Here is a 143,296-nt window from a genome sequence, read left to right as displayed (position 1 = left end):
GCTGCAATGCTAGCGTGCTGTAAATCAATGTTAGCTGCTGCAATGCTAGCGTGCTGTAAATCAATGTTAGCTGCTGCAATGCTAGCGTGCTGTAAATCAATGTTAGCTGCTGTAATGCTAGTGTGCTGTAAATCAATGTTAGCTGCTGTAATGCTAGTGTGCTGTAAATCAATGTTAGCTGCTGTAATGCTAGTGTGCTGTAAATCAATGTTAGCTGCTGCAATGCTAGCGTGCTGTAAATCAATGTTAGCTGCTGTAATGCTAGTGTGCTGTAAATCAATGTTAGCTGCTGCAATGCTAGCGTGCTGTAAATCAATGTTAGCTGCTGTAATGCTAGCAAAATGCATGTCACTAACATTAGTATGGTCAATGCACTCTCATCCCTATATCACGTCTCTGAACATGTCCATGGCATCTGCCAATAGCATCTGCATGTGAAGGACGTGTCGTATTAAATGAAGAATGAACTCAGCAGATCCATCACTCTCTCTATAGCTAAATGTGACAATGTGTTACTTAACCACAGAAAGAGAGATTCCTCAGGATGTGTCGTTTAAAACAGCAACAGTAGCCCCCTGTGTTTTAACAGAGCTCAGGAAGGTTTAGGGTACAGTTACACCCACTGGCTTCAAACAGCCCACTATAGAAACACTACAGGGTAGGAGGGTTCAGACGGGGTCCACAGACAGAGGACTATGGTTATCTCTGGGCCTGATGACATTCTGTGTGACTGGGTGTGGGGGAGTGATAGGGAGACACCGCTTTAGGGAGACAGCGTGACGGTAGAGACTAAAGTAACCTGTCTTAGGGTGCATCTGAATAGTCTAAAGTCACTTCCTCACCTAACGTCCCCAACCATATCTGACCTGATCTGAAAAGGCAGGATAAGTAAAATAAGTTTCCCCTGTTCTGAGATCAGTGTGAATCCAGGGAAAGAGACGAGGAAGCATCTTTAGACTACTGAGACGGACCCATAATCTCTGCCTTGCCCTGGGGTGCTAGAGGACAAGCGGGGGTTCTGGGGTCTGCAGACTTACTTCCAGCTCTCCTCTTCCTCCCCTCCCTCCCTCTTTCATTCTCCAAGTCCCTATTCCGACTCCGAGGGGGACTCTATTTAGTGCACAGACCAGAGCACCACTAGTAGACGGGTGTCAGACCAGAGCACCACTAGTAGCCGGGTGTCAGTACTGCATTTGCACCTGCTTTGGTAAGAATGTCACATGTAAGGAATCTGCATCACTACCCTTAACATGGTGTACCCACTTCACAGGAAATGTAATTAGTCAGAATGTGTGTGTGTGTTGCGGGGGAGGGGTGGGGGGTGATTGAAGTGCAGGGAGATGTTTGTTCATCTCTGTATGTCAGATTAAAGATTCAAGTCTGGGTTCATCATGTTACCACTGTTACAGACTGCAGTGCAAATATCAGGCTGAGGCAACATAAACAATAGGCTTCCTTTACAGCCAGAGCATCTTTTTCTGACGCAGACAGAAACACACAATACAGACAACAGATGCCCACTCACACACACATCAGTAAACTATGTGCGTTAGCGCTAACAAGGGTTGCCATGGTAGCAGTGGACCCCGCGTTTCGGGGACGTTACATCTGACCTGGATTTCACTGAGTAACAGTGGAACTACTCCATTCTAACCCAGTGTGTTCTTCATCAACAGAACACTTGTCAAACTAAATACAGTATATGTCTCTGGCTCTATGCGTACAGCCATTCAGTTATTTGATTAGGGCTGGGTGGTGATTAGGGAGCAGGCTGAGGAAGGCGTGTGAAGTGGGTACACCAGTGGGCATGGGCGATGCAGACACCTGTAGGGTAGTATGTTTGGGGTGGGGAGCAGGTAAGACAGTGGACGGTACCTTTTTAATCCAGGCCTGTGGTCCGCTGTTGGACAGCTCCTCTGAGCTGAGCACCGTTGCTCCAGTAGAACCTGTAAACAGACCAGGGATGGTGTTGGACTGGGCCCATGCATCCACCTAACAGAGAGGAAGGTTTTAGTGTGTGAGAAAGGAGGTGGAAAGAGTGTACATTATGCTTCACAGCGCCCTGTTATTTACCTGTTCCTGAGCACGGCTGAGCATGCAGATGGCACTGACGTCGTGTGGGTTCTCGGCCAGACGCTTCTGGGCCTTCATCCTCTCACCAACTGCCTGGGTGATGTCTACAGGCTAGAAGGGGAGACACAGGAGTCAGCGCCACACACACACACACACACACACACGTCATTCATGCAAAAACACAATACTACACACACACACACCCCAGTGAACAGCCAATAAAACGAATAAGGAAAATCCATTCACCATACAAGAAAGAAATCTAGACTTATTCCATGAGACCTAGATCAGTTGTTATATGAAACTACTTACATCTATGTAGTCATCAGTATTTATATATATTTTTTTTTTGAGTCATCAGTATTAGTACAGTTGTACACCCCCCCCCAAAAAATAAAACGCAACCTGTGGAATTTCAGCCAGCTTTGTTTAATAACAGTTGCATCAAATACAAAATAAGCACAAATTAACAGCAAGGTCACGGATGACGTCACCTGATTTCTCATTGGTCTGCCCATCTGACGATTGATGACTAATCGATAACTCAATTCTAAACCACTTGTCATCGCCTGGAAGTCAGATTATTAAATGGTATTGCTCTGAGATTTGAGAGGTCAAATAATGCCCTTGAGCGTACATTCAATTTGGAATTGGTGGGGAGGAGGGTCAGTGTTTACATGCCGCCCTCAGAAACAGCTATTCCAGCTAAACCCAGTCAATGCTGCTATAGGGTCAGATGAGGAGCACAGGTATGGCATTCTAACTAAACTCACCATACCATCTAAACCAGTGGTTCCCAAATATTTTTCATCCTGCTGGGCATGACAACCCACCTAAGGCTTTTGGACTTTTCTACTTTCAAATCAACCACATCAATGTTTCTAGCTACTTTGTGTAACAATAGAACCTGGTCTCAAACTACATCCCAATAGGAATCAGCAGTGACCTACCATTTCAGAAACCACTGATCCAAACCACTACATGTGGTAAAACACTGGGTTAAAACTAAAATCCCAAAATAAATCACATTTTTAACACGTATGATTTTGAAATGCATAATATCTCAACTCACTTTCTCTCCCTCCTACACGACAACTCTCCTAAAACCCCCTCATCTCTCTTAGTGTCACCTTACCCCCTCCTCCCCCTCCCCCTCCCCTCCGTATCCCACCTGTAGCGGCGGCTCCGGGAACACACTATCACTCTCCTTGACGACCGCCGGCTCCTCCGTTGCCACGGACACCGCAGACAAAGGCGCATCCACAGGCGAAGTTTCCTTGGCAGCCGTTGCCAATGCCTTGGTCGCCGCCACCTTGGCCTTTTCCACCTTCTTGTCGACGGTCACCCACTCTCCGTAAGCCCCTCCCCCGTCGCCCTCCTTCTTCCTGTGCTGGGAGCCCGACGACACGGGGAACTCCTTGGCGAACGCCGCCTCGCTCCGAACCACCAACGCCGGAGATGGACGCACAGATGCGTTCTGAGAGAGGAGGAGGGGCAGCACAGGAGTAGGAGGGGCGGGGGGAGGGGGGGATTACTGTTAAAAAAAATGGGAGGGAAAAAATATAAAAAGACAAAGGAGGTGTGTTTCAACAAGGGGAATGGTTGAAGAGGAATGGCTGGTTATCATAGCAGTTATTGGGCCCAGTCTCAATCAGGGAGATTTATCTCCAGTGCACTTCAACCAGCAAACTTCACTCACATGACTGAGGTCTCCTTGGGATGGAAGTTTGTGGGAAAGTGCAAAAGAGTATACATCTACCTGGTTTGGTTCTGGGCCCAAGGAGGCTTGCTGTCTGTTTTGCCCATTGCCTATGTTGGCTCAATAGGAAAAACAGTCTTATGTTGTAAAATGTTATGTGGCAGCAATAGAAACAGCTCTTAACATCAGCCCAGGGCAAAACAGACAGCATACTGCAGTTCACTTCAACCATTCACCCAGTTAGGCACATCTCTTCAGTCCCACATAGTATCTAAACAGTAACTAGTCTTTAACTATATTCAAACAGTAACTATGTTCTGAAAATTACATATAAGTTCAAACTGCCTCGATACATTGTTTATTAATAAGGAAATGTTTAAGCTCAAAATGTACTGTATATTAATGAGAGACATGATGCTGTGTGTGTGTGTTCCATGTTCTTACATTGAGGCTGAAGGAGATGCCCTTGACCTCCCTCAGGGCGGCTCGTCCAAACGGTTTGCCGTCGTCCTCGTCGTCAGATATACGGGGTTCAGCGAGGGCCAGCTCCCCTCCCTTCTCCACAATCTTCTTACACTTCTACAGAAACACACAGGACACAGCTAGAGGGTCAGTGTTTCCATTTCCACATACAATTGAATGTCTTGTGTTTTATTATGAAAAGGGTGCAGGACTACATTTTGCACCAGGACAAATGCTTAGTAAATCTTCTCCAAAGCATATTATTACTTGATTATCATCATCATGACATTGAAGAGCACTTACGTCAGTGAACTCCTTGATGCTGATGCTGTTTGCCTGCTTGGCCACCTTCCTCTTCACATCCTCGATGGTGGCCATGTTGGGCTGGGGGGGACCTGGCGGGGGCTTGTTGGTGATGCTGGGGAGCGGGGCCATCTGGTGCATGGAGGCCATAGATCCCATACTGGCCAGGGCAGCAGTCATTGTGGCAGCTGTCATGCTAGCCATAGCTGCATTCATGGTCATGCTCATAGGCATGTTCATAGACATGTTCATGGGCATGTTCATATTCATGGGCATGGAGAAGGACATGGGGTTGTTGGGGCTGGGTAAAGGCAGCTGGAGGACAGCTTTGGGTCGCAGGCTCTCTGGGATGGGTATCCCTGCCTTGGCACACATGGCGGCTGCATTAGCCTTAGCAATCTCCAGTAACTGGTCTTTATCTGTGAGGAGGGATGAGTAACACATCACAAACTTGCATTGAGACTTACTGTACACCGGTGTTTTTGTCAAGTTACCATTGGGGAAAATTAAGTTATTCAATTCAAATACATTGATCATTCAAAAGAATGTAATGACATGCTTACCCAGCTCTGTGAGTCGTGGCGGGCTTTTGCTGGTGTCGCGGTTGTTGCGTCCCGGAGACCTCTTCTTGCGGAGGATAAGGACTGGGGAGTGGCTTGGCTCACGCTTCCAACGGTCCCTCTGGCTCAGCTGGTGGCTGCCGAATGCACCCCTACCCCTCCGCCGCGAACCGGAGCGTGACCTTGACCTCTTTGACCTCCGAGCAGGAGACCGTGACTTGGATCGTTTCCTTTTCGGTGACCTAGACTTTGAGCGCTTGTTCCGCGTTCTGGACTTGGACCGTGATTTCTTCTTTCTCGTCCCGGACTTTGAGCGAGACTTCTTCCTCCGAGACGGCGTCCTGGACTTCCTCTTGCGGCTTGGCGACGAGGATCTTGATTTCCTTTTCCTCCCCGGAGACTTGGATCTGGACCTCCTCTTCTTGGAGGACTTTGCATCAGAGCGTTTCTTCTGACCAGGAGACTTTGACCTCGACTTTTTCCTCTTTGAAGGAGACCTGGACTTTGAAGATTCTCCTTCCTTCTCTGTCGTCTCTGCCTCTCCAGATGTTGGCTGTGGTTTAGGTTGAGGTGAGGCAGGCAGCTCTTCACCCTGAGGTGTCACCTTGTCTCCTTCACCAGCATCTGTTTTGGGGGGTAAGGAATCTACAGAGCCATCCAAGGTTTCTGAAGTAACAGGTCCATCCGATTCCCCTGGCTCACCAGTTGGCTGGCAGCTGTGGTTAGGATCAAAGGCTGACGTTGACTGGTGGTCAGTGGAGGCCTCATGCTGCTCACCTGAAGGCACCTCGGGAGGAATAGGGCACTTCTGTGGAGACGTCAGACATTCTGAGGGCTGGGAGGAAACGGCTGGCTCTCCCTTACTGCTGTCGCCTAAGAAGGGTATTGGCTTCCACCCTCCTCCAGAGGCGGCGGCCACATTGACAACACCCTCAATGCTGCTTCCGGAAGCTAGGGCTGGCGGATCGATAGGAACCATTACGTTTTCGTCTTTCACAGCGGACTCATCTTCAGCCAGGTCAGCAGAGGGATCCTTCTTGGCCGATTGGCTGTCTCTTGAGACAGACCTGGATTTGGATTTGTCGTTTCTGGAAGGAGAGGGAGATCCTGAACTCATCTCTCGGTGTCTCGACTGAGATCTCGTCTTAGATTTCGATCGCCTTCTGGATCTCGATCTAGACCGTCTGTCTTTCTTCAAGATCACGAGGGACCTTGACCGGGTTCTCCTGCCTCTCCTGGCAGACCCAGACCTTCTAGAATGTGACCCGGACCTCCGGTGCCGTGATCTGGAACGTGTGTGTCCGCCACGTCTTCTACCGGACCTCGATCTGGATCTCCCTCTCCTGTCCCTGGATCTGGACCTGCGCTTGCCTGAACGAGACCGTGAGCATCTGGAGGAGGACTTTTCCGGACACTTCTCCTCTAGTTTAGGGATGATATCAGGCAGATCCTGAGGTTTGCTCTCCTTGTTCCCAGGCTGAGGCTTCGACTCGGACTCCGACCCAGATGAGCTGTTGGACTTGTCACCATCTTTCTTCTGCTTTTTTTTCTTCTTCTTCCCAGAATGCCGTTTATGCCGCTTGGATCTCCCGTCATCCTCTTCCCCTGTGGAATTAATGACAATATTTTAGAAATGAATCATCATGACATTTGACTCAATGGTGCAATATGTAGAAATTGACATTACCTGGTTGCTAAAAATTGTTTGTGACAAAAAGCAACATTTTGTGTAGAGAATCACTGTACCATCTATCTAAACTGCTGTGAAATATATTTTCAATAACCAAAAACATTGTAAAATGACGTAAACAGATCTACCATCAAACTTGCGTTCAATGAGAATGACAGATCTAGAACTCACATTTCAATGTGAATTGCGTCGTGCACAAAGCTACATAATAGACCTTTAAGTAGTCTGCTGATTATTACCATCAAACTGAAAAGGTCCACCACTGCTGTTATGCATATGCTTAGTAGTATCTTGAGACTATTTACCAGTCTTTGCCTTGTCTCCATCAGAGTCTGCTGCTGATTCTGAGCCGCTCTCTTTCTCTTCCTTACGTTTCTTCTTTTTGCTTTTGTGTTTCTTGTGTTTCTTGTGCTTCTTGTGTTTCTTTTGTGGGACAGCACCCTCTTCCTTATTGGCTACACCATCTTTATCTGCATAAATAATACAGTACATTACAATTGAATTTGAAATAGATGCTTTCACCTGATCAAAACTGTAGTATCAGTGCAAAAAGGAAAGGAGAAGAGAGAATATCACTTTGGACTATTGAGATACAGCCCTTGTGTTACTGACCTTGTGTGTTGTTGATCCCATCTGCTCCTTCTGCAGTTTTACCATTGGGATGGCCTTCATCTGTCAGACTTAATAGAGGGAATGCAGGTATGAGATGGCACCTGTACTTGAACTTACAGTAGGTTCACTCAACTTTCTTATCAGCAAGGTTCTTGGTTTTTAACATGACACTGGACACAACGAATGGACAATATATATAAGTGTGTATGAGCTTGAATGCTTAACGTAGCCTACATAATAACTGACGGGGCTTGTAAGTAAACATTTCACTGAAAGGTCTACTACACCTGTTGTATTCGGCTCATGTGACTGACAAAAATAAAATGTGATTTGACATGCGAGGTAGGGGTGGGTATAATTTGTGGGACGTTCCAACAGGAATCTGTTCTAGAAACTTCGTAAATAACAAGGTTGCCAACAACAACGCATACAAAATTGTATAGCGGCAGAATCAGATACCGGGTAGGGAGTGGGCTATTTCACTAAATGTGTCACTCATCACGTTTATTCCGAAAAATGTCTGTCTTCACTCTGTTAGCCTATGGACAAACATTAAGAATAAGCTACGTGGTGGGTTGATGCCTATTTGGCAGCTAGTTAGCTAGGTGAATTGATCATTCTTTGTATGCGTTGTTTGTTGTCAACCTTGTACTTTACGACGTTTTTGGAACAGATTCCTGTTGCAACGTTCCACAAATTATACCCACCCTGCGAGGTGGCTACTGTTAGTGAAAACGCTGTTCATGTTTGGGTGCGTACTGTCTGTCTGTTATAAACTGTCGGTGTAGTGAGGTTGCCACTGTTAGTTATTTAGCGTTAACCTCAAATTAGAACGTGACTGTGTAACGTGAACTCAAAGACATAACTAAGTCCCCGGCATTGCTTTTGACATAAGTTAGTTAGCTACATTTAAAATCCAGGTAATCCAAAATGCGTGTGTGTAAATTATGTGTATTGCCTTTGCACACTGTGACTCTGTCAAACCAACGTTTTGGGGGAGTTCTAGCAAAGAGATCGCGTCCTGGTAAACTGCTAACGTTGGCTTGTTAGCAATCCACATTTAGCATGATTAGCTAGCTAGGAAGGTGCGTAGTGCTTACAAGCCCTGTACCTGGTGCCACGTTAGCTACCTGGTTTGCTTGAACCCAATAACCACTGTATAATCATCTTTGCAAGAACCAACCCAGGAGACTACCGTGTTATTAGTCAGGTAGTTAGCTAGCTAAATACGTTGTAGCCACAGCAACTGCATGCCTTGCACTTTGTACTGCCGGACACGCAAGCTAGCTAACCTTGTAGGCCAGCACAGAAAATTATACATTTCTCAAATTGCCCGAACAAACTATTCATGCCAGTAATGTAGTCTGTATAAAAACATATTTACATGATATCTTGACTCTCATCTTCAATTTCTTTTATCTTATTTACTACGAAATCGCGAAAAATTTGCTCGATGTTGGCCGCCATGTCTTTAGTAATCCCTCAATGTGTTTTCCGCGGCGCCCGTTCAGCGCATGTGCAGCAGCATAGACCAAAACCGGACGTTGGTTGCAACCCATCTCACATCGACAGACTGAAAACGCTGTTCATGTTTGGGTGCGTACTGTCTTTGCCTCTGTCTGTTATAAACTGTCGGTGTAGTGAAGCACTTCGTTTATCTATTGGTCTCACTTTTGTAGTTTTCCTCAAGATAATTGTTTTCTCGAAGTATTTTTGTTCATATAGACAGGCAGTAGATAGTAGTCTAGCCTATTGTAGAATTTATGACTACCTGCCATACAGGAGTGTCTCATTCATAAGCGTGGACAAAGATTATACGGTTTGGATCAGTTGGTTCCAGTTCATTTATTTTGGATTTCATTATACAGTATGTACTATTCAAACAGTATATTCAGAGAGTTGGAGTAGGGGAAGAGTTTGGACCTGTTGCGTCATTGAAACAGCTTCAGGCAGAACACATCTCCAGCTGTTTTCATTTCACAATGAACACAAGAGACACACCATGTAAAATGCTCCGTTTTTATTTTAAGAAGGGAGGACATACAACTTAATACAAACAGGATGCAGATGTTTTATGGTTCACAGGATTACTGCATGGAAACAGAATGTGTAGAATGGATATATATTTTTTAATCTATGTTTTTTAATGTCACTCAAGATGGTGACAGAATAGAACACTTCAATAGAACACTTCATGTGTTGACATCACTTGGTTACTGGTTACTGGTGAGACCTGATATCACTACCAATGGGGGGGGGGAATTACCCATAGATAAACGAAGTGCTTCACTACACCGACAGCTTATAACAGACAGAGGCAAAGACAGTACGCACCCAAACATGACCAGCGTTTTCTCTATTGTGTGGGACCTCCATCAGGTTCTGTTGCCTTCTATGTATGTTACAACTTTCCATTGAGTGACAAGTCCCTTTCATAGTGCATTGTAATGTCCATTCTACTTATTCTAATTCTACAGTTAGTGCATGCCTCTTATGCTGCCATGGGGAAGGAGCAGATGGAAGCTCTCTTCAGTTCACAGTCCACTGCTGTCCACCAGCTTTCATCTGGGAGAGGGAACAAATAACAATGTTGTTAAATGGACCACTCATATACCATATAATCAAATTTTAAGGATCTAACTTTGATTGTGTCTAATAGACCTTTTGATTAAAACAGTATCAGAATGTTATGGTCATGAAAGAACAAATCTTCTAATACAATATGCTCTCATAACCAAAACCAAGTTCATCTGGGTCCTTCCCAGACTTTTTATGATTTATAGCCTTATTTATCAACAGTCTCTAAGGTAGCATTTCACAATATAACCTGTTATTAATAGAAAATATTATGTTGTCAATATAGATATCAAATACTTTTTAAAGGTATGAGTCTCACCAATTCTGAACATCTCCAGACAAGCCTGCTTGTCTGTCTGTGTGTCTGGGTGACCGGGCATCCAATCACTGTAGCCCCAGGGGGACCCGTCGGTCCACTCTGACTGCTTATCCTGCAGGGGTCACAACACACACACACACATACACACCATTAAAACTCTTGGAAAATGGCTTGGTTACTATTAGACATTCTGATTGAACAAGAGTGAGGGGGTGATGGAATACTGACCTTCACGACTCCACCCAGCCAGGTGAGGACGGGACTCTTGGTGGCCCTGATCACCATGGAGACCAGGCGGGAGTGCAGGTCACCGTAGGTTACGGAGGCCAGGTGTCCGTGAGGGGAGAGAATGCTGCAGGAGGACTGGACGCACACACACACACAAATATTAGGAGAGCTGTTTGTTTAAGAGAAAAGTGAATATGACTGACTGGGTGTATATTTCACCTCTGCCTCACTGAAGGTCATTAGTGTGGGGTTGAACTGATAGCAGTGGCCATCGATGACCTCACCAACACACTCTTTCTCTGAGTGAGTCTCAGCCTTAGCACTCACCAGCCTGTCATCTACAGGGAGAAGGAGAGCAAGCATACTCCATCAGTACACAAACACACACATACTGTACACACAAACACTCTCACCCTGAGGTGTCAGTTTCATGCTTCTCTCCATCTCTCCAACAGGCCTGATGATGCGTCCGCTCCTGATGTCCATCAGAGTTTTCTGGGAGTTCTCGGTTCCCTGTTTGAACTCATCCACAGAGGAAGGAGTGTACACTGGAGAGAGAGAAAGAGAATATACACTGAGTGTACAAAACATTATGAACGACTTTCCATGACATAGACTGACCAGATGAATCCAGATGAAAGCTATGATCCCCTTCTGATGTCCTTTGTTAAATCCACTTCAATCAGCTTAGATGAAGAGGAGGAGACAGGTTAAAGACAGATTTTTAAGTCTTGAGACAATTAAGACATGGGTTGTGTATGTGTTCCATTCAGAGTGTGAATGGGCACGGCAAAATATTTAAGTGCCTTTAAACGGGGTATGGTAGTATGTGCCAGGCGCACCAGTTTGTGACATGAACTGCAATGCTGCTGGGTTTTTCACGCTCAACAGTTTCCTGTGTGTATCAACAATGGTCCACCACCCAAAGGAAATCCAGCCAACTTGACACAACTGTGGGAAGCATTGGAGTCAACATTGGCCAGGATCCCAGTGGGATGCTTTTCCTTATAGAGTCCATGTCCCAATGAATTGAGGCTGTTCTGAGGGCAAAAGGGGGGGTGCAACTCAATATTAGGAAGGTGTTCTTAATATTTTGTACACACAGTGTATATAACCCTAAATACACTGCTTAAAAAAAATAAGGGAACACTAAAATAAAACATCCTAGATCTGAATGAATGAAATAATCTTATTAAATACAAAATCACAAAAATTATCAATGGAAATCAAATTTATCAACCCATGGAGGTCTGGATTTGGAGTCACACTAAAAATTAAAGTGGAAAACCACACTACAGGCTGATCCAACTTTGATGTAATGTCCTTAAAACAAGTTAAAATGAGGCTCAGTAGTGTGTGTGGCCTCCACGTGTATGACCTCCCTACAACGCCTGGGCATGCTCCTGATGAGGTGGCAGATGGTCTCCTGAGGGATCTCCTCCCAGACCTGGACTAAAGTATCCGCCAACTCCTGGACAGTCTGTGGTGCGTTTACTCAAAGCTACTCATCATTGTGTTTACTTGATAGCTACCTACACAAATAGCTAGCTAGAACAGTGTTAATAAGATAAATTCATTAAAAAGATTAAAAGCAATACAAATAAAAGTTATCCAGTAGGCATCTACTGAGGGAGCTAAGAGCTGGATATGTACACCATGTGGCTAAACTACAAACCACTAGTTACCTAACTAAACACCTAGCTAGTAAGATAACTGGATGGAGCGAGACATGATGTCCCAGATGTGCTCAATTGGATTCAGGTCTGGGGAACGGGCAGGCCAGTCAATAGCATCAATGCCTTCCTCTTGCAGGAACTGCTGACACACTCCAGCCACATGAGGTCTAGCATTGTCTCGCATTAGGAGAAACCCAGGGCCAACCGCACCAGCATATGGTCTCACAAGGGGTCTGAGGATCTCATCTCGGTACCTAATGGCAGTAAGGCTACCTCTGGCGAGCACATGGAGGGCTGTGCGGCCCCCCAAAGAAATGTCACCCCACACCATGACTGACCCACCGCCAAACCGGTCATGCTGGAGGATGTTGCAGGCAGCAGAACGTTCTCCACGGCGTCTCCAGACTCTGTCACGTCTGTCACATGTGCTCAGTGTGAACCTGCTTTCATCTGTGAAGAGCACAGGGCGCCAGTGGCGAATTTGTCAATCTTGGTGTTCTCTGGCAAATGCCAAACGTCCTGCACGGTGTTGGGCTGTAAGCACAACCCCCACCTGTGGACGTCGGGCCCTCATACCACCCTCATGGAGTCTGTTTCTGACCGTTTGAGCAGACACATGCACATTTGTGGCCTGCTGGAGGTCATTTTGCAGGGCTCTGGCAGTGCTCCTCCTGCTCCTCCTTACACAAAGGCGGAGGTAGCGGTCCTGCTGCTGGGTTGTTGCCCTCCTACGGCCTCCTCCACGTCTCCTGATGTACTGGCCTGTCTCCTGGTAGCGCCTCCATGCTCTGGACACTATGCTGACAGACACAGCAAACCTTCTTGCCACAGATCGCATTGATGTGCCATCCTGGATGAGCTGCACTACCTGAGCCACTTATGTGGGTTGTAGACTCTGTCTCATGCTACCACTAGAGTGAAAGCACCGCCAGCATTCAAAAGTGACCAAAACATCTGCCAGGAAGCATAGGAACTCAGAAGTGGTCTGTGGTCACCACCTGCAGAACCACTCCTTTATTGGGGGTGTCTTGCTAATTGCCTATAATTTCCACCTGTTGTCTATTCCATTTGCACAACAGCATGTGAAATGTATTGTCAATCAGTGTTGCTTCCTAAGTGGACAGTTTGATTTCACAGAAGTGTGACTGACTTGGAGTTACATTGTGTTGTTTAAGTGTTCCCTTTATTTTTTTGAGCAGTGTACTTATTTCCTTTTTTAGAGATTACAATTTCAGAAAATGTAACATTTCAAAGCCCTGTACCTGGTGCCACTCTCCTGTCCATCTCACTGACGTGTTCCTTGACTAGGCCGGTGTTCAGGTTCATAATGAATCGTCTGGAGGGCTCTGTTCCCTGTCTACGTTCCTCTACTGGGATGCTCCGGACCTCAGCCTCGACCAGCCTCACATCTACAGGGAGAAGGAGAGGGCCGCTGAATAAGCAATTTAGATATGGATATATATATATATATTTAGTGTATATAAAAAAAAGACAAACTTCTGTTGTACTTTGGAATCTGTCTCTCTCATCCTGAAGTATCTGTTTCATGCTTCTCTCCATCTCTCCAACAGGCCTGATGATGCGTCCGCTCCTGATGTCCATCAGAGTTTTCTGGGAGTTCTCGGTTCCTTGTCTAAACTCATCCACAGAGGAAGGAGTGTACACTGGAGAGGAGAGGAGCAGGGGACAAAGACAATATATAAAACCCAAAATGAAAAAATAAATAACATTCCTGGATAATGTAACATTTCAAAGCCCTGTACCTGGTGCCACTCTCCTGTCCATCTCACTGACGTGTTCCTTGACGAGGCCGGTGTTCAGGTCCATGATGAAGCGTCTGGAGGGCTCTGTTCCCTGTCTGCGTTCCTCCACTGGGAGACTCCTGGGCAGAACATCAGCCTTCACCCATCCTCCCACTCTCCTCCGGACTGGGACCTCCATAGGCTCTGGATAGGAAATACATGGGTTAAGTGCTCAAGAAAGTTTTAGTATATTCCCTCTCTATTACAATTACAAATACACACATAAACACACACTCTCTCACCCTGAGGAGTCATTATCATGCTTCTCTCCATCTCTCCGACAGGTTTGATGATGCGTCCGCTCCTGATGTCCACCAGAGTCTTCTGGGAGTTCTCGGTTCCCTGTCTGAACTCATCCACAGAGGGAGGAACGTACACTGGAGAGAGAGAGAAATATACAGACACAATATCAGTTACACTGTTTTCATCCATATCAGTTACACTGTTTTCACCCATAATCAGTTACACTGTTTTCAGCCATATCAGTTACACTGTTTTCACCCATAATCAGTTACACTGTTTTCAGCCATATCTGTTACACTGTTTTCAGCAATATCTGTTACACCGTTTTCAGCCATATCAGTTACACTGTTTTCACCCATATCAGTTACACTGTTTTCACCCATATCAGTTACACTGTTTTCACCCATATCTTTTACACTGTTTTCAGCCATATCTTTTACACTGTTTTCAGCAATATCTGTTACACTGTTTTCAGCAAGCCTTATCTTCCAAAGCTAATGTCTGTAGGACTGCTAGAAAACCTGTGCTTTCTGTGTCCAGGGGAGAAAGACAATATATAAAACCCTAAATGTAAAAAATAAATACAATTTATGGATAATGTAACATTTCAAAGCCCTTTACCTAGTCCCACTCTCCTGTCCATCTCGTTGATATGTTCCTTGACGAGGCCGGTGTTCAGGTCCATGATGAAGCGTCTGGAGGGCTCTGTTCCCTGTCTGCGCTCCTCCACTGGGACGCTCCGGGGCAGAACCAGGACCTTGCGATCCTGAAGTCTACCTCTAGGGGATGACACAACATGATCCCTCACTGGGACGCTCCAGGGCAGAACCAGGAACTTGCGATCCTGAAGCCTACCTCTAGGGGGTGCCACTACATCATCCCTCAGTGGGGCAGCATGGAGACCTGGGGGGACACAACATACAATCAGTAAATATTATAATCTAGAGCAAAAGTGGGGGAGGCATGGTCAGATTCATACATACACACACTTGCAAAAATGAACATACTCATGCAGGCACACACATGCACACACGTGCATGCATGCCAGCCCACAAACACACTGCCCTTGAACTTTGACCTTGTTATACAAGGCATGCGCTTATTTTGATCAGACAAGAACATACATAGAGAAAGAACCGCTGCACTATTGGTACAATTATTAACTACTGTGCCAGAAAAATAATCTAAAACGATAAGAATTTATTGTAACAAAGTCCAAAAGAGCAAGGAATAAGTCCAACGTTACAGTACATTGATATAGTGAAATGTAGTCATTTTGCATAAGCAGTCTATAACTGTAATATTTCAGTTATTCTCAATTTGAGGAATCTCCGTCTGTCAAAAAAAAAAAAAAACATTAAAAACTTTCAGAATCTTACTTGACAAAGCCAGCAGCAACAACGTAAACGTCAACATCCTGTGAACAAGACAAGAAGCAAAGAAGAGAAAAAGTGGATGAGAGAGAATGGTGGTGTCTAAATGTACATAGTGTCTGAATGTATATACTGTATCTACCTAACTCAGACAGGTCATCTCACCTGATGGTTGTAGGGTGAACGCAGCTGTGCTAGTGCTCTGTGACTGTTCTCAATCTAAAAGTCTCACTGTCTCTCTTAGCTTTTAGTCCAAGTACCTCTGCTCAGTTCCTGTCCAGTTTACCAGTGCCTTAGCCTCTCCCTTCACTTAGATACTGTTTCGACCTTAGTGTCTATATAACATTGGGTTCTAAGTACGTGAGCAGCTAGCCTACATTGACTGTGTGTGTCTGTGTCAAATACGTTTTCCTTTTATAAATAATATATATACTGTCTATATACCATTTAGCCGACGCTCAGTCTGTGTATCTTTGTGTGTGTGTATTGAGTGTGCGTAGTTGTATTTCACTTACCTGTATGGTGAACAGGTGGAGGTCTGGAGACTCAGAAAGTGATTTGAGGAAAGAAAAGACTCACTGGTCAATAAGTATGCAGCTGCAGCAATAAAGATGATAAGGGGCGTATACTCTCTGATACTAACACAAACAGTTAAAATGAAATCCCAAGTTCAAGCACATTGGGAAACAGCAGCAATCCCATTTTTTAAAATGAAGATAATTCTCAATAAGACTTTACCTCGTTTCACCGTTTTATAAACATTTTGGATTCCCGCCATATCCCAATGTTTTTTAACTTGGGATTTCATTGGAAGTCATTGTCACATATGGCAAGGCATCCAGCTAATAAAGTGAGATAGCGCACCTGTTACCCACTCCACACTAGCACGAACAGTATTGAATGATTTTTTTTATTTAAAAAAAATACATCAGTGACATTTGATCAAATGACTTTATTCCATTAAAACGGCCCTGTGTAAGCCACTAAAAGTATAACACATATCTGGTATGCTACACCATATATAATCTTATGAATGAAGGGAAAAGGAGACTTGTGGTAGTTAATAATTCTTCCCATAATGAGTTTTGAGTAATAATTTCCCTTTCAGCTCATATTCGGATTTTGAGGATAAGAGTACTTTTCAAGACCACAGTAGACAATTTAAAACTAGTTTTCAAAATCATCATGCACCATGCGCTAACATTTGGTTACATTATGGAATACATGAAATAATACATTTGAATACATGAAAACTATTCACTGCCCCGAAAAAGACCCGAGACGTGAGAGTGCATGTCAGAATTTGTTCCAGGAAGTTATTTTGAGATCTTTAAATAAAAAAGTTAAACCTTGCGCTTTGCCTTTGAAATAGTCCAGAGGCTAAGCTTATTTCATTGAAACGAATTAGATATATTTCAGGTTTTATTTCCAAAGTGATCGTGTAGCAGTATGGCCTCCATATGGCAGTAGCTAAGATGTTATGCAATAAACGTGACACCGACCGAGCAGCGGTGTCTGCTGGTTACGCAAAGAGCTAGATATAGCCATTTTAGCTGAATTTAGCATGAAGTTAGCTTGTTTTGTCAGTACTGTATAGCGGTCTCATACAAGGCGAAATCGAACTCTCTTCCCCGCCGTTTAAGCTAGATTTTGAACGTCATCTCCAAGCAATGGCTCTGATGACATCGGCAAGAAGACTATTTCATGTTTCGTTCCGAGAAAATTCTCTACGACGAGCAGAAGCACTTATTTCAGCAACAAACACAACGTCGTGGAACTTATCATTGGCCGGTCAGAGAATGGCCTGTATTCGTGTAAGGGACTTTAGCACCAACACACAACCTCTTAGGTAAGGAATCGTGTCATCTATCATGTCCCCAAACGTACTTAACTTACTAGCTATAAAGGTATCCACGCTTAGTTAGGCTACTTGCTAGCTAGTCATATTGGCAAACTTAACTAGTTCATGTTAGGAAGAATGCTAACGTTAACACACTTGTTAGTATCGCATCAAATAAGCCAAGAATTGAAGGTCAACTTCAACAGAAAGGTAGGTACTACTGACTGATCATTCTGGCAGATAAGCGCCATCAAACCAGGGCTTTGTTCAGGATCTCTAAACAGTTGTTGGACTAGGACATTGCTGGATTGCTTGTAGGACTATTTACTCACTGTAGAGTATGGAACGACTGTAGAAATATTGTTCAACACATCCTGGTATAGATGTCAAAGCTAAAGCCATTGGATCTGTGTGCAGAAACCCGAAACCAATACACCTTCAAAAACAGCCTGTACATTCGCAACCGAAGTCCTGAGAGGGTGTTACCTAGTCTATGGGAGTTCCCCATTTACCACATACAATGCAAAGTCCTTGAGCATCTGTAAAGTGTTATGTTAATCCAATGTATTCCCAATCCCCAGCATGACCACAGCTACTGTCTGTTTCTGCACCCTTGTGTCTGTTCCTGTGCAGAGCTGACAATAAGGTGACTGTCCACTTCATCAATCGAGATGGAGAGAAGATCTCTGTCAAAGGCTCTCCTGGAGACTCTCTCCTAGATGTCATTATCGACCAGGACCTCGATTTTGATGGGTTCGGTGAGTTGGGTTACGTTAATGTGGTTAAGTGAATTAATACGGTTGTTTATTGTAGGTTTCGCCTGCTCTCTCACTCTATGGGATGTTTTGATCTCTCTGTCTATCTCTCTGTGTGTTTGTCTCGGTCTCTCAGGCGCATGTGAGGGGACACTGGCCTGTTCTACCTGTCACCTGATCTTTGAGGAAGACGTGTATAATAAGCTGGGCCCCATTACTGACGAGGAGATGGATATGCTGGACCTGGCCTACGGACTCACAGACACGTAAGACACACACACACACACACACACACACGAATTGGAGGCCCATTGATTGGACGCACAAGTGAAATGACACACACACACACACACACACACACACTGCCACCAGTGTAACCAGAGTGTTATGCTGTTCAGCGCTGCTTTATATTGAGATTAGGAGGTAATCATTGTGAGGAACAAGAACAGAGGGATAAACACACAGTGGCACACGCTTGCCTTGTACTGTTGCTAGCCTGCTTTCCAACCAATCGGAAGGGGATTTGAGTTCTGTGTTGCTGTTGCTGGTTTAGGCAGAGAAGGGTGACTGCCATGACCTCACTAATCATATTAGCTGAGTGTTGACTGAACCCCTTGTGACACTGGCCCACTTCACTTCTGTTGTCCCAAACGTTACCCCCTAAACACAGATCTTGAATAAGATTACCTCCTCACTCTCCAACTTCAATTATCCATTTTTTTCTAGTGGATAAATTTTGGTTAGGTCATAGCTTTATGACGTTTTTAAATATGTTTGTCATAATCTTCTTTTTATTTTTCCTCTCTCTCTCTGCCAGGTCCCGCCTGGGTTGCCAGATCTGCCTGACCAGGTCCCTGGAAGGCATGACAGCGAGGGTGCCTGAGAGTGTGGCAGACATCCGACAGAGTGGAGACGGGTCCTCATAATGGCAACCCCAGACCAGAGTAATAGATGTACTGAAATTTGCCCAAATCAATGCTTTATTTCAACACTAGCATGACCAAATAATGCCCAATTCTAAGTGGTATGCTGGTATAAATGTTGATATGGAAGACATTGTATTTATAGAGATTATGTGATATTAACATTTAAATGAGTCCCATCATCACAGTTTTACATTCACTTTATACAGGGAACAATGGGAAAGTTGGCAAATAATTCTGCAGGTTCTGGAGAATAGAAGAAAGTTTAGATGGAAGTCTCCAATCAGCTCCCCCCCCCAGTTCTTAACGGTTGTGAAGTAGTATATACTGAACAGAAATATTAATGAAACAATCTCAAAGATTTTACTGAGTTACAGTTAATGAGGAAATCTGTCAATTGAAATAAATTAGGCCCTAATCTATGGATTTCACATGACTGGGAATACAGATATGCCTCTGTTAGTTATATATATTTTAATAGAAATGGGCCTCGTGATCTCATCACGGTGTTTCTGTGCATTCAAATTGCCATCGATAAAATGCAATTGTTTTGGTTGTCTGTAGCGTATGCCTGCCCATACCATAACCCCACTGCCACCATGGGGCACTCTGTTCACAACATTGACATCAGCAAACTGCTCGACCACACGACGCCATACACATGGTCTGCGGTTGTGAGGCCGGTTGGACATTGCCAAATTCTCTAAAATAACGTTGGAGGCAGTTTATGTTAGAGAGATGAACATTCTGTTATCTGGCAACAGACCTTCCTCCAGTCAGCCTGCCAATTGCAAGCTCCTTCAAACTTGAGACATCTGTGACATTGTGTTGTGTGATGAAACTGCACATTGTAGAGTGACCTTTTATTGTCCCCCAGCACAAGGTGCACCTGTGTAATGATCATGCTGTTTAATCAGCTTCTTGATATGCCACACCTGTCAGGTGGATAGATTATCTAGGCAAAGGAGAAATGCTCACCCACACGGATGTAAACAAATGTGTTCATTTGAGAGAAATAAGCTTTTTGTGCATATGGAACATTTCTGGAATCTTTTCTTTCAGTTTATGAAACATGGGACCAATATTTTACATGTTGCATTTATATTTTTGTTCTGTATAGATGTTCTCCAGTGAATGTAAGGGGTTATGATCACTTTCATAGTCCACTACCTCCCTGGTGAGCACTTGGAAATAACACATTCAAATAGTTGTTTTTTGTGCTATTATCAATTACCAATACACGTTACCAATTGTATTGAATTCTTTAAAATAAGTACCAAGAAGTGCAGCTTGTCACCATGTAGTTTGAGTAAATACCAGCTGAAACAGGATTGTAAAGTCACCCATCCAGACTTCAGAATGACACCCATTAATCTGGCCAGAGGTGAGACTGGTTAGGATGCCTTATCTTGTTATTTCTATGGCCACCCTAGCCTTTGTTTTATCAAGTTGTGTACCCTTACTGTCTTTAGTGTTGTCCTACCACTCGTGTAATCAAATATTCATTTCATATTCCACGTGATTGTAAATAGCACTCATCTGTGTCTAGTCAGAAATGCTGTATTAAAATAGACTTTCTAATTAGTCTGTTTCTCTCTGTCTGTCCCATGTCCTGTTGTTGGCTCTGAAGAGAAACCACCCTCAAGGGAATATACCATTATACTAACATTATGTATTGCACAACCATAGAAAATGGATCCTCCAACATGTTCTTTAATGAGAAAATGACACACAGCAGGAAGGGGTATTACTTCAGTCCTTCATATGCTTCACTCCTCTTAAGGTATACTGAAAAAACATAAACGCAACATGTGACAATTTCAAATATGTTACTGAGTTACAGTTCGTATGAGGAAATCTGTCAATTTAAATAAATTAGGCCCTAATCTATGGATTTCACATGACTGGGAATACCGATATGCCTCTGTAGGTCACAGATACATTAAAATAAACGGGCCTCGGCATCTCATTATGGTATTTCTGTGCATTCAAATTGCTGTCGATTAAAATGCAATTGTGTTTGTCTGTAGCTTATGCCTGCCCATACCATAACCCCAATGCCACCATGGGGCACTCTGTTCACAACGTTGACATCAGCAAACCACTCGCCCACATGACGCCATACACATGGTCTACAGTTGTGAGGCCGGTTGGATGTTCTGCCAAATTCTCTAAAACGATGGAGGCAGCTTATGGTAGAGAAGTGAACATTCTATTCTCTTGCTACAGCTCTGGTGGACCTTCCTGCAGTCAGCATGCCAATTGCACGCTCCCTCAAACTTGAGACAAAACCACTTTTTAGAGTGGCCTTTTATTGTCCCCAACACAAGGTGCACCTGTGTAATGATCATACTGTTTAATCAGCTTATTGATATGCCACACCTGGTGGATGGATTATCTTGGCAAAGGTGAAATGCTCACTAACAGATGTAAACACATTTTTGAGAAATAATATTTTTGTACATATTTGAAAATGTCTGGGATCTTTTATTTCAGCTCATGAAACCTGGGACCAACACTTTCCATGTTGCATTTATATTTTTGTTCAGTATAGTTACTTTGGGAAGAGTCAGTTTTCAAACAATAGAACCAGAATCTGTTGATTTTGAATGCCTGCTAATCTCTTTCCAAACAGGAAACACATAATCTACATCCGGGTTGGGAAACTGGCAGCCTGTGGCCCCCCTTTTGTAGACAACAAATATATATTATTTCATTTTGGGTGGGGACTCAAGTCAGGGGCTCAATGTACTGTTGGGAGTTATAATAGTAGAATACACAAGGTGCAATTTAGAACTGTGGTTGTGCATCAGTAGTTTTCCTCTTGTTATGTCAGTCACTGACAGTCACCCTGATCTACATTTTGTAGATATTATTAGCTGGATCTATGTTGGAAGTTACTGCGCTAGGCTAATTGGTTGGCAACATGGCAGAATTAATTAGATAAGTTCTTACATCAGTCATTCAGAACAGCTTGGCATAAAACTGGCATTCTGGAGTCCCCAGGGTGCACCAGCCCTGCTGATTGAGGTGACAGTGGGTGATTGGCTGAACTTGAGTTCAGTGGGGTTTGGGTGTAATTGAGTTTAATACAAACTTCAAAAGACATTTTCCCAGGTGCTACTGGACTGAGAGAACATTTCAAAGAAAACGAAACAACGGCACCATTAGTCTTACTTGCCAAGGTGGTTTGTTTTATTTTATGATCTGATTATCTTATGCATTACACATCAAACGAGTGTAGTAGCCAGTTTAATAAAGCAGCGGCGGCATCTGCCAGCGTGTACAATCTCAATACAGCACAGCGTGTACAATCTCAATACAGCACAGCGTGTACAATCTCAATACAGCACAGCGTGTACAATCTCAATACAGCACAGCGTGTACACTTGAAACATTATAAAGCATCCTATGGGCACAAATACAAGGAGAACAACACACAATTTATGGTGTAGAAAGCTATGTGAAAATGCACATAACACAATTGGCAGCAATTAGTATGAAATGAATACCTTCAAATGTAGAAAATAAGCAAACAATCATACTGCATATGCTGTAAATTTACCTTACAGATTATATAATTAATGTATACTTCTCAGACACAAACACATCGATACAAACATAGGGCTCTATTCAATCCGCATCGTGGAAGTTCAACTTTACAGCGTGATGGAATTTAAAGGCAACGTTCCTGCTTTTGCGGAGACAGCATTCACGGTAAAACGCTGCATACTGTATGTCAGCTCAATCGGAAATTACCTTCACATTTCTATCGCAGACTCAGTAACGCTTCAGCGATACAGAGTGAATAGAGAACAACATCTGTCAGACACACAGACATCCTGCCACATCTACAGTACAGATTGAAATACAGAGTTTGAGAAATCTTTTGAGGAAACCCTACAGCTGTAAGCTTAAAGCACTTTGCTTTGTCATTATCAACATTGCTTCATTGGCAGTCAAGATCGTCTTTGTTATTTACAAAATACTGTCAATGCAAAATCACAGCCTCGCATACACTGTCTAAATATGACACGGTTTAGTAAGGAATTTTTGTTTACAAGTAAACGTTTTAGTAATCTTATACTGATCATAGGCAGTTCACTGCAAGGGTCCCTGTGAATAATCTCACATGTAATCCAACCAAATAGCCTGATCCCTAAAGTACATTTGTTCACTTCTGCGATCTAAAATGACACATTACATAATCTGAAACTACTCTTCCCTCCCTACTCCTAATACGGACATGATACATTCACTTCAGTGAGCTCTTTTAGTAGAATCTATAATAATATAGAAGAGTCTTATTACCAATCGATTCTGAAAAGCAAAGTGCATTGTAAGTATAGGAATGTTTGTCCACAATAAGCAGAAGGTTGTTATATCTGTGATTCTCATAAGCGCTATGTTTTGGTTCTGTTATGGTCCTAAATGACTCTACCTGTACATTCACAGCTGTATGTAGAAGCATTTAGTGTGATCGTTCACAACCAGTGATGGTCTCACACGTAGGACTCCTCAGCAAAGAGCAGTTGGTCAAAGTCGGGCTCCAGCATGGGATCACTACACCTCCTGAGCCGCTCCCTCTGCCCCTGAATCAGGGCTAGCGCCACCTGCTGACCACTATTGGGATTGCTGTGCGTGTGAGACGAGAAATAGTCCCTCACAGCCTTGGTGGCAGAGGGAGACAGGCAAAACTTCGGAGCCCCGTTTTGGTCCGTGCAGGACACCTTCAACCCCAGGTCTTGGGACCCGTCCACTGACTTTGACCTCTGACCCAGTTTGGCCTCTCTGTGAAGCCTCTCTGGGTGTGAGGCCTTATCCAGAACCAGGGCGTCGCCTAGATGTGCTGCCCCAGGCTCGGAGCTCCGGCGCTGGGAACACCTGCGCACGGAGAGACCCTCCATGCCTGGGGCTAGGGAGTGGGACTTCTGCCTGGCTAGGGACAAGCTGGGTCCACCCTGCCCAAAGAACACATGTTGGGGAGGGGTACGGATGCCCTGGTTTGTGACGTCATATCCCGTGTTGCTCGCTGCGCAGGCCTGGCTGTGTATCTCTCTCAGCTCTTTGACAGTGAGGGGTCTGTCTGTGGGTTGGTAGCAGGGAGAGCGGCAGGAGTGGAAATGCTCCTGGGACCTCTGGCGCGATGGTGGGCTCACCGAGCCTTGACTGGATCGTCGGTCCTTGGTCACCCTGCCGCGATTCTGCAACCCTCCTGCCTTTGGGGGGCAGCTGGCCAGGCTGGACTTGGGGGGGTCCTCAGACGACTGTTTCAGCCCTCCTTTATCCTGACATGACTTGCTAGTGGGGAGAGTCTTGTTAGTGGGACAACCACATGTAATGGAACTCACCACACCCCCCTCATCCTCCTGCTGCGACAGCGACAGTCTGCGGCCTCTCTTCAACCAGGTGTTGGGATGGAGCCCCCTGCAGCCCTTCAGCGTACCCCAGGAAGGGATCTCCTTCGGCGGGGAGATATTGGGACTGAGCCCCTGGCCTGGAGCCGGGGTGGGGATGGGTAGACTATGGGTTGAAGTAGGGGAAGGTATGGGGGTTAGAGGGACAGGAGGACCAGGGGAGGGAGTCAATCTTGCGGCATTGGGTCCCACCCTGGGTTGCCAGAATGGAGCAGACTGGATGCTGGAGTGGGAGAGGAGGCTGTCCAGGGAGTCCACTGAGGAGCGTGTGGGGGTAGGGGAGGTGGGCGGCGAAGAGAGACTGGAGTAGCTCGCGTTCCGGCGTGGCGTCTGTGCACCTTGTGACCCCGAACCCTCACACACACCCTTACTGCCATTCCACTCCCCTGTGTGTGTGGGTCCGTGTGTCTGTCCATCCTTCCGTAAGCTGTGAAACATCTCCCCACCTCCAGCCAGGTCATCGATGCTACCCAGCCTGTCTGCGTTCCCTGCCAGTCGCGCCATGAAGCTGGCCACAGAGTACCCTATGGCCGGCTCTGAGCACCTCCTCCCCCCCCTCCGAGGAGCTGGGGGGCTGGGACAGGAGGAGTGGGGCACAGCTGGGCTGCGTTTCCTGGTCCTGCCTCGGGCTGGGGTTGAGGGCTGGAGGAGGTTGCCAGATCCAGGTTGTGTGATCGTATCACGGTGGTGGTGGTTGCCAGATTGGGGGTCTGTGGTGTCGGGGTCTGTGTCCAGGTCGGGCTGCTCCTGGTCGCAGTCACTCAGGGTGAGGACCGAGTCCAGGCTGCCCTGCAGGGGCTTGGCTCTCCAGCGCCGCCGTGAGGTGTGGAGGCATGGAGACTCACTGCTGTCATCATTCAGCATGTTCTCCAGGCTGTCATAAGATGAGTCGGTCAGGTGGAAGGAAGACACGTCTGTGGAGAGAATGAGAAAGAGAGAGATAGAGGTGGACAGACAGGAAGAGGAGAAAATTAGATGGTGTGTGCTTTTGAGCAGGGGAATCTTTGCATAAACAGAGATGTTAGTGTGTGTGTGTGTGTGTGTGTGTGTGTGAGATACCCGATTCGGCACGTTTCCGGGGTAGACCGAACACAGAGGTGACATCCTCTCCGAGGACCTCCTGGCAGTGTTCTATCATATACCGCACCAGGTCACACACCTGGGGACAGGACAGGGGACAGGTCTTTAACCTGGAGGAACTACTACAGATACTGAGCTCTATGTATCTTTTTATTAGGCCTTGAGTTAAACAAACAACTAGCATTTAAGACACCGTGTTTTTCTCATGAGAAATCAGTCTCCAAGATAGAGAAGTCTATTCTTAGGACAAAGGGCTTCACAGCTTTCTAACTGCATGAACCAGGAAGGCAGGAGTGACGTGAGTGATGGGAATTCACCAGATAACCTTCTCAGAGAAAGAACAATCTATTCCGAGTGGGTTGGACATTCCGTTGATATGGTGATGAACTGACACAAATGCAGCACCAAAATGGCTCTGATGGTTACATTGATGTCGCTCTGTCTGTATTTTCAGTCTCAGCACGCAAGATAAGCTTCTAGGGGCTATTGAACTGGCTATGGAACACATGAACTTACTTGTAACCTAAGACTTTGTTGCATAAATACATTTTTGCTATGTTAGCAGAGCCGTCAGACAAATCTGTTAGCCATAGAATTAGAATGAACTGCTACACTATTAGAGAAAAAAACAACACCCATTGTGAGGGAAGGGGTAGAGTGTGTGTGTGTGTGTGTGTGTGCATCGCAAGACGAGTGTGAGAACAGTGCTGACCCTGCAGGCTAAAGGAAATGCGTTGCATATTTCCTAGCAAGCCTGTTATGTTTCCAGCTACCGTCTCATTACTGTTGAGTTCCCAGCTACATGTTAACTGTTACTCTACTGTGGTTCTCCAGTGTTTGAGTGACCATTCATTAGGTTACAGGATAAAGGCTTAAGTGGAGCCTAGCCTAGATAAAGGTTAGGGGTCAAGGGAAAGTGCTTATGTGGATTACCCCTCCAGTCGTCCCCTCACCTTCTTGGCGCCCTCCCCCTCCGCCTCTGGGCTGCTGGGGCCCAGAGCCCAGAGCATGCTGGGAGCAATGCACACAGACAGGTTGAAGGCGTTCATCTGGTTGTCATGGGCGTTTTCCTGGATACCGTGCAGCACGGCGACAACGTGGCGTAGCAACAGGGCGTTCTCTTTGGGCAGTAGACCAATCAGCCTGCAGAGAAGTAGGGTCACAGATGGGTCAAAGGTTATTATTGGTTATCAAAATGTGTAATATTTACAGTATGAACAGGGTCTGGAGTTTTCTCTGACAGGAAAAACTCCAGACGCTGGTTTGTTTATTTGGATCCCTATTAGCTTTTGTAGAAGCAGCAGCAACTCTTCCTGGGACTACAAAAAACACAACACATGACTCGTAACAAAACACTGATAGACAAGGACAGTCACACACATTTAAAACACAACACATGACTAGTAACAAAGCACTGGTAGACAAGGACAGTCACACACATTTAAAATACAACACATGACTAGTAACAAAACACTGATAGACAAGGACAGTCACACACATTTAAAACACAACACATGACTAGTAACAAAACACTGGTAGACAAGGACAGTCACACACATTTAAAATACAACACATGACTAGTAACAAAACACTGATAGACAAGGACAGTCACACACATTTAAAACACAACACATGACTAGTAACAAAACACTGATAGACAAGGACAGTCACACACATTTAAAACACAACACATGACTAGTAACAAAACACTGATAGACAAGGACAGTCACACACATTTAAAACACAACACATGACTAGTAACAAAACACTGATAGACAAGGACAGTCACACACATTTAAAACACAACACATGACTAGTAACAAAACACTGATAGACAAGGACAGTCACACATTTAAAATACAACACATGACTAGTAACAAAACACTGATAGACAAGGACAGTCACACACATTTAAAACACAACACATGACTAGTAACAAAACACTGATAGACAAGGACAGTCACACACATTTAAAACACAACACATGACTAGTAACAAAACACTGATAGACAAGGACAGTCACACACATTTAAAACACAACAAAATATAAATAATACAACTTGATTTGATTTGTGTAGGTACAAGCTGCCCCTAATGACTGATACGTGGTCAGATGTTTCTCATTAGTCTGATGGTTTTGATTAGGATTCAAGTAACGTGATAATCTGATCCTAGATCTGTCTTAAAGGGCTACCTCTACCTCCATCTGAACATGGACTCTGCTTTCCAGCACAGAAATGAATGATAACATAACAGTTCACACACTCTCTCTTTCTCTCTCTTTCTCTCTCTTTCTCACTCACTCACTCACTCACTCACTCACTCACGCGGCTCCCTTGTGACTGGGTGGAACGAATCAATAACAAATAGTTGAATGCCCAGGAGGAATATTCAGTTTGCCCAATATTTTCCTACTTTAAAGTGGCCTACAGTCGTGCTGACGCTGTCCCTAACCCTGTGCTCTGCCTGTTTAGAGGAGCTAGCTGAAAAGCTTTGTGAACCATTGAGATAAAACTCTCCATGATTAGAACACTGAGCTGAGGGAAGCAGTGGATCCTGGCACTCTTAAAACCCTATAGAGGAGTTTCCCTTTCATAACTAAATCACCTGGTTCATTACTCAGCCTATTACTGGGCGAGTAGGCTACTGCTGATACAGGTGAGGATGGAAAGTGTCTGTCTACCTCGTTATATCCTGTGCCTGCTCCTCCTCCTCTGCCTCCTCCGATTCTGCTTCCTCCATCACATCCATCCACTGTTCATAGAGGTCGGAACACAGCAGACTGCCCGGAATGTTCCGCAGGAAGTCCTGAATGTCGAGACAGAGACCAGAGTCACTAGACTGACACAATTTATAGTGGAAAAAATATACAACAGTAAAATGTCATTGAAGTTCATTTTGAGGTGAAGTTTTAGGTGGACACTTTCATTTGTTGTCATAGACTTTTAGATATAACTGTTAACGTCTTCAGACTCACTCAGTGGATCTCGACCAGATTATGAGCTACAGATGAAATTTGACAACCTTCCCTATTTAGCTATCGTTTTTGGCACAGCCTGTGCTGCATTGCTACGGGCTCGTATGTGTCACCCATAGAGATATGAGTCGATAATTGGATTGACGACAACAACACACCACAAGGGCACAGGTGTAATGTAACACTTGGCAAGCAAGGACAATGTCCTTCCCTGACATTAGTCATTCACAAGGTTCAAAGGTCGACTTTAGGCACGAAAAACGGTCCAACTCCGCCTCTTTCTCAATTTTCAAACAGAAAATGGAGTTTGCCTTTGGTGGTCCATCGACGTGTCATTCTGGTCATGCTCGCCGCGACTGACGTAGCTAGTTTGTTAGCTAAATGTAGCCGCTGTAGTTAGCCAGTAAGTATGTGTTGATGTCATTTCACAGGACGGATGCGCTAGAGATCGGTAAGAAATTGAGGTAATTTGAGCGTTTCTTTGCCCAACCTCAACACTACAGCATCGATGTGACAGCCGCATGTTTCTTTACAGCTTCATCTGCCACGGTCCTACAAGGTGACCAGAGTTACTAAGCACAAAGGTTCAACCTGTTTTTCCTCAGGTCATGAAAGTACATTTGGTTCCACTTCACTTGAACCCTCCGTCTGCCATAAGGCCAACATAACACATCACAACATTGGTATAATTGATGTAATTCTGCCACAGACTTCAGAGTTGTCTAGCGTGTTTTAGAGAGTGGACCTTAAACACAGCAGCGATGATGAAGACGTGCTCTCGTGACAGCGGGACATCCTGAGCCCCAGAGTCCAGTCTGTCCCTGAGTTCACGACACGCCCTCGCCCCCGCTGACCGTCGGAATATCCCCCGCGTGAACGGACCCTCGTTGTACAGAAACACCAGCATGTCCTAGAGAGACAGAGACAGACAGAGAGAGAGAGAGGTTGCAGATGAGATTGACACATTTTCAACCGACTTCCTCAAATCACTGTGATGGTGTCATTCTGAAGTCACTGTGACATCATCGCCTCACTCACCATGACGGACTTGGGCAGGGAGTTGTCCCAACAGATGGTGCTCAGCGATTGGCCAAACAGGTAGCCGGGGGCAGGAGAGGAGAGGTTTGTAGAGGAACTGTGGAGGTTAGGATTGGAGCCTTTCCAGAAAGCCCAGTTGATGAGAGAACGCCTTCGCTTGAAGGGCTTCTGAGCTGGGTCTACTGGAGAGAGATGTCAGGTCAGACAGGACGTGGTCACAACAGAGAGATCAAATCATTTGCAGTGCGACACAGGAGAGAGGAGACAAAGGGAATCAATAGAGTAACAAGAGAAAGCGTGACAGCAAAAACGAGCCAATCCTGGACCATCAGTAACAGACCAGTAATAGACCATTAATAAACCTTTTATAGACTAGTATTAGTACATTAAGCACCTCCTCAGTCCTCACCAATCACAGACGTTGTTGTTGTTGAGCTGCATCGGGTCTTTAGGATGAACTGGCACTGTTTGTCCACCTGTACCTGGTCGCGGTGCATCGCCCTCTGTCTGTCTGGAGGTGGAACTGTGTCCCTGCGGCCCGGCTGGGCCGGGGGCTCCCGCATATGACTCATCTGGATACTGAAAGGGAACTCATGACCTGGGAGAGGGTTAGGGCGTAAAGGTCAGAGGTTAGGGGTTCCAGTAGGATTTAGTTCCAGGCTAGTTCCAGGCAAGACCTTAGTTAGAATCTCACCAATGAGAGGGTAAGGGGCGTTGTCCCTCTTGGAGCTTACCCACAGCTGGTAGTCCTTCACACAGCTCTATGGAACACAGACAAAGATATTCTAAGAACCAAGATAAACAAAAACACTCAAAAAACTACATTAGTCAAGATAACAACAACACAAGACACAAAAAAAACAGTATCTCTCGATTCTATACACACCGTGACACCAAACTGTTGAAGAGCGAGTCGGACAACCTCATTGGTTGAATCAGAGTTACTGACACCCAAGGTCTTACTGACGGCCTGAGCACAACTCCCGATGCCTTTCCCAAACACCTTCAGTGGAATGGTTTTAGGATCATCCTTTTCCTTCTCCTCTTTTATTCGACTGGAAAAACAGGAAAGTTAGGATCCAGCCCACAGGGAGAACACATACTGTACACACATCAACATACATTTACAGTAGAAGAAACCATGAAGGCTTATCTGTTGCTCACCTTTTGAGCATGGAGAGCCATCTCTCCTTCTGGACCTCAGAGCAGGTAAAAATAAACCATGAAGGCTTATCTGTTGCTCACCTTTTGAGTAGGGAGAGCCATCTCTCCTTCTGGACCTCAGAGCTGGTAAAAATATACCATGAAGGCTTATCTGTTGCTCACCTTTTGAGTAGGGAGAGCCATCTCTCCTTCTGGACCTCAGAGCTGGTAAAGATAAACCATGAAGGCTTATCTGTTGCTCACCTTTTGAGCATGGAGAGCCATCTCTCCTTCTGGACCTCAGAGCTGGTAAAAATAAACCATGAAGGCTTATCTGTTGCTCACCTTTTGAGCATGGAGAGCCATCTCTCCTTCTGGACCTCAGAGCAGGTAAAAATAAACCATGAAGGCTTATCTGTTGCTCACCTTGTGAGTAGGGAGAGCCATCTCTCCTTCTGGACCTCAGAGCTGGTAAAAATAAACCATGAAGGCTTATCTGTTGCTCACCTTTTGAGTAGGGAGAGCCATCTCTCCTTCTGGACCTCAGAGCTGGTAAAAATAAACCATGAAGGCTTATCTGTTGCTCACCTTTTGAGCATGGAGAGCCATCTCTCCTTCTGGACCTCAGAGCAGGTAAAAATAAACCATGAAGGCTTATCTGTTGCTCACCTTGTGAGTAGGGAGAGCCATCTCTCCTTCTGGACCTCAGAGCTGGTAAAAATAAACCATAAATGTCAAAACAACAACAGCACGAGCAACCTAAACATGTCAAATAAGAACCTAAACACATTCTACAGCAACTTATAGAACCACCTGTAAAAATGTACCAGGTTGAAATATATACAACCTATAACGATCATAATGTTTATCGGAGGAGTCTGGGGAGGCTGGTGGGAGGAGTTATGGGAGGACAGACTCATTGTAATGGCTGGAATGGAATAAATGGAACAGTATCAAACACATCAAACATATGGAAACCACATGCTTGACTCAGTTCCATGAATTCCATTCCAGCCATTACAATGAGCCCATCCTCTAATAGCTCCTCCCACCAGCCTCCCCTGCTGTGTATATATAAGCAATGCTTCACTGCTCAGAAATACGCAGTGCAGAGTGCAGACCCAGAATGTCAGCTGTGTACCTGAAGGTGACCACACAGTTGCAGGTGGGCCAGCCCATGACGAAGCTCCTCTCTGGGTTGGTGCTGCCCTCACATACGTCCTCCATACACTGGGCTGTCCACATCTCACCCACACACACCTGGGCCTTCAGCTTGAAGTGTGTGGGAGACCTGAGGATGACAAACAACAGATGTCAGAGACACACACACACACTCATTTTCATTCACTGCCCTTCTGTCATCCTCCTAATCTTTCTCTCTCTTTACCCCCTCTATCTCCCACCTTCCTCCTCCCTCTCTCGCTCTTACTTGGACTTGGCGATGATGAGGATGTCGGTGAAGAGGAAGAGGTCTCTGTCCTGAGTCTGCAGCCCTGTCTTCAGCGTGACGTGGTCGTGCAGGAGGAACGCCCTATCAGGACACAGGAACGACTGGACCAATGGGCACGTCTCTGGACACACAGGAACCAGGAAGCTCTCTCTGGGGAGAAAATATCAGGTATACATCCAATCTAAACACACTTTTCCAGAATGAAGAAATATATTCTTTCCTAACCAAATTATACAACCGAAACAATCTTTAAAAAAGGTAAAAAATGTATGCAGGAACTTTAGTTCAGGGAATCAACATTATGGGGTATGTGGTTGAACTGTTGAATTAAATGGAATGTGACCCTGCTGTGAAAGGGGTCAGTTAGGTTAGTAGTCACCAGGGCGGATGAACACACCTCCAGTATGTCTTTAATATGGTTATTCACTGCCCTGGACAGAGGGTCAAAGCCAGGGATATTAATAGATCCCAGATCCTGATTGGGATGGATTAGCTATCTGAGAGGATTAGCGATGCCTGAGAGGAGAACCACTCTAGGACTAGGAGCTTGGTGTTTGTGTGTGTGTGTGTGTGTGTGTGTGTGTGTGTGTGTGTGTGTAACAACAACTGGAGATCAATGTGAACCATTCATTTCACAACCGCCTTGACATATAGCGTGTGAACACACACACAAACAGATGGAAAAACTCTGTTCCTCTCTTAGTAATGAAGTGGTTCCACTCCTTCCTGTTAAGCGTCTGTAGTGTGGTGCAGATTATGAGATCACCCCTCCGAGTATTTGGAAGACGTAGGCGCAACTCTCACTCAATTAAAAACTTGGTCCAGCTCCTTCCACTCCTCTCAATCACAGCTCAGAGTCCCAGGGGTCGTCTAAGCGGTAATGACCCTGTCACACATCCAGGCTGGGAGGGGGATGTCTGGTCTGTCTCCCTGTTTGGGTCAGTCCCTTCAGACAGCTAACTCAGACTGATAACACACTCTTAGAAAAAAAGGCTACTATCTAGAACCTAAAAGGCTGTACCCATTGGAGAACCCTTTGAAGAACCCTTTTTGGTTCCAGGTGAAACCCTTTCTACAGAGGGTTCTCCTATGGGGAGAGCCTAAGAATCTGTTTTTATTTTTTTAAAGAGTGCACTGCTGTCTCCTTCTGTTTGACCAGGGTACGCACATACACACACACACACTTACAAAAACACACATGCACACACATAGACACTCACTCGCGCGCACACACAAACTCACACAGACTGTCTCCTCATGTTCAGCCAGTGTGACCCTTGACCTCTCTAATCTATGATTATCACAACCCATGGTCACTTCTCTAGCCAAGAGAGAACCATAGAAATAGAATGGAAACTGTTGACTTAGAGCTCTACCTTGAGTGCTGAATCCTAACTGGAAAACCCACTTAACTCAAGCTCCGAGTGCGATATTGATGGGAGATTTGCAGGAAACGTTGAGTTGTGTCATTTTTGTTGAGCTAGGATTTGACCTTTACACCTAGTTTATGTGAAATGTCCCTGGTCCCCCAACATACCTGGAGAAAGTTCTGGATCTGGTCAGGGCTTTGTTGATGACCAAAGAGGGTGCGGACTGTCGACGATGGCTCAGAGACTTCATCCTCTGTGGAGGAGAGAGAGGGGTATGATAGGGGTGGAGATGGAGGGAAACAGAGAGAGAGAGAAGAGAGAGAGAGAGGGGTATGATAGGGGTGGAGATGGAGGGAAACAGAGAGAGAGAGGGGTATGATAGGGATGGAGATGGAGGGAAACAGAGAGAGAGAGGGGTATGATAGGGGTGGAGATGGAGGGAAACAGAGAGAGAGAGGGGTATGATATGGGTGGAGATGGAGGGAAACAGAGAGAGAGAGGGGTATGATAGGGGTGGAGATGGAGGGAAACAGAGAGAGAGGGGTATGATAGGGGTGGAGATGGAGGGAAACAGAGAGAGAGAGAGAAGAGGGAGAGAGGGGTATGATAGGGGTGGAGATGGAGGGAAACACAGAGAGAGAGAGAGAGAGAGAGAGAGAGAGAGAGAGAGAGAGAGAGTGAGGGGTATGATAGGGGTGGAGATGGAGGGAAACAGAGAGAGAGAGGGGTATGATATGGGTGGAGATGGAGGGAAACAGAGAGAGAGAGGGGTATGATAGGGGTGGAGATGGAGGGAAACAGAGAGAGGGGTATGATAGGGGTGGAGATGGAGGGAAACAGAGAGAGAGAGAGAAGAGAGAGAGAGGGGTATGATAGGGGTGGAGATGGAGGGAAACAGAGAGAGAGAGAGAGAGAGAGAGAGAGAGAGAGAGAGAGAGTGAGGGGTATGATAGGGGTAGAGATGGAGGGAAACAGAGAGAGAGAAGAGAGAGAGAGAGAGAGAGGGGTGTGATAGGGGTGGAGATGGAGAGAGAGAGAGAGAAATGTATGATAGGGGTGGAGATGGAGGGAAACAGAGAGAGAGGGGTATGATAGGGGTGGAGATGGAGGGAAACAGAGAGAGAGAGGGGTATGATAGGGGTGGAGATGGAGGGAAACAGAGTGAGAGAGGGGTATGATAGGGGTGGAGATGGAGGGAAACAGAGAGAGAGAGAGAGAGAGAGTGAGGGGTATGATAGGGGTAGAGATGGAGGGAAACAGAGAGAGAGAAGAGAGAGAGAGAGGGGTGTGATAGGGGTGGAGATGGAGGGAGAGAGAGAGAGAGAGAGAAAGGTATGATAGGGGTGGAGATTGAGGGAGAGAGAGAGAGAGAGAAAGGTATGATAGGGGTGGAGATTGAGGGAGAGAGAAAGGTATGATAGGGGTGGAGATTGAGGGAGAGAGAGAGAGAGAGAGAGAGAGAAAGGTATGATAGGGGTGGAGATTGAGGGAGAGAGAGAGAGAGAGAGAAAGGTATGATAGGGGTGGAGATTGAGGGAGAGAGAGAGAGAGAGAGAGAGAAAGGTATGATAGGGGTGGAGATTGAGGGAGAGAGAGAGAGAGAGAGAGAGAGAGAGAGAAAGGTATGATAGGGGTGGAGATTGAGGGAGAGAGAGAGAGAGAGAGAGAGAGAGAAAGGTATGATAGGGGTGGAGATTGAGGGAGAGAGAGAGAGAGAGAGAGAGAGAGAGAGAGAAAGGTATGATAGGGGTGGAGATTGAGGGAGAGAGAGAGAGAGAGAAAGGTATGATAGGGGTGGAGATTGAGGGAGAGAGAGAGAGAGAGAGAAAGGTATGATAGGGGTGGAGATTGAGGGAGAGAGAGAGAGAGAAAGGTATGATAGGGGTGGAGATTGAGGGAGAGAAAGAGAAAGGTATGATAGGGGTGGAGATTGAGGGAGAGAGAGAGAGAGAGAGAGAGAGAGAGAGAGAGAAAGGTATGATAGGGGTGGAGATTGAGGGAGAGAGAGAGAGAGAGAGAGAGAGAGAGAGAGAGAAAGGTATGATAGGGGTGGAGATTGAGGGAGAGAGAGAGAGAGAGAGAGAGAGAGAGAGCTGTACAGACATGCCAGACACCACAGAGACTCTGATCCAACAGCCCAAATATGTCTTCAACTCTGACTTATGTTCTCTAATGGGGTTTACCTTATTTACAGTACACAGCAGCAGCTGGCTGGCTGGACAGACACATACAGCATATAAACAACGGTTCAAAAGCGTACTGTGGTGCAGCCTAAACATTGCACAAGTCTGAGGTAAAGAGATAACATTTACACTAGTTGTATGCGATAACTCGCCATCGACTTTGGTGTCAGCAGTCACCGCTAGAATGGCCTCCAAACAGACAGTTTGAGGGAAGTGAAATTAACAATGGAGGTTTCAATTAAATAACAGGGCTGAGGTGTCCCCTCTGACAGGAGAGGACTGGGGTTCTTTCTCAGTGAGGGATGTCTCCTGTAATGTACTGTAGGGAGCTCTGGAGAGACTTTCCTTTTGAGGGACAATAAATGCCATTCATTAATTGGGAGTCCAAATTGGATTGGAGGGTATATGATCTTATTTTAAGATAAAAAATATAAAGTGAATATGTAAATAGGAAAATCAGATGTTATTCCTCTGTGAAATCTACAGGTAACCCTGTGTACAACTGTGGGGTCAGTCATGCCTCATCTGGGGTCACCAATGTACAGCTGATTAATTGCATTACAACATGTTACCAGCATGCAGGGTAGGTTACTTTCTAAATGTAATCTGTTACAGTTACTAGTTATCTGTCCGAAATTGTAATCAGTAACCTAACTTTTGGATTACCCAAACTCAGTAACGCAGTCTGATTACATTCAGTTACTTTTAGATTACTTTTCCCTTAAGAGGCATTAGAAGAAGACAAAAATGTATGTTACCAATTGAACAACATCTACTGCAGGATAAATCCATGTTAAAGTTTACATAGCTGGCCTTATATGGATGTTACATTTTACTTTATAGGGTTGGTGATGTCGGCTTCTTCTAACCATTCACTTTCTACTACATAGAATAATAAATTATATTAAGAACATTAAATTATATAAACTATATACATTAATGTAAAAATAAGTCCAAAAATGGCAACTACAGATTGCCACTTTTAAGTCTATCAAAAGTGTGCAAGTTTGAGCATGTGTCCAGTAGGCCTATGGGTTATTATTGTTTTTACCAGCATGAATTAGACTGAGCAATAAAATCCCCGCTTTTATTCCATAGGTTTGGATCTGCACTATGTAGCTGTTGCAAGAGCACATTTTTCACTGGCTGTCCACTGGTTTCAAAAACAATGACTGATGATTGATAGGCAGCTTAAACGTATTGAATTCAACCATTATTGGGTTCAAATACACATTTAGATGTGGCGCAGATATCTAAAATTAGAGAGCAACAGTGTGATTCACATCAATGCCCTATGTAGATATCAATAATAAGTGATATCTGTATCGCCGTAGACTACACCTCTGCTGTCATCCTTACCTCCAAGTGTTTATTCAAGTTGGATAATCTTTGGATGCCGACAGCAGTCGCACCATTGGAAGACATAGCTTGGACTGTAGCCTAGAAAAACCTATTTATGCTCTTGTCCCGCAATCCATCAAACACATGTGGTGTGTCATTATAGTGGTCTCTGACATCATAGTGGTCTCTGACATCCTAGTGGTCTCTGACTTCCTAGTGGTCTCTGACTTCCTAGTGGTCTCTGACTTCCTAGTGGTCTCTGACTTCCTAGTGGTCTCTGACTTCCTAGTGGTCTCTGACTTGTGGTCAGTCTCGCTCAGGTGGAGCAAACTTAAATGTGCGCCTTTTTTCAATGCCGATTTGAGTGTCATGGAGAAAACAGAGAGGAGTCAAAGATTTGTTTTGCAAACATCCTTTCTGAATTTAAAAGTAATCCTCAAAGTAATCTAGTTTTTCAAAAGTATCTGCAATCTGATTACAATATTTTTTGCTGTTAACGGATTACAGTTACCGTTTTGTTGTAATCCCTTACATGTAACGGATTACATGTAATCTGTTACTCCCCAACCCCGGTTACCAGAGTAGTTGGTTATTAAGTTAATACATGGCACATGGGCAACAATGTAAAGCATTGCCTGTTCTATCTCAAAGTAAACAGCTAAATAACATGTTATTCTGAACTGTACAGATAATGATTTGTGTCATGACTTTAGGCATAATCAAGTTTCCTCAACGGACCACTTATTTATGTTAAGCCCATCAGGGTTATCTAGCCTGCTGGTCAGCAGCCAAATCTGCTGACCTAAACAGTTACCTATCCTATCCTGTGATGACATCAGCTGTCACTACTGGTTATAAGGAAGGAATCTATACTACATTAGTAATGACAGTTATTATGACACAGTAATATACAGTGCATTGGAAAGTATTCAGAACCCTTGACCTTATCCACATGATGTTACGTTACAGCCTTATTCTAAAATTGATTTCAAAAAAATGTTTCCCTCATCTACACACAATACCCCATAGTGACAAAGCGAAAACAGGTTTTTAGAAATGTTTGCAAAAAACAGAAATACCTCATTTACATAAGTATTCAGACCCTTTGCTATGAGACTAGAAATTGAGCTTAGATGCATCCTGTTTCCATTGATCATCCTTAAGATGTTTCTACAACTTGATTAGAGTCCAACTGTGGTAAATTACATTGATTGGACATGATTTGGAAAGGCACCCACCTGTTTATATAAGGTCCCACAGTTGACAGAGAATGTCAGAGCAAAACCAAGCTATGAGGTCGAAGGAATTGTTCGTAGAGCTCCGAAACAGGATTGTGTCAAGGCACAGATCTGGCGAAGGATACCAAACATTTCTGCAGCATTGAAGGTCCCCATGAACACAGTGGCTTCCATCATTCTTAAATGGAAGAAGTTTGGAACCACCAAGACTCTTCCTAGAGCTGGTCGCCCGGCCAAACTGAGCAATCGGGGGAGAAGGGCCTTGGTCAGGGAAGTGACCAAAAACCTGATGGTCACTCTGACAGAGCTCTATAGTTCATCTGTGGAGATGGGAGCACCTTCCAGAAGGACAACTATCTCTGAAGCACTGCCAATCAGGCCTTTATGGTAGAGTGGCCAGACGGATGCCACTCCTCAGTAAAAGGCACATGACAGCCCTCTTGGAGTTTCCCAAAAGGCACCTAAAGACTCAGACCATGAGAAACAAGATTATTTTGTCTGATGAAACCAATATTGAACTCTTTAACCTGAATGCCAAGCGTCACGTCTGGAGGAAACCTGGCACCATCCCTACCGTAAGGGTGGCAGCATCATGCTGTGGGGATGTTTTTCAGTGGCAGGCACTGGGAGACTAGTCAGGACCGAGGGATAGATGAAAAGAGCAAAGTACAGAGAGATATTTGATGAAAACCTGTTCCAGAGCGCTCAGGACCTCAGACTGGGACAAAGGTTCACATTCCAACAGGACAAAGACCCTAAGCACACAGCCAAGACAATGCAGGGGTGGCTTCGGGACAAGTCTCTGAATATCCTTGAGTGGCCCAGCCAGAGCCCAGACTTGAACCCAATCTAACATCTCTGGAGGGACCTGAAAATAACTGTTCAGCGACGCTCCCCATCCAACCTGACAGAGCTTGAGAAGATCTGCATAGGAGAATGGGAGAAACTCCCCAAATACAGGTGTGCCAAGCTTGTAGCATCATACCCAAGAAGACTTGAGGCTGTAATCACTGCCAAAGGTGCTTCAACAAAGTACTGAGTCAAGGGTCTGAATACTTATGTAAATGTCATATCTCCAATTTATATTTTTTATACATTTGCTTTGTCATTATGGGGTATTGTTTGTAGATTGATGAGGGGGAAAACAATTGAATACATTTTAGAGTAAGGCTGTAACGTAACAAAACGTGGAAAAAGTCAAGGGGTCTGAATACTTTCTGAATGCACTGTAGGTCTTGTGACTGGACAGATAAATGAAATAGTTATTAAAACGATAAATTACTGAAGCAGTCAGGGTATTAATGGCAGGCTTGCTTATAGCTGATATTTCCACACAAAGCAGAGCAGTGGGTAAAGCCTACTGCAAAAGGCTGCCAGTCCCCACGCAGCCAGACACTATAGTGGTGCCAGAGACTGGAATACCCGGCTACAGAACACCACAGCTTTTACACAAACACCACAGCTTTTACACAAACACCACAACTACTAATTCAGAAGACTGCGGAGGGGGAATCTATACATTCCAACTGTTGATCATTGTCCTATAATAACCTACAGTTCGCTATATGATAAAAGCCTAAGGTTTCAAACGAAGATGTCATATTTGATATACTGCATAAGATCAATGGTTTCAGAGCATTGAAACGCTTTTGAAATGTCACATTTTCGCATGGCTATGCAACAAGTAGTGCTATTTTCAGCAAATAATTGAGTTGCATAGGCCTAATTCCTGGGTCTGTCTATTGATATTCTGATTAGTATCTACAACCGGAGGGTTCGGTTTAACGGCGATTTACTCCCTCCTCCTGCGAACACCATGAGTCTGAACATAGCACCAGCAATCCCCGTGTGAGCCCGTGCGCTACTGGACACAGAGCGCGCAACACAACACAGTTGCAATAAGCTCCTTGACCAAAAAAGTATATTCACTGTTTTGAAACGCATAACAATCACACACATTAATCGGGAATGAGTGCGTAAAAACACATGATTTGGCCTATGACGTTAATTTACCCTCTTGTGTTCATGTTGCGTGCTGGTCTTGGACTCGCCGGTGAGTGACGTCCTGCGGCTCAGCTCGTTCTGTTGCTGTGGTGACATGGTTTCCATCCAGGTAGAGTTCCGTGGGAAAAGGGGAGCTGCAACCGCGCTCTACTGTCCCAAAGCTATGAAACTCCATAAAAGTCCTTATTCGTTAGAAGCATAAATTCTCCTGTCGACACCTTGCAGTCCAACCAAAGTCGTATAAAGTACGCACAGGATCTGTATACGGTATTATGCCCGTCGTGGTTGAAAATGAGAGTTCAGTTGTCTGGTGTTGAAAACGAACTGCCTATGCCATGCACATCTTCACAAGTTATAGGTCCTCTATACACGCACCTCACTCAGGCTCTCCACACACTGAAAAAAATTGGCTGTGTCAATTCTTTACACACGAGCTCGTGAGCCCTGTGGAGTCGGCGCCTCGGTGGCCCCTGGGTCCTACTGCAGACCGTGTCTGGTAGAGAAGAGTTAGTTCTTTTTAAGGGAAATATCTGAGGGAAAATGGACCGGGTAACATTTCAATGAGAGTGAGACTATGTTACAAGCTTGATAAAAAAAAAAAATCGTATGTTCTTGTTGTATTATTCCAAGACTTGAGGTGAGCTTTGAAGTTTAGACTTGTTAGTGAAAAACACTATTCTTATTATCATGATCAGCAGGATTTAGACATGATAGACATTCATTAACAGGTGGTCAGTGTAATAGACAAGAGGGCGCTCTGCCCACTGTCATAATAAGAGTAGGAGATAAGAAATGGGACCCAAAACTTTGTAGAACTTGGAACTCGGTTTCAAAAAAAGAAAGAATGTAATAAAATCCATTTTACTGCAGCATCAGACAGAAGTGGAGCACAAACTGGGCTAAAGTGAGAAGAACCAGGACAGTGTGTGCTCCCCAAACCAATCACAATCATAGCCCCATTTAAAGTGGTTCAGAAAATCAGATGACTGAGGGTGATAATGAAATGCCTTGGGCTGTTGGGCAGACAGCACACAGAGAAAGTACAACATACCCTCATTATTGTCTCTGTGAAACTTCCACTTTCTCCTTTAATCTTGAGGGCCGGTTTCCTGGAACCTAATTAGTCCTCAATTAAAAATATGTTTGAAATTTAAAAGAGAAAAAGTAACATCCCTCCTAACTTCTCTTGACATCCTCTCTTTTTCAGGCACACAGACACATTATGTTATGTTATTAGATAGAGGATTTGAGTGGCTTTTCGCCTGTGCTCTGTAGGGTTCCATTAGAAAGGAACGTCTGGTCTCCCTGCACAGCCAAAACATGTGGCGAAGAGCCCTCAGAGCCGCCAACTACAATCACTAACACTACATTCCTATCTTTCTCTCTCACTCTGCCTATCCCTCTCTCCCTCAACTCCCCACACTCTTTCTGTCCATGCCTCTCTCCCTCAACTCCCCACACTCTTTCTGTCCATGCCTCTCTCCCTCAACTCCCCACACTCTTTCTGTCCATGCCTCTCTCCCTCAACTCCCCACTCTCTTTCTGTCCATGCCTCTCTCCCTCAACTCCCCACACTCTTTCTGTCCATGCCTCTCTCCCTCAACTCCCCACACTATTTCTGTCCATGCCTCTCTCCCTCAACTCCCCACACTCTTTCTGTCCATGCCTCTCTCCCTCAACTCCCCACACTCTTTCTGTCCATGCCTCTCTCCCTCAACTTCCCACACTCTTTCTGTCCATCCCTCTCTCCCTCAACTCCCCACACTCTTTCTGTCCATGCCTCTCTCCCTCAACTCCCCACACTCTTTCTGTCCATGCCTCTCTCCCTCAACTCCCCACACTCTTTCTGTCCATGCCTCTCTCCCTCAACTCCCCACACTCTTTCTGTCCATGCCTCTCTCCCTCAACTCCCCACACTCTTTCTGTCCATGCCTCTCTCCCTCAACTCCCCACACTCTTTCTGTCCATGCCTCTTTCCCTTCTGCAAACAACCCTATACTTCCCCGTCCGTCCCTCCACCTCTTTCTGTGTTTGTCTTCCTTCATCTCCTCCTCCCTCTCTCCATGTTCATCCCAGTACAGCATTTCTCCCTCCAGTGGTTGGCCCGACCCTCGTCCCATCGATTTAATCAGTTTCCCGAATGAGCCAATGTTCCAGACAGAAAAATGCAGAGGCATGTGTCTGTTCGCTATGCAAGGTCCTGAGGACATCACCTCTCCTCTTCACCTGCAGCAACTAGCAACACAGGGTCATGTAGACCATGGCTGGAAACTGAGAACTACAATTGACTGAATATTACAAATGCAAAAAGTTGGCGCCATCCAATTACATTAAGTACTATATTCTCATTGTCATATTCGCTCTTCCAAACCAATGTAACAGACATGGTTAGAATACATCTACAGTTACTCCTATCACTTGATGTTCCTTCCTGCCCTCCGTAGCCTGTATGAGCTGCAGACGTCAGAGGCAGGAGATGTTTATTGCCAATAAATGAGAGACTGATGTGTGAGATAAATATTTATGAAGTGTGTAGATTCCCTCCCTTCAATCCAACAGTAGACAAACTCTCTCTCTCTCTCTCTCTCTCTCTCTCTCTCTCTCTCTCTCTCTCTCTCTCACACACACATCTGTTTATGGAAAGATTCCTCTGCTGTGTCAGCGCTGTAAAGGCAATACATCATCTGTACAGATAATATACAGAGTGAAGTTTTTGGACTTGGGGACTGGGCCAGAGATGTGAGCTGAATGACTTCGGTTCGAGCTCTGTTCTGGTTCTGGTTTAGAGTGGGTTCATAGAGATGTGATCAGATACGATCACATACAGTCTGTCCTTTGGTATCCACTCTGTTTGTCCCGTGGCAGCGATCGCCATCCTGATAGCCATAATCTAGTGGCTCACGTCTCTCTTTATAGCTGCCCAAGAATGGCTTGAAAAAGCTGTGGATACCCTCCATCATAGTCAGAGGACCCTGAATCAACCAATTGACCATTGTTCTACTGACAGTATTCCTCAATTGCCACTGACGCTGAAAGGCTGTCAGATAAAACTGGGACATTGGATTGTCATCAAGATCGTGTTTCAATGCAGTACTTGAATCAGTACTTGAGAAATAAGTACTACAGTAAGTCTTTTTATGGCAACTTTTGATTATGTTTGCTGTATGCAACAATTGTAGTACTTTTTTCTGTAGTGTTTCAGATAGGTCTACATGTTATTCCTTTGTAATGTGTATCACGTCTGCTAGCTATATTTGTATTTACCCTCCCAGTGATCATATCTAGGGTCTATTGTTTTCTGCTAGCAGGCCTATGTCATCTATTACGGTCTCTGGCCCCTTTGAAAACTAGATGATAGACCTCAGGGAATTTTTCTCCTACATATTTCCACTCTGAAAACTAGTAATAAAAGAGTCCTATACCCTCCAGCTCCTCTCTCTGTTTTCTTGACCCATTTCTCTCTGAAATTAATCTGGCATTTCCACCATTGGCACACGAACAATGCCTGCTTACATGAATCTAATTTAAAACAATGTTTCTGGCCACAACTGTCAGAGGCCTTCCTTTCAGTTGGACTTCATTTCAGGTTGGCCTTCTTTTCAGAGGCCTTCATTTAGTTTGTACTGGTGGGAGCCTGAGGAGCAATTATCACAGCCTATGATAACAAACACAGACCCAGATCTGCCCTGGAAACACAGGGAACAGAGGAAACTACCGATTCTGACAAAAGTCACCCAGACAAATGTTAAGCGGCCAGTACTAGTTCAAATTCAGTTCTTATTGATTGATAAATGACTGGAGATTATTAGGAGGCATTGACCAAATAGGGCCAAATCAAACCATCCCACAGGTGGCCGAGGATTAGTTTAGAAGTGGGACCACCCGTTTATTATCTTCAGAAATATTTGTCTTATATTTCATGATGCGTCAACTTTGTGGTTGAATCTTTATTGATTTTGTAAGACGGGCACCAGCTACACTGTCCCCCTAATCCTACAGGCAAATATTTGGATAAAAGTATACATTTTTGTGGATCTAGTAATATCTATCTGAATAAATCCCTACAACATTCTTTTGCCACGTTTTATTAGAGATGATGAGACAGTCGTCTTGGTGTCAGGTCAGCAGCAGTTCAAGTTTGCCATTATAGTGGCATTTCTGACAGTCACTACCATAGGAGGATTAACCACAACCCCAAAATGTGTTGAGAGCAGTATGCACAGGCAAAAAGTATCATTATAGCTATCCTGCTATCATCTACCTGATTTTTTACTCCAGTTACTTTAGTTAACGGAGAACCCTTCTCTCACAAAACAACGACCTGCAGAAGAGTTGCAAAGGAGTGGAAAAGGGGAGGGGTCGGACTTATGACTACTGAGATGGACCTCAAACACTCAGTTAAAGCTGGTCCTGATTCTCACAACACTGTACCTCAGGACCCTCTGGGGTCAGGCTCGGGATGGGGGAAGGAGACACGGTTGTGGAGAGCGCGGTCAGGTCAGTTGGAATGTTGAGGATTCTCCATGACGCTGGTGTTCCTTAGGAATGTGGCCTGTCAAATATCACACTGACCTACATTTAAACGCTCACAGTTTTCACAGGAAGCCACTGTCAGTATAAGGTAATGGTTCACAAAGTCCTTTACAGCCTGACCTTTACCCAACAAAGGTTTTTGTGACCCAATAATTCAAACAAAGGCACAGATTTACTTTCAGCCATATCCCAGGAGACACCAGTCATGAGGTAAAATTGACACAGGGCCTTTATGGACAAAGCGTCTGAGAGTTTAGGAATGCTGTTCCAGGATAGGGTTGGGGGTAAGAGGCAGGGAATAGAGCTGATAGAGGATGTATTAAACCTTCCTGATATGAACCAGCACAGAAATCATGTTCAACAGAGAAAAATAGGGTTTCACTATGACATCCATTGAAAAAAACAGCTTTATTAAAACAACGTTTATTTGCTGTATTGAGTCAATACAGATGTGATGGGCTACTTCAATATGCTAACATGCAGCCATCAGTACAGATAGAAGATATACTGTATGTCATTGTTAATCAATTGAATAACAACTCCTGTTGTTTAGAAATCCAAGTGTGTGCTCTGTGCTAGATACAGTGGTGAGGACATCCTGAAGCCAGCAGTGTCCTGGAGGGTAGGTCCCTGAAAGTGAGAGCTAGATTCATCTTAAAAAGATGACACTGAGTGATACTTCCTCGTCCACACACACAACTCAATTCGTTTTTTTGTCTAGTGCCAGAAAATATAACATTAATTTAAAGTTGGATGTAACAAGAAATCCACAATGATAAAGTATAATTTGTTGTTTTCACTTCAGATTCACTTCAGGCTTAAGCTTTTGCTGCACTCATTGCAGTGATATTATGTATCCCGTTTGTGTGAGTGCTCATATGCAACTTCAAGCTTCCTTTATAACTAAAGCATTTGTCACATTCTTTGCACTGATGAAGTTTCTCCCCTGTGTGAACGCTCTGATGACGTCTTAAATGGCTTAATGCCATGTAACTTTTCCTGCATACAGGACAGCTGTATGTTCTCTGTTCTCTATGAATTATCATATGCAATGTCAATTCTATCTTCTGGTTGAAAGCGTTGCCACAGTCTTCACACTGAAAAGATTTATCCCCTGTGTGTATCCTTGTGTGTCTGTCCAAGTCACACTTCCGACTGAAACATTTGCCACAGTCTTTGCACTGATAAGATTTCTGTCCTGTGTGTATTCTCATATGCTGTTTCAGGTTACTCATAACATTGAAACATCTACCACATTGTTTGCACTGATAAGGTTTCTCCCCAGTGTGTATCCTTGAATGGATGGTCAAGTGTCCCTTACGTGTGAAGCTGTTGCCACATTGTTTACACTGATATAGTTTCTCCACTGCAGCAGAGCAGTCTGGATGAACTGAGAGGGGCTGATCACTGGTTGGTTGTGGTACTCTGTATTTCTCTACATCAGGATCTGTTTTGATCTCCTCAGTTATGATGATAGGTAGAGCGCTCCTCTCTTCGTCATCCACAGTTTGGTTTTGGTAAAGATGTGAGGGCTGAGGTGGGTCCTCCTGACTGAGTCTGAGCTCCTGTTGTTCCTCTTTAATCTGTGTGGGTTCTGGGTCATCCTGCCCCAGACTGGGGCTCCACTCCTGATCACAGTTCTGCTGCTCAGGGGGAACGACTGGAGTGAGTAGCTGGAAGTCTGGAGGGAAACAAATATATTCAATCAATATTTTGAATGACTAAAAATTGTGATTTTGTTTGGAAGGCCTCTTTGTGCTTAAAAACAAGAGGATTTGTTGAATGGTCTACTACACTAGCTACAGCATGATTCAACAGAGCAATGTTGGCCAACCAAAGTTATGTTCAGGGTGCGCTATTCCAATATTAGACTTGTCATTCATTATTTAATGAATTAGTGACGAGGTCTTTGGGCATTTCATAGTGGCTGCATTCGAGATAACTCATGGTCCAATGACCACTAGCAGCATGTGTCCCAAGTCCAAAGCTACAGTGCCTTCAGAAAGTATTCACGCCCCTTGACAGATTTTGTTGTGTTACTGCCTGAATTTAAAATAGATTAAATTGAGATTGTGTCATTGGTCTACACACAATACCCCATAATGTCAAAGTGGAATTATGTTTTGATAAAAGTTTACAAGTTAACTAAAAATGAAAAGCTGAAATGTCTTGAGTCAATTAGTATTCAACCTCTTTGTTATGGCATGCCTAAATAAGTTAAAGAGTAAAAATATGCTAAGCTGTCATATGGAATTGTTTTAAGATGGTCATACTATATGGATCATTTAGTTATTAGATTTTTAATTGTAGGACCCCTTTAGGTATCAAAAAAATACATACAATTATTTGATAAAATATTAATTTTGGCCTTTACTAATAAAGCCCATTGAAACGTATTGAATAACAGAAATTGCAGAAACTGCTTGAACAAAGAACTAGTGAACAAAGAACTATTAAATCCAGTTTTATATGCTACCCCCCCAATCAAAATCTAATATGGACGTCAATGGGTTTTTTCCTGCTTTGCAAGCACATCTGTCTGTGGTTCACAACCGTCTGTTGTCAGCTATTGAGTCCCGGAAGAACCGACAGGGGGGCATTCAGCAAGACGGAGTGTTTTGGAATGTCCAGATGGAAATAGGCTATGTAGTGCAAAACATTGGCATCCATATTAGATCATTATTTGAAGAGGGGGGGTAGCATCTAAAAACGGGATTTAATAGTTTCTTGTTCACTGGTCAGCGATATGTTTTTCGCATTGTCATTATGGGGTATTGTGTGTAGATTGATGAGGATTTAAACATTTTTTTTAGAATAAGGCAGAAACATAACAAAATGTGGAAAACGTCAAGGGGTCTGGATACTTTCCGAATGCACTGTAAATGTGTTTAGCTAATCGGGACTAGAGTGTAGATAGCTTCAGACGCGGGACAAATGGGTACAATCAGAACTAGGATGTAGATAGCTTCAGACGCGGGACAAATGGGTATAATCAGAACTAGGATGTAGATAGCTTCAGACGCGGGACAAATGGGTATAATCAGAACTAGGGTGTAGATAGCTTCAGACGCGAGACACGTGGGTCTACTATAGATACAGTCATTGGACCATGAGTTCTCAAACGCTTTCGTTATGGAATACCCTTCAGACCTCAGCCAGCATATCCAACCCGCGTGTTTACAGCTGCAGTAAATTTGGACAGGCTTCTGCGAGATATGTCTCGAAAAATGTATCTCAATCCAGAGTTGAGAAATGCGTTGTACTCCGAATTGTCATCCCTCCACGGGGTCTTAATCTATGCAGGAAGCCTGTCCGACCCTAGTGCAGCTGTAAGCGAACATGTCGCATCTACTGGCTATTTAAACCTCGTTTTATTAGTTAATGAAATAAATAATTGATCAAATGTATAATATTGGGCTAAGAGTGCGCATATCACAACGTACCATCTGAATTATCTAGTCTAGTGACGTTAAATATACAAATATCGTATCACAACTGTAGCTCGCTATACACACCAATTCTGTGTAACTTTATCTCTGGTTTGATAACCATGTCCAACAGCCTCCGTAGACGCTCGTTCTCCTCTGCTGAACATAAGATTCGTTCCTGAAACTCTGCAATGGTCTTCTCTACGGCTCCGAATATCTCCACAGCAGCCGCGGATAAACGCTCGGAGACGAACACATTCAGCAACTGTAGTTTGGACATATTGGCGATCAAATAAATGTTGAAACTTCTGTCTGCTTTGGTCTAGCAGATCTAATCTATAACATATGTAAACAACGATGGACGGTGTGCTCCTTACACAACGCGATCGGTGAAAAACAGATTGCATTACAATAGCGCCACCTGCTGTCTTGGAGCATTTAATGGAAAACCAGTCACTGGATCCTACCCCCAACACCAAATTTAGCTAAAATGTCTTCTTCTTCGTTTCTAGCAGACTATACTCTGAATTGCTAGTTTATATTTCTAACTGTTGTCAGTCAGTATATTCTGTAACAACGATACGTTTTTTTCATGCCTTTGCATGAAAAACCACCATGTCCCAGGAGACACCAGTTGGGAGGAGGTAACATGGTTAGGGCCATGGGGTTGTATTCACAAAGGCCCCAATTCTGGGGGTTAGAAATCCAGGGCTTGAAAACGAAAGTGTCAATGTATGCCAATAACTAAAATGACCTCTTAAATATGCAAATCTGGATCCCTGCACAGTCTCATTGAAGATCTTGATCCATTTTCTATCCTCTTTGGACTTAAACCCAATTATGATAAGTGTACCTTATGTATTGGATTGTTAAAAGACAACATTTTTACATGACCTTGTAGTTTACCTATAAAATGGCCTGATGGTGAAGTAGACATACTTGATATTCATATCCTTAAAGATATCAATTCATTTACCACAAGAAATTTCAATAAAAAGTTAGCAAAAATAGACAAGATTCTGCAACCATTGAGAGGTATACCTGTATATTTATGGACAAATCACATTGATTAACTCGAGTCCAATCTCTTATGTAGGCGTCTTAACCAGCCATAAAATAACACAATGTGTCACAACAGGTGTAAATATATGGGTCATGGCAGTGTTATGACGATATTATGGACAGGTTATGACAAGTTGTCAGCTGTTATGACATATTGACATGAATATGACCGTGTCATAACGCGTTATGATGCTAGGTGTCAAGTAAAGTGTTACCAAAAAAATGGATGCAGGCTAATTAAATCATTATGGTGCTGAGGCACAGACTTAGCCGTAACAGCTTGAAACAAACCCATGGCGCAATATTTAGAATTTTGTCGACAGACTAGAATACATCGAGAGAACAGGTTCAGAAAATAGGGATATGGATTTAATTTCATTTACCCCTATTTTCTGAACCGTTTCTGAACTCGTTCTCTCAATGTATTCTAGTCTGTCGACAAAATTCCAATTGAAGATACACTGTATTTAAAAGGGATCACGGCTTAAGATAAATGACCTGAAAACCTTTCTGAATTAAAACTCAATGAGAACATCTGTTGGCCAGTGGATTTTAGTGGTTGAATTACATTTATTCAGCGCACACAAAATAATCACACCTGCAAAGCCCATTATGCACCTTCATATGGTAAGTCTGAATACCAACTACTGAGAAGGGCGTAAAAAAGGCATAATTTCCTAAATCGGAATCAGATCCAAAGCATCTGATTGGGAGTGCTGATCTAGTTTTGCTTTTTCAATTATAATGACTGGACAGGGGCAATCGAATCCTAGATCAGCACTCATTGGATATGCTTGATGTCAATTATAATGAATGGGCAGGGGTGAACTGATCCTAGATCAGCCCTCATGTCAGACGCTTTATGAAAACGGTTCAGGATAGGGTTGGGGATAAGAGGCAGGGAATAGAGCTGATAGAGGATGTATTAAACCTTCCTGATATGAACCATCACAGAAATCATGTTCAACAGAGAAAAATAGGGTTTCACTATGACATCCATTGAAAAAACTACTTTATTAAAACAAATTATTTGCTGCATTATCAACTGTCAACACAGATGTGATAGAATCCTTCAATATTCTAACATGCAGCCGTTGGTACAGATAGAAGGTAGTGGCCCAAATATCCTGTGTCATTGTTAAACAATTGAATAAGAACTTCTATTGTTTAGAAATCCAAATGTGTGCTCTGTGCTAGATACAGTGGTGAGGACTTCCTTTTCCTTTAGATGTAGACAATTTATTTCAAAAACAAAAAACACAAATACAGAGAGAAAGTTTTCCTCAAATGATATGGTGAGGCCTTCCTGAAGCCAGCTGTCCTCCACTTTTTCCACATTTTGTTACATTGCAGCCTTATTCTAAAATCGGGGAAAAAATAAATCATTCTCAGCAACCTACACACAATACCCCATAATGACAAAGCAAAAACAGTTTAGAAAATGTTTGCAAATGTATTAAAAATATAAAACAGATACTGTATTCAGACCCTTTGCTATGAGACTGGGAATTGAGCTCGGGTGCATCCTGTTTCAATTGATCATCCTTGATGTTTCTACAACTTCTACAATTCAATTGATAGGACATGATTTGGAAAGGCACACACCTGTCTATATAAGGTCCCACAGTTGACAGTGCATGTCAGAGCAAAAACCAAGCCATGAGGTAGAAGGAATTGTCCGTAGAGCTCCGAGACAGGGTTGTGTCGAGGCACGGATCTGGGGAAGGATACCAAATATTTCTGCTCCATTGAAGGTCCTCAACAACACAGTGGCCTCCAGCATTCTTAAATGGAAGAAGTTTGGAACCACCAAGACTCTTCCTAGCGCTGGCCGCCCGACCAAACTGAGCAATCGGGGGAGGAGGGCCTTAGTCAGGGAGGTGACCAAGAACCTGATAGTCACTCTGTGGAGATGGGAGAACCTTCCAGAAGGACAACCATCTCTGCAGCACTCCACCAATTAGGCTTTTATGGTAGAGTGGTCAGACGGAAGCCACTCCTCAGTAAAAGGCACATGACTGCCCGCTTGGAGTTTGCCAAAAGTCACCTAAAGACTCTCAGACCATGAGAAACAAGAGTCTCTGGTCTGATGAAACCACGATGGAACTCTGCCTGAATACCAAGCGTCACGTCAGAAGGAAACTTGGCACCATCCCTACGGTGAAGCATGGTGGTGGCAGCATCATGCTGTGGGGATGTTTTTCAGTGGCAGGGACTGGGAGACTAGTCAGGATCGAGGCAAAGCTGAACGGAGCAAAGTACAGAGAGATCCATTTGCTAAAATTTTGAAACAAATGTTTTTGCTTTGTCATTATGGGGTATTGTGTGTAGATTGATGAGGGGAAAAACAATGTAATCCATTTTAGAATAAGGCTGTAACGTAACAATGTAATCCATTTTAGAATAAGGCTGTAACGTAACAAAATGGGAATAGTCTGAATACTGTCCGAATGCACTGTAGGTCTCTGAAAGTGAGAGCTAGTTTCAGCTAAGAAATCTAATACTGACTGATGATTTTCACAACTCAATTTGTTTTGTCGTCAAGTGCCAAAAAACAGAACATAACATTAATTTACAAGTTGGATGTGAGAAGAAATCCACAATGACACAAAGTATCATGTTGTTTTCACTTTCACTTCAGGCTGAAGCTTTTGCTGTACTCACTGCAGTAATATAATGTATGCCCTTTAATGTGAGTGCTCATACGTGATGTATGGCTGTTTATAACAACATTAACAATATCTCTCTCAACATCACTCAATACCTAGGTTTACCTCCACTGTATTCACATCCTACCATACCTTTGTCTGTATATTATACCTTGAAGCTATTTTATCTCCCCCAGAAACCCCCTTTTACTCTCTGTTCCAGACGTCCTAGACCAATTCTCATAGCTTTTAGCCGTACCCTTATCCTACTCCTCCTCTGGTGATGTAGAGGTGAATCCAGGCCCTGCAGTGCCTAGCTCCACTCCTATTCCCCAGGCGCTCTCTTTTGATAACTTCTGTAACCATAATAGCCTTGGTTTCATGCATGTTAACATTAGAAGCCTCCGCCCTAAGTTTGTTTTATTCACTGCTTTAGCACACTCTGCCAACCCGGATGTCCTAGCCGTGTCTGAATCCTGGCTTAGGAAGACCCCCAAAACTCTGAAATCTCCATCCCCAAAGGGGGCGGTGTTGCAATGTACTGCAACATAGCCTGCAGAGTTCTGTCCTACTATCCAGGTCTGTACCCAAACAATTTGAACTTCTACTTTTAAAAATTCACCTCTCTATAAACAAGTCTCTCACCGTTGCCGCCTGCTATAGACCACCCTCTGCCCCCAGCTGTGCTCTGGACACCATATGTGAACTGATTGCCCCCCATCTATCTTCAGAGCTTGTGCTGCTAGGTGACCTAAACTGGAACATGCTTAACACCCCGGCCATCCTACAATCTAAGCTTGATACGCTCAATCTCGCACAAATTATCAATGAACCTACCAGGTACCACCCCAAAGTCGTAAACGTGGGCACCCTCATAGATATCATCCTAACCAACTTGCCCTCTAAATATACCTCTGCTGTTTTCAACCAAGATCACAGCGATCACTGCCTCATTGCCTGCATCTGGGTCAGCGGTCAAACAACCTCCACTCATCACTGTCAAACGCTCCCTGAAACACTTCAGCGAGCAGGCCTTTCTAATCGACCTGGCCGGGGTATCCTGGAAGGATATTGACCTCATCCCGTCAATAGAGGATGCCTGGTTATTAAAAAAAAAAAAAACATCTTAAATAAGCATGCCCTTGGTTCTCTCCAGACCTGACTGCCCTTAACCAACACAAAAACATCCTATGGCATTCTGCATTAGCATCGAACAGTCCCCGTGATATGCAACATTTCAGGGAAGATAGAAACCAATATACACAGGCAGTTAGAAAAGCCAAGGCTAGCTTTTTCAAGCAGAAATTTGCTTCCTGCAACACAAATTCAAAAAAGTTCTGGGACACCGTAAAGTCCATGGAGAATAAGAACCCCTCCTCCCAGCTGCCCACTGCACTGAGGATAGGAAACTATGTCACCACCGATAAATCCACTATAATTGAGAATTTCAATAAGCATTTTTCTACGGCTGGCCATGCTTTCCACCTGGCTACCCCTACCCCGGTCAACAGCACTGTACCCCCCACAGCAACTCGCCCAAGCCTTCCCCATTTCTCCTTCTCCCAAATCCAGTCAGCTGATGTTCTGAAAGAGCTGCAAAATCTGTACCCCTACAAATCAGCCGGGCTAGACAATCTGGACCCTTTCTTTCTAAAATTATCTGCCGAAATTGTTGCAACCCCTATTACTAGCCTGTTCAACCTCTCTTTCGTGTCGTCTGAGATTCCCAAAGATTGGAAAGCAGCTGAGGTCATCCCCCTCTTCAAAGGGGGGGGACACTCTTGACCCAAACTGCTACAGACCTATATCTATCCTATCCTGTCTTTCTAAGGTCTTTGAAAGCCAAGTCAACAAACAGATTACCGACCATTTCGAATCCCACCGCACCTTCTCCGCTATGCAATCTGGTTTCAGAGCTGGTCATGGGTGCACCTCAGCCACGCTCAAGGTCCTAAACGATATCTTAACCACCATCGATAAGAAACAATACTGTGCAGCCGTATTCATTGACCTGGCCAAGGCTTTCAACTCTGTCAATCACCACATCCTCATCGGTAGACTCGATAACCTTGGTTTCTCAAATGATTGCCTCGCCTGGTTCACCAACTACTTATCTGATGGAGTTCAGTGTGTCAAATCGGAGGTCCTTTTGTCCGGGCCTCTGGCAGTCTTTATGGGTGCTACATGGTTCAAATCTTGGGCCGACTCTCTTCTCTGTATACATCAATGATGTCGCTCTTGCTGCTGATGAGTCTCTGATCCACCTCTACGCAGACAACACCATTCTGTATACTTCTGGCCCTTCTTTGGACACTGTGTTAACAACCCTCCAGACGAGCTTCAATGCCATACAACCCTCCTTCCGTGGCCTCCAACTGCTCTTAAATACAAGTAAAACCAAATGCATGCTCTTCAACCGATCGCTGCCTGCACCTGCCCACCCGTCCAGCATCACTACTCTGGACGGTTCTGACTTAGAATATGGGGACAACTACAAATACCTAGGTGTCTGGTTAGACTGTAAACTCTCCTTCCAGACTCACATCAAACATCTTCAATCCAAAGTTAAATCTGGAATTGGCTTCCTATTTCGCAACAAAGCATCCTTCACTCATGCTGCCAAACATACCCTCGTAAAACTGACCATCCATGTCATTTACAAAATAGCCTCCAATACCCTACTCAATAAATTGGATGCAGTCTATCACAGTGCCATCCATTTAGTCACCAAAGTCCTATATACTACCCTCCACTGCGACCTGTACGCTCTTGTTGGCTGGCCCTTGCTTCATACTCGTCGCCAAACCCACTGGCTCCAGGCCATCTAAAAGACCCTGCTAGATAAAGTCCCCCCTTAGCTCGCTGGTTACCATAGCAGCACCCACCTGTAGCACACGCTCCAGCAGGTATATCTCTCTGGTCACCCCCAAAACCAATTCTTCCTTCGGCCGCCTCTCCTTCCAGTTCTCTGCTGCCAATGACTGGAACGAACTACAAAAATCTCTGAAACTGGAAACACTTATCTCCCTCCCTAGCTTTAAGCACCAGCTGTCAGAGCAGCTCACAGATTACTGCACCTGTACATAGCCCATCTATAATTTAGCCCAAACAACTACCTCTTCCCCTACTATATGTATTTATTTTGCTCCTTTGCACTCCATTATTTCTATTTCTACAATGCACATTCTTCCACTGCAAATCTACCATTCCAGTGTTTTACTTGCTATATTGTATTTACTTTGCCACCTTGGCCTTTTTTTGCATTTACCTCCCTTATCTCACCTCATTTGCTCACATTGTATATACACTTATTTTTCTACTGTATTATTGACTGTATGTTTGTTTTACTCCATGTGTAACTCTGTGTTGTTGTATGTGTCAACTGCTTTGCTTTATCTTGGCCAGGTCGCAATTGTAAATGAGAACTTGTTCTCAACTTGCCTACCTGGTTAAATAAAGGTGAAATAAAAAATAAATAAATAACCAAAGCTTTTGCCACATTATTTGCACTGGTAAGATTTATCCCGTGTGAACACACTGATGAAGTCTTAAATAGCTTTCCATTGATACGGATTCTCTCCTGTATGTATCCTTGCATGGCTGGTCAAGTTGCTCTTATGGTTAAATCTTTTGCCACATTGTTTGCACTGATAGGGATTCTCTCCTGTGTGTACCCTTGTGTGGATGGTCAAGTTGCTCTTCTGGTTAAACCTTTTGCCACATTGTTTGCACAGAAAAGGTTTCTCTCCTGTGTGTATCTTTAAATGCAAGGTCAAGTTTCCCTTACGTGTAAAGCTTTTGCCACATTGTTTACACCAATATGGTTTTTCCAGTGTAGCAGAGCAGTCTGGATGAACTGAGAGGGGCTGATCACTGGTTGGTTGTGGTACTCTGTAGCCCTCTACATCAGGTTCTGTTTTGATCTCTTCAGTTATGATGATAGGTAGAGCGCTCCTCTCTCCATCATCCACAGTTTGGTTTTGATAATGATGTGAGGGCTGAGGTGAGTCCTCCTGACTGAGTCTGAACTCCTGATGTTCCTCTTTAATCTGTGTGGGCTCTGGGTCCACCTGCCCCAGACTGGGGCTCCACTCCTGCTCACAGTTCTGCTGCTCATGGGGAACAGAGGGAGTGAGTAGCTGGAAGTCTGGAAAAAAAAAAAAATTAAATCAACATTGACTTATCTTAATACAAAATCTGTACTTTTACTTGGAAGGCCTGTCTGTGCAAAAAAAACTAGACGATTTGTTGTCTTGTCTACACTGATGGGAAACATGAAAATGAGCTCCCTGAATTCCCTGTTAGGGTGAAGGAGGCAGAGATTTCCAGGATAAGAGCTGTCCAGTGTCTCTTATACCGAGGCAGCCAAAAGAGTGAAAGAAAGTGCTAGTGGGTCGGTTTCCATGGTGGAGACACCGTACTCTAGTCCTGTGTTCGCCAGGTGCAGGGTCCAGATACCCTCGTTGTGAAAAAGGTGGACTTTGGCATTTATCGCTATGGTTATAAACTGCACTGCCGGAGTGGATAAGAACTCAAGATTGATCGATATCATATCTGAAGCTGAACACCTCTTAGGGTTGAATGATGTCATGGACGAGGGGCTACACAGAGTACTGGCTGGAGACCTGGTTCTGAGTGCATTTTGAATGAATGACGCTGTCTGCCCTAAAATCCCACTTTAGAAGAAGACTGGTCTTGCTTTGTTCATAACAAATGGGAAGATGGTATTTGCCACATACGACAGGGAAAAAACATCCCTTCAACTGGTAAATACTAGTGGGAAACTCATCTATCGTCCCAAACTCCGACTTATCCCACATGCTGAACCTGACGTCACACATTAAGATAATCATCTTGAGAATGGCATTTTTGGCCGGTAAATGCAACAAAACATTATTTATAAAATCTATGAATATACACAATTTGTTCGTGAGCATGATAACTGTATTTTTAGATTATGGTTGAAGCAGCTTGTTTGCCATTGGCCAATCTGCATTTCTCAACGAGTTCAAAGCATGTGAATGCATCCAACTCGTATTTACGACTCCACCGCTGGTAATTAACACTTTCCCACTTGGCTATGAACGCAGCATCTACGACAGAGAAGGTGTAGAAACCGAGACACCTCATAGGCTCATATTATCTGGTTGCCGCATAAGTAGACCAGCCTCATTTATAACGTTACTTAAATTTCACACCAATTAAATTCGTGCGCCATTTCTGAAAAGTTCGCGCACATACAAAAATATTGAGATGTATCAACTTGGCGCACGCCATACATACGCATGTTTACGGTTATAAAATCAGACCCGTCCTGAAACTGTGCACTCGTGAACGAGCATTAAAACTCTGCCTGAAAGACGCTTATCGTTCACAATAACGCCCTTATTTGATGTATACTTTTAAAGTATTTGAATTAGGCCGAAGCATGTTTCTAAAGGAAATAGCAATAGTGAACTTGATCAAATGTCTTTGGAGGGGATGGCACAATGTTAAACTTGCTGTACAATTACAAATGGCTGTGGACCTGTAAACAGATCGTTTGAACTTAATAGGGCATGTTTTGCATGAACTTTTTCTCGAACCTATGCTGCACTGCCCGCAAATTTTGAAACAGTGTCTACTCACAGTGGTATCCATACACCTCAATGCAAAATATCAACTGTCTGTTCACCTGTTAAATTCTACTTTGTTATAAACCAGCTTCCTTCCTGATGCATAGAGCTAAATACTTGAAATAATAGCGTATCTAATAGGCCCAATTAAATGAGAGATGCGCATGGTAATTTGTTGTATATAGGCTATGGCTACTTCGGGAATATGAACCCAGCATGCCCAGAAAAGGTGAAAAAAATATTCTACAATGGTTATGAAAAGTTGTGTATAAATCCAATATTGGCTACTGAAGAAATGTTAAATTAGAGTATTCAAACTATAGAAGTAACCTACACCTTAATAACCTGCGCTCCAGATCAGATTTTATACTGCAAAATACCGCACAATACTGTAGCTTATCTATTGACCTCTGTGAAGTGGGTCCCATTAAACTAGAGACAGAACGAAAGGTATCACTGTTGTAGGACTATAGGCTACCTCCTGAGTGTGAAACCATTGCAAAAAGTAGAGGATTTTATTATGCAATGAAATAAATAATAGCCTAGGAAATATACTTATTTCTAATTATTTTAAAATGCAAAGATAAACAAATTAGACTTCCTCTCCTCACTAATGGCAAATTATTGCATCTTGATATTAACCTGTTTGCTATGAATAAGCCGTCCCTCGTGTCCCCCTTTTCACAAAATACTAATCTAGTTGCAATGCAATACTTCAACCACTAGAAACTGTGCGTGTGCATTAGAGGTCAACCGATTATGATTTTTCAACACCGATACCGATTGTTGGAGGACCAAAAAAAAGCAGATATCGATTAATCGGCCAATTTTTGTATATTTATTTGTAATAATGACAATTACAACAATACTGAATGAACACTTATTTTAACTTAATATAATACATTAATAAAATCAATTTAGCCTCAAATAAATAATGAAACATGTTCAATTTGGTTTAAATAATGCAAAAACAAAGAAGAAAGTAAAAGTGCAATATGTGCCATGTAAGAAAGCTAACGTTTAAGTTCCTTGCTCAGAACATGAGAACATATGAAAGCTGGTGGTTCCTATTAACATGAGTCTTCAAAATTCCCAGGTAAGAAGTTTTAGGTTGTAGTTATTATAGGAATTACACGACTATTTCTCTCTATACCATTTGTACTTCATTAACCTTTGACTATTAGATGTTCTTAAAGGCACTTTCAAGCGAACTGAACACAGCCCTGGTCGCTAGGTGGTATTACCTAATACATATGTGTAAACACGAGGGGATTCGATGCTCCTGGTGTACCGGGTTAGCGTTGACTGCATTTGTTTTGGAACCGGGCTGCCTCCCGGTTGTGAGCCAGGTGCTCCGTTCTGGCCGATATATTTTAGATTCTTCAAAGTAGCCACCCTTTGCCTTGATGACAGCTTTGCACACTCTTGGCATTCTCTCAACCAGTTTCACCTGGAATGCTTTTCCAACAGTCTTGAAGGAGTTCCTACATATGCTGAGCACTTGTTGGCTGCTTTTCCTCCACTCCGTGGTACAACTCATTCCAAACCATCTCAACTGGGTTGAGGTCGGTTGATTGTGGAGGCCAGGTCATCTGATGCAGCACTCCATCACTCTCCTTCTTGGTAAAATAGCCCTTACACAGCCTGGAGGTGTGTTGCATCATTGTCCTGTTGAAAAACAAATGAGTCCCACGAAGCACAAACCAGATGGGATGGCGTATCGCTGTGGTAGCCATGCTGGTTGCCTTGAATTCTAAATAAGTCACCGACAGGGTCACAAGCAAAGTACCCCACACCATCACACCTCTTTCATGCTTCACGGTGGGAATCACATATGCAGAGATCATCTACCTTTAGTAGTGATTTCTTTGTAGCAATTCGATCATGAAGGCCTGATTCACGCAGTCTCCTCTGAACAGTTGGAGTTGATATGTGTCTGTTACTTGAACTCTGTGAAGCATTTATTTGGGCTGGTAACTGTAATGAACTTATCCTCTGCAGCAGAGGTAACACTGGGCCTTCCTTTCCTGTGGCAGTCCTCCTGCTAGCCAGTTTCATCATAACGCTTGATTGTTTTTGCGACTGCACTAGTTGTTGACATTTTCCACATTTACTGACCTTTATTTCACGTCTTAAAAGTAATGATGGACTGTCGTTTGTCTTTGCTTATTTGCACTGTTTTTGCCATAATATGGAATCGGTATTTTACCAAATAGGGCTATGTTCTGTATACCCCCCTACCTTGTCACAAAACAACCAATTGTCTCAAACGCATTAAGAAGGAAGTAAATTCCACAAATGAACTTTTAACAATGCACACCTGTTAATTGAAATGCATTTCAGGTGACTCCCTCATGAAGCTGGTTGAGAGAATGCCAAGAGTGTGCAAAGCTGTAATAAAAGGCAAAGGGAGGCTAACTTTGAAGAATTTCAAATATATTTTGATTTGCTTAACACTTTTTTGGTTACTACATGATTCCATATGTGTAATTTCATAATTTAATATTCTACAATGTATAAAATAGTACAAATAAAGAAAAACCCTTGAATGTGTAGGTGTCTCCAAACTTTTGACTGGTACTTTATATTTTATGGAGAAGAGATGTTGAATGTTCCTGAATGATGCGCAGATTACCATTCGATTTGAGTAGCCCTGGCTAGCGGTTCAACCCGGGCAGGTTAATCGAATCCCCTCAGTCTGAAATCGCAAAAAGTCGTCCATCACCATATGGTAACCGCCCTCTGGCACCATAATCCAAACTTTTTCAACTATTCGTTCCGTTTCCGTTAAATTCAACGCTGCACCCTTTTCTGTCTACACTACAGCACGTGATTCAATGAAGCAACGTTGGCAAACCAGGGGTGTATTCCTTACGCTGATTCTGTTGCAAAACTTTTCTTAGACGGAAGCAAACGGAACGAAATGGAAAGGGATCTACCTGAATTTGTTTAATATAAATTCTCATTTTGCATTTGTTTGCACTAATGATTACTCCCCAGAGTTGCGGTCAGGGTGAGAATTGCACAACGTGCCACATAAATTGTCTAGTACCATTATTCTACAAGTAAAATATTGTTATACGTTTAACTCGCTACAGACCTGTTCTGTATAACTGTATATCTGATTTGATAATCATGTCCATCTCCCTCCGTAGACGCTCGTTCTCCTTTGCTGAACGGAAGATTTCTTCCCGATACTCCGCTATAGTCTTCTCTACGGCCCCGAATATCTCCACAGCAGCCGCCGACAAACGCTCGGTAACGAACACATTCAGCAAATGTAGTTTGGACATATTGGCGAGGACAATGAAAGTCTAGCTGTTTGTTTTATCAAAGAAATGTTGAAACGTCTGTCTGCTTCAGCCTAGCGGGTTTACACTACCTGGTAGATAGATACCTTTTGTAAACAACAATGTCACGTGCTGTGTTTTCTATTCATCAACCGCGAACGGTGTAAGACTGCATTACATTAGCGCCCCCTGCTGTCTTGGAGCACGTCAAACCACGTCCGGAGGCCGTCAATGAACTGGGAGAAGTTTGAGCTGAATTTGCCATCCAGGCAAGCAACTAGAGTATGTCGTCAAAACGGAGAACAGGCGTGTGTGCTCTGTTGTAGACAGCCGCGAGGACTTCCTGTAGCCAGCAGTGTCCTGGAGGGTAGGTTTTGGTGAAATTGACGTCAATTAAGCTATTGTCAAAACATGTCACGAGGTCATCAATTAACTGGGAGAAACTTGAGCTGGATTTGCCATCCAGGCAAGCAACCAGAGCCATGTCGTCCGCATACAGGTATTTGATGACGGTGAGGTCACTGTTTTTGCGTACAGTTGTTATTTGTGTATACGCAGAACAGGAGTGTGTTCTGTCTTAGATACAGCTGTGACGACTTCCTGAAGCCAGCAGTGTAGGTCCCTGAAACTGAGCGCTAGATAGATATAGATATATGGTCTCTCTCCTGCATGAGCTCTCATATGCAATGTCAATTATATCTTCTGGTTGAAGGCTTTGCCAGTCTTTACACTGATATGATCTCTCCCCTGTATGTATCCTTGAATGGACTGTCAAGTATCCCTTTTGGCTAAACCTTTTGCCACATTGTTTGCACTGATAGGGATTCTCTCCTGTGTGTACCCTTGTATGTCTGTCCAAGTCACCTTTCTGGTTAAACCTTTTGTCACATTTTGTCACATTGTTTACACAGATAAGATTTCTCTCCTGTGTGTGTTCTTGAATGGATGGTCAAGTATCCCTTACATGTGAAGCTGTTGCCACATTGTTTACACTGATATAGTTTCTCCACTGCAGCAGAACAGTCTGGATGAACTGAGTGGGGCTGATCACTGGTTGGTTGTGGTACTCTGTATTTCTCTACATCAGGATCTGTTTTGATCTCCTCAGTTATGATGATAGGTAGAGCGCTCCTCTCTACGTCATCCACAGTTTGGTTTTGGAAAGATGTGAGGGCTGAGGTGGGTCCTCCTGACTGAGTCTGAGCTACTGTTGTTCCTGTTTAATCTGTGTGGGTTCTGGGTCATCCTGCCCCAGACTGGGGTTCCACTGGAAGTCTGGAGGGGAAAAAATATATTCAATCAATATAGACTTATCTTAATGTCTCATTTTGTTAGGAACGCCTCTCTGTGCTCAAAAATAAAACTAGTTTGTTGACTAGTCTACACTACAGCACAGAAAAGGCTATACTGACACTCCTGACATACAAAAAAATATTTAATTTGAGAATTAGTTCAAATTAGGTTACGTTTATGGTCAGGACTAAGGTAACGGGTCAGTTCTAGATTTTGGTTACTTGTTTACAGGACCGGAGTGTCCTTATAGCCGGTACCCCAGCACGTGACTTAACAAAGCAATGTTGGCGAACCAGGAGTTGCGTTCATGGGTGCGCATAGCCAGAGAGGAAGAGGGATTCAACTAGTTGCCACAAAGTCAAAATTGGCAAAATAGTGAAAACGAACATTTGCTTCTTGATCTTAATTTAAGGTGTGGTTAAGGTTAGGTTTAACATTTTCAGATACATTTTTGAAATAGGTGGGATTTATGCCTTTGTTGCTGTGGTAACTAGTATCGACCGAGGAAGAGACAAAGCTCTTTGGCATGAGAGAGGCAATACGGACACGCCTGGAGCACAAAATTGATGACGTATGTCGCGCAGCGAGAGTTGAGTGGAGACGAACGGATTCTGTTCAGTCAGTCATCGTAACTAGCTCTCGTTGTTTTCGTAAAGGGCCGCCAAACGACCTATGGGAACTCCTTCCCCTTCACATGATCTGATTGAGATGTGCTGAATTTGAAATTTGTCTGCCAAAGTTGGAACTTGTGAGATTACTCAGATAAAAACAGAATGAATCTGAACAACCAACAACCACGGATAACCACAAGGAGAATAAGGTGAGGAAACAGTCCACGTCAGTCAGGCCCATCTTTTTTAAAGAATCACAATTTATTTAAATCTATAGTTTAGTCAAATAAGTAGTTTTGTTGTAATCACAAGAAAATCTTAACTCAAACTCAGGTAGAGTGCCACAGTCAGGCAGAAACATCTGAATGCTCTTAGTTTCCCTGTCTGATATGGCTGCTACTTAGAAATACTGTAACAGTAAATCATTTGATGACATTCACTGCTATCAACCTTTCTCCAATATAACCTCATAGTTTACACAGACCCACCTTTGACAAATACATCCCCGTGTGAAAAGGCCTCCCAGGCTGTTTTTGTCAACGAGCTCAATGTATTCCAAACACTGGTGGTAACCAGATGATCCCAATAATTCAGGTAGTAAACGTTGGTACAGTGCATTCGGAAAGTATTCAGACCCCTTGACTTTTTCCACATTGTTACGTTACAGCCTTATTCTAAGATTGATTCAATTGTTTTTTCCCCCTCATCAATCTACACACAATACCCCATAATGACCAAAAAAAAGGAAATATGACATTTACATAAGTATTCAGACCCTTTACTCAGTACTTTGTTGAGGCGCTTTTGGCAGCGAATACAGCCTTGAGTCTTGTTGGGTATGAAGCTAGAAGCTTGGCACACCTGTATTTGGGGAGTTTCTCCCATACTTCTCTGCAGATCCTCTCAAGATCTGTCAGGTTGGATGGGGAGTGTCACTGCACAGCTGTTCTCAGGTCTCTCCAGAGATGTTCAAATCGGGTTCAAGTCCGGGCTCTGGCCGGACCACTCAAGGACATTCAGAGACTTGTCCCGAAGGCACTCCTGCATTGTCTTGGCTGTGTGCTTAGGGTTGTTGTTCTGTTGGAAGGTGAACCTTCGACCCCAGTCTGAGGTCCTGAGCGGTCTGGAGCAGGTTTTCATCAAGGATCTCTCTGTACTTTGCTCTGTTCATCTTTCCCTCGATTCTGACTAGTCTCCCAGTCCCTGTCGCTGAAAAAACATCCCCACAGCATGATGCTGCCACCACCATGCCTCACCGTAGAGATGGTGCCAGGTCCAGATGTGACGCTTGGCATTCAGGCCAAAGAGAATACTCCAAGTGGACTGTCATGTGCCTTTTACTGAGGAGTGGCTTCAGTCTGGCCCCTCTACTATAAAGCCCTGATTTGGTGGAGTGCTGCAGAGAATAGTTGTCCTTCTGGAAGGTTCTCCCATCTCCACAGAGGAACTCTGGAGCTCTGTCAGAGTGACCATCGAGTTCTTGGTCACCTCCCTGACCAAAGCGCTTCTCCCCTGATTGCTCAGTTTAGCCAGGTGGCCAGCTCTAGGAAGAGACTTGGTGGTTCCAAACCTCTTCCATGTAAGAATGATGGAGGCCACTGTGTTCTAGGGGACCTTCAAATGCTGCAGAAATGTTTTGGTACCCTTCCCCAGATCTGTGCTTCGACACAATCCTGTCTCGGAGCTCTACGGACAATTCCTTCGACCTCATGGCTTGGTTTTTGCTCTGACATGCACTTTCAACTGTGGGACCTTATATAGACCGGTGTGTGCCTTTCCAAATCATGTCCAATCAATTGAATGTACCACAGGTGGACTCCAATCAAGTTGTTGAAACATCTCAAGGATAATCAATAAAAACAGGATGCACCTGAGCTCAATTTAGTATAATACCAAAGGGTCTGAATATTTATGTAAGTGTTAAATGTATAACCTGTTTTCGCTGTGTCATTATGGGGTATTGTCTGTAGATTGATGAGGGTAAACTTAAATTGTGTCCTTTTTAGAATAAGGCTGTAATGTAACAAAATGTGGAAGGGGTTTGAATACTTTCCGAATGCACTGTATATTCCATATATTAGCGTTACTAGGCTACACTGAACCATGGCGGACCCAATGTATGGCTTTTTTCATATTAAAATGTGTTCCAGTGCAACATACCTAGTTTTCAACCACTGATACTTGGCTCTTTGAAATAAGCATTTGTAACGCAGTATTCCAATGGATCGAGTTTTTAATTCGTTACGTTAGATAATTGGCAGGTCACGGTGATGTCTAGAATGGTGACCAATAATACAAGTCATTTCTCCCTTGCCCATCGAAATAAATGGGGTCGTTGACAACTAGCCATCATAAACTAGTCTCACCAGGACGACTGACTGAACCGAATCCATTCGTCTCCACTCGACTCCATACGTCATCAATTTGGGCACAATGCATGTACCCTTCCGCATAACACAACGTGCCACATGCATCTAGTCTATTAACTCGTCTACATGTCAAATCTCGTTACAACAACTGCATTACGCTACAAACCTCTGTGTAACGTTATTTCTGGTTTGCTAACCATGTCCAACAGCCTCCGTAGACGCTCGATCTATAATCTTCTCCACGACCACGAATATCTCCACAGCAGCTGCTGACAAACGCTCGGTGACGAACACATTCAACAACTGTAGTTTGGACATATTGGCAATGGTTATGAAAGTCAAACTGTTAGTTTTATTAAAGAGATGTTGGTTGAAACCTCTCTCTCTCTGATTCTGCGTACCGGTTGATAGCGACCTTGTTGTCGTTTCACTAAAGTTGGTCGGTGAAAAAAAGACTTCATTACAATAACACCACCTGCCGTATTGGAGCATTTCATGGAAAACCATTGTTGTCAGTCAGTATATTCCCAAATATTTTATGTTGAGGTACGAGATCTTTGAGCCACATTACCTGGACCAAGTTTTGCCCTCAGTTTCAATATGGGTCCCAACCAGACATAACACCACTTTTTTTAATGCCTTTGCTTTGTCTTTTAGTATCTTCTAATTAAAGCACCTGGGCTCCTGAGTGGCACAGCGGTCTAAGGCACTGCATCTCAGTGCTAGAGGCGTCACTACAGACCCTGGTTCGATTCCAGGCTGTATCACCACCGGCCGTGATTGGGTGTCCACAATTGGCCCAGTGTTGGAAGGGGTAGGCCGTTATTGTAAATAAGAATTTGTTCTTAACTGACTTACCTAGTTAAATAACGGTAAAATAAAAAGCTGCAATATGTAACTTTTTGTCGGAGGAAGGCCCAAAAAATGGTCAAAGACTCCAGTCACCCAAGTCATAGACTGTTCTCTCTGCGCCAAGTCCAGGACCAAAAGGCTCCGGAACAGCTTCTACCCCCAAGCCATAAGAACAGCTAATCAAATGGCCACCAAATGCCCCCCCCCCTCCGCACAAATCAATGTGCGGAGGTACAGGTTAGTCGAGGTAATTTGTAAAGTGTCTATGCATAGATAATAAACAGCTAGTAGCAGCAGTGTAAAAACTAAAGGGGGGGGGGCATTTGGTGACAGACGGAGAAAACATCACGAGGCGATGGCTCCATCTGCTGGACGTGCCAGGTCTCGACGGGATCTCCGGCCAGGACTAATTGGGGCTGTTTGGGGATTGGTGAGTAATCAAGGGCTGATTGCTCACCAGCTGTACAAGTACCATAAAGCTGCCAGAAGTGCAGCACACAGGAGAGACTGGGGGAGGAAAGGACTCCTGTATAGTTGGGGATGGTACCAGAGGTAACATGAAGGAGTTTACTTTTGACCCCCACAGGATACAGCAAGACCCGGAGCCCAGAAGACTGTATCCTAGAGAGGGTCTCTTGGGGGATACAGTAAGACCCGGAGCCCAGAAGACTGTATCCTAGAGAGGGTCTCTTGGGGGATACAGTAAGACCCGGAGCCCAGAAGACTGTATCCTAGAGAGGGTCTCTTGGGGGAGACCTATTATTTTCTTTTGGACTATTATTTTAATAAACACCTTTGAAACTGAGCTAATCCTACTCTGTCCATGTCTGATCTGTGTAAACGTTTTGACCCATCCCCCTGGTCTGCCACTCTTCACAGTCCCCGTTGTTCCATAAGGTTGCTTTTTAAATCTGATTCTACTGCTACCAGTTACCTGATGTGGAATAGATTTACATGTAGTCATGGTTCTATGTAGTGCTGTGCGCCTCCCGGTGTCTGTTCTGGACTTGGGGACTGTGAAGAGACCTCTGGTGACATGTCTTGTGGGGTATGCATGGGTGTCTGAGCTGTGTGCTAGTAGTTTAAACAGACAGCTCAGTGCATTCAGCTTGTCAACACTTCTTACAAAAACAAGTAGTGAAGTCAATCTCTCCTTCACTTTGAGCCATGAGAGAATTACATCCATATTATTCATGTTAGCTCTCCATATACATTTAAGGGCCAGCCATATTGCCCTGTTCTGAGACAATTTTCCCAGGTCCCCCTTTGTGGCACCTGACCACACGACTGAACAGTAGACCAGGTGCGACAAAACTAGGCCTGTAGGACCTGCCTGGTTGATAGTGTTGTTAAGAAGGCAAAGCAGTGCTTTGTTATGGACAGACTTCTCCCCATCTGACCTACTGTTGTATCAACATGTTTTGACCATGTATACAATCCAGGGTTACTCCCAAATACAATGCTTTTAGTTTTTGAAATATTTAGGACAAATCAAATTTATTTATATAGCCCTTCGTACATCAGCTGATATCTCAAAGTTCTGTACAGAAACCCAGCCTAAAACCCCAAACAGCAAGCAATGCAGGTGTAGAAGCACGGTGGCTAGGAAAAACTCACTAGAAAGGCCAAAACCTAGGAAGAAACCTAGAGAGGAACCAGGCTATGAGGGGTGGCCAGTCCTCTTCTGGCTGTGCCGGGTGGAGATTATAACAGACCATGGCCAAGATGTTCAAATGTTCATAAATGACCAGCACAGTAGTTGTCGAGGGTGCAGCAAGTCAGCACCTCAGGATTAAATGTCAGTTGGCTTTTCATAGCCGATCATTAAGAGTATCTCTACTACTCCTGCTGTCTCTAGAGAATTGAAAACAGCAGGTCTGGGACAGGTAGCACGTCCGGTGAACAGGTCAGGATTCCATAGCCGCAGGCAGAACAGTTGAAACTGGAGCAGCAGCACGGACAGGTGGACTGGGGACAGCAAGGAGTCATCATGCCAGGTACTCCTGAGGCATGGTCATAGGGCTCAAGTCCTCCGAGAGAAAGAGAGAATTAGAGAGAGCATACTTAAATTCACACAAGACACCGGATAAGACAGGAGAAGTACTCCAGATATAACAAACTGACCCTAGCCCCCCGACACATAAACTACTGCAGCATAAATACTGGAGGCTGAGACAGGAGGGGACAGGAGACACTGTGGCCCCATCCGATGATACCCCCGGACAGGGCCAAACAGGAAGGATATAACCTCACACACTTTGCCAAAGCACAGCCCCCACACCACATATCTTCAACCACCAACTTACCATCCTGAGACAAGGCCGAGTATAGCCCACAAAGATCTCCGCCACGGCACAACCCAAGGGTGCTGCCAACCCAGACAGGAAGACCCCGTCAGTGATTCAACCCACTCAAGTGACGCACCCCTTCTAGGGACGGCATGAAAGAGCACCAGTAAGCCAGTGACTCAGCCCCTGTAATAGGGTTAGAGGCAGAGAGGGGAACCGGCCAGGCAGAGACAGCAAGGGTGGTTCGTTGCTCCAGAGCCTTTCCGTTCACATTCACACTCCTGGGCCAGACTACACTCAATCATATGAACCACTGAAGAGATGAGTCTTCAGTGAAGACTTAAAGGTTGAGACCGAGTCTGCGTCTCTCACATGGGTAGGCAGACCATTCCATAAAAATGGAGCTCTATAGGAGAAATCCCTGCCTCCAGCTGTTTGCTTAGAAATTCTAGGGACAATTAGGAGGCCTGCGTCTTGCGACCGTAGCGTACGTGTAGGTATGTACGGCAGGACCAAATCAGAAAGATAGGTAGGAGCAAGCCCATGTAATGCTTTGTAGGTTAGCAGTAAAACCTTGAAATCAGCCCTTGCCTTAACAGGAGGCCAGTGTAGGGAGGCTAGCACTGGAGTAAAATGATCAAATTATTTGGTTCTAGTCAGGATTCTAGCAGCCGTATTTAGATAGTTTTTTTTATATTTTCTGGGTCAAGGTTTGGCTTTTTCAAGAGAGGCTTTATTACTGATCAATGTATTCCTTGCTTTACTCAAAGCCATTGGCAAGTAATTAGTAAAGATTGAAATAAGTAAGGGGCTGCCCTGGGGAATTTCTGATTCTATGATTGTTTTGGAGAGGCTTCCATTAAAGAACACCTTCTGTGTTCTGTTAGGCAGGTAACTCTTTATCCAAAATATAACAGAGGGTGTAAAGCCATAACTAGGGCTTTGGCTGTCATGGAATTTCATCAACCAGATTGTCATGACAACAACTATCGGTCTCACGTTAATTCACATAAACACATTTAGCATCTCCTGGCTTCCACACACTTTTTAATACACTGTAAGGCTGCATGATGCGACTAATGATGATTTGAAAAAAGTTGCTTAAAAGGCATTAGCTCTGCTTTGTTTTTTGTGTGTAGGCTGTACACACTACTGTACATCAGTCACTCATTCACAATTTGACAAGCACTTGATAATGCCTAGAATTTCACGGCGGCATCCCTTTGTGTGGCCGTAATACACCCTAAACAAATCCATGCCTTTTGCGGCCAGTGGAAGTTGTGCCCTTCTCGCTGAGTGCTGCAATCTCCATCACGTGATCTGGTCTTTCTCACAGGCCACAAGACAGACACATCAGGGACGCAACTGCGCCGTCCTTATCCAATTACGAGGTGCATATTGAAGATATTGGAAGAACTGTCCACATTTACTTTTCGTCAGCCAACAAGATGAGTAGGCCTAATGAACAGCAAAAGCACTAGCCTATGTCAATCTACTATCCCCCATTGTACAAAGGTCGACCTGTTCTACTCTGTGCGATAAATAAATATTCCAAACATAGTCTGGGACAGTTGTGGGATGCGATAGATCCCAAAGTAATACAAGCATTTGCATCAAAAAACATTTTTTACGGAATGAGGCTGACGCAACAGATCAGAACGTTTAGCTTCAAATTTTGATAAACTATTAGGCTATTTCTTCAGATTATACGCACAGCAATGCACACATGCTAGTAGGCTATAAGTGGGAATGATCAATTAGCGGAAAACACTATTATGAAAACTAACCGCAAATGCAATTATGCATATAATTCAAATGTTTTATTTCAGTGAGTTTCAGAGATATGAATTCCATCTGTTACTAGCAAGTTATTGATTTCATGAACCATGTTTCTTAGGTTACATATGTTAATGTGGGCTCATTATGTTTGAGCTGAGTAGACTTCCTACTAGGGCACACCGCCTCAGTGCTAGCAGTAGAAGTCTTGTTCATAGGCACATGATTACTGCATACAATAACTGTAGGATCAACAGAGGCATTCAGGGCAGTTAGGGGGGACGTAAATTAGGTTACTTACATTGTGTCTGCAAACACCATTGGGATAATGTACATTTTCTGCAGCATTATAACAACTCAGCGACAAAATGGTAGGGCTTAACTGAGCTGGGCTTGGATCATCGATAAGTCATTGTCTCAACGCATCCTTGAAAAGTGTGGACAGAGTCCAGGAGCCAAGATGATTCAGATGGACTCCATCATTCCTGTAGAGCATTTTCTGTTTTTCATTTTCTCTAAATCTAAAAAGGCACAAACTAGATTTGAGTCATTGTAATAAGTAATTGAAAATGCTATTACTCCAACCTTGTGAAAGTAACAAACTGACACGTTTTCATTTGTCAAAAACAACTTTATTTCAAAAGAGTGCCTTTGATTTGCACATGCGCAGTTCGGGGCGGGGCGACCGTAAGACCCAATGACGTTTCTGCGCATTCACTTAGCTAGCCAATGTCGCCATTGCATCGCCTACAAGTGTGATCGGAATTTCTATTCGAGAAGCAGTTTCTACCCATTTTCATACTATAATGTCTTTGGTGCACCTTTAAATCATCATGTCCCAGGAGACACCAACTAGGAGGAGGTAAATGTTGATCCCAAACAGTAACACAGGGTCAGGGGTTGTGTTCTCAAAGCGTTTCAAAGTAGGAGTGCTGATCTAGGATAAGTTCAGCTTTTTCAATTATAATGAATGGACAGGAGTGATCTGATCCTAGATTAGCACTCATCCAAGATGCTTCATGAAAACAGGCCCAGATACATTCCCATCTGCCTAATAGGTCAGGATAGGGTTGGGGTAGGAGGCAGGAAATAGAGCTGATAGGCAGGTTTAATACATCCTCCAATATGAATGACATCCATTTTTTAAAAAGTACTTTATTACAACAAATTATTTGCTGCATTATATAGATTGTCGAATACATAATAGGCTACTTCAATATTCTAACATCAGTACAGATAGAAGATAGTGGCCCAAATATCCTGTATGTTATTGTTAAACAATTGAATAAGAACTCGTTCAGAAATCCAAATGTGTGCTCTGTGCTAGATACAGCAGTGAGGGAGTTTGATTAGGCTGAACCGCGGTGCACCTGGCTATGACCTGTCATGTGATTGGATCACACCTGTGAGGCAGCATAGTCTCAAACTGATGCAATCACTTTTCACCTGGTGCAAACTCTGCCCACCCGGGCCAGCATAATCAAATTCCCTCATTATAACGGCAAATAGGCATCCAAAAAAAGTGAGCACCAAAATTAGCTTACAAATTGGATAGAGTGATGCTTTACACTCCACACGCACATTGTTACTTTCCTTAGCTACAAAACCAAATAACGTTGCTCAAACAGAAGGGGGAAGTAACAAAGTCACTGACAACCAAAACGAAACAGGCAGGGTTTTACGAGGGGTTCTGAAAGACACTCGTTGGGGTATCCACTGAAAGTTGACTAGTCACAACAACAGGAATGTAAATGACAACCACCACGAGCACCCACTAAATTTGCCCAAGAAGAGGCCTACACAAGAAAAACCCACACCAAACTTAAAAGACAGGAAACAAACCAAAAAGTTGAGCAAAACAAATACAGGGAAGATCAGACAAATTAACATCTTTCTATAAATGAAATAGGGAGAGCCAACTAAAAAGGTGTTGACCAAACATCCTCATTTCAAGGCAACTGAAGCACTGGGCCAGCCACTCTTAAATAGCACAAGGGCCAGCACAGGTGTAACACATACTGACTAACGAGGTGACACAAATCGCTGCCTCCAACGTGCTAAAGTGCTATACATCCTAAAGTCCAACCTGAAAACATAAATTGAAAAAACAAAACCTTTAACACAACTACATTTGTTTTGTTGTCAAGTGGGAGGAAATATAATAATTATTTACAAGTTGGATGTAACAAGAAATTCAAGTGAGTAATCATTTGTTGTTCTCACTTCAGGCTAAAGCTTTTGTGTGAGTGCTCATATGAGACTTCAAGCTTCCTTTATAACCAAAGCATTTGCCACATTATTTGCACTGGTAAGGTTTCTCCCCTGTGTGAACACGCTGATGAAGTCTTAAATAGCTTAATGCGATGTAACCTTTCTTGCACACAGGACAGATATATGGTCTCTCTCCTGTATGAGCTCTCATATGCAATGTCAACTCTATCTTCTGGTTGAAGGCTTTGTCACAGTCTTTACACTGATATGGTCTCTCCCCTGTGTGTATCCTTGAATGGACTGTCAAGTGTCCCTTCTGGTTAAACATTTTGCCACATTGTTTGCACTGATAGGGGTTCTCTCCTGTGTGTACCCTTGTATGGATGGTCAAGTTGCTCTTCTGGTTAAACCTTTTGCCACATTGTTTGCACTGATAGGGGTTCTCTCCTGTGTGTGTCCTTGAATGAATGGTCAAGTGTCCCTTATGTGTGAAGCTGTTGCCACATTGTTTACACTGATATGGCTTCTCCACTGCAGCAGAGTAGTCTGGATGACCTGAAAGGGGCTGATCACTGGTTGGTTGTGGTACTCTGTAGTCCTCTCCATCAGGTTCTGTTTTGATCTCTTCAGTTATGATGATAGGTAGAGCGCTCATCTCTCCATCATCCACAGTTTGGTTTTGGTAATGATGTGAGGGCTGAGGTGGGTCCTCCTGACTGAGTCTGTGCTCCTGTTGTTCCTCTTTAATATGTGTGGGTTCTGGGTCCTCCTGCTCTAGACTGGGGCTCCACTCCTGCTGCTCAGGGGGAACGACAGGAGTCAGTAGCTGGAAGTCTGGAGGGGAAAAAATATAGTCAATCAATATTGACTTCTTAATACAATACCTGTAATTTTGTTTGGAAGACCTCTCTGCACTCAAAAATAAAACTATTTTGTTGACTAGTCTACACTACAGCACAGAAAAGGCTATACTGACACTCCTGACCTACAAAAATACACTGCTCAAAAAAATAAAGGGAACACTTAAACAACACAATGTAACTCCAAGTCAATCACACTTCTGTGAAATCAAACTGTCCACTTAGGAAGCAACACTGATTGACAATAAATTCCACATGCTGTTGTGCAAATGGAATAGACAACAGGTGGAAATTATAGGCAATTAGCAAGACACCCCCAATAAAGGAGTTGTTCTGCAGGTGGTGACTACAGCCCACTTCTCAGTTCCTATGCTTCCTGGCTGATGTTTTGGTCACTTTCACTCTAGTGATAGCATGAGACGGAGTCTACAACCCACACAAGTGGCTCAGGTAGTGCAGCTCATCCAGGATGGCACATCAATGCGAGCTGTGGCAAGAAGGTTTGCTGTGTCTGTCAGCATAGTGTCCAGAGCATGGAGGCGCTACCAGGAGACAGGCCAGTACATCAGGAGACGTGGAGGAGGCCGTAGGAGGGCAACAACCCAGCAGCAGGACCGCTACCTCCGCCTTTGTGCAAGGAGGAGCAGGAGGAGCACTGCCAGAGCCCTGCAAAATGACCTCCAGCAGGCCACAAATGTGCATGTGCCTGCTCAAACGGTCAGAAACAGACTCCATGAGGGTGGTATGAGGGCCCGACGTCCACATGTGAGGGTTGTGCTTACAGCCCAACACCGTGCAGGACGTTTGGCATTTGCCAGAGAACACCAAGATTGGCAAATTCGCCACTGGCGCCCTGTGTTCTTCACAGATGAAAGCAGGTTCACACTGAGCACGTGACAGACATGACAGTCTGGAGACGCCATGGAGAACGTTCTGCTGCCTGCAACATCCTCCAGCATGGGGGGCCTCACAGCCCTCCATGTGCTCGCCAGAGGTAGCCTGACTGCCATTAGGTACCGAGATGAGATCCTCAGACTCCCTGTGAGACCATATGCTGGTGTGGTTGGCCCTGGGTTCCTCCTAATGCAAGACAATGCTAGACCTCATGTGGCTGGAGTGTCAGAAGTTCCTGCAAGAGGAAGGCATTGATGCTATTGACTGGCCCGCCCGTTCCCCAGACCTGAATCCAATTGAGCACATCTGGGACATCATGTCTCGCTCCATCCACCAACGCCACATTGCACCACAGACTGTCCAGGAGTTGGCGGATGCTTTAGTCCAGGTCTGGGAGGAGATCCCTCAGGAGACCATCTGCCACCTCATCAGGAGCATGCCCAGGCGTTGTAGGGAGGTCATACAGGCACGTGGAGGCCACACACACTACTGAGCCTAATTTTGACTTGTTTTAAGGACATTACATCAAAGTTGGATCAGCCTGTTGTGTGGTTTTCCACTTTAATTTTGAGTGTGACTCCAAATCCAGACCTCCATGGGTTGATAAATTTGATTTCCATTGATAATTTTTGCGTGATTTTGTTGTCAGCACATTCAACTATGTAAAGAAAAAAGTATTTAATAAGAATATTTCATTCATTCAGATCTAGGATGTGTTATTTTAGTGTGCCCTTTATTTTTTTGAGCAGTGTATATTTAATTTCAGAATGAGTTAAAGTTAGGTTAGGGTTAAGATAAGGGTCGGTTTTAGATTTTGGTTAGTTGTTTACTGGACAGTCGTAGGGCTGGGCGGTATACCGTATATTACTATATACCGGTATTGATGCACGGACCGGTTTGGGTTTTTACTTTACCTTCTATAAGGGTATTTGAATGTTTGGTTTGTTAAATGTGATACGCTGTATGTAATGTCCACTTTTATAGTTTACTCCCCTACTTCAGTCACTGCTCTCTCATGCCGCTTTCCACACAGACCTAGCCCTACCCCACCCCCTGTCACTCAAGGAGTGCATTTGTTGTTGCTCGACCACGGGACACTTGCATTCAGTCTGCATGTTCAATGCAGCACATGGAACAATGTTGATAACTACGATGCTGTTTCCACTTTGCTTCTTAATCTACAACATCTACAAACTGCTCGTTTGTCTTTTCTTAGCAAGTTGTGGCTAAGTTGTGTTAGCTGCTAATCGCAAGTTATCTGGCTAGCTAGCTAATAAATGTACTGAGTCGGAGCAAACTTAGCTAGCTATACAACCTGATACCAGTGACGGTGTAGGCCTAAAACAGCATGTTGTTTGTGCAACAGTATCTTCTAAATCAAAGAGGAATAGGCTAAGCTTAAATATGTTAGCTACATGAAGTAGCTAAGAGAGAGATTATAGGGTACCCAAAGAAACACTGACCATAACTTTGGTTCCTACCCTGACACTAACTCCTCACTGGTATTTTTGTTTGTGTCCTGTCAAACAACACTGAATTCAAAGTGTCCACTATTATCTTCTAGCTATATAATTAGAATAATCATTTTTCCATGATTACAACAGTTCACCCAAATCGCAAGTTAATTTTTAAATTTATTTTACCTTTATTAAACTAGGCAAGTCAGTTAAGAACAAATTATTATTTTCAATGACGGCCTAGGAACAGTGGGTTAACTGCCTTGTTCAGGGGCAGAACGACAGATTTTTTTTTACCTTGTCAGCTCTCGATCTTGCAACCTTTCGGTTACTAGTCCAATGCTTGAACCACTAGGCTACCTCAATTTTTTTGCCCATATCGTGCAGCCCTTCGTGACAGTGTGGAAATAATCTCAAATGAGTGCAGGAAATCATTTTGAGTTGAAGTTTAATTGAACAGTAGAAAACAATTAGAATGAGTTAGACCCATTGAAATAACATGTGTTGCCACCCTAGGGTCAAGAACTACTCATAAAGCAAATGTCTAACTTTTATATTCAAAAACATAAAGTACCATCAAATACTGTTAACATTTAGAAAAATACTGTGATATGATATTCTGACCATATCACTCAGCCCTAGTATTTTGTAAAAACAAAAGTACTTATAAAAAGAAGCTGTTACCATGTTCCAACGCATATTATATAGTTTCTGTTTCATAGTTGTAACAAAGGCAAACCACAAATAAAATTGATTTAACAGTGGAATTTGTGTTTTTACATATAGCCTACATCAACTAATGAAAATGCTATTTTGTTACTTGGAATCAGGGAACAAATATTTTCCAATGTTACCAAACACCATCATGAACACAATCAAATGATTATTTCAGTGATAGCATATGAAATGTATTAATTACACTGTTAGAATTTTGCAGTCAGAATGACTCATTTGCATAAGGCCCAGCGGTTCTAGTGTTTACTATATTTAAAACCAAATACTTTTACTCAAGTAGTACTTTATTTTACTAGGATTTTCACTTTTATCTGAGTCATTTTCTATTATGGTATATTTACTTTTACTCATGTATGACACTTTAGTACTTTTTCTACCAATGCTCAGACTCGTCCTCTAGCTTGAAAACAGACATCCAAACTCTTGCGGTACAGTAGCTCCATGGAAAGTAGTTGAGCAGCATGGTAAGAACCCGAAGAAAAAGAAAAAAACACCAATCAAAACCGTCTAACCCATAGCAGAGCGCTTTTGACGTAGCCACTTCATTATACTCGCCCTTAATCCAGTCGCCATATTGGGATGAAGCTACACCCTTCACCTCCCCTTTGGCATATCACAATGTGCCACATTAATCTAATCTATTGGTCTACAAGTCAAATCTCGTACAACAACTGTATTTCACTACAAACCTGCTATGTGTGATGTTCTCTCTGGTTTGGTAGCCATGTCCAACAGCCTCCGTAGACGCTCGTTCTCCTTTGCTGAACGGCAGATTTGTTCCTGATACTCCGCTATAGTCTTCTCTACGACCCCGAATATCTCCACAGCAGCTGCCGACAAACGCTCGGTAACGAACACATTCAACAACTGTAGTTTCGACATATTGGAAATGGTTATGAAAGTGTAGCTGTTCGTTTTATCAAATAAATATTGGTTGAAACCTTTCTATAAGAATCTGCTTAGCGCCCTTTGAACAACAATTTCAATATAAAAAATAAATAAATTGATAGTGTTCTCCTTTCACAAAAGCTGGTCGGCAGAAAAAAAATACTGCATTACATTAGCGCCACCTGCTGTTTTGGAGCATTTAATGGAAAACCAGTTATTGGATCCAGCCCATTACCTGGACAAAGCAGAGTTTTGCCCTCGGTTTCAATGTGGGTCCCAAGACGCCGTTTTATTCATGCCTTTGCCTTGTCTGTTAGTACCTTCTAATTAAAATTGCAATAGAGCCCCACAGTGGAGGTATCATAATACCCATCAAATCTAGTGGTCAAACAGGGAAATGGTTCCAATCGCCTTTCAACCATTAATTTTTCCCATAGTGAATTGTAGTTCTTTATGAAAGCCACATTAGTAGCTAATTAGTGTTTCAATTTTGTGGAGTAAATACAGGTGAATATACAAGTCAAAAGTTTGGACACACTTACTCATTCAAGGGTTTTTAAACTTTCTTATTTTCTACATTGTAGAATAATAGCGAAGACATCAAAACTATGAAATAACCCATGGAATCATGTAGTAACCAAAAAAGTTTTAAACAAATCCAAATAATTTGAGATTATTCAAAGTAGCCACACTTTGCCTTGATGACAGCTTTGCACACTCTTGGCATTCTTGGCATCACCAGGCCCAGTGAATCAGAATGAGTTTTTCCCCACAAAAGGGCTTTATTACAAATAGAAATACTCAAGTTCATCAGCTGTCCAGGTGGCGGGTCTCAGATGATCCCACAGATGAAGAAGCTGGATGTGGATGTCCTTGGCTGGTGTGATTTCACATGTTCTGCGATTGTGAGGCTGGTTGGATGTACTGCCAAATTCTCTAAATAGACGTTGGAGTCGGCTTATGGTCAGCTCTGGTGGACATTCCTGTATTCAACATGCCAATTGCTTCATTCATCTTCACCTCGATCCTGACTAGTCTCCCAGTCTCTGCCGCTGAAACACATGCCCACAGCATGATGCTGCCACCACCATGCTTCACCGTAGGGATGGTGCCAGGTTTCCTCCAGATGTGACACTTGGCATTCAGGCCAAATAGTTCAATCTTGGTTTCATCAGACCAGAGAATCTTGTTTCTCATGGTCTGAGAGTCCTTTAGGTGTCTTTTGGCAAACTTCAAGCGGGCTGTCGTGTGCCTTTTACTGAGGAGTGGCTTCCGTCTGGCCACATAAAGGCATGATTGGTGGAGTGCTGCAGAGATGGTTGTCCTTCCTGAGGATTTTCCCATCTCCACAGAGGAACTCTGGAGCGCTGTCAGAGTGACAATTGGCTTCTTGGTCACCTCCCTGACAAGGTCCTTCACCCCCATTTTCTCAGTTTGGCCAGGCGGCCAGCTTTAGGAAGAGTCTTGGTGGTTCCAAACTTCTTCCATTTAAGAATAGGCCACTATGTTCAATACTGCAGAAAGTTTTTGGCACCCTTCCCCAGATCTGTGCCTCGACTCGTCTTGGAGCTCTACGGACAATTCCTTCAACCTCACGGCTTGGTTTTTCCTCTGACATGCACTGTCAACTGTGTCAAATCAATTGAATTTACCACAGGTGGACTCCAATCAAGTTGTAGAAACATCTCAAGGATGATCAATGGAAACAAGATGCACCAGAGCTCAATTTTGAGTCTCATAGCAAAGGGTGTGAATACTTGTGTAAATAAGGTATATGTTTTATTTTTTAAATAAATTTACAAAAGTGTTTTCGAATTGTCGTTATCAGGTATTGTGTGTAGATTGAGGAGGAAAAATGTGATTTAATCAATTTTAGAGAAAGGCTGTAACGTCAAAATGTGGAAAAGGGGAAGGGGTCTGAATACTTTCCAAATGCACTGTATGCCCCTTCGTGAGATGGGTGTTTTTCCCCAAGTGTGTGCTGTGCCCGGCCAGAACCTTGGACACTTACATTACACAGGCAATACGACAGTCTGATTGGCTATTCGTTTTCTATAGTGAGAGAGTTCTGGGACAGAGCCTACAGAGCCTAAAGACTCTCACATTGGATTGTGGACACTATTACTGCAGTATATTGGCTGGACAGCCGGCCTCTGACCTCTGTTGTAGTAGCGTATTCTATTAGAGGAGTAGCTACATGGTGGGCCCTGCTCTGAGGAGTTTCCACTCAATTACATTTTCGCCTCGGCCAGTTGGGCATCGTATAGCACTTTTTCTAGGTACAATTGAGTCAATGTTACCCCCGCCAATAAGGTTGGGACGGCTGTGCTGGGTGTTGCCTCCTCTTCCCTGAGTGGGGACGGAGGGACACAGCAACTATGACTGCCCTGAGCTCAGTTCTATGGGACTTTGTTCTCTGTCTGGCCCTTACATAGTTCACCGATTATTCTTGTATTGTGATACCATATTGGAGTGATCCAATATAGTGCTACATAACGAAGGTTGCATATGTAACTGTCACAAGAATTGTCAATCCCAATGATAATAACTGACAATCAATAGCTTTGACCAATCCCTGAGATCTGTAAGACCATGGGTTTAATAATAATTAGTCAAAGACTCTTATGCAAAAAGATAGTACAGTTTATTCACGAGAACGTTCTGAAGTCCATTATACAAAGACATCCGTTTTATAGCTGCGCACATACTTCCACACAAACAGTAGATATCCTACGCACATACTTCCACACAAACAGTAGGTATCCTACGCACATACTTCCACACAAACAGTAGGTGAGTTTTATCCTTCTCCAGAGTTCTCACCACTGTGTATCACTACCTAGCCGGCAGTTCCATTCCCCCGAGATTAGGGAAACCTTGAGAAGTACTCCCTGTGCTCTCATAGGTTCCTTAGAGTTCCTGCCAGGTCGCACTTTGTTATGCGCTGTCATCTACTTCTACACGTGGCCGTTGACGCTTCGCATAGAAATGACTAGTTCCTGAAAAAATGCTGGGAAATGTTAGATGTGTGGCAGCTAAAATGGCAAGGAACCTCCTCGCAGGGTACAAAACATGGATTTAATATCTTTCTGAGTTTTCTTGTTTTTATAGAACCACCTGCAAATGGAATCGAGAATTAAGAAATGATTGCCAAGAACAGGTTAGTTAAAAAAATCTATGGTGGCGGTTTGTGTGGGGCTTTCCTGTAACGGCCAGTAATGGACACCAAAAACCTTGAGGTGAGGAGGATTATTTCAGATGTTTTTGGAAGATGGGCAGGGACTCTGCTGTCCTAGCTTCAGGGAGATGCTGGTTCTACCATTGGGTGCCAGGACAGAGAAGAACTTGGGCTGAGTGGGAGCTGGCTTCCTGTAGGGGTGGGAGGGCCAAGAGACCTGAGGTGTCAAAACGGAGTGCTCTGGTTGGGGTGTAGGGTTTGAGCATAGCTTGAATGTAGGTAAGGGAAGTTCCTCTTGTTGTTCCGTAGGCAAGCACCATGGTCTTGTAGTGGATGGGATCTTCGATTGGAATCCAGTGGGGTGTGCGGAGCAGGGTGACATGAGAGAACTTGGGAAGATTGAAAACCAGGCGGGCTGCAGCATTCTGGATAATTGCAGGGATTTAATGGCACGAGCGGGGAGCCCAGCCAACAGCGAGTCGTAGTAGTCCAGACGGGAGAGGACGAGTTCCTGGATTAGGACCTGCACCGCTTCCTGTGTGAGGTAGGGTCGTATTCTACGGCTGTTGTAGAGCATGAACCTGCAGGAGCGTGTCACTGCTTTGATGTTTGCAGAGAACGACAGGGTGTTGTCCAGGGTCACACCAAGATTCTTTGCACTCTGGGAGGGCGACATTGTGGAGTTGTCAACCGTGATGGAGAGGTCTTTGCAGAGAACAGCAGGGTGTTGTCCAGGGTCACGCCAAGGTTCTTTACACTCTTGGAGGGCGACATTGTGGAGTTGTCAACCGTGATGGAGAGGTCTTTGAGCGGGCAGGCCTTCCGGGAGGAAGAGCAGTTCTGTCTTGTTGAGCTTGAGGTGGTGGGCCGAGATCCATGTTGAGATATCTGCCGGGCACGCAGAGATGCGTGTCGCCACCTGGGTGTCAGAAAGGAGAAAAGTAGTCGAGTGTCAGCCGCATAGCAATGATAGGAGAGACCATGTGAGGATATGATGGAGCTGAGTGACTTGGTGTATAGTATAGTGACAAAAATACAAACTCTGTTATGCACATAATTTGTATACGCCTTAAACCTGAACATTTCCACTGTCTGTTTCTATCATGTAAGAAGAAGCCAGTGCTTTTCCTCTCTTGTTTCTGAGTAACTTAGTCACGAGTCCAGTGACAAAAGGGCCGTCTGAGTGACCCGTTTTTTGGTCCATCCTGTTATTTTCCCATCTTTCAAGGGCACAGCTGTGTGGAGATATGAAGAGCACAGAGGCTAGCTTGAGCAGCAGCGACAATTTTATCTGCAGAAAGGAGTAACAAAACTGCCATTATCACTTGTTTGTACACTATGCTCCCACCATGATCTCACACCCCTGCTAAAATGCCACATAGACAAGAGGTTGTATTTTCCTATAAAAGCTGAGAACCAACTGTTGTTTGTTGGGCTCCTGACTGTTGCACCTGCTCCATTATTGCAAATCTTATAATAAAATAAGTTGTTTTGAGGAATCTACAGTCTCCGTCTTCCTTTCTGGTTAGAATTTCCACGACCAATAGAGAGAAGAGGAGAGGGCCTAGAACTGAGCCCTGGGGAACACCATTAGTGAGAGCACGTGGTGCAGACACAGATCCTCTCCACGTCACCTGGTAAGAGCGGCCTGCCAGGTAGGATGCAATCCAAGGGTGTGCAAAGCCTGAGACACCCAGCCCTGAGAGGGTGGAGAGGAGGATCTGATGGTTCACGGTGTCTAAGGCAGTGGAAAGAGAGTCAGCTTTGGCAGTGGGGAGAGCCTCCTTGACTCAGAGAAGAAGCCTGACTGCTAAGGGTCAAGAAGATCATTCTGAGGGAGATAACAAGAAAGTTGATCAGAGACCGCAAGCTCAAGTGTTATGGAAAGAAAATAAAGAAGAGATACAGGTCTATAGTTTTTGATGTCAGATGAGTCGAGTGTTGGTTTCTTGAGGAGGTCAGCAACTCAGGCCATTTTGCAGTCAGAGGGGACGCAGCCAGTGGTCAGGAATGAGTTGATGAGGGAAGTGAGGAATGGGAGAAGGTCTCCAGAGAGGGTCTGAAGAAGGGGATGGGGTCGTCCGTAGAGAGGAAGGGGGAGTGAGGGATGGAGGGAGGAGAAGGTGAAAAATAGTTTGAGGGTTAGAGGCAGAAGCTTGAAATTTAGAGTGGTAGAAGGTGGCTTTAGCAGTGGATACAGAGGAAGAGAAGGTAGAGTGGCGGGAGTGAAAGGATGATAGGAAAACTAAACTTCCGGAGGACCTACATTTTTGCTAAGCTGGCTGCAGTCCTGTTCTGTAAGCTCGCAATGAGTCACTCAGCCACGGAGCAGGAGGGCAGGGCCAACACGGCCGGGAGGAAAGGGGACAGTGTGAGTCATAGGATGTGGAAAGGGAGGAGAGTGGGGTCGAAGAGGCAGAATCAGGGGGGAGAAATATTTAGCAGAAGGGAGAGATGATAGGATAGAAGAGCAGAGAGTAGTGGGATAGAGAGAGCGAAGATTGCGATGACGCATGACCATCTGGGTAGAGGCTGAGTGGTTAGGGTTGGAGAACATACTGTTTTCATATCCCGAAAGAAAGAAATTCTCACTCCAATACATTTTAATAGAAAGTTAGTAAAAATAGATAAGATCTTGCTACCATGGAAAGGAAAATACCTGTCTATTTGTGGAAAAGTCCCGTGATTAACTCTTTAGTTATGTCCCAGTTTACTTATGGCCTTGCCTACACCTAGTGACTTGTGAGCAAAAAATATTCCATTATATTCAACCAGACAAAATTAAACGGGCCTATTTATATAATGAATATGAACTCGGAGGGCAGAAATGATTAAATATTAAAGCATTAGACCTCTCACTAAAGGCTTCAGTCATACAAAGTTATACTTAAATCCGTACTGGTTCTCTAGCAGATTAGTAAGCATGTCTCACCCCATGTTCAAGAATGGCCTTTTCCCCTTTATTCAGATTTCAACCTCTCACTTTGTAATTTAAAAATTAAATCTCCAAAATATCTCTATTTTTAAAACAAGCTGTAGAAAGTTGGTTGCAATTTCAGTTTAATCCACCAGAAAAGACGGAACAAATATTACAATAAATAACGGTTCAACTCAAATATACTAATTGATTAGAAAATCATGATTTGAGATTTTTTTTTTTTTAACTGTATAATCTTTGTAAATTATATCATATATAGGACTGGTGGAGTTGTCACACATGCAGCTAACACAAATATATGGAAATGTCTGCTCTACCCAAAATTACAACCAACTAATTGCAGCATTAGTGCAAAAATGGAAGAGGCAAGTGGAAGGGGGGGAGAAAGAAACTTGCCTGTCGGCCCTGCATTAAAGACCATAATTGGTTAACGAAAATTGTGATAAAGAAAAGAAGTATACCAGTTTAATTTACGGACCAAAAAAATGACCGCTGTGTCATATAGCCATATTGCAAAATAGTTGGGAAGAGATTTTTGATGTACTGATACACAAAATGACGGCGTATTCAAGTGTTTTTCATTTTTAATTATTATACAAAATTCTTGCAACCAATAGAATGTTATATATATATATTACAGTACCAGTCCTACATTTGGACACACTGTTTTACTATTTTCTACATTGTAGAATAATAGTGAAGACATCAAAACTATGAATTAACATATGGAATCATGTAGTAACCAAAAAAGTGGAAAACAAATCAAAATATGTTTGAGATTCTTCAAAGTAGCCATCCTTTGCCTTGATGACATCTTTCCACACTCTTGGCATTCTCTCAACCAGCTTCATGAGGGAGTCACCTGGAATGCATTTCAATTAACAGGTGTACCTTGTTAAAAGTTAATTTGTGGAATTTCTTTCCTTCTTAACCTGTAGTGACACCCATCCCGTGAATGGGACCGTTATCATCATCTGACACTAATTAGCATAATGCAATGGACATAAATCTTCCTAGAAAATATTCCTATTCATGAAAATCACAAGTGAAATATATTGGAACACAGCTTAGCCTTTTGTTAATCACCCTGTCATTTCAGATTTTCAAAATATGCTTTACAGCCAATGCTAGACAAGCATTTGTGTAAGTTTATCATAGCCTAGCATTATGCCTTGCTAGCAGCAGGCAAACTTGTCACGGAAATCAGAAAAGCAATCAAATTAAATAGTTTACCTTTGATGAACTTCGGATGTTTTCACTCACGAGACTCCCAGGTAGACAGCCAAAGTTCATTTTTCCCAAAATATTATTTTTGTAGGCGAAATAGCTCCGTTTGTTCTTCACGTCTGGCTGAGAAATCGCCCGGAAATTGCGGGCACCACAATGCCCGAAAAATATTCCAAATTAGCTCCATAATATCGACAGAAACATGGCAAATGTTGTTTAGAATCCATCCTCAAGGTGTTTTTCTAATATCTATTCGATAATATATCTGTCGGGACAATTCCTTTTTCTCTAGGACCGATTGGAGTAATGGATACCTCTGCACTTTACGCAAGAATCTCTCTCGGAGCCACCATGTGACCACTTACGCAATGTGCCCCCATACGGCTATTCTTCAACAGAAATGTGTAAAACTACGTCACAATGCTGTAGACACCTTGCGGAATACGTAGAAAGCGTAAGCTCGTTGATGGTACATTCACAGCCATTTGGGAGTCATTGGAACGCAGCGCTTTCAAAACCTGGGGCACTTCCGGATTGGATTTTTCTCAGGCGTTCTCCTGCAACATCAGTTCTGTTATACTCACAGACAATATCTTTACAGTTTTGGAAACGTTAGTGTTTTCTATCCAAAGTTGTCAATTATATGCATATTCTAGCATCTTTTCCTGACAAAATATCCTGTTTAAAACGGGAACGTTTTTTTTCCAAAAATGAAAATACTGCCCCCTAACACCAAGAGGTTAATGCGTTTGAGCCAATCAGTTGTTTTGTGACAAGGTAGGGGTGGTATACAGAAGATAGCCCTATTTGGTAAAATACCAAGTCCATATTATGGCAAGAACAGCTCAAATGAGCAAAGAGAAAGGACAGTCCATCATTACTTTAAGACATGAAGGTCAGTCAATCCGGAAAATTTCAACAACTTTGAATGTTTCTTCAAGTGCAGTAGCAAAAACCATCAAGCGCTATGATGAAACTGGCTCTCATGAGGACTGCCACAGGAAAGGAAGACCCAGAGTTACCTCTGCTGCAGAGGATAAGTTCATTAGAGTTACCAGCCTCAGAAATTGCAGCCCAAATAAATGCTTCAGAGTTCATGTAACAGACACATCTCAACATCAACTGTTCAGAGGAGGCTGCATGAATCAGGCCTTCATGGCCGATTGCTGCAAAGAAACCACTACTAAAGGACACCAATAAGAAGAAGAGACTTGCTTGGACCAAGAAACACGAGCAATGGACATTAGACCGGTGGAAATCTGTCCTTTGTTCTGGAAAATAGCAATCAAAACATTATGATGTTCAGAGATGGATGTGAGGGGTTTAGTGGAGTTGAAGGGCGGGACTAAAAATAACAAGATAACTCATGTCAAATATAGAATGTGTAGAGTTTCAGAACGTATGTTCTGAACAGCAGCACAGTTGGAAAACATATGGCAAATAGAAATCCACGTTGGATGGTGTTCAGAGATATATGGGAGGGGTTGAGGGTAGCTGAAGGATGGGACTAAAAACAAACAAAAGATAACTATTGTAAAATATACTGTGTCCGTAAAACGTATATAGTGTGTATATAAGATGGAAGTAGAAACCTAAGTGTTGTTGTCCATTAGTTTAGTTTACTCCAATTAGGGGAGGGATGGTAGGGTTAGGGGAAAATAATAAAATGTAAATATATATATAGATATATCTATATATATGGGGGAAATTATGCAGATAATTACATTGAAAGCCACAATCTGTCTGCAATATTAAAGCTGATCTATCCCCCCGCCCCCCCACACACACAAAAAAAATGAATAAAATAAAACATACAAAATATTTGCTGCATTATATAGTCAACAAAGACATAATAGGCTACTTCAATATTCTAACATGCAGACAGAAGTACAGATAGTGGCCCAAATATCCTGTATGTATTGTTAAACAATTGAATATGAACTCCTGTTGTTTAGGAATCCAAGTGTGTGCTCTGCTAGACACAGCTGTGACGACTTCCTGAAGCCAGCAGTGCAGGAGTTTGATTAGGCTGAACCGCGGTGCACCGGACTATGGCCTGTCATGTGACCAGGCAAAAGCGGTGAGGGAGGAATGGCTCATGCCCGGGAGGCAGCCTGGTTTCAAAAAGGATGCAATCACTTTTCAGCCGGGCCAGCATGGTCAAATTCCCTCATTGTCCTGGCCAGTAGGTATCCAAAAAAAGTGAGAGCTAAAATGAGCTTACAAATCTGATACTGACTGATGTTTTATCACTCCTCTCACATAACTACATTTGTTTAGTTGTCAAATGCCAGAAAATAGAACATAAATTATTTACAAGTTGGATGTAATAAGAAATTCAAGTGAGTAATCATTTGTTGTTCTCACTTCAGGCTGAATCTTTTGTGTGAGTGCTCATATGAGACTTCAAGCTTCCTTTATAACCAAAGCATTTGCCACATTCTTTGCACTGGAAAGGTTTCTCCCCGGAGTGAACACGCTGATGAAGTCTTAAATAGCTTAATGCCATGTAACCTTTCTTGCATACAGGACAATTATATGGTCTCTCCCCTGTGTGAACTCTCATATGCAATATCAATTCCATCTTCTGGTTGAAGGATTTGTCACAGTCTTTGCACTGATAAGGTTTCTCCCCTGTGTGTATCCTTGAATGGATTGTCAAGCTTCCTTTCTGGTTAAACATTTTGCCACATTGTTTGCACTGATATGGATTATCTCCTGTGTGTACCCTTGTATGTCTGTCCAAGTCGCCTTTCTGGATGAAGCTTTTGTCACATTGTTTGCACAGATAAGATTTCTCTCCTGTGTGTATCTTTGAATGGATGGTCAAGTGTCCCTTACGTGTGAAGCTTTTGTCACATTGTTGACACCGATATGGTTTCTCCACTGCAGCAGAGCAGTCTGGATGAACTGAAAGGGGCTGATCACTGGTTGGTTCTGGTACTATGTAGCCCTCTCCATCAGCTTCTGTTTTGATCTCTTCAGTTATGATGATAGGTAGAATAACCCTCTCTCCGTCATCCACAGTTTGGTTTTGGTAAAGATGTGAGGGCTGAGGTGAGTCCTCCTGACTGAGTCTGAGCTCCTGTTGTTCCTCTTTAATCTGTGTGGGTTCTGGGTCCTCCTGCCCCAGACTGGGGCTCCACTCCTGCTTACAATTAAGTTGCTCAGGGTAAACGGCAGGAGTCAGTACCTGGAAGTCTGGAGGGAAACAATATATCTTAAACAGGTGCACTATGCAGAAATCGCTCAGTCATTTCCTGGTTGCTAAAGCTAATAGTTTGCCTTATTTCAGTTTTTGACAAAACAAGCAAGCATAGTGTAGCGAATCATTGTACCATCTAAACTGCTGTGAAATATATTTTCCATAACCAAACATATTGTATTTTCAGCTGGTGTAAAAAACTGAAAGTAAAAAACTAAACTTAAGAATGGGAAGCAGAGAATTAACACATATAGAACAGATCTACCACTTCTTAGACTTGCTTTCAATGAGAATGACAGATCTATAACTACATTTCTATGTGAATTTGGTCAGTTGGCCAAAAAAGGACATATTCCAGCTTTAATAAAGTATCAGAAATGTTGTTTGGAAGCCCTCTCTGTGCTCAAAAATAAGACGATTTTGTTGACTAGTTTACACTAAACAGCACAGAAAAGACTATAATGGCACTCCTGATCTGCAAAAATGTATTTTATTTCAGAATTAGTTTAAGTTCAGTGTTAAGGTTAATGGTTTGGTTAGGGTTAAGGTAAGGGTTGGTTTTAGATTTTGGTTTGTCGTTTACGGGTCAGGAATGTCCTTAGAGCCGCTCCCCCAGCACGTGATTTATACAAAGCAATGTTGGTGAACCAGAGTTTCGTTCGAGGGTGCTTATAGCCAGAGAGAAAGGGTTTCCACAGCCACAAAGTCAAAATTGGCTAAGATGTGCTTTTTGATATTTTTTTATTTAACCTTTCTTAAGATTAGGCATAAAGTTAACCACACTGCTAAGTTTAAAATCACATTTTATGAAGATACATGTTAGAAATAGGAGGGATGTATGACTTTGTGGCTGTGGTATCTAGTGACGACCGAGGAAGAGACAGCTCTTCAGCATAGGAGAGGCTATACAGACAAGCCTGGTCCCCAAAATTGATGACGTATGTCGTGCAGAGAGTTGAGTGGGGATGAACGGATTCGGTTCAGTCAGTCGTCCTCAGCTAGCTAGTTTTATTTTGTAACGGGTCACCAAACAACCTATGCGAAATCACGCGACGTGATTGAGATGCTTGATATCAAAGATGTTTACAGTCACGCCACATCCTTACTGTACCCACGTAACCTGTCGAGAATTGTAAACTTGTTTGCCGAAGTTGGGACTTCCATTGTTGATTTTTTTTATGTCGCAGTTGTACATTTTCGGTGAAAATCACTACAATAAATGTGCTTTAGCTGTCACTCTGGCCTGATATTGGCAATTGGCTAGACTATCTAGCTACGTCCCTCTCCCTACTGCAGGACAGCAGTGCTCGGCAATCAAGAGTGAAGAACAGACTGCACACATCGACAACAGTCACCCTCGAAGCATCGTTCCCCATCGCTCCACAAAAGCCGCGGCCCTTGCAGAGCAAGGGGAACAACTCCTTTAAGGTCTCAGAGTGACGTCACCAATCCATTTTAAATTGAGAGGCGTTTCTTCCTATTAAAACGTGTCTCACTGCAAAATGTCAAGCAATGTCCTGGGGCGTGGCTAACGGAGCGCTCTTTGAAATAAGATCAAGTAAACGCAGTATTCCAATGGATCGAGTTTTGTCGATACGTTAGCTAATTGGCATATCAGGGTGATATCCAGATGGTGACCAATACCACAAGTTATTTCTTCCTCGCCCATCGAAATAAGCATCACTGTCTTTTACAAGTTTAAACTAGCGCAATGCTGCTGTGACAACTAGCCAGCATAAACTAGTATCACCAGGATGACTGACTGAACCGAATCCATTCGTCTCCACTCGAATCTCAACTGCGCGATATACGTCATCAATTTGGGAACCAGGCGTATTCGTATAGCCTCTTCCTTTAAACATATCACAACGTGTCACATGAGCAGGGTTGCCATGCCCGTGGTTTTCCCCGAAATTTGGGCTACTTGGAAAACGATGTTGCGGGTGAATTGTTCTTGGGCTGCAGGTTTTTTGCCCACTTTTGGCCTACTCTGCACTGCGGTCACCATCGCATTTCTTTAAAAAATATATATATATATATATATACACATTTTACTGTGACCGGTTGCTGCTGACTATCAGGCAGTGAGGGGGGCTGTTACTGAATGAGTGATGGGGAGGGGCGGACAGCAGCAGTTCTTGAGTCTCGAGTGGACATTTGAAATGGCCGTTATGGAACTCCCTCTCCGGGAAAAGTCCACAATAAAAAACTGACATTAAAATGTGGAGAATGACACATTGGCTGGCATATGTTAGACATCAAGTAGAGTACTAATTTCTATGGCTTTGTAGGTTACTGTAGCATTAGATTGACAGTTAAGTCAGTCAGAATAGGCTACAGGTAAAAAATAAAAATAAAAACACTGGCTGTTGTTGACAAGCATATTAGTTCATATCCATATTAATATTTTATTCAGTGATTGAAATTACGACCCCTTAGTAGCCTATTCCAGCAGGCTATTGGGCAACAAGCACTTCTTACCCCAAAATCGCCTTACTATATGTTGAATAAATGAGTCTGTCAATTTGAACTAAGCAAACTGCTAAATCGTTCACTTTACATCTTGCCTATCAGGGGCTATAGGCTACCTGCATCTAGCTAACCAAACCATGACAAAGTTGAATTACAATCAAAAACCCAGATGTTAGTCAGTAGCCTATGCCTATTGAAATGACAATCCAATATCGCAAATAGGCCTTTTATAATGGTTTGAAGTCTGGCACAACGGGTTGAGGAGTAACAGATTACATCTAATCCGTAACATGTAAGGGATTACAACAAAACGGTAACTGTAATCCGTTACGTTACCAGCAAATATATTGTAATCGGATACACATACTTTTGAAAAACTAGGTGATTACTTTGAGGATTACTGTTAAATTCAGAAAGTATGTTTGCAGAATTTTTTTTTTTACACTTCTGTCCTCAATGGCATTCAAATCAGCATTGAAAAAAGGCGCAAATTTAAGTTTGTTCAACCCAAGCAAGTCTGAACAAGTCAGAGACCACTATGATGACACCAAATGGGTTTGATGGATCGCGGGGAAAAAGCCAGAATAGGTTTTTGTAGGCTACAGTCCAATCTATGTCTTCCAATGGTGCGACTGCTGTTGGCATCCAAAGATTATCCAACTTGAATAAACACTTGGAGGTAAGGATGACAGCAGAGGTGTAGTCTACGGCGATACAGATATCACTTATTATTGATATCTACATAGGGCATTGATGTGAATCACACTGCTGCTCTCTAATTTTAGATATCTGCGCCACATCTAAATGTGTATTTGAACCCAATAATGGTTGAATTCAATACATTTAAGCTGCCTATCAATCATCAGTCATTGTTTTTGAAACCAGTGGACAGCCAGTGAAAAATGTGCTCTTGCAACAGCTACATAGTGCAGATCCAAACCTATGGAATAAAAGCGGGGATTTTTATTGCTCAGTCTAATTCATGCTGGTAAAAACAATAATAACCCATAGGCCTACTGGACACATGCTCAAACTTGCACACTTTTGATAGACTTAAAAGTGGCAATCTGTAGTTGCTATATCCATTTTTGGACTTATAAATATACAGTACCAGTCAAAAGTTTGGACACACCTCCTCATTCTAGTTTTTTTTTTTTTTTTTACTATTTTCTAAATTGTAGAATTACAGTGAAGACGTCAAAGCTATTAAATAACACATATGGAATCATGTTGTAACCATCAGATGCATCAGATGACCTGGCCTCCACAATCACCAGACCTGGTTTGGGATGAGTTGGACCGCAGAGTGAAGGAAAGTGCTCAGCATATGTGGGAACTCCTTTAAGACTGTTGGAAAAGCATTCCAGGTGAAGCTGGTTGAGAGAATGCTAAGCGTATGCAAAGCTGTCATCAAGGCAAAGGGTGGCTACTTTGTCTAACACTTTTTTGGTTACTACATGATTCCATATGTTATTTCATAGTTATGTCTTCACTATTATTCTACAACGTAGAAAATAAAAACCCTTGAATGAGTAGGTGTGTCCAAACTTTGACTGGTCCTGTATGTGTATATATATATATATATACAATTGATCAATTGATTCTTGAAGAATATAACATATAAATGCCTCATGAGCTTAGTTCAACTGTCACATTCCATGAGAACCCAAAATATAAGCTTGTTTTACTCCAATGTTTCTAAAACATTGTAAATGTAAACAAACACTGTAAAGGGGAACCACTACTAGGTCTCAGAGCGAGTGACGTCACCGACTGAAACACTATTAGCGCGCACCACTGCTAACTAGCTAGCCATTTCACATCGGTTACACATATTTCCAAGTCCTATTCTTGAAGATCAAGGTGTATAGCATTTATTGGAATGACTGGAATTCTGAAAGACTTTGGTTTTTAATGTAAAGATATAATTTAATTATATTATTATATATAGTAGAAAGTGAATGGTCAGAAGCCGACATAATCAACCCTATAAAGTAACATTTAACATCCATATATGGCCAGCTATGTAAAATGTAACATTGTTTTATTCTGCAATAGATGTGGCTCAACAGTTAAATAAAGGTTAAATAAAGATTAAATAAAGTAAACATAAATTGTTGTCTTTTTATAATGGCTCTTAAGGGGAACGTGATGGAATGTAATCATATTACATTACTGAGTTTGGGTAATCCAAAAATTAAATTACGGATTACATTTGGGAAAGGTAACTAGTAACTAATGGATTACATTTAGAAAGTAACCTACCCAACCCTGCTGGCACGTAAGGACACGGCTGCCAGAAAATTGCCTAAAATTCGTCCAAGTGTGTCTTGCGCAGAGATTGTGATCCTCTGTCCAACTTTCATCACTCAAACTCTACGGTCGGATTTATGTATAGTTATACACATTCGCAAATGGGATTGATTTACAATCATAGCAGTCAAACGAGTTAAATCGACATCCGTTGATGGAAAATGATCTGGCGAGTTTAATAAGGGCGATTTGTCTTTCCTCTTGCGACATGTTAAAATTCCTCGATTACATCACGTTAGCTCGCAATAATTATTATTTTCATGGAAAACGCATTTAGATTCTTACGTTGTGACGCGAATATTCCTTCTTAATTCGCTCGATAACGTTATGGAAAATAGTTTACTGGATAAACGTGGCAAATCCTCTTTTACTGCATCCCCCCAAATTGGGGCTAGTTTTCAGGCCTTGTGGCAGGTTTCGAATAGTCATTGTCTAGAAATGTTAGCTAGACCTGGCAACCCTGCACACGAATGACTCCATGATAAAATAACGGTAAAAAAAAATCGAAAATAAACATGAATCTAGTCTATTAGTCAAATCTCGTTACAAAAACAGAATGTTGTACGAACCTGCTCTGTGTAACTTTATCTCTGGTTTGCTAACCAAATCCAACAGCCTGCGTAAACGCTCGTTCTCCTCCGCTGAACGGCAGATTTCTTCCTGATACTCTGCTACGGTCTTCTCCACGGCTCCGAATATCTCCACAGCAGCCGCTGACAAACGCTCCGTGACAAACACATTCAACATCTGTAGTTTTGACATATTAGCAATGGTTATGAAAGTAGCTTTTCGCTTTGTCAAAGAAATGTTGGTTGAAACCTCTCTCTCTGATTCTGCTTAGCGTACTTCGTCTTCTTCTTCGATGAGGTTTAACGGCGGTTGGCATCCAATAAATGTTGCATTACCGCCACCAACTAGACTGGGGTATAAATCCTTTATACTTTACATGAAAAAGGTAAAATATGGTACCATCTAACCCTACACTCATTACAACCCCACCACCCTATTCCACTATTTAAACCTATGTAGTCCTACCTCAGGCCAACATCCTGGAAGGATGGGACATCTAGTTTAGCGGCTGGTAGCAACCTTTGGACAACAATGGACCAGTAGAGGCTCCTCAGAGGAGGAAGGGGAGGACCATCATCCTCAGTGAATTTTATAAAAATTAAAATAGTAAAACATTAAACGTTATCCTTTTTATATAAAACTTTACAAAATATATTCACGTCACCAAATAATGTATTAAAATACACTTGCATTGAAGGTCTACAGTAGCCTCAACAGTACTCTGTTGGGTATCACCATGGTGTAGCCGGAGGACAGCTAGCTCCCGTCCTCCTCTGGGTACATTGACTTCAATACAAAACCGAGGAGGCTCATGGTTCTCAACCCCTTCCATAGACTTACACAGTAATTATGACAACTTCTGGAGGACGTCCACCAACCTATCAGAGCTCTTGTAGCATGAACTGACATGTTGTCCACCCAATCAAAGGATCAGATAATTAATCTAGTACTGAAAGCATAAGTTACAGCTAGCTAGCACTGCAGTACATAATATGTGGTGAGTAGTTCAGTCAAAGAGAGAGAAAGACAATAGTTGAACAGTTTTGAAAAATTTAATTTCTTCCAAAATTAAGGAAGCAAGAGGGAGACTAATTTCCTTTGTTTGACTTGCTTAGCTAGCAAATGCAGCAAGCTAGTTTAGCCTACTCAAACAGAGGGATGTTATGTTAGCTAGCTGGCTATGACTATCCAACACAACACTGGAGCTCTTCCAAGTCAAGGTAAGCTTTTGGTTTTTACTCATTTATTACCACTGGGCCCCGCCGGTGTAAGTGCTAAACTGCTTACTGACGGTACACTGTAACATTACTGCATGATTGTAGCGAGTTTACTAACCTGGAGATGGGAGAACCTTCCAGAAGGACAACCATCTCTGCAGCACTCCACCAATCAGGCCTTTATGGTAGAGTGGCCAGACGGAAGCCACTCCTTAGTAAAAGGCACATGACAGCCCGCGTGGAGTTGGCCAAAAGGCACCTAAAGGACTCTTAGACCATGAGGAAACAAGATTCTCTGGTCTGATGAAGCCAAGATTGCACTGTTTGGCCTGGCACCATCCCTACAGTGAAGCATGGTGGTGGCAGCATTATGCTGTGGGGATGTTTTTCAGCAGCAGGGACTTGGACACTAGTCAGGATCGAGGGAAAGATGAACGGAGCAAAGTACAGAGAGATCCTTGATGAAAACCTACTCCAGAGCACTCAGGACCTCAGACTGGGGCGAAGGTTCACCTTCCAACAGGACAACGACCCTAAGCACACAGCCAAGACAATGCAGGAGTGGCTTTGGGACAAGTCTCTGAATGTCCTTGAGTGGCCCAGCCAGAGTCTGGACTTGAACCCGATCGAACATCTCTGGAGAGACCTGAAAATAGCTGTGCAGCGACGCTCCCCATCCAACCTGACAGAGCTTGAGAGGATCTGCATAGGAGAATGGGAGAAACTCCCCAAATACAGGTGTGCCAAGCTTGTAGCGTCATACCCAAGAAAACTCGACATTGTAATCACTGCCAAAAGGTGATTCAACTGAGTAACGGGTCTTATCTTATATAAATGTCATATAAATATATATATTTTAACATTTGCAAAAACTTATAAAAACCTGTTTTTGCTTTGTCATTATAGGGTATTCTGTGTAGATTGAGGGAAAGAAAAAAATGTTATACATTTTTAGAACAAGGCTGTAACGTAACAAAATGTGGAAAAAGTCAAGTGGTCTGAATACTTTCCAAATGCACTGTAAGACATAAAAATAGCCTACACCTAGAAGTGGATATCGAACAACTTGAACAGACTTTCCTCTCCACTGAATTTCCAGCTATTTTGCTATAACGCCGCATCTGACACAGAACAGGTGTCGGATAAATTCATTCCTAACGATTTCACAAGTTATGGTATTTTTGCATTATTGTGATCTTTGAGCAGTATGAGCTGTTTTCAGTGTCAATGAGGGTCCCAAGACAAGACCAAGACACCAACGTTGAGTTGGCCTGTTTTTTTTTATTGCTTTCTAATCAAATCTAGTCCTGAGTATTTTTTCACACAAACCTTGCTTAATTCATTAGAACAAGTTTAAATAATCTGAATTTCTAAGCAGAACAATACTAGCATGAGAATCATACACTAAAGTCACACTCATTTGTCATTACCTCTGAAATCAATCAATAAAGGAATAAGGCACCAAACACTTGGTTTTTGAAAGCTGTATTTTTTATTTACTGTAATAAGAGACATAACACTGCGTTGAAGAATAAATAGGAGGAAAAAGCAACACTTACCTGTAGGGAATCCTAATAAAAACAGTTGGAATGAGGTAACACTGAAGAGCAATGTTAATGTTGTTGTTTTTAACCAGTTTTCTGGTCTCATATCTGCAGCATGTAGTAGAGCGAGTGCACCTGGGGAACAGAGGGAGACAATGACATGATTAAAACCACCTCCACACCAGTCGACCTATCCCAACCCAGGAAAACATCTACAGATAGAAATACATTGTATAGATTAGAACAGGGCAGCAGGTAGCCTACTGAGAGCGTTGGGCCAGTAACCACAAGGTTGCTGGTTTGAATCCCAGAGACTAGGTGAAAAATCTGTCAATGTGCTCTTGAGCAAGGCACTTAACCCGATTTCCTCCTGTAAGTTGCTCTGGATAAGAGTGTCTGCTAAATTACTCAAATGTAACATATCATGTCTGTCATTAGATGAATAAATCATGTCAGCTATTCTCATTAACTTCGATGTTGATCTGAAATGGTCAATGTTTCACCTCACTGAATACATCCTTGATGTTACACTAGGATGAAAACCAGCTGCCTTCAAGGAGCATAGTTGTGCACCCATGGGGTTGTTTCAACACCGGACCTCCATCCGTAAAACAGGCCATCATTACTACTCGTTATATTGATATGTCAATTGGCTTATGATGAGTACTGATAGATGAGGTTCATTTACTAAGTAGTTCAGGGTTTCCCAAACTCGGTCCTGGGACCCCTCTGGGTGCACACTTTGTAGATGACAAACACATATCGATTAAGAAAACAATTGTGTGTGTATGTGTCAGACAGATGCAATACGAAACTCCATGTGGTACATGCTTTAGTGAAACAGGACAAGTCAGACCGACCATTTAGAATGACCGACGGTGCTGCGGCCTTGAGATGTGCGAGATGGTCACCAGGTGATATCCACTAGAAGGACAAGCATCCTTCATTCATTGACTCCCTTATTAATTAATCCTTCATTTTACTAATACACAGTGGGTTCCACCAAGTGGATTAATAGTGTCATGTCACAGAGGACAATGAAACAACATTAATTCAGGATACTAATGACAGGTGTATGTTGTAAGGACTGTTGTGTTAAACGGAACAGATGGCCCTAAAGCAGTGTTTGTCAGTCCTGCTGCTAGGAAACCAACAGGCTACAGAAATGCTGTTATTTCAGGTTCAACAGGCCTGAAATATTGAGATCTGACCAGGGACCCGGTCGGGTTCTATATTTCAGACTTTTGACTCAGATCTGATATAATTGTCACGGTCTCAGGTACGTGCAATTGAAATTGATTTACCAATCGGAACCGTCCTCTTTAATGTGTGTCAATCCATGCCTACGCAAGCTTGTTATGTGTCAGCCAATTGCAACTCAATAAAAATATTTAGCTGAAACTGGGTCCGGCTGCTCACCTCACATGTGCCTTCTGATGTGGAGACGGAGAGAGCGAGTGAAAGGAGCTTTGGCCTAGGCTAGGGCAGTCATGAAATCTCATCAGCCGGTGATTGTCAAGCAAATAAGGTAATTGACCGTTAATTAACATGAACACATTTAGCCTCTCCTGTTTTCAACATATAGCCTACAATTTTAAAAAGTCAAATAAATCCATGTAACATAGCCTACACCTTCTAAAATAAATAATGGATTTATTGTGACAGGTCTAAAGAAGCATGGTATGAAGAAAATGTCTATTTCATTAGAATAGTATACTCTGAGTTATCCTTATGTTAGGTCTTGATGTGGCTATGCCAAATGGTTGTGGGCTACACTAGTTCCTTTAGCTGACAGGATTTGCTTATAATTCCGTGGCATTATTTCATAGTATTAAGAATTAAATTGAACAAAGTTGAACAAAATATATTTTCTCATAATGATTTGAGGGAGTGCGTTAACAAATAAATAGGTACTCCTTTATACTCAAGTTAGAGTTATTAATGTAACTTGTTCTACAAATGTTGGGCTATATGTTTTGCTTTTTAATACATTGTTAGGCTGCATGATGATTTGAAAAAAGTCACTTGAAAAGGCATGAGCTCTGCTTTGTTTTTTGCACAGGCTGTTTACACTCCAATAGTCTCTCATTCACAATTTGACAAGCACTTGATAATACCTCGAATTTCACGGCGGCATCCCCTTTGTGGCCTAATGAACCTTAAACAAATCCATGCCTTTTGCGGCCCGTAGTGCTGATTTGTGGACTTCTCTCACTCACATGGCTCTCTGTCACGTGATCTAGTCATTCTTACAGGCTACAAGTGAAGACCGACATCGGGGATGCAACTGCGCCCGTCCTTATCTAATTACGAGGTGCATATAGTAAAACCAAATGCATGCTTTTCAACCGTTCGCTGCCTGCACCCGCACGCCTGACTAGTATCACCACCCTGGATGGTTCCGACCTTGAATATGTGGACATCTATAAGTACCTAGGTGTCTGGCTAGACTGTAAACTCTCCTTCCAGACTCATATCAAACATCTCCAATTGAAAATCAAATCTAGAGTCGGCTTTCTATTCCGCAACAAAGCCTCCTTCACTCACGCCGCCAAACTTACCCTAATAAAACTGACTTTCCTACCGATCCTCGACTTCGGCGACGTCATCTACAAAATAGCTTCCAACACTCTACTCAGCAAACTGGATGCTGTCTATCACAGTGCCATCCGTTTTGTCACTAAAGCACCTTATACCACCCACCACTGCGACCTGTATGCTCTAGTCGGCTGGCCCTCGCAACATATTCGTCGCCAGACCCACTGGTTCCAGGTCATCTACAAGTCCATTCTAGGTAAAGCTCCGCCTTATCTCAGTTCACTGGTCACGATGGCAACACCCACCCGTAGCACGCGCTCCAGCAGGTGTATCTCACTGATCATCCCTAAAGCCAACCTCATTTGGCCACCTTTCGTTCCAGTTCTCTGCTGCCTTTGACTGGAACGAATTGCAAAAATCACTGAAGTTGGAGACTTTTATCTCCCTCACCAACTTCAAACATCTGCTATCTGAGCAGCTAACCGATCGCTGCAGCTGTACATAGTCCATCGGTAAATAGCCCACCCAATTTTTACCTACCTCATCCCCATACTGTTTATATTTATTTACTTTTCTGCTCTTTTGCACACCAGTATCTCTACCTGTACATGACCATCTGATCATTTATCACTCCAGTGTTAATCTGCAAAATTGTAATTATTCGCCTACCTCCTCATGCCTTTTGCACACAACGTATATAGACTCTCTTTTTTTCTACTGTGTTATTGACTTGTTTATTGTTTACTCCATGTGTAACTCTGTGTTGTCTGTTCACACTGCTATGCTTTATCTTGGCCAGGTCGCAGTTGCAAATGAGAACTTGTTCTCAACTAGCCTACCTGGTTAAATAAAGGTGAAATAAAAAATAAAAAAATAAATATTGAAGATATGAGAAGAACTGTCCACATTTACTTTTCATCAGCCAACAAGATGAGTAGGCCTAATGAACAGCAAAAGGAATAGCCTATGTCAATCTACTATCCCCCATAGTACAAAAGTTTACCTATTCTATTCAGTGCGAGAAATAAATATTCCATACAGTCTGGGACAGTTGTGGGATGCGAGATTCCAAACGAATAAAACCACTAGCATCCCAAAAAAAATTTGTTTAATGCAATGTGGCTGAAGCAACAGATCAAAACTTTAGCTTTAAATGTTTACTACATATTAGGCTATTTCTTCACATTATACACGCAGCAATGAGCACATGGTACTAGGCTATAAGCGTGAATGTTCCATTAGCGGAAAACACCATTATCAAAAGTGACCGCAAATGCAGATATGCATGTAATGCTTTTATTATAAAAGGTGCATTTTTATGGTGAAAATGATCTTCCCCAACTTGAAACACACACTGCTTATGTATGCCAGTTAGGCGCCCTTTGTAAAGCGGATTAAATGTGCTTCATTTTAAGATGTTATTTGGCCACTTTAGTTGTGATACAAACTTTAAAACATATAGGCCTAAGGGCTATAAAATATGCTGGGCATAATTCACAAATAATAGTATATAATTCACAAGTGATAAGCTAATATCGTCACCCATCAGACTATTCTTGATTTATTCGTCTTTACATATACTAAATAATGTGTGAAATTTGTTTTGATTTAGAATGGACCATTATCATGCACATGTATCAAAACAGGGGCAGCAGGAAAAAATACATGTCATCTCTGCACTTAAATAACGAATAGAGGAAGCTTTTCCCTGTGGTTTATTTCATTCCAGCCAGGTACACTATACTGCTGTTGTAAAGAGAAGCAATGTGCTTAATATTAGGAAAGTTGAGAAATAAATATAGTAGGACTAGCCTATAGAAAGCTGATGGGACCCTATTTTTATTAGCGACCATCAGCGGCCATCGCTCTGTTTTCTCCAGCAATTGCATAGCCTATAGAAATGTTGCAGACCTCCCAGGTGGCGCAGTGGCACCACAGACTCTGGGTTCGCGCCCAGGCCCTGTCGCAGCCGGCCGCGACTGGGAGGTCCGTGGGGCGATGCGCAATTGGCCTAGCGTTGTCCGGGTTAGGCCGGTAGGGATATCCTTGTCTACCACTCCTGTGGCGGGCCGGGCGCAGTGCACGCTAACCAGGTACATGGTGTTTCCCCCGACACATTGGTGCGGCTGGCTTCCGGGTTGGACATTTGCATTGATGTCAGTGATTAGAGGGACAATAGTGCGCTGATAGTGCGCACCCGCCTTTGTTGGTAATTGCTGCAATATAAGCCTGTTCAAAACTTTTGTGAAGGTTTAAACCAGTTTTGTTTCTTTCTGTTGAGACATTTGTTTTGGCCCAAATGACACTGAACAATATAAAACAACATGCAACAATTCCAAAGACTTGAGTTACAGTTCATATGAGGAAATCAATCGAAATAAATTCATTAGGCCCTTATCTATGGATTTCACATAACGGAGTACAGATATACATCTGTAGGTCACAGATACCTTAAAATTAAATAGGTAGGGGCGTGGTTCAGAAAACCAGTCTGTATCTGGTGTCACCACAAGCTGCCTCATGCAGCGTGACATCTCCTTTGCATAGAGTTGATCAGGCCGTTGATTGTGGCTGTGGAATGTTGTCCCACTCCTCTTCAATGGCTGTGCAAAGTTGCTGGTTATTGGCAGGAACTGGAACCTGCTGTCGTACGCGTTGATCTTGACTTCCAGAGCATCCCACACATGCTCAATGTGTGACACGTCTGGTAGATATGCAGGTCATTGAAGAACTGGGACATTTTCAGCTTCCAGGAATTGTGTACAGATCCTTGCGACATGGAGTGTGCATTATCATGCTGAAACATGAGGTGATTGAGGCGGATGAATGGCACGACAATGGGCCTCAGGATCTCGTCACGGTATCTCTGGATTCAAATTGCTATAGATAAAATGCAATTGTGTTCGTTGTCTGTAGCTTATGCCTGCCCATACCATAACCCCACCGCCACCATGGGTTACTCTGTTCACAAGTTGACATCAGCAAACCGCTCTCCCACACGACATCATGCTGTCTGCCATCTGTCCAGTACAGTTGAAACCGGGATTCACTCAGGAAGAGCACACTTTTCCAGCATGCCAGTGGCCATCGAAAGTGGAGGAAGTCAGAGGCCTGGCCGGGTGATGCCAGAATAACTACCTATCCCTCAACGTGACTAAGGAGATTATTGTGGACTACAGGAAAAGGAGGACCAAGCACGTCCCCAATCTCATCGACGGGGCTGTAGTGGAGCAGGTTGAGCGCTTCAAGTTCCCTGGTGTCCACATCAACAACAAACTAGAACGGTCCAAACACACCAAGACAGTCGTGAAGAGGGCACGACAAAGCCTATTCCCCCTCAGGAAACTAAAAATATTTGGCATGGGTCCTGAGATCCTCAATAGGTTCTACAGTAGCAACATCAAGGGCATCCCTGACTGGTTGCATCACTGCCTGGTACAGTAATTGCTCGGCCTCTGACCGCAAGGCACTACAGAGGGTAGTGTGTTGTCGTGGAAATGTCCTTAATTACCAAATGATGAGAGAGCAAATCACACACCAGTCAGAGTAATGCTTAATCTTCACCTTTAATAATAATTAAGCTTTTGCAATAGCATTTTGACTTTCAACATTTCAGTATCTCTAATGAAAAGTTAAGAGTGGTCAACATAATGGCAACTGAGATCATTTATAGCAAAGATCCACCCCCCTAGTCAACATGACAAAACACAGATAATAGGAACTTTCACAAGGAAAGATTTTACTTGAGAGAGGAGTATCCCATCGCCAGACAGTATTTAGCTATAAATTGTCGTTCAGTTTGGTCTCCTAAACGAAGCTCTTATCTCGTTCTTGGTACAAAATAGTACCAAGACATAACCTCATCCAATGGTATATATCAATTGTCATTTTAGATACTCCCATCCCAAATACAACCCATCCTGGACAATCTCACGGAGAGAAGAGTGAGCCTCTAGGTCAAGATAAATAAGGGCAACCTCAGAGGGAACATAGAATGGTTCCACACTGCCATCCTCCTCTCCCCGATGGGAAAAGTAGGGAGTGACTGGCACACAGACATTGTGGAGCCAAGAGATAATTGGTTCCCCCTCAATCATCCCTTCACATGGTTTAAAAGATACGTTTACACATGACAAGCCTGACCTCTCCCCTCTGTGTGGCCCCAGTAACTGAACCCAGGACAGAGAAAGGATAACTGCAAATGGCCAACACTATAGTCCAAAAAGATACCTTCTAAATGACAAGTATCTCACAAGCATATTATGAAAATAAAACATCTTATCTGTTACCCAACTAATTATTTTTCATCCCCAATGTGTACGGCCCAGTACATAACTGGGGCTAAGCTGCCTGCCATCCAGGACCTATACACCAGGCGGTGTCAGAGGAAGGCCCTAAAAATGGTCAAAGACCCCAACCACCCCAGTCATAGACTGTTCTCTCTACTACCGCACCGCAGGCAGTACCAGAGTGCCAAGTCTAGGACAAAAAGGCTTCTCAACAGTTTTTACCCCCAAGTCATAAGACTCCTGAACAGGTAATCAAATGGCTACCCGGACTATTTGCATTGTGTGCCCCCCCCAACCCCCTTTTCTATGCTGCTGCTACTCTCTGTTTATCATATATGCATAGTCACTTTAACTATACATTCATGTACATACTACCTCAATTGGGCCGACCAACCAGTGCTCCCGCACATTGGCTAACCGGGCTATCTGCATTGTGCCCCACCCACCCTTTTACGCTACTGCTACTCTCTGTTCATCATATATGCATAGTCACTTTAACCATATCTACACGTACCGATTACCTCAATCAGCCTGACTACCCAGCGTCTGTATGTAGCCTCGCTACTGTATATAGCCTGTCTTTTTACTGTTTTATTTCTTTACCTACCAATTGTTCACCCAATACCTTTTTTTAGCACTATTGGTTAGAGCCTGTAAGTAAGCATTTCACTGTTGTATTCAGCGCACGTGACAAATAAACTTTGATTTAATACGAGGCCAAACTGCAGTCAGGTCAAAACCCTGGTGAGGACGACGAGCATGCAGACAGTTTGTGTAGAAATTCTTCGGTTGTGCAAACCCACACTTTTATCAGCTATCCGGCTGGCTGGTCTCAGACGATCCTGCAGGTGAAGAAGCCGGATGTGGAGGTCCTGGGCTGGCGTGGTCACACATGGTCTGCTGTTGTGAGGCCGGTTGGACGTACTACCAAATTCTCTAAACATGGAGTCGGCTTATGGTAGAGAAATTAACATTAATTTCTCTGGCAACAGATCAGGTGGACATTCCTGCAGTCAGCCTGACAGAAGACTTACTAAAATCACAAATCACCTTGAAGGACATGCCACTAAAATTGGATTTGATTAAATCTTCCCCCACTCCCTCGCAAACATGTGTAAGTGCGCGTCCTTATCACTCTACACATCCTCCCCACTTGCTCAATCATACAAATACACACACAGTATAGTTCTGTATGCTACGTTATATTGTCAAAGTCAAAAGAGTTAAATAGAAAAGCATTGTTTAGAACAGACATGTTCTATAACGTGTAATAGGGAACAGTGTCAGCTCTACACAAAACATTTCTATCAGCAACATTCTAAACACTGCTGCACCACAGAATAGACCCAGTCCAAAAATCTACATTTAATGTCTTAAGATGTTGCAAGATATGAGTTTCTTTTGAATTTAAAAACCGGCCAGCTAACACAAATTAAACATATATACTATATTCAAAATACTTAATGAGGGATGGACACTAAACTAATTCCTTCACCGGTTGCATTCACTCATCTGTAGTGGGTTTATCTGTGTTCAAGTTATAGACACACATACATATTTACACACACAAAAGTATGTGGACACCACTTCAAATTAGTGGATTTGGCTATTTCAGCCACACCCATTGCTGACAGGTGTATAAAATCGAGCACACACACCCATGCAATCTCCATAGACAGACATTGGTAGTAGAATGGACTAACTGAAGAGCTCAGTGACTTTCAACGTGGCACCGTCATAGGATGCCACCTTTCAAACAAGTTTGTTTGTCAAATTTCTGCCCTGCCAGAGCTGCTCTAGTAGAGCTGCCCCGGTCAACTGTAACTGTGAATTGGAAACGTCTAGGAGCAACAAAGTGGTAGGCCACACAAGCTCCCAGAACAAGACCGCAGAGTGCTGAAGCATGTAGAAATTGCCTGTCATCGGTTGCAACACTCACTACCGGGTTCCAAACTGTTCGTCGGGAGCCTCATGAAATGGGTTTCCATGGACGAGCAGCCACACAAAAGGCTAAGATCACCATGCGCAATGCCAAGCATTGGCTGGAGTGGTGTAAAGCTCGCCGCCATTGGACTCTGGAGCAGTGGAAACGCATTCTCTGGAATGATGAATCACGCTTCACCATCTGGCAGTCCGACGGACGAATCTGGGTTTGGTGGATGCCAGGAGACCACTACCCGCCCCAATGCATAGTGCCAACTGTAAAGTTTGGTGGACGAGGAACAATGGTCAGACTGTTTTTCGTGGTTCGGGCTAGGCGGGTTTGGATCCATTTTGGCCTTATGGGAGATCTGTTGACATGCCCTTTAGCAGGGCGTTGACCCTAGATGCTTCTGTGTGTCGCTCTGAATGGGAGTCTGTTGGATGACTGGTGTGGTGTAGTTGTTGAGCGGCTTCACTGCAAGTATATTGTATGCTTTGGATATTCAATCAAAAATAAATACATTTGGGGAAGGCCCTTTCCTGTTTCAGCATGACAATGCCCCTGTGCATGAAGTGAGGTTCATACATAAATGGTTTGTGGAGATCGGTGTGAAGAACTTGACTGGCCGGCACAGAGCCCTGACCTCAACCCCATCAAACACCTTGGGATGAATTTGGAACGCAGACTGCGAGCCAGGCCTAATCGCCCAATATCAGTGCCGACCTCACTAATGCTTGTGGCTGAATGGATGCAAATCCCCACAGCAATGTTCCAACATCCAGTGAAAAGCCTTCCAAGAAGCTGTTATAGCAGTAAAGGGGGGACCAACTCCATATTAATGCCCATGATTTTAGAATGAGATGTTCGATGAGAAGGTGTCCACATACTGTCATGTAGTGTAGTCACAGCTCCACTTCAATATACTTACCTGGAATATAATGCAAATGTTACACATTGAAGATCAAACACTTCCATCACACATGCTTCCACACAACACTCAAGACAAGCACATGATTTTACTATGTTACTACACACACGGCAACACAAATTCTCTCGCTCTTGAGTACAGAGGTAAGTGCACGAGTACGGGATATTCAAATGTCATGATAAATTAACATAACACATGACAATATTACAAAAGTTTGTCTATAATGTTGAGTTAATTAAAATGCAAGAAACTTTAAATATACGGAAAAATAATGAGAAATGACTAACAAAATGTAGAGTAGCCAATTGGTTCAAATTAAACTCCAGTATATTAATCAGAATATGCGATATAGGTATTTTGCCTGGTTGAGGATCAATTACACCCAATAGTGATGTCCCGATACCAGTATCGCGATACTACGATATCAGATGTTCCTTGGCAAAAAGGAAAACACGAAGCAGACTAAACTCTGTGGTCCATTAAAATCTAGCTTCGCAAAATATTGTGTGCTATAGCTTGCAAATAAACAAATGTGACTCTGGGTGACAACATAAGGCTGTGCATGTTTTACACAGACATCATTTTGGCTCTGCTCTGAAAAATTAAGAGATTAGTTTGAGTTCATAATACTTGAAACAAGGATGAAGGTGAGAAAAATCCCAAAATATCTAAAAAGGCGAGAGAGAGAGAGAGAGGCTACAAAAGTTTTTTTTTAATTTTTTTTTTTTTTTACTTCAATCAACTTAGTTTTCACAAAATGGCATTTCAGTTTTATTGCAGTTAGCCAAACTACTACTACAGGATGCAATGTACTGGAAAGACATTCCATGGACGGAGGAAATCAAAGTAAGCTAACCATTGCAGAGGCAATGCAGGTCTTCACTTGTTACTAGGATCTACTGAAAACAACAATAACAGGAGGATAGGATACTGATAGCAAAAAGCAAGAAACAACATCATACAGAAGTTTATAAGCCATCTACAGACCTGCCTACATCAAGATACATCACAGTTAATATTGGCCTAAACCTTACCTACAGACCTGACTACATCAAGATACATCGCAGTTGATATTGGCCTTTGGCGGCCAACATTGAAGATTTGTGTTTTTACATGACTATTGGGCCTGGCTTTTGATATAAAACAAGTATTTTTTTTCCCCTCAGTCAACATTTGGGACACATGAAGAAGCTGAGGGAAATAATCAGCCCAAAGTAAAATAACAGAAACAAACATTTGACGAGAAAATAAATCAGTTATTTTACATAATGAGAAAGGAAAAGCAAGAGATCCAAATATTGAGCCTTGGGGTACACCGTTGAAAAAATGTAAACATAATAACACAATTAGTATCTGCGACGTTTGTTGTTAGGCCCTTCATAGTTTCCCACAACAGGGATTCCCCTCCCGAAGCCTGCTGGCCCCCCCACTGCAGGCCCAGGCCCTGCCCCCATAAGCCCTGCCCCCACTGCCTGTTGCTGCTGAGGGGACTCAACACCTGGACGGCCACTCATGGGGGACGAACCAATCTGATTAGGAGCCCCCTGGGGGAACCTATCATTGCGCTGCTACAGCATAAAGGGATAGGGTTGGTGGAGATATTATGAGCAGTCCAGATGCAGAAGAATCAGATGGGAGGGATATTCAATAACAATGTTCGTTTTGGCGAGGGAATGAGAAGGCGTTCCAAACGTCAAAGTAGGCAAGCAGAGTAGTTCCGGGCAGAGTCAGAAGAGGGAGAGAGGAATCAGTCCATTAGTTATGGGTGCAGAGCTGATATAAGCTATGAGAATCCCTTTCCTAACCCACACTAACCTCATGATGTGAACAGTGAAGTCAGGGGAGTAAATGTTATTATTAACCTCAATTTGCTAATCACCACCAAGGGATACAATGATATCATGATTAAATATACCGCAATGGTAGGGGAAAAGATGCCAGAAAAGACCAGCTGGACGAGATATCTGTACCATAAACTATTCAAATCAAAGTCACTGGCAAAACACCTTGGAATGTAATATCCATAAGCAGCATCTAAATAGCCTCTGGCATCTCCTCTCACCACTGGTTAAAACCTGAAAACAATACACTGTAGTTTCTATTCAACACCAAGTGTTGAGCAGGTTAAGGAGAGCGAGTTATTGAGAGAGAAATTGAAAAGAGGTTGAGAGTAAGCGCCCATCTTAGCGCATACATTACCATGGCTCCATTGTCTGGCATCATGTTTGGTGCGCCCATGTTTGGAGTTCCCTCGGGGCCCATGGCTCCGGCCCTTCCGCTCATGCCTATGCCAATCATTTGAGGGGGTCCCTGGTTTACACTGGCCCCGGCAACAGAGGCGGGGTTAAACCCATCTACACGCAAAACAACGTAGCATCGTTTGGTCACACTGGAAGTAAACCCCACCCATCACACCCCGTGTGCACTGTTTGTTGTTGTAGAGTGGTGTAAAAATCTCTCAGGGCTGACAGAGCTAGCTAACGTTGGTTGTTGGTCACACAAGCAATGCCAATTATGTAGGTGTCAAATGTTTCATTTTCCTAGTTTGATAGGAAAAATAAGTCAAAAATATTGAGCACTGTGGTACACAATTGAAAACATATCACATTTTGTTAGTCTGTGGTGAGATATCCATATCGATATATACACTGAACAAAAATATAAACGCAACATGTAAAATGTTGGTCCCATGTTACATGAGCTGGGGGCCTAATGAATTTTTCAATTGACTGATTTTTTTCCTATGAACTAACTCAGTTAAATATTTGAAATCGTTGCATGGCATATTTATTTTTTGTAAAAAACATACATACATAATTTGTTAATGATTTCATAAGGCAGGTTAAAAGTCTACAGCACCTGTAATCATTAGGCTATGCCTTAAAATTGGTCAAATTGAATTAATATATAGCTGAACAACCAAAAACCAACGTTAGCAGATAGATGCCTACAACAGACTATTTACAGGTCATTGGGAACAGGAGCAGCGTATCATACCATTCAATCAACAGAGTAAGAGTTCCATTACAGTAAAATAGCAATGTGGGACAAGCTGTGAGAGGCCCTCAGATAGTCTGGATGAATTTCCGATTTCAGGCGAAAGAATGCCATCACCCAGTTCTGCTTCTAGGTTAAAAACCGTGACTGCACATCACCGTTGCCAGATACTCAACCCCGGACCCAAATCCCATTCACAGCATTCATAGCCATACGATACAGGTCTTTAAAAGCATCCGGAGGATGACAAGGCATTTAATAAAAAATAAGTCTTTTTTTAAAGATAGAAAATGTTGCATCAACTACTAATGGAAACACGAGTAAAGAGTTCATAATGCTTTCTAGGTACTAAATGAGACAGAGCTGTATTAGTTATGAATTGACCTCACCCACCCACACTGCTAGAAATGAACAGATGATCAACTTTTCCTAGATGGTATATGTACACAGAAATGATACTGCAAAAAGCCCCCCCCCCCCCTCAATAAAAATAATCCACCATCTCATTGAACAACGCACACCATTATGTTTGTAAGTAGTAAACATACACACAGATAAAATGTAAATACAAACAAAGGGATGGGTTTATTCTAAGCTTGTAGATAAGAACGTTTACCAAGTGTTGGGATTGGTGGCTACTGCTGATACAAAATGTTTGCTAAAAACCCTCAAGCTAGAAATGTTTGTTCTGTTTGGGCCTCATCTATTGTTCGAATCAGGTAACCTTCCACATGTGTGGCACAATAAATAAGTAGGTCTGTAGAAAGAGCAAAAGTGAAGTTACATAAAACATTAAGGACTAAAGAAAACAATGGTTTACTTCAACCAGTTGACTAAATAACAAATGACCTGATAATGAAAAGATCATTAGTGAAGTCATCATGTAAAATTCACACTAAAAAAGGTAGATGTGACTTTCTACAAATTGATGTACTCAGTTTCTCTACACAAATCAGGTGTAAAAACAAAAGAAAACCCATGACTGAAATTTAAGTCAAATCTCAGATCGACTGCAAAACTCCCTTTTCATTCAAATAAAAAAAGGTATGACCATCATTAATAGTCAGGAAAGAGGATCATTTTGTACATGTATTAAAACTGAGTTATACCATTTAGCCATTAAAACAAACAAAAAATCTCTAAAAAATTCCATGACGGATATCCTTTGCAGTGATGGATAACTTTAACCCCTTCACGATTACTTGTCTCACATTCCCCCAAAACACACTTACACCCTAGTCACTCTCACTCTCATATATAATCAGTGACACAAAAACATAATTAGCATGTTCTCGGACTACGACACATGAGCATATTTCCCCCAGTAGTATTAGTACTTCAGTACACACAGTATGTAGGTGATGTGCAGCCCCGGGTTACAATCATGAAGTGGTGAAGAAGCCACCATGAACCTCACACAGCCCATCCCGTTCAGAGCCTCACAATATATCTTTAGCCCTGCTCCGAGCCCTTTAATGTCTGCCGACCTGAAGGAACTAGCCAGGTGCACACAATATGGCGGGGGCTCCACCTAGCCTTCTTAGGGGGAACTTCTGCCTTATGGCGGCAAAACTCCAGTAACTTTCCTCAAATTCCCAGGCTTTCCAGGAATCCCAGTCCCTGGGAATTGAGAAAGTTACCAGAATTTCACAAACCTAGCCATATGGCCAACACCTTCCCAGTTCCTTTAGATCTGTAGACACCGAAAGGGGGAGGGAGTAGTTTATGGTTGTTTATGGACCAGTCAGTGCTGAGTCATCGTTATGACCCTACCTCCCATATTAATGGCTCCACGAGGGCCCAGTTCACCCATTCTCATTTCCTGTTCTCTCTGGAAGAAGTGAAGAAGAGTGGTGCACCCGTAAACCTTGTGGACAATAACTACTAGGACCATTAGGACATGTGTAGGATGATTCCTCACACATCACAACACTCACACAGATATATAAGCAACAGCCAGGGAATAAGGATAATAATGTTCTCCCAACTGTGATAGAAAAAGTAATGAAGGAGGAGTTACAAAAGCTGTGTGTGGAATGATACTGTATTGGATATGTAAGAATTTAGTGTGATAGGAGCACATACGGAATGATCATCTGAGTTCCTAAGTTACTTATGTGTCTAGTATGGATTCTCAAGGTCCATTTAAAAAGGCCAATATGGGTCTGTATGTGATAACTTAATATGGGCCAAGCCAAAATACAACATGGATTTAGTCCAAAGTTGATCAAACACTGAAGTGACCTTGTGGTAATTACAGCCTAATAGAGGAATAAGGGTTACTGATAAATATGCAAGAGAAAAGATAGAGAAGTAGATAAATCCCCTCCACACATTAATGTTCAGACAACCTAAACATTAGTAAACACAAATATATATGTACACTACACAAACCCACAAATGAAGCTGTACATCTTACATAAAATATCTTATAAAGGACATGCAATAAACATGCCCCCACTCCCTCTCTCACACACACACACACACACACGTAAGTACACATTATCACTAACCCCCCCCCCCCCCCACACACACCCGCAGACACAAATAATATGCAAGTACACTCAACATCCTCCCAACTCGCTCACTCACACCATCATACAAATATGATACACATACAGTATAGTCCTGTGTGCTACGTTATATTGTGAACGTCAGACGCGTTACAGATAGAAAAGCATTGTTTAGAACAGACATGCTCTGTAACGTGTAATAGGGAACAGTGTCAGCTCTACACATTGCATTTCTACCAGCAACATTCTAAACATTGCAGAACCACAGAATACACCTTCTGGTCCAAAATGTCTTAAGATATATGTTGTCAAATCTGAGTTTCCTGTGAATTTTAAACTGGCCAGCTAAAACAAAGTAAACATGGGTAAATAGTACATATATTACATATTAATATACTATATTTCAAATCATGTTACATTTAAATAGTTAATGAGGGATGGACACTAAAAATCCTTCACCAGCTGCATTCACTCATCTTTTGTGGGACAAATTGTGTTCTAGTTATATAGTTACAGCTCCACCTGAATATACTTACCTGGAATACAATGCAAATGGTCCACATTGAAGATCGAACACTTCCATCACACATACTTGCACACAACACTCCCTCAAGACAAGCACATGAAGTAGTTTAAGTACACACACACACAAATTCTCATCACAGACACACACACACACAAGGCAACAAATTCTCACACACACACTCTCGTCTCTGTTGAGTACAGAGGTAAGTGCAGTATGGGAAGTTAAAATGTCAAATTAACATGACACGGGACAGTATTACAAAAGTTTGAGTTAATTAAATGCAAGAATCTTTAAAAGAAAAAGGAGAACTGTTAAACGAGAAACAAAACAAAATGTACAGTATTTGTTGGAATCCCGAGTATTGATCAGAATATCTGATATAGGTCTTTTGCCTGGAACAATTTCCGCAGAAATGTTTATGGATAAAAACTCCCTAAAGTACAGTATGCACAAATTTTTATTTTATATCTTAAAAAGTAACTAGAAGGTAATTATCAATTAACAAAAAATAGTGAGACTTGCTTTAGGTATTTGAAAGTATTTGTGTGGTAGTTAAAGAAATGTAAAACATTTTACTTAAGTGAAGTGAAGAATTATAGCCAAAATTAAATGATAAAATATCTAGTCTGATAAGCCCATACTATGATAGACAACTATAAAAACCTAAATACTTTGGCGTGTAGGGGAGTTAGATCACATATTTCATCACAAATACAGTAAATACACTCAGACTACAACACTTTTACTCATAAGGAATTAGAAAAGTTGCAGACTATAATTAGGGGTGATGAATATGTTACACCTAGTGGTGGAAGTTTAGAAGTTTGTTAGTGTTAAATTTAAGTCTGGTGTAGTAGAGTGCGTGACTGATTTATAAATAGTGAATAGTAGCCTTCAGTGGGAGACTAGGTAGTAGTAAGTAGCCCAGAAGTACTAGTAGCAGTAGTCTACATTGCAGTAGTGACTGTTTTAGATAGCTAGGCCATGTGTTAGCTAGAGTAAGTGTTATAATTTGATATTGCTGTTCTGATTTCAGATTTGAAAAGCAGACTAAAGATTTCATACACTAAGTTATGAAAATAGTCAAAAGTTTGTAAAAGTGAAGAGATAGTTGATGCGGTTCCTAAAACAGCTGTATAGTTTGATTGTTAGAAGATAATTCCGTTCCCGATTTCAGATTTGAATAGCAGAGAAGACAAATATTTCATGTCCTCTAAGTTTTGTCTAAATTGTTGGGAAAGTGGTCAAAGTAGCTGATGTGTAAAAAGTCACATTGTTATACAAAGTTTTTTAAGGACAAAAAGTTTAATAATTTAAAAAGTATATATGCAGGGCCTCCCGAGTGGCGCAGCGGTCTAAGGCACTACATCGTAGTGCTAGAGGTGTCGCTACAGACCCGGGTTCGATCCCAGGCTGTATCACACAACCGGCCATGATCGGGAATCCCATAGGGCGGCGCACAATTGGCCCAGCATCGTCCGGGTTAGGATGGAGTTTGACAGGGGGAGCATCATTTGTCTCATCGCGCTCTAGCGACTCCTTGTGGTGGGCTGGGCGCCTGCAGGCTGACTTTGGTCGTCAGGTGAACGGTGTTTCCTCCAACACATTGGTTTACCTGGCTTCCGGGTTAAGCTGGCAGGTGTTAAGAAGCACAGTTTAGCAGGTTATGTTTCAGAGGACGCATGACTCGACCTTCGCCTCCAGAGCCCATTGGGGAGTTGCAGCGATGAGACAAGATCGAAATTGGGGAGAAAAGGGGGTAAAATTATTATTATTAAAAATAAAATGCTATGAAAAAAACGCTATGCAAGCAACTTAATCCAGACCAGACATTTTAAAATTTTAATGGTATTTTTATCTGAAACGGTGTTAGAGGACTAGCGTGCTACATAATAACAACCATAAGTCTTTTTTTAACTATATTTAAAGTGAAGACTTTTGCTAGTGCTACTAATAATAGTAGGCCTACATATACTGTAATCCTGTGTATGTTTTACACGAGCACAACTTTGGCACTCTGGATGACGGGACATATTGAATACAAAGTGGCGCCCAATTGATAGATCTTTAAAAGTTATATTAATGCCAGACACTTCTGACTTCTAAGTTGTAGTTCAGCTTTGTCTTATGGACTTCTATTCAACCACCCCTTTTGGTTTTCATTCCTCGGTCGATAGCGTATTAAGTTAGGGGATGGAGCATCGTTAATTTAAAAAAAACTTGCACTCGTCTTTTCCTACTAGCACTTACTACGACTGATATGTGTCTGTCTCACCTAGCTTTCTTACGATGAATGCACCAACTAAGTCGCTCTGGATGAGAGCGTCTGCTAAATTACTGAAATGTAAATGTAAGAGGGAGACAAAAAGTGTGTTATGTATACGCGTTGTTCGTAAATGTGTGTGAGGCTTGCGAGCATGTTCTGAGATTGCCGCCAGTCTAACATCCCCCCCAAGACTAATGGTAAAGGGTAACGACAATAGATCTATGTTAATCCTTGTGCGGGTTGTTTTGGGTTAAGCTGTAGGAGTTGTAACTGTTGCATAGGAGCAAGAGTTCATGCTAAGAGTAGTGTAAGGGTGGCTGTAACAGCAGAGGGTGCTTTGTACGATATTTCCAGCCGGTCCTCTTTCTCTACGGCCTCTCAACACACAATAGAAACAGAGAAGAAAAGTTATTATGCAGCAACATCATAAGACACATCACATCCACAGGCATGCAGTAATACAAGTGCACTAAGGGCTAGGTAGATAAACACATGTTTCCTGAGAATGTCAGTATGTTTCCCAACCCATAATCACAGAGTTGCAATGATGAAAAAGTTGACTGGAGACTATTGAAGTACTGAAAATTGGGACCAAGACTTAGGCCTGAAATGAAAGACATTAAAATCCACCTAGAAAAAGCTGATGACAGATTCCTCACCTCTTTGCCTGTGTTTTTGTCAAGTGATTAGATAAAGTGAAGATACCAAAGGACACAGCATTTGCACAGTGGCCATTTATAGACATGCCATTAAAATTTTAACAGATTGACATTCAAGTTACCCTATCGCCTTCATGGAAAAACTTAGAACTATTCTGAGGACTCTCTCTGGAAGTGAAGTTACTCTCATCTGGAACACACTCAAGCATGACAAATGAGCATTGTGGTGAAAGGGTCTGTCAAATCATTAGCCTCTCCCCTCTTAATATTCCCACAAGAAAGCCAAGCTGTCGGTTACAGGATCTAACTTACTTCAGACAACTCAGCAGAGATAGAGCAGTATTTTGTTCTAGCAGGTGTCCCTCTCCCATACTACTTTAGTAAAATATGTGTTTAAAACCCAGGTAAATACAACAGACATTTGAATTGATGATATATGTATAACGTGGGACAGCTACATGGTGTTTTATGTCGCTAGCTGTGAGGCTAGTATTGTGGATACACGGCTTAGAAGGGCTGCTACTGCTGGACATCAGTTTGGTGAGAAACATACACCCTGAAAACCACAGTAAAACACAGATGAACCAATATGAAAACCCCTCGGCCTTTCTCTTTTGGTTTTAGCAGATCTGAAGAAACCAGATGGGTGTAAACAAGATGGTGGCTGTCAGCTGCTACCCTAAGCCCATTGGAGGGTTAGGTTGAGCAATTGCTGCACTGCTTACACCTATCAGTCCCGTAAGAAGGAGAATGAATAGTGGCTTGAGGTCCATTTCAGATCAGGTTTGTGTCTTTCAAGCTAAAGTCTTTGGAAGATACCAAAACCAAACCTAAAGCCCTGTTGGAATTGTGACATGCTACTTACATAAGAAATAGCACTAAATAGGTAGTAGGCTACCCTAAACTAGACCAACCCAAAATACATATTTATTAGACTTTCACACACAGGACTACGGTACACTATGTTCATCTGTAGTTACCTAGAAAATATATGCTCCTATAGTGATATGGGACACTATTTGAAAAGAAAAAGGCAGCATTCTGGGATGCTTTAGGAATGGGTATTCAAAATTATTTTACTATTCAAATAACATCATCACTTATATTTTCCAGATATCCGGATAGTCGGAAAATGCACATGCACATTGCAGAGGTAAACAGAGGAGATACTGTGTTTCCGGTAGTTTGGCTAACAGCAACAGCGAAAGAGAAGTCTGATTTTCGCCGTGATAGAACCGATTCTGCTACAACAAAAAAAGGTTCTCTGGTGAGTGTTTTGCATTGATCTGTGTCAGGTATTGTGGAAACTCTGTCAAGGGAGTGCCTGTCATTGCTATTTGAAGTGGGGTGAAATGGCATACCGAGTCGGGGCAGCCTGGAGGGCTAAATACCCAGCAGTAGCTCAACGCACCGCTATAGAAACTACATTCAAAGGTTTGTTGTTTAATTCAATTAAGAATTTCAAATGTCCTGGTATTTCTTTGTAGATAAAAATATCACAATGATGACGTAATATAGACAAAGCTTTTCCATCGTTAAAATAGGTCTAAATAAATAAATACATTTATATCTAAAAAAATGAACACTCAAGTAATTGAATACTAACATTCGGTGGGATATCTGGGTATTTAATTAACCGTGCCTGTCCCTAGTATGCTTGATCATCATCATCAGTGTGACGTAGAGTGGTAGGACTGTTAGGCATCTTTTCTCAGCACCCAACATGATCGATGGACCCGAAAAATCCCTATCATATCCGAGAATGTTCTCAAAATCCCCATCTAAAACGCAGACCCTCAGCAGAATCATGTGAATGAAAGTGTGTGAACACTGCTTCTCTGAATCGAATAAACTTTAAAAAAAAAAGTGTGATAGTTTGTGTATTCAAAAACCAAGAAATTAGTGAATACTGACTGTACTGATGTGAATGTCTATGTTGGCTGTGTGTGTGTTCTCCAAGTGTATTCACACTCTTCATGAAATTAGGCTTGAACCGGTCTGACCTTTGTGTGTGCATGTTTGTGTGTCTGTCCGGTGAACTCACGGTGTCCGCATAGTTTGGCTTGAAGCCGTCCGGTTGGCGTCTCATCTCTTCCTGCTCTCGATGGCGCTGCATCATCTCCTCCTCCTGCCTACGCCTCTCCTCATGTCTACAAACAGGAAAGAACGTTTAACACACACACTTCTGACGAGTAGAAAATAGAGTGGGAGGTACACACACACGTACCTCATCTCTATATTCTTGCGTTTCTGCAGCTCCTGGTTGCGAAGCTCCTCCAGACGTCTCAGCTCCTCTTGACGCCTCATCAGGTCTGAGAAAGAGAAGATGAGAGAAATATGGGTTGGCTTGGTATTACATCAGGTCTGAGAGAAAGGGGTTGGCTTGGTATTACATCAGGTCTGAGAGAAAGGGGTTGGCTTGGTATTACATCAGGTCTGAGAGAAAGGGGTTGGCTTGGTATTACATCAGGTCTGAGAGAAAGGGGTTGGCTTGGTATTACATCAGGTCTGAGAGAAAGAGGTTGGCTTGGTATTACATCAGGTCTGAGAGAAAGGGGTTGGCTTGGTATTACATCAGGTCTGAGAGGGGGGGTTGGCTTGGTATTACATCAGGTCTGAGAGGAGGGGTTGGCTTGGAATTACATCAGGTCTGAGAGGAGGGGGTTGGCTTGGTTTGGTATTACATCAGGTCTGAGAGAAAGGGGTTGTTTGGTATTACATCAGGTCTAAGAGGAGGGGTTGGCTTGGTATTACATCAGGTCTGAGAGAAAGGGGTTGGCTTGGTACTACATCAGGTCTGAGAGAAAGGGGTTGGCTTGGTATTACATCAGGTCTGAGAGGGGGGGTTGGCTTGGTATTACATCAGGTCTGAGAGGAGGGGTTGGCTTGGAATTACATCAAGTCTGAGAGGAGGGGTTGGCTTGGTATTACATCAGGTCTGAGAGAAAGGGGTTGGCTTGGTTTTACATCAGGTCTGAGAGGGGGGGTTGGCTTGGTATTACATCAGGTCTGAGAGGAGGGGTTGGCTTGGAATTACATCAGGTCTGAGAGGAGGGGGTTGGCTTGGTTTGGTATTACATCAGGTCTGAGAGAAAGGGGTTGTTTGGTATTACATCAGGTCTAAGAGGAGGGGTTGGCTTGGTATTACATCAGGTCTGAGAGAAAGGGGTTGGCTTGGTATTACATCAGGTCTGAGAGGAGGGGTTGGCTTGGAATTACATCAGGTCTGAGAGGAGGGGTTGGCTTGGTATTACATCAGGTCTGAGAGAAAGGGGTTGGCTTGGTTTTACATCAGGTCTGAGAGGAGGGGTTGTTTGGTATTACATCAGGTCTGAGAGAAGGGGTTGGCTTGGTATTACATCAGGTCTGAGAGAAAGGGGTTGGCTTGGTATTACATCAGGTCTGAGAGAAAGGGGTTGGCTTGGTATTACATCAGGTCTGAGAGAAAGGGGTTGGCTTGGTATTACATCAGGTCTGAGAGGGGGGGTTGGCTTGGTATTACATCAGGTCTGAGAGGAGGGGTTGGCTTGGAATTACATCAAGTCTGAGAGGAGGGGTTGGCTTGGTATTACATCAGGTCTGAGAGAAAGGGGTTGGCTTGGTATTAATGTTTTTCTGTATTCACATGTGACAGTTTCTGACAACACTTGAAGTAGGCCTATGGCTATGTCTGCTAATGTTGAATTTGCACACAACACAAAAGGTAACATGTTAACTTTGTCCTTGAGAAGTGAGCGTCTTCCTCAGTGTGTGTGAGAGGTTCCTCTGAGTGTGTGTACCTTGTCTCATCATCATGAGCTGATGCTCGTGCTTGGCGGCCTCCATCTCTTGCTCCAGCTTCTCCTTTGCCTCTCGGATGTTGCGCTCAACCTGGTCTCTCTGCTGCTTTTCCATCTCGTCCAGGGCCTTCCAGCGGGATGAGTACTCAAACTCAAATGTCCCCGGCTGGGCAAACCGCGGGGGGTGCTCCCTCTCCCTGGAGAGATGGGGAGGAGAGGGGTTAGTGGCTGGACTAATACCTGCAGGGAGACTATGAAGAAAGTGGAACAGTGCACACAAACACACCTACAGGCAAGTGAATAAATCAACAAATTCATACTGGTTATGATAAAGAACTCCTGTTGTCAAGACTGGTACAGAGAGTAAAACTCCCAATAGGAGATCGTGTGTATAACGTACTTGTGGTAGTGTACAGATTTCACCAGCAACTTCTCTGGGAGTCCATCTTCTTCATCCAGCTGCTCGGTGGGTTCCACAATGGCAGGCCGAGGAGACCTGGAGACAACATGGTGAGACGGGAGTGATCACTCACACTGCTTGGAATTGATTTGGCATGTTTGGGTTATTTCGTAAACCAGGTAACTAAGTAAATGCAGTCGTTGGTTGTCTTACGTGGTGAGCAGCAGTGCCCCGTCAGCACAGCGATCCAGGGCTTTACGAGCACAAGGTTTGTTGGCAAACTCCACGAAGCCCTTCCCAGTGGGCCTTCCACGGTCGTCCACCACAACGATAGCCCTTTCCACGGGGCCGAACTCGGAGAAGGCCTCCTCAAGGAGCTCGTTGGAGACCACGGGGGAAAGGTTCCGCACCGTGAGGGCAGAGCCGTGCGTGGCGAAGCGGATCCGGATAGGTCGGTTCCCCAGCACTATGCCGTCCAACTCTGCCTTGGCAATCTCCGCCAGCGTCCTGGTTTCCTAGAATACCAGGTCAAAGGTTAGGCTCTATTGATAGCAAACTTTCAAACGTTTTTTATGCAGTCTTGATTGATTAATGAGAATTGCCACCTAGATAGTGTTGCCATAAAATCTAGTCAGGTATGTTTCAAAGGGACCCAATGTATCAAGTAATGAATGGCTTCGGGTGGGGGAGTAGGCTTAATAACAGGTCAGGCAGACCCATCCGCCTGAGTAATAAATAGTAGCTAACTAACTAGGGTAAACAGATGGCTATCGATACTAATGCGGCCTAAACGCCAACATTCAAAAGGAGCTTCCTTCACCACGGAGTTAGATATTACTGATTAACGTTACTCTAATACGCAGTCTTACCAGTCGAATGAAGCCGAATCCTCGGTCTCGGTTGATAAACACCTCGTTAGCCTCGCCATACTTGGAAAACAGCTTTTTGAAATCATCCTCCGTGAGGTCTGTCGGGAGGTTACCGATGAACAACCTACAACGCTGCGTGAAGGTTTTCTCCCCGGGTCTCCTGAAACTCTTTATATCCAGCGTCATCTCCTGCGACTCTCCGGCTCCACCGTCCCCCTCTGCCGCAGGGCTGGCAGCCGTCGGCGGCTTTGGTGGTGGGGTTTTCCCATCCGCAACATTCGGCCTTCGCTCCATGCCTGGAGAGTCCATGTTGCGCTTTGTGTGCTGCTGCTGCTGGTGGTACTGCTGCTGCTGCTGAGGTTTCGGCGACGGTGCGTTGTTTTGAATGTTGACCTGTTTTAGATTTCGGTGAGCCATACTTAGAGCGATGTAAATCCCTCACAATAGGTATCCAGTAAGTATAGCTTTGAATGCGCAGAAATATTTCAGAAACGAAGAAATCTTGCCTCCTTTCAGTCATCAGCCAGCGAAGTGCGGCTGTAATTCAAAATGGCGATGACTGCGCGCGCATCGTTGACGCGAGGCATTCAACGTGGCTGTGTTTTTCCCCTTGGCCGCTAGGTGGTGTACGAAGACTTTCACAAGATCAGGGATGTCGGGAAGGTTTTGCATGGCACCGTAGCATGCTGATGTTGGTGTCACATTTTGTTCAACATGTTCACACATGTTCAAGGTCAATGGGGCGGCAGGGCAGCCTAGTGGTTAGCGCGTTGGACTAGTAACCGAAAGGTTGCAAGTTCAACCCACTGTTCCTAGGCCTTCATTGAAAATAAGATTTTGTTCTGAACTGACTTGCCTGGTTAAATAAAGGTAAAAAAAATATGTCATGGTTACTATCTAAATTATTGATATTTGTAACAGCAGCATGTTGGTTCCCTTCCCAATGTGGGAACACTATGCCAGTGGAGTATTACTCCACTTGGCAGTGGCAGTGGTACTGGTAGGCTCACTATGCTTATTGCTTATAATCATTAATGCCATTTAGGCATGGGGCCTGTCTATGGTCCAAAGTGTATGGGAGGGAAGGGGTTCATGGGGTGATAAAAGGGATGGTTGGTCTCTTTGTGCCAGATGTCTGAGACTGGTCATGCGACAACGATGACTGAGACTGGTCATGTGACAACGATGACTGAGACTGGTCATGTGATAACGATGGCATTCACGGACCTCCACACAACTAAATGGCCCTGTAGCCACATTTTTGCCCATTGTGATGACAAAAGACACCCGGGTCACTGGAAACCAGACAGACACAGATGCCTGACAGTAAAAATCACCCTATTCCCTATGTATTGTATAATGTGTAAAAACGACAGGTAGCTGATTGTAAAATAAAACCCCTATTCCCCTATTCATAAGCTGTCATGACTGTTTATGACAGCTGGTATTCTATCCTCATTGCAGGGCCCCACCTTACTGTCAAGTAAGGCCCAGTTGTTCTTGTCTCCTATTGTCTGACTCAGGAACACCATCATTTGACATTGCAAGCCATTCAGCCACTCATACAGTAGGTATGAAGGGCGCCCAGTCATTATTAGAATGTTGCTCCCTCATCTCCATAGTGATCTGTGGGGGGTGACTCAGAGTAGGATGTACTAAGATGCCCCTAGACATTGATCTTAAGTCAGTTTTGTGTTCCCCCTTAATGGTTATTAAGGTGATGGTAAACTGGTCCTAGATCTTTACCAACGGTCCATTTCTACCTGGACAAGCTCAGTGGCAAAATCATTTATAGGTATCTAGCTCTGTGATGGGCTAGTTACCCAGCATCTGGTGTCTCTTTACCAAAGTTGTCAGGCAGATGCCTGATACACCCAATTTATCGTCTGTGTGCTAATGTTTGCATAGCAACGATAGTCTTCCCAGATCCCTGGAAAGGGTCACAGAGAAAAGTTTGGCAGCTAACCTTCACCTGACTGATGTGTGTGTGTGTCACATGAACACACACACACACTGCCAGGCTAGTGGCCTGGCGATAGAAAAAGAGGGGAGGAGGGTGATTAGTTTTTGTTGTTAGGGCTCAATCCCCTGTGCTTTCAGGGGCATAAAGGAAGTGCTGCTCTCAGCAGGGTCAGTGGGCTAGGTCTGCAGGGGAGGCCAGTGGCGAAGGGGGAATTATAGCCAGAGATTAACTAGGCAATCCTCTGCCAATCACATGATATGAACTAGTGTGGCCATGAAAAAACAACAGGGGGGAGAGAGAGAGAGACCACCTAAAAGGAAGCGATTCCTACACCTACCACCTACAGAGAGATGAACCTGGAGAAGAGTCCCCTAAGCAAGCTGGTCCTGGGGCTCTGTTCACAAACACAAACACAAACACACCCCACAGAGCCCCAGGACAGCAACACAATTAGACCCAACCAAATCACGAGAAAACAAAAAGATAATTACTTGACACATTAGAAAGAATTAACAAAAAAATAACGCAAACTAGAATGCTATTTGGCCCTAACAGAGAGTACACAGTGGCAGAATATCTGACCACTGTAACTGACCCAAACTTAAGGAAAGCTTTGACTATGTACAGACTCAGTGAGCATAGCCTTGCTATTGAGAAAGGCCGCTGTAGGCAGACCTGGCTCTCAAGAGAAGATAGGCTATGTGCACACTGCCCACAAAATGAGGTGGAAACTGAGCTGCACTTCCTAACCTCCTGTCCAATGTATGACCATATTAGAAACATATTTCCCTCAAATTACACAGATCCACAAAGAATTCAAAAACAAACCAAATTTTGATAAACTCCCATATCTACTGGGTGAAATACCACAGTATGCCATCACAGCAGCAAGATTTGTGACCTGTCGCCACAAGAAAAGGTCAACCATTGAAGAGTAAACACCATTGTAAATACAACCCATACTTATGCTTATTTATTTTCCCTTTTGTACTTTAACCATTTGCACATTGTTGCAACACTGTATATATACAGTACATACTATGACATTTGTAATGTCTTTATTTTTTTGAACTTTTGTGAGTGTAATGTTTACTGTTCATTTTTATTGTTTATTTCTTTTTTGTATATTATCTACTTCACTTGCATTGGCAATGTTAACATGTGTTTCCCATGCCAATAAAGCCCCTTGAATTCAATTGAGAGGCGGGGGAGAGGGAGATGTGGAGGGAGGGGAGGTATGTAGCGGGAGAGAGCACACTACAGAGTGGGGTTTGGGGGAGAGAGAGAGACAGGAAGAGTAGGAGAGCTGTATGTAGAGCAAAAGAGGGAGATGGGAAGGAAGAGAGGGAGAGCTAAGGATGGAATATGCTGTCTGTACTCTTCCAAGGACTAAGATCTTCCTCTCCTAGTCCAAGACTTCGCCCACTATCTTTTCTTCAATCCACTAAATTCACTCCAGACGTCCCCAATTCTCCAAGATAGTTATTCATTTCACCCCTCCACTTCCCTCAGGCCCCTCCCCAAATTGTATTTTTATCTCTGTGAATACTGAACCAGTAAGGGCTAAGTACTGAAAGTGACTGAGATATCTTGAATTTCACTATCACACCCAACTGTTCCCCATTGGTGTTGGTTACAGCCTGTCAGATAGGCTAGCTATAGTTACATGTTATAAAGGAAACTAAATTACATTTTGATGGACGTTCCTCATCACAGTGTGAAAACCGTGTGCCTGTGTGTCTTGCCAACCTCTCACTCCCTTCTCCTCTCTCCCCCACCCCTTCCTTTCCTCTCACTTCGACTCCCCCTCCCTTCATACCCCCATGTCCTCAAAAAGGATAACTTTTTCTCTCTTTATGCATTGTGAGAAGCCAAAGTACATATTTTATTTCACCAAACAAAACCCCCAGGCGACAAGTTAGATATGGTACAAAAAGTTTATTCAGTAACAGTTTTGTAAACATTTGAGGTAAATTAACATTTACATCAACATGTTCTTACAAAAGTTCAGACGTAAGGCACTTCTCTTCATAGACAGTGATTTCACAATGGGGTATCTGGTCTGAGCATGTCTAAATCTCCTTCCCTGCCTCACTGGCCAATGAAATCTCACTCCACGCCAGAGATTCCAAAAGTCCAACAAAATGTCAGTTTTCTGATGGGGGGGGGGGGGGGGGGGGGGTGCCTGACACAACAATGGAGTATAACTTTAACCTAGCCAAACACCTCTTGATTTTTTTCAAAATAAATTTTTTTTGTAAATACTTTCTAAAATATTGAGACATCCTCTTTTTGAGATGTCCTTTGTTATTTGATCTTAGAACACCATTCTGTCTTAACTGTCCAGATCATTATCTACATGCTAAAGTGTCAACTTTAAACAACCGGAATGACAAGGTTAGAAACAGAAATGACGAGTTAACAGAAACGTAACCTGTTTTCAACAACTCTTAACAGAGTTCTATTGGTGGCCATTTTAGATTTTCTCTCTTTGGTGGACAGCGTTTTTTTTGGATTACAATGTCACAGCTCGATCCCATCACCTGGTGGCTTTTTTTTAACATACTGTATGTGCATGGTATGTAAACGATTTGTGAGGCACTTGGATTCTGTGTGTGTGGCAACGCAACAAGCAGCAGACCTGATTCTCTAAGCATTTTAACACATCATACAGCAGAACACAGCAACAGCCCATTCACAGTCTCGGTCTAAACCCTCTATCCCAAGATGTACCCCAATGTAGAGTTTGTGTGTGTGTGTGTGTAGAGAGAGAGAGAGAATAAAAGAAAGAGAGAAAAGAAAGGAAGGAAGGAAGGACGAGTGTGAGGGTAAAGGAGGGGGAGATAGAGAGAGAAATGGGAACAAACAGCCTATCTACATTGTTGAAATGTACTGTAAGAATCACAACTTTCTGTTCTTACTTTAAATAGCAAAATTGAAGTGCCCCCTGCTTCTTGTTGCTTTATGGTAATAACCCCAGGTGGTGGTGGAATGATAACATATGATTTCATCATAACAAGGTCAAAGGTCAAGTGCTTGAGGGAGTCAGTAGTAGTGAGTTGTAGTTTCACAGTAACAGAATATACCGTTGTTCAAAACATAAAGGTACAAAATAGAGGTACAAAATGCAAAAGAGATTTGTCCAAAACATTGTTCGATAGCTATGATTTTTTCCTGAATGTTAGATGACAATAAAATTAATTAATTTGGAGAGAGAAAAAACAGGAAGCTTAAAAGAAATACAACTGCATGTTAAGAGCCATTTTCTGATTTAAAAAACTGGCAGGAGTTTAAGAAAATGATACGCAAATGCACATTCCTATTGATTTTGCTATTATGACTCAGTAACAAAGAATGAAATGTCATTGCCTTAAATAATACTCCTTATCTATCTATCTTCTAGCAATTCTATTGCCTACTCTCTCTAAGCACTATACTGAAACTTCCCATACTGACTACCAGTGGGGGCCTACAGTCTTAAATCTGCTGAATTTCTTTACGATGAGGACACACACTTCTTTAACACACTGCAAACACAAGCATCAGTATGGGTTCTTTATAAGTCATAATTCTATATGTATAACATACCCTATATGTACTATGTAATATATTTACATATATATATTATTTACCCTGATGTAACTGCCAAAATGTTGTTGTAGACATTGAAACAAGACTCTATAATATATCTATTGCGCGCGCGCACACACACACACACACACACACACACACACACACACACACACACACACACACACACACACACACACACACACACACACACACACACACACACACACACACACACACACACACACACACACACACAGAAACGTACAGAAACACACACACACACACAAAGCCTGTGAAGCCTAAAGACCAAGCCTCAGGTTGGGATCGCGGTGGTAACATAGGTTGAAGCTTCACACTAGTATGGCTACACACGACAGTAACCGGTAGGACGTTACCTTATGCACTGGTATTAACCTGGTATTTACTGGTACATTACATATTATCAGAGGGTACTTCATTGTTAACTACCTGGTACCAAAATGTGCCTAGTCGTGTGTGATTAACATGTCATTTGTAAGTAAATAGCAAGTCATTTTGAATAAAGTGCCACCCAGGTACCTCATCCCTGTCTTTCTCCACTCCACCATACTGTCAGAGCGTCCCTCTCTTCATTCAGCTTAATAGGAAGGGTGAGCATGGAACAGACAGACGGCTAGCTACGAGGCAGACAGACAGACACCAGGAAGAGACAATAGGACACATCGGCTTCATCTTAAAGGGTCCATCACAAGGAAAGAAAAAAGAAAAGGGGGGAGAGAAAGAAATGAACGAAAGCACAAACCCTCTTCTGATGTCTACCATCAAAGACTAAAGAAAACAGCAGAATTATATTCATCCGAAATGTTGCTAATGTCCCAAACTAGTTAGTCCAATATCTCTAATCCTTTCATGGCATCTGAGCTGCAAACAGTGAATGTGTGTGTTCCCTCTCCACACACGTGTTGGCACCTCATAACGTTGAGGCACTAAGCTATGCCTCACCTCACCGAATGCATCTCCAGATAACGCAACTTTTGTAGAGAGTAATGTCAGGAGCATCTCAACTCCAGAGCCCCCCCCTCCCACATCGCCTCTGTATTTCACACAACATTTGACACCTGAGCCTCAAAGATATAAAATGTATAGAACCCAGAGGCGTTGGGGTGCGGTGGTGGATAGGGGTCTGCATGTGTTTGTATGTGATTGTGTGAAGGTGTGTGAGAGTGTGTGTGTGTGTATGTGTTACACAGCAAGGTCGTCGGGCCGGGCTCGGACACTGCTGGTCTTGCTGGCCCTGCTCAGCCTGCGGGCGTCCGCCGCTATGAAAATGGGCGGCTCGTGCATCTCCACCCGGGTCACTGTGACATCATCAACGTGCGTCAGTGGCAGCGCCGCCTCTGCTTCCTCTTCTTCCTGCTGCTGGTGCTCCTCACCCCTTCTCGATTCCCCCAGCGGGAGGGTGGAGGAGCGGGAGTCGGGGATAAGAGGGGCAGTGTCCGGTGGAGGGGGTGACTGCTCCTGGTCAGAGGAGGTGTGGGAGGAGGAGGAGGGTGGCGGAGAAGGGGAGGAGGGAAGAGGAGGGTAGGAGGAGGACTTGGCAGCGTCCAGGGTCTGCAGTTCCATGGCCATGTTGGCCCAGTTCTGCTCCATGGACTGCTGCTGGCCACTGCCCTCACTGTTGTAGAAGGATGTGGGAGGAGCCTCCAGCAGGAAGTCTTCATGGAAAGGGTCCATCTTGAGTTCCGCCGCCGCTGCCTGCTGCTCGGATAAAGCGGCCATGGCGTTTGCCTGCTCGTTGGGCAGGTACACCACGTTCACACCACCATACGTGGGCAAGCAGTTGAGGGCCGGGTGGGCGATCCCCTCCTGGATCATGTTGGACTCCACCGCCTCGTCTCTGGCCAGGGGGAGCGCCATTCGGTCGGGCGCAAACTCGTTGCTGACCCCCTGCTTCACCTTCTTCCATCCCAGGTGGTATATCTCCAGCAGGTTGAGTAGCAGGGAGACGCAGGCTACCACCAGCATGAAGATGATGAAGATGGTCTTCTCTGTGGGGCGTGAGATGAAGCAGTCAACCGTGTTGGGGCAGGGCCAGCGACCACACTTATACAGGGGGCTGAGCTGGAAGCCATACAGGAAGTACTGACCCAGGATGAAGCCCACTTCGAACAGCGTCTTGAAGATGATGTTGAACACGTATGTGCGCAGGAGAGCCCCCCGGATGCGGATTTTACCGTGCTCGTCTCTGATTGGGGGCTTCTCCTTTTTCCCTCCTCCTCCTCCGTTCCTGTACAGAGGGTCTCTCTCCTCCTGGTGCCGGCTGGCCTTCCGCTGCTCCTCCTCCTTCTCCCGGTGTTTCTCCTCCATGCGGACAATGTGCAGCACGTGTCCCAGGTAGATCAAGGTGGGCGTGGACACGAAGATAATCTGCAGCACCCAGAAGCGGATGTGCGAGATGGGGAAGGCTTCGTCGTAGCACACGTTCTCGCAACCGGGCTGCTGCGTGTTGCAGGTGAAGTCCGACTGCTCGTCTCCCCACACTTCCTCCGCAGCCGCCCCCAGGACCAGGATACGAAAGATGAAGAGGACTGTCAGCCACACCTGGACACAAGGGACATAACGCCACATAAGACGGCATAAGGGGCTATATACCACAGGAATAAAACGGTCAACCAATCAAATAACTGTATAAATATATCAATCGATCAATCAGTCACCTTGCCAATCACGGTGGAGTGTTCTTGAGCGTTCTCCAGCAGCCGCCCCAGAAAGCTCCAGTCACCCATGCTTCACACGATTTCTAGCCTGGGGAGAGAGAGCACAGCCTGGGATGAGTAGCAACTGGGTGAGGCCTGGGTGGGGAGAGGCTGGGGGGAATGGCTGGGGGAGAGAGGTGGGGAGAGGCTGGGGGAGAGAGGTGGGGAGAGGCTGGGGGAGAGAGGAGGGGAGAGGCTGGAGGAGAGAGGTTGGGTGAAGCAGGAGAGAGGTGCAGATAGAGAGGTAGGGGAAAGCTGGAAAGCTGGAGATAGGTGGGAGCAACAGAGAGGGAATAGGGCTGTGTAGGCACTGACTGGGGATGAGAGGGAAGAGAGAGGTGGGGAGAGAACACACACAGAATGAGAGAGCATAGGCTAGGGAGAGGGGGAGCACAAGCACGGGTGAGTAACAATTGAGAGGGTAAGAAAATAAGAAAGGGAGGTAGGAAAATGAGAGAGGGGGACATGAGAGAAGAGGGGAATAAAAACTTTGAATGAAAATGTACAGGTTCAGAAACCAAAACAAACATTGACCTCTGGTTTGAAGCCATAATATTACAAAAGATTACTGTCATATTATGCACACACATTGTATCCATCCTATGCACTTTCTGCTCCCGACATCACTCTGTGAAGTCACACAATCTCTCAGTCAAAGCCAATGTGTTTGGCACTGAAGGAGGCAGCAGGGTTGCATTTAGGAGGCGGCATGATTCCATGTTCTACGTAAATGATACATATCTGTTCTAATATATTTATATCTGGAGATTCTGTAATGTGGCATCCCACTCAGCACAGCCCAGAACAGCTGTGGAGACCACCGAACAACCACCCTCACACACAGGATGGACGCCATCGAGTCAGTCATACGGGACTAACAAGCTGCCTTGATCACTTTCACTCTCGGCCGGCCACATACTTCTCTAATACATTCTCTAATCACAGTACTGGAGACTGAGGTTAAACGTGCCAATAAAAAATCCTGACCCACCATTGTGCTTCTTACAGGCCTACTAGAATCATTAGCAGCAATTCAAAGGAAAGTTTTTCCCGGTGCTGACATTTTACAGTTGTATCAATTTGAAGTCTGCTACAATTGAGAATCTAGTTCCCACGGCAACTTTTGAACACATTGCAAAGCAGACGAAAAAAGGACCAGATATCCAATGACACAAAAAAGCACCCAAAGTAGTGACAGACGGTGGACTTACTAAAATGTTGTTGTATTGTCAGTGATAAATCCATCAACTAGTGGTTCAAAATAAATACAATACCTGGAAGCAAAAAACAAATCATATCAGTTATGAATTACAATTATAATGTCATTTAAATATGCTCACATTACCCAAATACCCTAATTAACCATTCTTTTGTATGCCTATTGTCCATGCAACTTACGATATAGACACTTCGGAGATGAGTGGAAAACTCTAATCTTTTTAAACTGGCTACAAGCCTACTGGCCACCAATAAAAATGTATCATGTCTTCAAAGTCAAAAACCTACATCATCTTCCCCCAAAATGTCTATTTCTCTGAAATAGGTGACTGGTGTTTCTAATTGGACAGACTACATGGAACCATGAACCCTATGAATGCCACAGCATTGATAGACATATGTGTTTTGTTTTGAAAGGCAGATTTAATTGAGGAATGTATACAATCCATCCATAGGCCTGTCTGTGTGTTGCTGGACAAGCGGGTTACAATGGCTGGCCATCTGTGGCAGTCTGAATGAGTACATAACAGCCTGGGAGGAATGCTCGGATCATCAGAACACAGAACTGCTGATGAGGGGAAATATTTGCCCCGGATCGACTGATATGCATTTACAGAGGGCTTTATATCACCAATGCATAGATACAACAACCACAAAACAACAGATCCCAGCTGCATTAGATCCCACCTGTTACAAACTCCTGTTTGGACATGAAGTGGTTTTACAAACTTTGAAAACAAGGACCTATTTTCCCCATGTTAAAACACAGGCAGGCTGTTACTGTCAAATCTATGATTACTATGATTACCATAGTATCCCAATCTATCGATTTTATGGTGCATTGTTGCTGAATGTAGCCCATATCAGCTCAACTCAAATCACTGGCCTTCTACAGTTCAATGTTAATTTCAATAGATGACTCCATGGTCGTTATTCCTGGCCTAGCCTACTCAATAACGCGCTGGTATCAAAGTGGTGCAATACCCCTCTATAATAACAGTATGTGTCGAGCTGCACAGTATATGTGTTGATCCTTTTGAGGTTTTGATGAAATACCGTCTGTCACCTGTGACAATAGAGAAGCTGCCAGACGCACATTGTGCTCCTTGGCACTGGCTATTGACGGGGATCAGCGGCATTGTGTTCCAGCGGCCGCACCATTTAACTCTTTGACCACACTGACCCAAGTTATTTAAATATATTAACCTTAGGCAGTAGATATCCTAACAGAATACCTATTGATACACTAATTGATTGCAGGATAAGTCAAGTCAACATCACTCGCATTGGAATTGGTGAGCGTAAAAGTGTCTACTTGGCGTTCCCAAATAAGCGTAAGGACAGGGTGGATGGACAGACCTCCTAAGCCTTGGCCACTTGAAGCAATATCCGGTGGTCACTGAAGCTATCCATATTTTGAAAGGCTTGGAAAATCCTACAGACCTTCCCAGGTAGAAAGATCCCTCCCCTTCCCTCTCACTCCCCAGCTCTGACAGCTTACCAATCTCCTTTGAAAGCGGCCGGCCAAAAACTTTTTCCGGAAGCGTCGCGATCTGTGTTCTCTTCTTTTCTCCCGCGGGGTTCGAGGCCAGGCGTGCGCGAGAGAAAGAGAGCGAACAAGAGAGAGAGAGAGAGAGACAGCGCGAGGGTGAGCAAAGCGATGCTAGTCTAAGGGCGCGTGTGGAACCTGGAGATGGGGTCCCGCAAAGCGCAGCGCCTGCGTCCCGTGCCCAGCCATCGCTACTGTCACATTGTGTGACCATCCATGAGTGCACGCGTGGGGGAGGGTGGAGGGTGTGGGCGGCGTCGCCCACCCATCAACCCCTGTCACCTCCCATCCCGCCCTGCCACCCTGCTCTTCCGAAATTCCACACCAGGACTCCAAAATGTTGCATGGCGTCTCCGCGCGCAGGGGGAAAATGACTATGTTGGAGAGTAGGCATACATGCATATAGATGAGTTATAATAAAGGACTGGATGTTCCTCTCCTATATTATCTGTACTATCTGAACATCTTTTTTGTGCACTTTGTATATTTTTTCTAGTACTCTATTTTACATTTATGCTATCTAAAAATAATATATATAATACATCACATCTCATGATTAAGTGCTGGGATGTGCTTCCTCAGGCCCACTAACACAACCACATGATTTACAAACATCTGCCCACTCACCATCACCCAAATTGTGAAATGCAGCTTTGCTAAAATGTGTCTCAATGATCCGACAGTATATCAAATATCTAATATGTTTTTATTTCACAAGTTTTTAAAACACACACATCCTCTGTAGGTCATTGCATAAGCCTTTACTCATAGTACTCTACTGTGGTTCTGCGAATGCCATTGTCAGTGTATTTACAATGTTATCTCTTCATTACCAACATCACAATTCCATAGGAGCAATACAAACTGTCTGTCTGTCTGTCTGTCTGTCTGTCTGTCTGTCTGTCGGCCTGTCTTCGTCTGTGAGGGGTCAGTGGCCATGTGTGAATATTGGCCACTAGATGGCGTAGTGACTCCAGTGACTGAGCAGGGAAGGAGATCTTCTGTGCATGTCTGGAGTGGACTACACAGTGTTTACACATATTTATGTTTCAGTGTGTTTGTGTGTGTACTGTAGGCTACTTATGTTTTGCACGTCTGTGTGTGCATATGTACGCTATGTCTATAGCTCCCTCTGTCCTCACACCGCCTTGCTGCAGGTGGACCCAGACGAAGAGGACGACAACAACTTCTCATTCTTCTTGTTCTGCTGCAGTCTTGTCTTTGGAAGAGGTTGAGGAACAGTTTGCACCCTTCCCTTTCTGTTTCCCCCCTCTGCGCCGTGATGACGGGCACCGAGCGATAGCCTTGGCGACCAGGTAGGCCAGTTCGGCCATGTTGAGTGCCATACAGACACAGGAGGAGGCGGCCATGAAAACGGTGAAGACAGTTTTTTCCGTGGGGCGGGAGACAAAGCAGTCCACCACGTTGGGACAGGGCCACTGGTCACACTGGACCAGCCTGGGCATCTGGAAGCCGTCGTACAAGACGTACAGAGCATACCTGGAGAACGAAGGGGAAGATAAAACCTTAGTACTACAGATGTAGCATCTTTATTTCAGCCAGTTTGCAACAGCGGGTAAATAATCCTACAGCAACAGGAAATGTGAATTATTATGTGGATTATAATTAATGGACATTTTTGTAAGGGTTGATATATTTTTCTTAAAGGGAAAATCATGTCTGACATTTCAAAGTGGAAATTACAAACTTCAGAAGCCTTTTTAACCCCAAATACACTACAAGATTTACATTTCCTGCATTGCGGGAACATTCTCCTGCAACAGGGTGATCAAATTAAGATCTTACACTTGTACATGGTGATGTCATGAATCTTGAGGAAGTGTATCGACATATTATTCTTAAGCGTTTGTATGTAATGGAGGTGGTTCATTGAGCTACACTCATGTAACTTGTCTGCCTGAAATAAAGACTTGTTAGGCTTTGCTCAGTGAGCTAACACAGTACGTACATGAAGCCTCCCTCGAACAGCAGGCGGAAGACCAGACTACAGGCGTACGTCCACCACAACGGCCCGGTGATTGGCAGCCTCCGCCTCCTCAGACTCTCTAGCTCAGCCTCCTGGGCTGCCTGGGCCTTGTCGCTGCGGCAACGCCCCCCGACTGAACCCTGCTGCAGGACCTGGCGTTTGTCGCCGTGATTACGGTAGGCCACGTACATGGCGACGAGGAGAGCGGGCGTGGAGACGAAGACAAGCTGCAGACACCAGAGCCTGATGTGGGACACGGGGAAGAAGTGGTCGTAGCAGACGTTCTCGCAGCCCGGCTGCAGGGTGTTGCAGACAAAGTCACTCTGTTCGTCCCCCCAGACGCTTTCGGCCGCCAGGACCAGCACAGTGACACGGAAGATGAAGAGGACAGACAGCCACACCTTCCCCAGGCTGGTGGAGTGGCGGTTCACACCAGCCAGCTGGGCATACAGGGTCCCCCAGGTCATCTCTCCTGCTCCTCTGGCCCAGAACACACACCTCTACCCTGAGGAGAGACCAGAGGAGAGAGGGGGTGAGAGCTGGATCGAAGTAGGGAGAGTTGGAGGGAAGAGAGAGGAAGGAGGAGATAAGAAAGTATTAGGTACAGGGTCCCCAAGCTCATCGTTCCTCTGCTGCCCAGGAACAATCCACTCTACTCTAGGGAGAGAGGAGAGGAGAAGGGGGGTGAAAGTTGAGGTTAAAAAAATAAATAGAGAGGGAGGAGAATAAGAATGAGATGAGAGGAGGAAGTATAGAGATGAGAGGAGGAAGCATAGAGATGAGAGGAGGAGGAGAGAGAGACAGAGAAAGAGAACTGAATACATTTGCTTGGCTAGACCAGTGCCAATGTTATAATGAACTACTGATCCAGCCAACATTTCTAATGTGTAGTACTCTTAGAAAAAAGGGGTTCTTTGTCTTTCCCCATAGGGAAAGGTTCCAAATCAAACCCTTTAGGGTTCCATGTAGAACCGTGGAAAGGGTTCTTCATGGAACCAAAAAGGGTTCTACCTGGAACCAAAAGGGTTCTACCTAGTACCAAAACGGCTTCTACAAAGGTTTATCCTATGGGGACAGCCGAAGAAACCTTTTAGGTTCCCCCCAAGAGTGTACAGCTGAGCTATATAGCCGTACTAAGTTTTTATAACTGCACGTTACATTCACCTCTCGAAGACACACAATATTCACATCAATGGGGTTGTGTTGTTTTTTTATTCACTTCATAAGGTGTTTTTAAAGTGACTTTGAGATTCAATGTGTAATGAAAAGCCCTATATAAAATACATCTATTATTATTATGATAGGTCAATTCAAGACATTGTGCATGAAATTATTATTTTCAACCCCACAATACTTTCATCATGTGATAACAAAAATATATTTTACATAACACGTCTCCAAAGTTTTTGAAATGTTTAATCTAATGAAATAAATAGAGAAAAAGAAGTCAGCTGACAGAGAACAGAACAACACATCAGCCTGTCCTCACCTTTTCTCTCCTGAGTGTCAGGGAGGCTCCATGTATCCCTACTTCTTCTGCTTGGTTCACTCTGCCATAGTCAGATCCAACAGAGCTCCAGGGAGAGACCGTCTAGGGTGAGACACAGTCCACTGATTTACCGCTGACTAGAACTGATGTGCTCTGAGCGCTCTCAGAGACGCACCTGAACTTGTGGATTCACCTACGTGACGTCAGTTTCGGGGCGGAGCTGAAATCTGGAGTGACGACAAGTGCAGTTTGAGTGAGTCTTGAGCAGATGTTCCTATGTATAAGAAACACAGCCATAGATGTTGTGCTGATCTGCATCTTTCTCTGCTTCACTCAAATATATTTATTTATGTGTGTGTGTGTGTGTGTGTGTGTGTGTGTGTGTGTGTGTGTGTGTGTGCGTGTGTGTGTGTATATACAGTGCCTTGCGAAAGTATTCGGCCCCCTTGAACTTTGCGACCTTTTGCCACATTTCAGGCTTCAAACATAAAGATATAAAACTGTATTTTTTTGTGAAGAATCAAAAACAAGTGGGACACAATCAGGAAGTGACACAATCATGAACGACATTTATTGGATATTTCAAACTTTTTTAACAAATCAAAAACTGAAAAATAGGGCGTGCAAAATTATTCAGCCCCTTTACTTTCAGTGCAGCAAACTCTCTCCAGAAGTTCAGTGAGGATCTCTGAATGATCCAATGTTGACCTAAATGACTAATGATGATAAATACAATCCACCTGTGTGTAATCAAGTCTCCGTATAAATGCACCTGCACTGTGATAGTCTCAGAGGTCCGTTAAAAGCGCAGAGAGCATCATGAAGAACAAGGAACACACCAGGCAGGTCCGAGATACTGTTGTGAAGAAGTTTAAAGCCGGATTTGGATACAAAAATATTTCCCAAGCTTTAAACATCCCAAGGAGCACTGTGCAAGCGATAATATTGAAATGGAAGGAGTATCAGACCACTGCAAATCTACCAAGACCTGGCCGTCCCTCTAAACTTTCAGCTCATACAAGGAGAAGACTGATCAGAGATGCAGCCAAGAGGCCCATGATCACTCTGGATGAACTGCAGAGATCTACAGCTGAGGTGGGAGACTCTGTCCATAGGACAACAATCAGTCGTATATTGCACAAATCTGGCCTTTATGGAAGAGTGGCAAGAAGAAAGCCATTTCTTAAAGATATCCATAAAAAGTGTTGTTTAAAGTTTGCCACAAGCCACCTGGGAGACACACCAAACATGTGGAAGAAGGTGCTCTGGTCAGATGAAACCAAAATTGAACTTTTTGGCAACAATGCAAAACGTTATGTTTGGCGTAAAAGCAACACAGCTCATCACCCTGAACACACCATACCCACTGTCTAACATGGTGGTGGCAGCATCATGGTTTGGGCCTGCTTTTCTTCAGCAGGGACAGGGAAGATGGTTAAAATTGATGGGAAGATGGATGGAGCCAAATACAGGACCATTCTGGAAGAAAACCTGATGGAGTCTGCAAAAGACCTGAGACTGGGACGGAGATTTGTCTTCCAACAAGACAATGATCCAAAACATAAAGCAAAATCTACAATGGAATGGTTCAAAAATAAACATATCCAGGTGTTAGAATGGCCAAGTCAAAGTCCAGACCTGAATCCAATCGAGAATCTGTGGAAAGAACTGAAAACTGCTGTTCACAAATGCTCTCCATCCAACCTCACTGAGCTCAAGCTGTTTTGCAAGGAGGAATGGGAAAAAATGTCAGTCTCTCGATGTGCAAAACTGATAGAGACATACCCCAAGCGACTTACAGCTGTAATCGCAGCAAAAGGTGGCGCTACAAAGTATTAACTTAAGGGGGCTGAATAATTTTGCACGCCCAATTTTTCAGTTTTTGATTTGTTAAAAAAGTTTGAAATATCAAGTAAATGTCGTTCCACTTCATGATTGTGTCCCACTTGTTGTTGATTCTTCAAAAAAAAAAAATACAGTTTTATATCTTTATGTTTGAAGCCTGAAATGTGGCAAAAGGTCGCAAAGTTCAAGGGGGCCGAATACTTTCGCAAGGCACTGTATATACTGACCGAGGAGGAGTTCATTCAGTCAGTTTATCAAAAGAGGTTTTGTTTTGCTTTCTTGTGGTTCTAACCAAACAGCGAATCCCACATTGGGTGATTATACTTTTTTGGGTGTGTGGATACACAAACCAGGTCTTGATGTCTTTACACTCAAATATGGTCAAAATGTTGACCTCAGGGAATGTTTTACACACTATGAATTTTTAGCTAAATCAAGACTTAAACACTCTACAAAACACATTGAACCCTACCCCAACTCAACCCCATCCCACCCCCATCCAGGTGCTTGCAAGATCCAGTTTATTCATGCACCTTGGTTGAACTGCATTTTAGCAGTATACACGATTCCATCCCAAACACTCCCCTTCTGTCTGAATGGCTCAGTGGATGAGGTGAAACACTTTCCTTTCTATTCATCTCTCTGTTCCCTACTCTGTTCTTCCCTCCCTTCATCCCTCACTACCAAACTGCTCCCACCAGATTGGGTTTCCCTAATCACCCCCATCCTGCCCCACCAGGATAACAGCAGGGCACAGTGAGGACACACACACACATACACACACACGTTTGTCTCCTATTTCTTGGGGATTGGGGGCGGATGCCCAATGGTAGATTGGGTGTGGACAGAGCAGAGGAGCTGAAGTGTGGGCACTGGTCACAAACCCTGGTGAGGGCAGAGGAAGGAGGGGGTACAGGGCTCGAAAGGGCTGAGGTGGGGTGGGAAGTGAGTACAGGCACTGCTTTGTGTGGCTCCTTTTGGCGACAACAACAGTTCTGTTTACCAACGAGGTGAGTTGACACTGGGGTCTGGTGCTGCATGACAAGAGACACAACCAGAGTGATGATAACTGGTACTGTCCTCCTCAGCCAGATGTGATTTGCTCATCTGAGAAAGTTTGTATAGTATTTAGACTGTGTATTGTATTGAGACAGTGAGTGTGTATTGTATTGAGACAGTGAGTGTGTATTGTATTGAGACAGTGAGTGTGTATTGTATTGTATTGAGACAGTGAGTGTGTACCGTATTGAGACAGTGAGTGTGTATTGTATTGAGACAGTGAGTGTGTATTGTATTGTATTGAGACAGTGAGTGTGTATTGTATTGTATTGAGGCAGTGAGTGTGTATTGTATTGAGACAGTGAGTGTGTATTGTAGTGAGACTGTGAGTGTGTACCGTATTGAGACAGTGAGTGTGTATTGTATTGAGACAGTGAGTGTGTATTGTATTGAGACAGTGAGTGTGTACCGTATTGAGACAGTGAGTGTGTATTGTATTGAGACAGTGAGTGTGTATTGTATTGAGACTGTGAGTGTGTATTGCATTGAGACTGTGAGTGTGTATTGTATTGTATTGAGACAGTGAGTGTGTACCGTATTGAGACAGTGAGTGTGTATTGCATTGAGACTGTGAGTGTGTACCGTATTGAGACTGTGAGTGTGTATTGCATTGAGACTGTGAGTGTGTACCGTATTGAGACTGTGAGTGTGTATTGTATTGAGACAGTGAGTGTGTATTGCATTGAGACTGTGAGTGTGTACCGTATTGAGACAGTGAGTGTGTATTGCATTGAGACTGTGAGTGTGTATTGCATTGAGACAGTGAGTGTGTATTGTAGTGAGACTGTGAGTGTGTATTGTATTGAGACAGTGAGTGTGTATTGTATTGAGACAGTGAGTGTGTATTGCATTGAGACTGTGACTGTGTACCGTATTGAGACAGTGAGTGTGTATTGCATTGAGACTGTGAGTGTGTATTGCATTGAGACTGTGTGTGTATCGTATTGAGACAGTGAGTGTGTATTGCATTGAGACTGTGAGTGTGTACCGTATTGAGACTGTGAGTGTGTATTGTATTGAGACAGTGAGTGTGTATTGCATTGAGACTGTGAGTGTGTACCGTATTGAGACAGTGAGTGTGTATTGCATTGAGACTGTGAGTGTGTATTGCATTGAGACAGTGAGTGTGTATTGCATTGAGACTGTGAGTGTGTATTGCATTGAGACTGTGAGTGTGTACCGTATTGAGACTGTGAGTGTGTATTGCATTGAGACTGTGAGTGTGTACCGTATTGAGACTGTGAGTGTGTATTGTATTGAGACAGTGAGTGTGTATTGCATTGAGACTGTGAGTGTGTACCGTATTGAGACAGTGAGTGTGTATTGCATTGAGACTGTGAGTGTGTATTGCATTGAGACAGTGAGTGTGTATTGTAGTGAGACTGTGAGTGTGTATTGTATTGAGACAGTGAGTGTGTATTGTATTGAGACAGTGAGTGTGTATTGCATTGAGACTGTGACTGTGTACCGTATTGAGACAGTGAGTGTGTATTGCATTGAGACTGTGAGTGTGTATTGCATTGAGACTGTGTGTGTATCGTATTGAGACAGTGAGTGTGTATTACATTGAGACTGTGAGTGTGTATCGTATTGAGACAGTGAGTGTGTAGTGTAGTGAGACTGTGAGTGTGTGTGTGTCTCTGTACATGTGCATGAGAAGCAGCACATTCCATGCACATGTAACAAGGGCTGCATAACTGTCTGATTTTGGAACTTCGTCAGATCAGTTAGATCCAATCTGAGCTTTCACCCTGTGGAGAGCGCTATCTGAATTTCTATGGCATGTTTTTGTGTAACAGGAAGATTAATGTGCATATTCATTTTTTCACACTTCTCCACACTTGGCACGGGTCCCAGTCAGATCTCATTAAAGATTAACCTCCAGCCATTTGCAGGTACATAGACACACATGTTGGAGTGTAGGACTCGTCACCTCAGCACGATTCTCTGCTTCATTTATTCCATTTATATGATGGCTCCAAATCTGCTTTTCCCTATTGGAAGATTGGAAAGACATTTTCACAAAAAATCATAACACCCTCCACCAATTCCAGTGTCTAGCATTTGTATATTCACTTCCTGTTGAACGCAGAACAAGGGAGAGCTTGGTTTGTTGTTTTGGAAAGTTTTGAAAGTCTATTGAAAAGTTTCTTGGAAGCTAGTTACTTTTTGAGTTTAGATCCTGCGACGCGGCTGGCATCCGTTGCTTGGACCGCTGCTATCTGTCCAGTGATCCTGCCGACCCAGGGTCTGAGGAGCTGCTTGGCGTAGCAGCCAGCCTATCAAAATAGCTGGGTTTTCTTGAGGGCATGAACACAGCACGTGACGCTGTTAGCCAATGTAGCTGGGACTGCGGCTTTTGGCTGTCTAGATCTCTGCTGTTTGTTGTTTTCAATCTTCCCTGTAACCTGCCCTGTCTGGAACTGCGAGGAGTTACAGCGTAACCTGTGTTGCGACCATGACAAAGACCAAAGCGGGCAGGAGTACCTTTGAGGACAGTGGTGTCTCTCTATCACAGGGGAAGGATCTTTTAACAAAGAAAAAGAGTTCTACAAGCAGTTGTCACAACAACAAGAAAATAGCTTCAAGTATTTTGTCCAAATACTGGTGGAGTCAACTAATAAAAGAATGGACGACCTGACCAGAGAGGTCCAGGACCTGAAGAACAATTGGCAGTTCTCCCAGGGTCAGCTCCATGACTTTAAATATGAGAACGGAAATATGACTCCATTCTGTAAGTCATTGAGAGAGGACATTAGTTCTGTATGTGAATCCATGACAACAATGACGGAAAAATCAGATTATCTCGAGGGACATTCAAGGCAGAACAACATGGCTGTGGACGGAATTGCAGAATCTCCACATGAGACCTGGACGGAGTCTGAGGACAAAGTAAGGGAAATGATCTCGGAGAAACTGAAGATGGACCACAGGAAGATTGAGGTGGAGCACGCTCAAAGATCTGCAAAACCCACCACCGGCCCAGGTGACAGGCCCAGGCTGATAGTTGTCAAGATCCTGAGATTCAAGGACAAGATAGCTGTTCTGAAAAGAGCCAAGAACTTCAGAGGAATGTATATCTTCCTCAACTAGAACTATCCGGAAGCTGTGCGCCAGAAGAGGAAAGAACTTGTCCCAGCCATAAAAGCTGCCAGAGTGCGTGGGGACATTGCTTACATCTGCTATGACAGGCTCCTTGTCCACCCTCCCTCCCAAAAGCCCGGAAGGGATGAGAGAGCCAAAGCCTATGGGTTCATAGCTTCAACCCCGCAGCACACACACACACACACACACACAAACACACACACACACACACACACACACACACACACACACACACACACACACACACACACACACACACACACACACACACACACACACACACACACACCAACTGGTTAATGGACTGCTGAATGTATATATTTGTCTCTTGCTTTGTTTGCTCTTTTCCATATTATGTCTATCTCTAATAAGCTACCCAGGAAAGAGCTCAAAATAGCCCATATTAATATATGTAGCCTTAGAAATAAGGTTAATGAAATCAATAACTTGCTAACTTCCAATAACATTCCTATATTAGCCATTTCTGTAGCTCACTTAGGTAATTCATTTGATGATACAGCAGTAGCAATACAAGGACATAACATCTACAGAAGAGACAGGAATGCTTATGGGGGAGGTGTTGCTGTATATATTCAGAGCCATATCCCTGTAATGCTTAGAGTGTTATGCAAGTGTTATTGAAGTGTTGTGGTTGCAGGTTCACTTGGCACATCTAATGCCTTTTATTTTGCAATGTTGTTGTAGGCCACCAAGTGCTAACAGTGGGTATCAAAATAATATGTGTGAAATGCTTGATAGTGTATGTGATGTAAACAGAGAGGTCTACTTTCTTGGGGACCTGAATAATTGACTGGTTTTCATCAAGCTGTCCGCTCAAGAGGAAGCTTTTCATTGTAACCAGTGCCTGTAAACTGGTTCAGGTTATTTATCAATTTACCAGGATGTTTACAAACACTACAGGAATACGATCATCCACATGTATTGATCACATTTTTACTAATACTGTAGAACTTTTATCAAAGCTGTATCCATACACATTGGATACAGTGATCACAATATAGTGGCTATATCCAGGAAAGCCAAAGTTCCAAAAGCAGGGCCAAAAATAGTGTATAAGATCATACAAAATATTTTGCTGTGACTCTAATGTGGATGATATAAAAAATATATGTTGGTCTGATGTGATTAATGAGGAGCATCCAGACGCTGCACTTGATGAATTTATGAAACGGCTTCTTCCAATTATTGTTAAATATTCACTTGTTAAGAAACTGACTGTTAGAAATATTAAGGCTCCATGGATTGATGAGGAATTGAAAAACGGTATGGTTGAAAGAAATGGGCCAAAACGAGTGTCTAATAAGTCTGGCTGCACATCTGACTGGCTGACTTACCCCAAATTGAGAAATTATGTGACTAAACTAAAAAGGAAGAAGAAGAAGAAGAAATTGTATTATGAATGATATAAAGAATAATGGAGAAAAATAACTTTGGTGTACTTTAAATGAATTTATGGGCAGAAAGACAAATTCAACTCCATCTTTCATCGAATCAGATGGCTTATTCATCACAAAATTACTTAATTGGCAAAGTGGGCAAACTGAGGCAGGAAATGCCAACAACGAACAGTGAGCCATCGTACTCAAGCATAAAAAAATGAATAATGAAAGAAAAGTTTTTAAAGTTTTAATTTTGTCAATAATGACAAACTTCATGGCATTGACAACTTAGATGGAAAGCTACTGAGGATGGTAGCTGACTCTATAGCTACTTCTATCTGTCATATCTTTAATCTGAGACGAGAGGAAAGTCTTTGTCCTGGAGGGAAGCCAAAGTCATTCTGCTACCCAAGAGTGGTAAAGCGGCATTTACTGGTTGTAACAGCAGACATATCAGCTTACTGCCAGTTAGCAAACTGTTGGAAAAATGTGTTTTGTGTTTGACGAAATACAATCCTATTTCTCTGTAAACAAATTAACAACAGACTTTCAGCATGCTCATAGAGAAGGGCAATCAACATGTACTGCCCTGACACAAATGCCTGTTAACTGGTGTGAAAGAAATGGATAATAATAAGATTGTGGGCGCTGTACTGTTAGATTTCAGAGCAGCCTTAGACATTATTGACCCTAACCTGTTGTTGAGAATGGCTTTTCAACATCTGCCATATTGTGGATTCAGAGCTATCTATCTAATAGAACTCAGAGGGTTTTCTTTAATGGAAGCTTCTCTAATTTAAAACATGCAAAGTGTGGTGTACCGCAGGGCAGCTCTCTAGGCCCTCTACTCTTTTCTATGTTTACCAATAATTCTAGACCTCAACTGAATCTGGTAATGAATGGTGTGGCTGTTGAACAAGTTACTTGGCATTACCTTAGATTGTAAACTGTCATGGTCAAAACATACAGATTCAATGGTTGTCAAGATGGGGAGAGGCCTTTCCGTAATCACAAATATGCTCTGCTTTTATGACATCGCACTGCAAAAAGCAAGTCCTGCAGGCTCTAATTTGGTGTTATCTTTACTATTGTCTGGTCTTGTGGTTGAGTGAAAAGACCTAGATAAGGAAAGACCTAGATAAGCTGCAGCTGTCCCAGAACAGAGCGGCATGTCTTGCTCTTCATTGTAATCAGAGGGCTAATATACAGTTGAAGTCGGATGTTTACGTACACCTTAGCCAAATACATTTAAACTCAGTTTTTCACAATTGTTGACATTTAATCCTAGTAAGAAATCCCTGTTTTAGGTCAGTTAGGATCACCACTTCATTTTAAGAATGTGAAATGTCAGAATAATAGTAGAGAGAATGATTTATTTCAGCTTTGATTTCTTTCATCACATTCCCATTGGGTCAGAAGTTTACAGACACTCAATTAGTATTTGGTAGCTTTGCCTTTAAATTGTTTAACTTGGGTCAAACATTTCAGGTAGCCTTCCACAAGCTTCCCACAATAAGTTGGGTGAATTTTGGCCCATTCCTCCTGACAGAGCTGGTGTAACTGAGTCAGGTTTGTAGGCCTCCTTGCTCGCACACTCTTTTTAAAAAAATTTTTTATTTTTTATTTCACCTTTATTTAACCAGGTAGGCTAGTTGAGAACAAGTTCTCATTTACAACTGCGACCTGGCCAAGATAAGGCATAGCAGTGTGAACAGACAACACAGAATTACACATGGAGTAAACAATTAACAAGTCAATAACACAGTAGAAAAAAGGGGAGTCTATATATACATTGTGTGCAAAAGGCATGAGAAGGTAGGCAAATAATTACAATT

At 43.4% G+C, this 143,296-nt stretch overlaps 7 protein-coding genes and 2 pseudogenes across 16 annotated transcripts in view; 1 reads left to right on the top strand and 8 right to left on the bottom strand.

Moving 5' to 3' along the window:
- Positions 1–8,912, bottom strand: part of LOC139412895 (protein SON-like) — an 11,857-nt gene extending 2,945 nt beyond the window's left edge. For 2 of the 3 annotated variants that reach the window (XR_011634741.1, XM_071159726.1), the window contains exons 1-9: positions 8,784–8,912; positions 7,400–7,467; positions 7,093–7,257; positions 5,101–6,702; positions 4,538–4,956; positions 4,217–4,351; positions 3,245–3,550; positions 2,074–2,184; positions 1,876–1,992 (exon numbers count right to left, since the gene is read on the bottom strand). Coding sequence is in view for 2 of the 3 variants with exons in the window: in XM_071159726.1 (XP_071015827.1) it covers positions 1,876–1,992; positions 2,074–2,184; positions 3,245–3,550; positions 4,217–4,351; positions 4,538–4,956; positions 5,101–6,702; positions 7,093–7,257; positions 7,400–7,467; positions 8,784–8,866 (3,006 nt within the window). In the remaining variant the exon portion in view is untranslated. The remainder of the gene's footprint in view (positions 1–1,875; positions 1,993–2,073; positions 2,185–3,244; positions 3,551–4,216; positions 4,352–4,537; positions 4,957–5,100; positions 6,703–7,092; positions 7,258–7,399; positions 7,468–8,783) is intronic. The other variant, XM_071159727.1, reaches the window with a different exon arrangement.
- Positions 8,913–9,404: 492 nt separating this feature from the next.
- LOC139412894 (uncharacterized) lies at positions 9,405–16,239 on the bottom strand. Of its 3 annotated transcripts, XM_071159725.1 has the most exons (13): positions 16,133–16,239; positions 15,624–15,661; positions 15,100–15,147; positions 14,866–15,021; positions 14,244–14,378; positions 13,963–14,145; positions 13,708–13,863; positions 13,462–13,608; positions 10,937–11,071; positions 10,743–10,861; positions 10,524–10,658; positions 10,296–10,407; positions 9,405–9,964 (listed from the first exon to the last, which is right to left on the bottom strand). In XM_071159725.1, exons 2-13 carry the CDS (start codon positions 15,658–15,660, stop codon positions 9,891–9,893), a joined length of 1,437 nt encoding a protein of 478 aa, XP_071015826.1. In that variant the 5' UTR covers position 15,661; positions 16,133–16,239; the 3' UTR covers positions 9,405–9,890. The 3 variants fall into 3 exon arrangements, with proteins under 3 accessions (XP_071015826.1, XP_071015824.1, XP_071015825.1); XM_071159723.1 differs by having other exon boundaries at positions 14,866–15,147; XM_071159724.1 differs by lacking the exon at positions 16,133–16,239 and adding an exon at positions 15,783–15,902 and having other exon boundaries at positions 14,866–15,147.
- A 676-nt stretch (positions 16,240–16,915) lies between these two features.
- On the top strand, positions 16,916–21,102 carry LOC139412893 (adrenodoxin-like). The gene is made up of 4 exons (XM_071159722.1): positions 16,916–17,466; positions 18,091–18,215; positions 18,349–18,478; positions 19,030–21,102. The coding sequence occupies exons 1-4, from the start codon at positions 17,288–17,290 to the stop codon at positions 19,136–19,138; spliced, it is 543 nt and encodes a 180-aa protein (XP_071015823.1). The 5' UTR covers positions 16,916–17,287; the 3' UTR covers positions 19,139–21,102.
- Positions 21,103–22,302: 1,200 nt separating this feature from the next.
- Positions 22,303–40,570, bottom strand: LOC139412892 (rho GTPase-activating protein 20-like). Its single transcript, XM_071159721.1, has 14 exons — positions 40,386–40,570; positions 33,778–33,863; positions 32,220–32,390; positions 31,932–32,081; positions 31,298–31,339; positions 30,534–30,702; positions 30,342–30,408; positions 30,057–30,245; positions 29,648–29,829; positions 29,355–29,519; positions 28,316–28,440; positions 26,586–26,775; positions 25,612–25,711; positions 22,303–25,466 (listed from the first exon to the last, which is right to left on the bottom strand). The coding sequence occupies exons 1-14, from the start codon at positions 40,479–40,481 to the stop codon at positions 23,638–23,640; spliced, it is 3,561 nt and encodes a 1,186-aa protein (XP_071015822.1). The 5' UTR covers positions 40,482–40,570; the 3' UTR covers positions 22,303–23,637.
- Positions 40,571–45,298: 4,728 nt separating this feature from the next.
- Positions 45,299–61,070, bottom strand: LOC139412891 (zinc finger protein 583-like). Its single transcript, XM_071159719.1, has 3 exons — positions 60,763–61,070; positions 55,835–56,194; positions 45,299–46,590 (listed from the first exon to the last, which is right to left on the bottom strand). Exons 1-3 carry the CDS (start codon positions 60,953–60,955, stop codon positions 45,728–45,730), a joined length of 1,416 nt encoding a protein of 471 aa, XP_071015820.1. The 5' UTR covers positions 60,956–61,070; the 3' UTR covers positions 45,299–45,727.
- A 10,466-nt stretch (positions 61,071–71,536) lies between these two features.
- Positions 71,537–93,471, bottom strand: LOC139414004 (zinc finger protein 420-like; annotated as a pseudogene).
- Positions 93,472–95,877: 2,406 nt separating this feature from the next.
- Positions 95,878–120,097, bottom strand: LOC139412889 (paraspeckle component 1-like). Of its 4 annotated transcripts, none has more exons than XM_071159715.1 (9): positions 119,539–120,097; positions 118,883–119,184; positions 118,670–118,765; positions 118,270–118,466; positions 116,718–116,802; positions 116,535–116,640; positions 110,300–110,357; positions 107,729–107,883; positions 106,235–107,097 (listed from the first exon to the last, which is right to left on the bottom strand). In XM_071159715.1, the coding sequence occupies exons 1-9, from the start codon at positions 119,953–119,955 to the stop codon at positions 106,876–106,878; spliced, it is 1,638 nt and encodes a 545-aa protein (XP_071015816.1). In that variant the 5' UTR covers positions 119,956–120,097; the 3' UTR covers positions 106,235–106,875. The 4 variants fall into 4 exon arrangements, with proteins under 4 accessions (XP_071015819.1, XP_071015816.1, XP_071015817.1 ...); XM_071159716.1 differs by having other exon boundaries at positions 106,235–107,094; positions 119,539–120,095; XM_071159718.1 differs by lacking the exons at positions 106,235–107,097; positions 107,729–107,883; positions 110,300–110,357 and adding an exon at positions 95,878–95,985 and having other exon boundaries at positions 119,539–120,095.
- Positions 120,098–123,801: 3,704 nt separating this feature from the next.
- On the bottom strand, positions 123,802–130,735 carry LOC139412888 (gap junction alpha-3 protein-like). Of its 3 annotated transcripts, none has more exons than XM_071159711.1 (4): positions 130,529–130,735; positions 129,021–129,083; positions 127,771–127,858; positions 123,802–127,654 (listed from the first exon to the last, which is right to left on the bottom strand). In XM_071159711.1, exons 3-4 carry the CDS (start codon positions 127,837–127,839, stop codon positions 126,296–126,298), a joined length of 1,428 nt encoding a protein of 475 aa, XP_071015812.1. In that variant the 5' UTR covers positions 127,840–127,858; positions 129,021–129,083; positions 130,529–130,735; the 3' UTR covers positions 123,802–126,295. The 3 variants fall into 3 exon arrangements, with proteins under 3 accessions (XP_071015812.1, XP_071015813.1, XP_071015814.1); XM_071159712.1 differs by lacking the exon at positions 130,529–130,735 and adding an exon at positions 129,208–129,311; XM_071159713.1 differs by lacking the exon at positions 129,021–129,083.
- Positions 130,736–131,714: 979 nt separating this feature from the next.
- On the bottom strand, positions 131,715–133,030 carry LOC139414090 (gap junction beta-2 protein-like; annotated as a pseudogene).
- Positions 133,031–143,296: the final 10,266 nt, after the last annotated feature.

Source organism: Oncorhynchus clarkii, chromosome 7, assembly GCF_045791955.1.
Source record: "Oncorhynchus clarkii lewisi isolate Uvic-CL-2024 chromosome 7, UVic_Ocla_1.0, whole genome shotgun sequence".
NCBI classification, from domain to species: Eukaryota; Metazoa; Chordata; class Actinopteri; order Salmoniformes; family Salmonidae; genus Oncorhynchus; species Oncorhynchus clarkii.
This window is presented reverse-complemented; position numbering and strand designations above follow the sequence as displayed.

What these genes read in the sequence shown, in the direction of transcription:
- LOC139412889 (XM_071159715.1), bottom strand. Translation starts at nt 119,955, where the DNA reads ATGGCTCACCGAAATCTAAAACAGGTCAACATTCAAAACAACGCACCG. An exon ending in CGCAAGAATATAGAGATGAG is followed by an intron (nt 116,641 to 116,717) that starts GTACGTGTGTGT and finishes TCCTGTTTGTAG; the next exon opens with ACATGAGGAGAGGCGTAGGC. An exon ending in AGCCAAACTATGCGGACACC is followed by an intron (nt 110,358 to 116,534) that starts GTGAGTTCACCG and finishes CACTTCTTCCAG; the next exon opens with AGAGAACAGGAAATGAGAAT.
- LOC139412893 (XM_071159722.1), top strand. Translation starts at nt 17,288, where the DNA reads ATGGCTCTGATGACATCGGCAAGAAGACTATTTCATGTTTCGTTCCGA. An exon ending in ACCAACACACAACCTCTTAG is followed by an intron (nt 17,467 to 18,090) that starts GTAAGGAATCGT and finishes GTTCCTGTGCAG; the next exon opens with AGCTGACAATAAGGTGACTG. An exon ending in CCTCGATTTTGATGGGTTCG is followed by an intron (nt 18,216 to 18,348) that starts GTGAGTTGGGTT and finishes TCGGTCTCTCAG; the next exon opens with GCGCATGTGAGGGGACACTG.
- LOC139412891 (XM_071159719.1), bottom strand. Translation starts at nt 60,955, where the DNA reads ATGTCCAAACTACATTTGCTGAATGTGTTCGTTACCGAGCGTTTGTCG. An exon ending in TATACAGTTATACAGAACAG is followed by an intron (nt 56,195 to 60,762) that starts GTCTGTAGCGAG and finishes TTTTTTTTCCAG; the next exon opens with ACTTCCAGCTACTCACTCCC. An exon ending in ATGTGGCAAAAGCTTTACAC is followed by an intron (nt 46,591 to 55,834) that starts GTAAGGGAAACT and finishes GTTTCCCTCCAG; the next exon opens with ACTTCCAGCTACTCACTCCA.
- LOC139412892 (XM_071159721.1), bottom strand. Translation starts at nt 40,481, where the DNA reads ATGGAAACCATGTCACCACAGCAACAGAACGAGCTGAGCCGCAGGACG. An exon ending in AGATCCAGAACTTTCTCCAG is followed by an intron (nt 32,391 to 33,777) that starts GTATGTTGGGGG and finishes TTTTCTCCCCAG; the next exon opens with AGAGAGCTTCCTGGTTCCTG. An exon ending in CCCTGCCCAAGTCCGTCATG is followed by an intron (nt 29,520 to 29,647) that starts GTGAGTGAGGCG and finishes CTGTCTCTCTAG; the next exon opens with GACATGCTGGTGTTTCTGTA.
- LOC139412888 (XM_071159711.1), bottom strand. Translation starts at nt 127,839, where the DNA reads ATGGGTGACTGGAGCTTTCTGGGGCGGCTGCTGGAGAACGCTCAAGAA. An exon ending in ACTCCACCGTGATTGGCAAG is followed by an intron (nt 127,655 to 127,770) that starts GTGACTGATTGA and finishes CCTTGTGTCCAG; the next exon opens with GTGTGGCTGACAGTCCTCTT.
- LOC139412894 (XM_071159723.1), bottom strand. Translation starts at nt 15,660, where the DNA reads ATGTTGACGTTTACGTTGTTGCTGCTGGCTTTGTCAA. An exon ending in GTTGCTGCTGGCTTTGTCAA is followed by an intron (nt 15,148 to 15,623) that starts GTAAGATTCTGA and finishes GTGTCCCCCCAG; the next exon opens with GTCTCCATGCTGCCCCACTG. An exon ending in GGACAGGAGAGTGGGACTAG is followed by an intron (nt 14,379 to 14,865) that starts GTAAAGGGCTTT and finishes CTCTCTCTCCAG; the next exon opens with TGTACGTTCCTCCCTCTGTG.